Here is a 111,112-nt window from a genome sequence, read left to right as displayed (position 1 = left end):
CTCAAAAACAAAATTTCTACAGGACCAAATGTGAGGCGCTGTAATGGGAGAAGTGATGAAAAGGAAAGTCTGTTAGGAGGAAGAGCAAAGATAAGATACAGTAATGGGCATCAGGTACAATTCTGTTATTGATATTACAGTGGGATAGTACTAGAAAAACACAAAAAGGCTTCAGTTACATGTAATATAATGTCTTACAAAATATTCGGAATTCTTAACCCCTCAACCAAAATTATGTAGTACACCCTCACCCTACCCAGGTAAATCTGGAGGAATGATCGATCTCCCCCGCCGACAATTAAGGTCAGCTCATTAGTCATCATGTAATAAATCAAGTCCAGCTGTTCGACTGACATCCGGATAACGGGACGCTCATTAGTGGTGCTTTACGAGCTTTGTTATCTCGATTTTCTATCGCATGATCACCAGAGCGGAAATGTGTGTATTCAGTAAGGCGCGCGGCAGTACTGTAATCGCGGCGATATAATAAGTCAGGGATAGAAGTCAAGGCCACACGAATGTCAGTCTGGTAGGAAGTGCCCTTGTAACATTTACACATTTAGCAGTCAATGACATTATAGTAAAGCCCTCGGGATTCCGGAGAGTGGACCAACCGCGTGTCACTGAACTTGCTTTTCCGGATCTCTGATCAATATTTCTGCAAAGAAGGTCGCCGTGCTTTCAGATATCGAGTTAATGTTCCGGAAATAATCCGGATATCGAGTCACTGTTTTGGTATGTCTAATGCTTCCAGATATCGCATTGCTGATTCTGTAAAGTAGGTCGGGAAGTCGGCATCGTGCGGATACCGATACCATGTCAATGGTATTGGTATTGGTTAAACTACTTCCAGATATCGAGTAATATTGTATCCGGATAGTAGGTCATAATACTTCCAGATATCGAGTAATATTGTTTCTGGAAAGTAGGTCAGGTTATATCGTACTTCCATATATCGAGTAATATAGTTTCCGAAAGTATGTCATCATGATTCTGGATATCGAGTCATTGTATCACATATCACCTTGCTCCGTGATGCCTGTGTCACGTTGAATGTCCTGTTGGACTGTCCACAATGAAAATGGGATCATGACATTGAAGTTGATTGATTAGACTAATGTTTTATTAGTTAAGGTCATGAAAGGGTGGCCTACCTGTCGTGAGTGAATGTCGTGAGGCTGCGGTATAATTCGTGTTGTGTGTTTGTATGTCATTATCTTTTGGGAGGCTGCGGTATATTCGTGTTGTGTGTTCGTATGTCTGTATGTTTTGGGAGGCTGCGGTTTATTCGTGTTGTGTGACTGTTTTGGGAGGCTGTGGTATATTCGAGTTGTGTGTTCGTATGTCTGTGGGTTTTGGGAGACTGCGGTATATCCATGCTGTATGACTGTTTTGGGAGGCTGTGGTACATTCGTGTTGTGTGTGCGTATATCTGTATGTTTTGGGAGGCTGCGGTATATCCATGCTGTATGACTGTTTTGGGAGGCTGTGATACATTCGTGTTGTGTGTGCGTATATCTGTATGTTTTGGGAGGCTGCGGTATATCCATGCTGTATGACTGTTTTGGGAGGCTGTGGTACATTCATGTTGTGTGTGCGTATATCTGTATGTTTTGGGAGGCTGTGGTACATTCGTGTTGTGTGTGCGTATATCTGTATGTTTTGGGAGGCGTTGGTATATTCGTGTTGTGTGTGCGTATGTCTTTATGTTTTGGGAGGCTGTGGTACATTCGTGTTGTGTGTGCGTATATCTGTATGTTTTGGGAGGCGTTGGTATATTCGTGTTGTGTGTGCGTATGTCTTTATGTTTTGGGAGGCTGCGGTATATTTGTGTTGTCCTTTTTATAGTGCTATTTCACTGAAGCATTCCACCGAAGACACAAAACAGTACACACCGGTAATGCTGACAAACCAATCGTCTCACTCCCCCCGATTTTTATAGACTACGGCGTGTCTCGGCCAGGGGACAGAACCTAGAGCCTTCCTCACAGGGGCGACTGCATAACTCATGATCAAGGCCAAGTCAGTGAAGAGGAAGAGAAAAGATAGTATCCTTAATTTAGTCGCCTTTTACAAAAGAGGAAACTGTATAGTTTTTGCTTGAGATAAAGGTCATGATTTAATAAACTGCATCCAAAGTAAAACTAAAACGAAGACATCCAAAACAAAAACGGAACAATCCATTGTTAGTTTGAAGTAGAATATCTCTCTGTCTGGTATGTTTAAGAACCCCCTCCGAAGTAGCAAACGGGTAATATTTGTTTACCTGGATGACATGTATAGATATAGGGGTCAGGGGTTACTCACACACACCGTCCTCGCTAATACAATGAAATCACTGTTTAAGAGGTAAAGTAAATAATCTGTTTAAGAAGGACAATTTGATCCATGTGTAAATATATGTAGATATTTTAGAAGTTTGACATGTGTAAATAAATGTAGATATTTTAGAAGTTTGATATCTGTGTAAATTAGTATAAGGTGAGCCTTTAGTTGCATATGGATACTACAATGATACCTAATCCGTGGTGGAGCTTCATTACACGTGACCACACAGCTCATCTTTTACTTAGGATTCCTTTGCTACTTCATCCAATCATTTATAGCTGTGAGACATTCTAACAGATCGACCAAACTTACTCACATGTTTAGTGAAATTAGCATTTCTCATTTGTATGATTATATGCTATTCTTATCTAAAATGGACGAGTAAGCGAAGAAAACTGCACAATTTTGTAAAAGTTAAAATATTTCCCTTCAATTTAAAAGTTGACGCTAATAAGCTATTTATGCACTGAAAACAATATATGGATTAGGATAGGACTAACGATAAACAGATAAAATATATACCAAAGTCCTTGTGTATCAGAAATAAACCCAAGTCCCTGTGTACCAGAAATATACAGAAGCCCCTGAGTACCAGACACAAAACCAATCCCTGTGTGCTAAACAGATAACCAATCCCTGTGTACCAGGCATATACCTAAGTTCCTGTGTACCAAAAATAAACCCAAGTCCCTGTGTACCAGCCACATACCCAAGTCCTGTGTACTAGACACATACCCAAGTCTCTGTGTACCAGACACATACCCAAGTCCCAGTGTACTAGACAAATACCCAAGTCCCTGTGTATCCAAGATATCCAAGTCGTCCCTGTGTACTAGACACATACCCAAGTCCCTGTGTACTAGACACATACCCAAGTCCGTGTGTGTACTAGACACATACCCAAGTCCCTGTGTACTAGACACATACCCAAGTCCCAGTGTACTAGACACATACCCAAGTCCCTGTGTACTAGACACATACCCAAGTCCCTGTGTACTAGACACATACCCAAGTCCCTGTGTACTAGACACATACCCAAGTCCCTGTGTATCAGACACATACCCAACACATACCCAAGTCCCTGTGTACTAGACACATACCCAAGTCCCTGTGTACTAGACACATACCCAAGTCCCTGTGTACTAGCCTCATACCCAAGTCCCAGTGTACTAGACACATACTCAAGTCCCTGTGTACTAGCCACATACAGACATACAAGCCTACCATTCAAGTCCCTGTGTACTAGACCATACCCAAGTCTAGACACATACCAGTCCTGTGTACTAGCCCATACCCAAGTCCCAGTGTACTAGACACATACCAAGTCCCTGTGTACTAGCCTCATACCCAAGTCCCAGTGTACTAGACACATACTCAAGTCCCTGTGTACTAGACACATACTCAAGTCCCTGTGTACTAGCCACATACTCAAGTCCGGATGTACCAGAAATATACCCAAGTCCCCGTGTACTAGATCAGACATGTACCAAGTTCCAGTGTACCAGACCAGATATGTACCAAGTCCCTGTGTATCAGACCAGACATGTACCAAGTCCCTGTGTACCAGACACCGTGGTAGATATGTGTTTCTGGTGATACGTATCGCTGTCATCACTACCACCGAATCTCTGTGATTGTACATATAAAATGTCTTCATTGTATTAAACGTTTTAATCTTATAATCAGAATTAGCATAATAGTTTAGTACGCTGTGTGTTTTACCATTCATATACAGTGAGTAGGGCTACTGATATTCACAAAGATTGGAATAAATATTCATTTATGTAAATCACATCCTAAATAAAGACTTGGCTTTATGTGTTCAAATAAAAATATAAGAATGAAATATGAGAGTTTTGTTTTCTACTTTTCATGTACAAATCTGATATAACAATGTTATAAATGTGTTAGTGGTGGCTGTACAGAGTTTGACGTTATAAAATCAACCAATATTATCAATAATCCAAACTAGTCAATTCTGAAAATAACGCTTATTTACCATACTAGTGTATCGCGGCCTGGTACCATAGTGTGGCGACGGACGGTGTGGTACCGTAGTGTGGTGACGGGCGATGTGGTACCATAGTGTGGTGACGGGCGATGTGGTACCGTAGTGTGGTGACGGACGGTGTGGTACCGTAGTATGGTGACGGGCAATGTGGTACCATAGTGTGGTGACGGGCGATGTGGTACCGTAGTGTGGTGACGGACGGTGTGGTACCGGATTGAAGTGACGGACGGTGTGGTACCGGAGTGTGGTGACGAACGATGTGGTACCATAGTGTGGTGACGAACGGTGTGGTACCGGATTGAAGTGACGGACGGTGTGATAACGGAGTGTGGTGACGGACTGAAATGACGGACGATGTGGTACCATAGTGTGGAGACGGACAGTGTGGTACCGGATTGAAGTGACGGACGATGTGGTACCATAGTGTGGTGACGAACGGTGTGGTACCGGATTGAAGTGACGGACGGTGTGGAACCGGAGTGTGGTAACGTACGGTGAGGTACCGGATTTAAGTGACGGACGGTGTGGTACCGGATTGAAGTGACGGACGGTGTGGTACCGGATTTAAGTGACGGACGGTGTGGTACCATAGTGTGGTGACGGACGGTGTGGTACCATAGTGTGGTGACCAACGATGTGGTGCCATAGTGTGGTGACGGACGGTGTGGTACCATAGTGTGGTGACCAACGGTGTGGTACCGGAGTGTGGTGACCAACGGTGTGGTACCATTTGAAGTGACGGACGGTGTGATAACGGAACGGTGTGGTGACGGACGGTGTGGTACCATAGTGTGGTGATGGACGGTGTGGTACCACCATAGTGTGGTGACGGACGGTGTGGTACCATAGTGTGGTGACCAACGGTGTGGTACCATAGTGTGGTGACCAACGGTGTGGTACCATAGTGTGGTGACCAACGGTGTGGTACCATAGTGTGGTGACCAATGGTGTGTGACGGACGGTGTGGTACCGTAGTGTGGTGACGGACGGTGTGGTACCATAGTGTGGTGACGGACGGTGTGGTACCATAGTGTGGTGACACGTGACCAACGGTGTGGTACCATAGTGTGGTGACCAACGGTGTGGTACCATAGTGTGGTGACCAACGGTGAGGTTCCGTAGTGTTGTGACGGATGGTGTGGTACCATAGTGTGGTGACGGACGGTGTGGTACCATAGTGTGGTGACGGACGGTGTGGTGCCATAGTGTGGTGACGGACGGTGTGGTACCATAGTGTGGTGACCACGGTGTGGTACCATAGTGTGGTGACGGACGGTGTGGTACCATAGTGTGGTGACCAACGGTGTGGTGCCATAGTGTGGTGACGGACGGTGTGGTACCATAGTGTGGTGACCAACGGTGTGGTACCGGAGTGTGGTGACCAACGGTGTGGTACCATTTGAAGTGACGGACGGTGTGATAACGGAGTGTGGTGACGGACGGTGTGGTACCCCCCCGTAGTGTGGTGACGGACGGTGTGGTACCATAGTGTGGTGACGGACGGTGTGGTACCATAGTGTGGTGACCAACGGTGTGGTACCATAGTGTGGTGACCAACGGTGTGGTACCATAGTGTGGTGACCAACGGTGTGGTACCATAGTGTGGTGACCAACGGTGTGGTACCATAGTGTGGTGACGGACGGTGTGGTACCATAGTGTGGTGACGGACGGTGTGGTACCATAGTGTGGTGACGGACGGTGTGGTACCATAGTGTGGTGACGGACGGTGTGGTACCATAGTGTGGTGACCAACGGTGTGGTACCATAGTGTGGTGACCAACGGTGTGGTACCATATGTGTGACCAGTGGGACGTGTGGTGACTAACGGTGTGTGTGTGTGACGGACGGTGTGGTACCATAGTGTGGTGACGGACGGTGTGGTACCATAGTGTGGTGACCGGTGTGGTACCATAGTGTGGTACGGGTGTGGTACCATAGTGTGGTGACCAACGGTGTGGTACCATAGTGTGGTGACCACGGTGTGGTACCATAGTGTGGTGACCAACGGTGTGGTACCATAGTGTGGTGACCAACGGTGTGGTACCATAGTGTGGTGACCAACGGTGTGGTACCATAGTGTGGTGACCAACGGTGTGGTACCATAGTGTGGTGACCAACGGTGTGGTACCATAGTGTGGTGACGGACGGTGTGGTACCATAGTGTGGTGACCAACGGTGTGGTACCATAGTGTGGTGACCAACGGTGTGGTACCGAATTGAAGTGACGGACGGTGTGGTACCATAGTGTGGTGACCAACGGTGTGGTACCATAGTGTGGTGACCAACGGTGTGGTACCATAGTGTGGTGACCAACGGTGAGGTTCCGTAGTGTTGTGACGGATGGTGTGGTACCATAGTGTGGTGACCAACGGTGTGGTACCATAGTGTGGTGACCAACGGTGTGGTACCATAGTGTGGTGACCAACGGTGTGGTACCATAGTGTGGTGACCAACGGTGAGGTTCCGTAGTGTTGTGACGGATGGTGTGGTGACGGGGAACGGTGTGTTCTGCATATCGCTCAGATAAACCTAACCCCCACAATGTTGCTGCCCATGTCCACATTTATGCAGTTTATTGTTCATGTAACTCGAAACAAACTAACACTTGATTTATTAAAGTTAGACATTTAAATCTCGTAAATACAAAGACACAAAATACAATATATTCATTGGCGATTTCTTGACTCTTGATGTAGGAGATCATCAAATTTTATAGGTCAGTGCGCGGTCTCTTATCATTCCAGTGCCTTCCTAAAACAAGTCACGCGCGTTAACCTTGAAACAATAGGCACGTGCTGCCTGTTATGTTGGCCCGTCCTGTTTGTCTTGGGTAGTGAGAACCAAAGGAATGTTTTACGTTGGAATCATTATATAAGACTACTAACCAACATCTTAATATCTTATCTTAATAGGTTTCCATATAAAATCGACATCAATGCAACTTAACAAGTTTTACAGCATGATGATGTCACAATTACAAACTTAACAATCCTCCAATGTCCTGGTAGACTATTTTACTACTTATATGATTTCTGAAACTGTACATGTAATGAATGTATCTTAATGTTAACGCGCTCGTAATATAGATCTAGGTCATTGTGTTGATATTGAAACAAAGACGTCACACAACATTTACGTTCACAGATTTGTACCTACAAAAATAAATAAAATTAATCCGTAAGCTATATAAAAAATCGCTACAACCAACACCAGATTATTCATTAATACTAATATTTAATGACATGACCGACTTTACATTACAGCTGTGTGTAGAAATGACATAACAACTGTGTACCAGGGTGAACCACTTCAGAGTTGTCTAGTTTTAGGGATTTCCTGAGGTATTATGGTGTGCTTATCAGTTGTGATTTATTCTGATGTAAGAAAAAAAAGTAAAACTTCGGAACTATCATCCAACATAGTGCCCCCCCCCTATATATAACTACTTGGTGTATCATGGTCACCTGTCATCACTACTATGGCGTAACAGGGCGCGTCTCAAGTGGATTACACGGAACACCTCGGGAGAACTGTCTCTTTACACAAGAAATTCTCGGGATTAAGTGTCGACGTCATGTTGTGGTTGATCACCATATGGTAAACAGAGATTTACAGGTACTAATATAACAGACACAAAATCCGGACAAATACTCAATCAAAGTCAGGATTAACAGGGATTTCACTTTCTGTAGACGTCTTAAGTAGAAAAAACAGATACTTTCAATGTTGTCAGTAATTGGATTAAATGAGTTGTTTCTACTTCGCATATATTGGTTGTTTTGGTTCTGTTTGTGACCATTACATTGTTCTGGTCACGTGATATTGCTACGTCAAGTGTGATTTGTTATGATTTAATTTCTGTAGGTTGTAAACCATGGAGATTTTAACCGAGTAACAAGTCATAATGTGTTCGTCCCTGCACCTCACCCTGTTACCTGTGTAACACAGATACCAGTTACTGATCATGGCTGTAGGTCGATAGATTTACCCCGGTCACTCCGGCTTCACCACCAACACATGAAGAGGACGTCAAACAATCACGCTGATTACATAATATTACCATATACCCAATGGAACACTGACCGTCTGTTGTCTCTACTGTTTTACTCACCCAACCAAATGCTAATACCAACACATAATCACGATAACCTATCAGGGTAGACGTCTGCTAGACTTCAGACATTGTTTTTTAAACCATCATTTAAATTGGTTGTACATTTAAAGGGACAATTCGCTCAGGCTAATTCTTTTACATAACCAAGAAGCAAAATATGGCATAATGGCATAAATGTATTGTTCTACATTTCTTATGAAACATATAACATAAAATATTGACAAATTCCACATCATTGTTTAGTATTTCAATTAATATCGTTGAAATATCAAATCATTGATCAATACGATTAAGTAGGTACAATATGGCCGCTGTACCCATGCATGAGCCAAAGTCACGCACGTTAAGCAAATAAACTACATAACCACTGAGAAGGTGATGAAATGGTTTTTAGGCAAGACAATTCACCTAATAAGGTAAACACACTACTGTCAGAGCGATTTGAGCAGTTCTAGACAAAAGTTGCATTACTCTACGAGCAAGGGACAGGGTTCGGCATACAAGAAGTTCGACCACAATGTGTAATGGCGGACAGCGAGCGAGTTTGAACATCTACACACATGTCACAACCATGGGCTTTTCAGGCATATCACAGTAAAACCGAATAATCTAATTTCCATTAGAACTGGGTTTTTTCCGAAATATGTACAAATTTTAATGTTCTCTTAGACTGAATTGTCCCTTTAATATAAACTGTGATATGTATAAAAAAAACCAAGCAAACTTGAACCTGGAAACTAACGATGAGAAAATGTTGGACATTTTCTAATATGTGTTGCAATTGGTTGATTTACAGATAGAGACAGAAATCTTCTTGTCTTACATGTAATCTTAGTGACGGACAACAAGTCGTCCTAGCTCTCCAACGCTGTTAAATCACACGACTGTTTATACATGATGTCAGTTTATTTCACACCTAATACAGGACACGTTGTATCCCGACAGCGCGTGAGGTAGACCCAATACACACTAGGTTTATATGTGGACACACGGTAGCTACCCAACAGTTGGAGCGACCAGCGCCGAGGGTGGACTACACTGTACGTCTCTGTGACGCTGTGTTCTGTAGCGCCATCGGAGACTGCTTGTTCGTGAAGGTGCCCTGTTGCATCTAACGCCATAAAAGTACGGACTTTTGAACGTTACCACCTGTTGTTTAAAGCTTTTTCACTTTAAAGGTTTTATTGGAACTGACTTCATACCAGCATGGGAGAGTTTCATATCACACACAAATACATCCTGAACAATGATGTTCGGTACATGTATAGCGGTTATCCTATCGCCATGAAGTACAGAGGCAGTGGGGACTATCCAAACTTCGACATGTTACGGATCAGCAGGGAAAACTCAGACTTAAAGAAAAATATCTTAAAATCCACAGAATTTGTAACAGACGGGAGACACCTGGTTCCAAAGGCGCCAGCTCTTCGGAATTTCTCTCGACACTCTGTGAATCACGTGGTAACGAGACTGATGAAGCCGACCATTGCTCGCGTCGGCGTGTCAGACGAGAACATTAACCTACTGAGGTGTAAGGAGGACGTGATCGAGGAGGATAAGTCGGACAAATATTCCAGCTATCGTAAACTACCGAAAACAGAGGTAGATAACATCGTGAAAAGACTATTCGAACAAAACACCCGGATGAGTGCTATGAAAAGACGCGAAAAGTTTGACCTAACACGTGACGGGAAGATGACGCTGTTCCGGGAAGCAAGCATCCCCCTTCCGATGGTCCAGGCGTGACGTTATCGATAGCAACAGGTAAGTGTTGTCTTTCAATCAATAGAGTCTGTGTAATTGTCAAGATATACACCACAGTAATAATATTGCTGGCTCGGACAGAATGTCGGATTTAGAATCGGGTTCATAGGGCGGGATGAGGGTCGAGTTAGAATGGGTCTCGTGTGGGATCGGTGTAAGAAAGATATGAGATTTTTATGTGATAGAATTTTCCACCAATATTCCAAGTAACGCGAACCAGTGACATGGTACCGGTGTTGCTGGCGGTGAACTGTTGAATAGTGAACTTTCATCAAATGACTTCCAGTTTTTGTTAGGTCCTTGAGGTGAATATTTTCTCTCTTGTTTTTTTGTATCCGACACGCAATTGGTGTAACAAACAAAGCCAGAAGAGCAGAAGTGACGACGTTTTGTACATAATATTGTATTTGCGGATGAACTTTAAAAGCCAAACTTTGCATGGACATATTAAACAGTCTATAGTGTAAGTGTAACACATCAATTAGCAGGATCAACAAAATGGCAGCACCTGTTCTAACAATTAAACAGGTTATTGGATTACCTCAATAGGGGCTACTCGTGGGCACGTTCTGATTCAATAAAGCCTCGTTTTAAATGAAATATTGACATTGTGAGGAGAGGATAATAGTTGAAATGTGTATAGGGATGTAAACAAATTATTGGATTAATACGCACAGTCCGTGATCCCTGTCTACTGGTGTAAGTAAACGTTATTGACACATCCTATTGTTCAAACTGTAACTATAGCGCATTTTATACCTAATACATTATAGAAATAATGAAGTTTGGTATGGTACCCATAATCTGAATTGAGGTCCACATCCGCTTTTGAAGAGTCTAGGGAAACGGCCAAAGCCTTCTCTGTACGACGTACATGTACATGTACCATGCGACACATATATAACATTTATCTTTCTGTCCGAGACACATCAACTTACAAACGTGTCTCAAGGCCGATTCAACGATTCCCTTGTGGCAAGTCTCGCTTTAAACAATTCCTCGCCTTCAAGTCACGTTATAAACGATTCCTCGGCATCAAATATCGATATTAACTATTCATCGGCGTCAAAAATTTAAGTGTCAAATTTAGAACATGTTCGCATCCATATATGGAACGCCATAAGCTGCCTTAAGACTAGATGTTTTATTGCATTACGTCACCGTATTCTAGCATCGTGTCACCATGTTAAAGCATAATGTCAACATGTTATAGCATCATGTCATCATGTTATAGCATCATTTCACCATGTTATAGCATCATTTCACCATGTTATAGCATCATGTCACCATGTTATAGCATCATGTCACCATGTTATAGCATCGTGTCACCATGTTATAGCATCATTTCACCATGTTATAGCATCATGTCACCATGTTATAGCATCATGTCACCATGTTATAGCATCATGTCACCATGTTATAGCATCGTGTCACCATGTTATAGCATCATTTCACCATGTTATAGCATCATGTCACCATGTTATAGCATCATGTCACCATGTTATAGCATCATGTCACCAGATCATAGCATCGTGTCACCATATTATAGCATCGTGTCACCATATTATAGCATCGTGTCACCATGTTATAGCATCATGTCACCGTGTTATAGCATCGTGTCGTCATGTTATAGCATCATGTCACCGTGTTATAGCATCGTGTCACCATATTTATTATCGTGTCACCATATTACAGCATCGTGTCACCATATTATAGCATCGTGTCACCGTGTTATAGCATCGTGTCACCATGTTATAGCATCGTGTCACCATGTTATAGCATCGTGTCACCATGTTATAGCATCATGTCACCATGTTATAGCATCGTGTCACCATATTATAGCATCATGTCACCATGTTATAGCATCGTGTCACCATATTATAGCATCATGTCACCATGTTATAGCATCATGTCACCATGTTATAGCATCATGTCACCATGTTATAGCATCGTGTCACCATATTATAGCATCGTGTCACCATGTTATAGCATCGTGTCACCATGTTATAGCATCGTGTCACCATGTTATAGCATCATGTCACCATGTTATAGCATCGTGTCACCATGTTATTGCATCGTGTCACCATGTTATAGCATCGTGTCACCATATTATAGCATCGTGTCACCATGTTATAGCATCGTGTCACCATGTTATAGCATCGTGTCACCATGTTATAGCATCATGTCACCGTGTTATAGCATCGTGTCACCATGTTATAGCATCATGTCACCGTGTTATAGCATCGTGTCACCATGTTATAGCATCGTGTCACCATATTAAAGCATCGTGTCACCATGTTATAGCATCGTGTCACCATGTTATAGCATCGTGTCACCATGTTATAGCATCGTGTCACCATGTTATAGCATCATGTCACCGTGTTATAGCACCGTGTTATAGCATCGTGTCACCATGTTATAGCATCATGTCACCATGTTATAGCATCGTGTCACCATGTTATAGCATCATGTCACCATGTTAAAGCATCGTGTCACCATGTTATAGTACCGTGTCACCATGTTATAGCATCATGTCACCATGTTATAGCATCGTGTCACCATGTTATAGCATCATGTCACCAGATTAAAGCATCGTGTCACCATGTTATAGCATCATGTCACCATGTTATAGCATCATATCACCATGTTATAGCATCGTGTCACCATGTTATAGCATCATGTCACCAGATTAAAACATCGTGTCACCATGTTAAAACATCATGTAATCATGTTATAGCATCGTGTCGTCATGTTATAGCATTATGTCACCAGGTTATAGCATCGTGTCGCCAGGTTATAGCATCATGTCACCAGATTAAAGCATCGTGTCACCAGTTAAGCATCGTGTCACCATGTTATAGCATCATGTCACCAGATTAAAGCATCGTGTCACCATGTTAAAGCATCATGTCACCATGTTATAGCATCGTGTCACCATGTTATAGCATCATGTCACCAGATTAAAGCATCGTGTCACCATGTTATAGCATCATGTCACCATGTTATAGCATCATATCACCATGTTATAGCATCATGTCACCAGATTAAAACATCGTGTCACCATGTTAAAACATCATGTAATCATGTTATAGCATCGTGTCGTCATGTTATAGCATCATGTCACCATGTTAAAGCATCGTGTCACCAGGTTATAGCATCGTGTCACCATGTTATAGCATCATGTCACCAGGTTACAGCATCGTGTCACCATATTTATTATCGTGTCACCATTATACAGCATCGTGTCACAAGGTTATAGCATCGTGTAACCAGGTTACAGCATCATGTCACCGGGTTATAGCATCATGTCACCATGTTATAGCATCACGTTACCATGTGGTAGCATCGTGTCGCCATGTTATAGCATTATGCCACATGTTATAGCATCACATGCTATCACATGGGGCGTGATGCAATAAAACCTATAGTCTTAAGGCAGCTATGGCGTTTTATATTCATACATCAAAAGAGTGTCGTGAAGGGCGATTTGAAGTCGATCAGTTCAGTTGATATATTGCACACAGGATAATGTTCGTTTAAATGTACTGATGATATCTTTAGAATAATCGTGGGAAACTGATCACAATCTTCTTCTTACCAGATGATAAACCCTACTCAGTAATAAAGTCGTGTAGTCGTAGTGTAGTAATCGGTTTTGTCGGACGGTGATGGATATAACCCCTCCAGTAAAACGGTACAAAAAGCGTCTAAAAGTGTTCCATGCACATAAAAATAAATCAAGTTATATTATTTAATTTGCATATCGCGATCCTAATCCTTTTTAACTTATCTTTATTTTACTGATGCTCATGATTACACCAGTAAACAGACAAACAAAGGTACTTGTAGTTACCTGAGCCAGCTAGTAATCTGCAGACCTCTTATCTGTATATCGCCTGATCTATCTCCTGGCGAGGGGGCTCAGATTATCAATCAGATTAAATACCTTATATTTCATTCCCAGTTTTATTTTATTAATTAAATGCAGTTGACAGATTAGTTGTTGTGTGAGACTCGCCGGAATAGCCGGTCAATTCGTCACACTTGAATGGCGACAATATATGTGTTAGTTCGTACACGGCTGGGGAACTGTTTCTTCCTGTTTTATACATAGAATAGACTCTTCAGAGTATTTTCAATATCCATCCCAGGATACTCTGGCCCCGACACCAGACTTAGACATTATGACGGATAGATACTTTGGCCCCGACACCAGACTTAGACATTATGACAGATTGATACTCAGGCCCCGACACCAGACTTAGACATTATGACAGATAGATACTCTGGCCCCGACACCAGACTTAGACATTATGACGGATAGATACTCTTGCCACGACACCAGACTTAGACATTATGACGGATAGATACTCTGGCCCCGACACCAGACTTAGACATTATGACGGATAGATACTCTGGAGTACCAGACATCATATATGAAATGTATAAATTGTGATACAATTTATGTGTTGTATAAATTGTGATACAATGTATGTGTTGTATAAATTGTGATACAATGTATGTGTTGTATAAATTGTGATACAATGTATGTGTTGTATAAATTGTGATAAAATGTATGTGTTGTATAAATTGTGATACAATGTATGTGTTGTATAAATTGATACAATGTATGTGTTGTTTAAATTGTGATACAATGTATGTGTTGTATAAATTGTGATACAATGTATGTGTTGTATAAATTGTGATACAATGTATGTGTTGTATGTATGTGTTGTGTAAATTGTGATACAATGTATGTTTTGTATGTATGTGTTGTGTAAATTGTGATACAATGTATGTGTTGTGTAAATTGTGATACAATGTATGTGTTGTATAAATTGATACAACGTATGTGTTGTTTAAATTGTGATACAATGTATGTGTTGTATAAATTGTGATACAATGTATGTGTTGTATAAATTGTGATACAATGTATGTGTTGTATGTATGTGTTGTGTAAATTGTGATACAATGTATGTTTTGTATGTATGTGTTGTGTAAATTGTGATACAATGTATGTGTTGTGTAAATTGTGATACAATGTATGTGTGGTATAAATTGTGATACAATGTATGTGTTTTATAAATTGTGGTATTTGTTGTATTTTTCCAGATGTCCAACTCGTCATCTTATAGCCAGCAGCCGCTGGTCCATACCCACCAGGGACGTTAGTACTTAGACAATACTAGCCACATTCGTCGGGATTGGTTGACATTTTTCTCTCATATCCAATCAAAGTCATGAGTATACGGAACAGTGCAAATATTAAACACATCACACATCAACTCGGACTTCCTTCGATGTGTACAGTTATTGTAGGTGTTTTAAATGAAAATCTGTTTTATAGCTACAGTTATCGTACGTGTTTTAAATGAAAATTTGTTTTATAGCTACAGTTATTGTAGGTGTTTTAAATGAACATTGTTTTACAGCTACAGTTATCGTACGTGTTTTAAATGAACATTTGTATTATAGCTACAGTTATCGTACGTGTTTTAAATGAACATTTGTATTATAGCTACAGTTATCGTACGTGTTTTAAATGAACATTTGTATTATAGCTACAGTTATCGTACGTGTTTTAAATGAACATTTGTATTATAGCTACAGTTATCGTACGTGTTTTAAATGAACATTTGTATTATAGCTACAGTTATCGTACGTGTTTTAAATGAACATTTGTATTATAGCTACAGTTATCGTACGTGTTTTAAATATCGTACGTGTTTTAAATGAACATTTGTATTATAGCTACAGTTATCGTACGTGTTTTAAATGAACATTTGTATTATAGCTACAGTTATCGTACGTGTTTTAAATGAACATTTGTATTATAGCTACAGTTATCGTACGTGTTTTAAATGAACATTTGTATTATAGCTACAGTTATCGTACGTGTTTTAAATGAACATTTGTATTATAGCTACAGTTATCGTACGTGTTTTAAATGAACATTTGTATTATAGCTACAGTTATAGTACGTGTTTTAAATGAACATTTGTATTATAGCTACAGGTTTTTTCGTCTGGTGGGTGTCCTTCAACATGTTATTTACTTTTTTCCTAATATATAATTGCTATCTTATTATAATAATGGATATTGTTCTATCTCGGTTGTTTAAGTTATTAAATAAATAAATAACGTACTTCGATAATGTTTTTTTAGTCATTAAGTAGACAACTAATGGTGAATTTGGTATGTTGTTAATCCAAAATTAGATTTAAAAAACAAAAACAGTGTTACCAAGCAGACTGAACATTTTACGCTTGTTGTTTGAAAACACTATAGAGCTCGTCTCCTGGTTAGCACAGTTTGACCTCTTTAACCTTGAAAGAAGGTCAAGGTCATTCATTAACTATCTTTGACAAATCGTCGTCTCCGCACGCTATTCTACTAAGAAATTCAAAAATGTCAGCAAATTTGACCCTTGGAACCTTGACATTAGATCAAGGTCATTTATTTATTAGTAGCTTAAACAAGTAGCATTCTACTGCCTTAACGCCGTTCGGTCCAATTCTGTTCTTCATGGCGATTTGGTTTAAATACGTGAAGATCTTTAAACGTCTAACCAGAAACATACATCCGCATGGCCATGACATTGAGGCAGTAGAATGCCACTTATTATAGCTTGCATCTTAACAAGGGAGTATATGTATTGCGTTGAATCACAATACATTTTTTTTTATATTTTTTTATATCTAATTTGGCACCAATAGACTTCGCAGAGTTACCCTACTTTGAAAGTGTGTGTATCTAGCATCTCATCCTCGATACTCCAGGGGTTTCGATCACTTACGATCTCTACACCCCTGGACTTAATCATAGTAAAATTGGAGGCAGCTCAGCGGAAAATATCTAAACTCAAATTCAAATTCTTTATTCGCATTAAGTTTTTCAATTTATTTGCTTTTTACAAAGAATAATATCAAAATACAATTAGCATACATACAGGATAAGTGGAGAATGGACAAAGCATTACATTAATGACTTTCTCAAAATAGTTGCATTATAAATATATTTACTAAGTAGATTTAATTCTTTTATATTTGTAGTACTCAAAAGTTTGGTTAATTTAAATACAGATGGTTTTTCCCAATAATGTCTTTTTATAAATTTCTTTCTAATATCTTGATAAATTGGACAAATAAGAATAAAATGATATTCGTCCTCAATATCACGATGAGGGTCACAAAACTTACAAACACGCTCACTTCTATCTAAATTGAAAAACGTCCAGATTCAATGCACAAGTTATGTACCGATAACCTTATTTTTGTCAATACAATACGATTTTTGTTTGGGATATACTTTGTCAAATAAGTTTGTAAAACAACTTGATTCACCAGGTGACGATATAAATAGCACTTAGAAGAGTTTTCTAATATAGATGACAACTCTTGAAAAGCTATATCATTAATTCTTTGTTTGATTATTGGTAAAATATTTGAAGGAACAACTTTATGCTGGTTTACCCAAACATCACCAAAACCATGACTGTACAATATATCTTTAACACATTCTACCCAATTAAATACATTGTTCGATTTTGGTAAATTCAATAAAACATTATAGGCAGTTTTTTAAATACAGTTATTAGAATTTATAATTTTCAACCAGTATTTTATCATTCGATACTTTCTGGTGTAAAAAAAGGAAAACGCCCAAGTTCAAAATAAACCATTACATTGCATGTCGATTTTTTAACATGTAATACCTTTTTACAGAATTCAAGCTGTATCTTTTCAATATCTGGAGCTTTACAGCCGCCCCAGACTTCCGATGCATAACTTAATACACTGTTAACATATGTATCAAATAAATTTAAAAGAGTAACAAAATTCATTTGCATAGATCTACATTTTGAAAACAAAGCAAACACAGCCTTTCGCCCTTGTTCTGACAACTTTTTTGTAATGCATTAAACTTATTATTAAATTTAAACACAACTCCCAAATACGTTAATTGGTCTCCAACTTCCAACTGTTTGTCATCATAAAACCAACAATCTTCTTTACGTAACTTGCCACTTTTTCTAAAAACCATTATTTTTGTTTTTTCAACATTCACAGTTAGATTCCACGTTTCACAATAATCATGTAGGTTGTCCAGCATGTTTTGTAAATCTCTGGCAAATTCCGCAAACAAAACTAAATCATCAGCATACATCATGAGAAAAAGGCTTAACTCACCAAATTGGTAATCATTTACTCCATGTTCTATAAAACAGTTTTCAAAGTCATTAACATACAACGAAAACATTATCGGTGACATAATTTCTCCATGAGCGAGGCCCATATTGATTACAAAAAAATCTGAACATCTCCCATTTACAGTTACACAAGATTTTGCTTGGCTATACATCGATTTAATAGTTTTGAGTAAGTTTCCTCTAATTCCAAGTTGAGATAATTTAAACCACAATTTGTATCTTTCTATAGAGTCGAAAGCTCTTTTAAAATCCACAAAACAGCAAAATAATCTTTTATTATCATTAAGAGATTTAGTAATAATAGAATGGAGCACAAAAATAGCATCAACTGTACTTAATCCAGGGCGAAACCCAAATTGGGCATCAGTAACAACACTGTTTGATTCCGACCATTGTATAAGACGATTATTTAAAATTGATGTAAAAAGTTTTGCCATACAGCTAAAAAGACTAATACCTCTATAATTGGCAGGGTCACTACGGTCTCCTTTCTTATAAACTGGTATAATTACAGCAGTTGACCAAGCTTCAGGGAAAAATCTGAACCAATCACAGGTCTGCAAAGATTTCCTTTGAAGACTACAGAGAGAGAGACGCCCAAACGCCAAAGCCACAGTGTACTGTTATGCGGCTCTTTTGATGCACATCAAACCCTGTTTTGCTCAGTTGCCTCAAATTTTACTACGAGATAGTCCAGGAGTGTAGAGATCGTAAGTGATCGGAAACCCTAGAGTTTAGAGGATGCTATCAACTATGCATGCATGCATGTGTCACAGTATTACATATATGGAGAGAAAAATGTCTATAGAGCCAAACGCCTGTGGTTATATAACCAAGCATAAACAACACAAAACTGGAATAATATTGCACAATTTTATGAAGCTGCTCTTTTGAGCAAAGCCCAATTAACAAAGTGTTATGTTAAGCACATCAATATAATAAATAGATATGAATGGTCGAGAGTGGACCCTTCAGTATACTCACCAAAACAGTTCAGCCGTTTGTACAAGGCCGTTTTCTATTATTATTATTATTATTATTATTTAAAGACGGACCTGGTGACTTTAAATTGTTTTCAGGCGAGCTTTAACAAAACCCCCTAGAGGCCTGTATCAAAAACTGCAGGTTCGTCTAGCTACTGTTGTAGCGGAAAAGATATCACATTCTGACTGACTTTTCAGTCAGAAGAAAAGTCAGTCAGAAGGTGATATCTTTTCCGCTACAACAGAAGCTACAGGTTCGTCAGGATTTATTCTTGAAATAATTACTTTAACAAACGGTCAAACGGCCGGTTGTTCAGAATAAACGAAAACGGTCCAGTATTCCAATGCTATACATGTACAGTCTAATTAAAATCAGACTTGTAATTCCGCTCCACTATGTATACGATGCTCTACATACCTTGTATATTGAGCGTAAGTAAGTGAAGCGGAATTACAAGTCTAGTTTTAATTAGATTGCATACATATATGTATATAGCGAACTAGGGGCAGTAACTCAAAATAGTTGTAAAAAACATAAAAACGTACATATGTACCAGTGGTGTTGTTTCTCTAACTGCTATTCTGGAATTTGGCAATTTTAAATACGATCTTATCAAATTAGTGTACCATCTTCTTATTTTTTTTTCTTCTAAAGTTGTATTTCTTGTAATTTTCACTGTAACGATATGTCGTTTTAACATTTGATATTTGAATATGGACATGTAACTTGATGATTTAGCTCACCAAAACCATACGTCAGTCTATAAAAGAGCCAACTCTCCAGGGATCATAGTGTATATTCCTGGTTTTGAATAAAACGCCTTCAATCTCTGCCATATTCAGTACCTTCGGGTTTTGTCGGAATTCCCGAATGTACACGTTAAATTTTTTTTCGCTTTTATAATTTAAATACTTCCAGTGCTGCAACTTAATAAAAAGTGGTAAAAGTAAAAAGTTTAATCCTCGGACAGACGGAGAAAAATGTGTATAGCACCTATACAGTTTTTACTATGACAAAAAGAGCGTAAGTGGTAGACCATACAACTTTAAATATTTAAGACCCTGTTTAAACTAGTGATTCTGTATGTCTTTTCATCACTTCTTAGGTGTAGTTGAATATAACTTTGTTACTAACAGTGTGTGGGTATCACCCAAACATTAGATATTACTGTTGACTCGTAGATTGTTATGTCGTTTGTAAATTTTGGCAAAATCTTTCAGTTTTGCACGTCCCTGGACCACCCAATCACACAATTTTCGCGCCTTCGGCGCTCACAAAACAATCAAAATACATCTTAAAACTCATCTCAGTCTTTCTAAATCGTATTTTTTTCCCGGGGGTTACTCGCGAACCATGGGGGCCTGTAACTACTGTTTATATTATATAACGTACCCAGTGACTGAAAATATATATTATAATATAAACAGTAGTTACGGGCCCCCGTGCCCGGACCCCAAGAAATCCTTAAACTAGAGAGACTACGGCGCTCCTAAGGTAATTCTCGTATTCATTAATGTTCTGTTATCGACGCCACTGTCTATAGATGTATATGAGGATTATACAGATATTGGAAAAAGAGTATATAAAGTATCTCCTGTGGGTGCAGGCCGCAGGGTAGCGGGGGGAGGGGTTTCAGCTTCCTACGCCACTGCTGTCATTATGTTTACTTGTGTTTATAGCATGTTATAGGAGCAATGGTGAACGGATTCGATTTTACAAAGGCATACACATCTAAGGTTGAGAAGGATGCATATACACTTTTTATATTTCGCACGTTCTATCCGACACACATAATACATCCACATGGAAACTTAGCAACAACACTCCTTTGTAGACTAGACGGAGCTGTTTATTGCTCTAAACTAAGGAAGCATTTGATAGACTTCGGCAGCTGAAGTTGGAATATACGAGTAAGGATTTCCCGGTCCTCCGAGGAAAGACGGAGTTGTTCACGAATTGTCAAGCGACAACATGACGTCAGTGAGAAAGGTTGTCGGGCCAAATGTCGTATTTTCTGGTTAAAAGATTCGTGTTCTAGCGATCTCCCTGGGAGATACATCCAGTTCTCATCCCGTACGTACCAGTCACAGCGGACTAGATACTCAGCAGCTTCAATGTAATTGTTCCAGGCTAGCCAACACAATGGCGAGTTCCTGAACAAACCTGACCTGAAACAAAACAAAAGGCATCACGTCACACCACCAACAACAGGAGGCAGTCAAATTCAAATTTGTCAAAAAATCAAGCGGAGAGAAATTAGTTGAGAAATAATTTCGACATAAAGTCTTTGACCCGATATAATCAAAATCACAAGGATATGAGAATTAGTTACAGTTTATGGGTCTAGACCCCTGAATCGTCTACAATGGTCTATGGACACTCTGGTAGGTCAAAACTAATATCCCTGTGATAACAAACTTGTTTCCAATAATAAGGTTTAAAAGCCACACTATACGTAACTATCAACAAATAAGTTAAATTCGACTCCGATATTGTTAGTATTTGTAGATGTATTTGAAATTAAGATATATTAAAGAATATTCATAATGGTTTTTTTAATAACTTTGGTACAGCAATTGTTAAAATACATGTAAACATGCCTTCAATTTAAACTGGTCGCCATAGAAGTTACGACTATTGCCGAACGGAAGTCGGAGAGTTCATGACCCGTTTTCGGAGGAGTTCGGACAGACGTTACGTAGTTACATGACGTTCTCGGCAAAGACTTTACAATGTCGGCTAACTTCGGCTTGTTTGACTTAGTGGGACCCAACTAGCGATACGTAATATCTATTGGATTTTTTTTTAAAATTATTCCGAATCATTATCGCTCATCTTGACTTCGATTTAGTCCTGTCTCTGCATGATTTACAACAGGATTTTTTTTTCAACATTCTTCTAAATCGTGAAAAAAATAAGAAAGATACGGACATTGGACCTTTAATTTCCGCCAAAACAAGGATTTCGTCTTTGGCCAAAATGATTGCAAAATATTAAGTTCTCGCAAAATATAACCATTGATGTTGGATGTTGGTGTTTATATTCATCACAAGTTTTGCTAACCTTCCGATTTTCTTGTTGCTTTGTCTTCCTAGATCGACCCTGGCTCCTGCCATAACTAGGAGTTTGAGTGTTGAGAGAGAGAAGTTTTCCAATGTAGTTTGAAACACACAGTTGTGAAGAGGGGTGTAGCCTTCCGCGTTGTACACGTTCAGCTGGGCTCCACCCCCAATAAGCGTGCGCACCACCTCGTCACGTGCTTCGCCATCTGCAAAAAAAAACCAAAAAAAAAAAAACAAACAAACAAACAAAAAAAAAAAAAAAAAAGAAGCAAAAAAAACACTTCATGATGGTAGTATTTCTTTACCTTAAACCTTAAAAAGAATAATTTTAGATTTTTCTAAAGTTCCATAAGGCAATGATGAGCAAAACATTTTGTGAATGTACTTTCAGAAGATGAACATGTGACCTCATCAGCAAATCTGAATCTACATGTATATTATCAAAGGTGACAAAAGAAGACGTCTTTTAAATACAAAAACTATAAGAAACGATGATTTTGATTTCATTTCTGACGATTTTGATAGTGTTTGAAACTTACATTTGATTCTCTGACACCTATGCAATACAGTAGCATCTTTCGGCGATCTCACGTCAATATCGGCTCCTGCATCCAACAGAAGCCTCACACAATGAGGGTTTCCGATTGAGGCTGCCTGCAATAGAGGATGCTCGCTTCGTGGTGTTGTCTCGTTTGGGTTGGCCCCTGCGGCTAGGATCACACTGAGGGCGTCGTCGGCTCCCGCGGTGACGGCTGCAGTGATAGGAGTAAATTTACTTCCAGAGCAGTTAATGTCTGCGCCATATTCTATCAAGGCTTCAGCGTTTTCCGCTCTGTTATTACAGGCTGCATTCATTAACGGCGTCCAGCCATGCGTCGTTTTGGCCTCGACGTCCGCTCCGGCTGCCAATAAACACAACGTAAATTCAGGCTCTTCCATGCTAGCAGCAAAAAACAGAGGGGTCTTCGAAAGTGTGTTTCCTGCATTGATATCGGCGCCATGATCACATAAGAATCGTGCCCCTTTTAAGAACTTGCACTTAACTGCCATGTGAAGTGGTGTATGGCCACCCTCTAGGCGAGAGGTTCGACAATTGAGGTTTGCTCGACCAGACTCTACCAGCGCTTCGACGCATTCCAACTGTTTAGCTTCTATAGCCAGATGCAGTGGCGTTGCTTGTACTTCGAATGTTTTACTAGAATTGATATGTGCACTTCTTGACAACAAATATCGGACCACGTCGACATGTCCGAGTTTGGCAGCAATATGTAACGGGTGTTGTCCCAGTTCGTCTGCTGCGTGGATAGCCGAGCCAGCCTGATACAGAAGCCTTACAACCTCCACATTACCCCCAGTGCACGCACAGTGAATGGGGCGCTGATTGTGGTCATCTGTAAATCTCACATTGGGTTTTGGTTTGTCATTTTGCAACAAAACATTGACAATAATTGGGTTTCCTTTGAGTGAAGCTTTACACAGAGCCTTGTCAATTTCGTTTTGTTGACAACCTTTGGACAAGCACATTCTCAGAGAATCCACATCATCTGCGAGAACAGCCGTGATAACGTCGGAATTCTCATCTGTTTCCATTTCACAATCTGCGTCGTAACGTCGTAGAGAAGATCGATGTTTACAACGAAGTGATGTGAGTCACAGTGTTGTGGAACTCTTCTGTGTGAATGTTTCGGAACTCCTCGTCTTTTAACATAGTAAATGGCTTTACAATTGAGCAATTCGTTTAAATAATCTATCCTTAAGGCATTTTATGTTAAGAATATGATGAAACCAATTAACTTTAAATCGATTATTTGTGAAAAAAGTATACACCTGCAATGAAAATTGCCCAGCGTCAAAAAAGACTGCTCCATTTCCTGTTGTGCAAGAAATGTGTAGATAAATTAGAGTTATCTCGCTTGCACTACATAACAGTTATACATATGTTATAACTACATGTATATGATCAGGCGGAAACAACCTCTTATTTTTTTAAGTTACATTTCAAATACCTATTTCAAATACCTAAAAATTCCCTGTTTTTTTATTAATGAGAACATATGTTAATGTATATTTCAAATCATCATCAGTCCTTTAACGAATTTATGATGTTTCATAATAATTTTCTCAAATCATCTTATGCTTAGGGATTAAAGGGCCACCAACTTTTCGAAACGGCATTTTAATTCTTAAAATGGGAATGTAAAACAAAATTGATTATTTTATAGAGTCACAAAAGTTATTAACTTTACCGTTAACACTATACAACTACCATCTCATTCTTGACAATTTAATTTAAGTTAATTAAATGCTAATTTTCATAACGCGGGTCGTTTTATGTTTCGCGCCGTCGTCCTAATTACGCGCGTCGGTTGATTATCACTGCGCCAAACAGCAAACAGCGAAGGGCAAAGGTCCTCAATATTTTGTAACTCCCGAAGTATCGAGATTTTGGATGTTTGGGGGGGGGGGGGGGGGTCCAGGGCACAGGGATCAGAGAATTAGTTACAGATTATATAATCATGGACCCACCAGAGTGCCCTAAGACCATTTTTAGACGTTTTATAAAAAGTCCACAGATGTATATATTTGAATAGTACAACGTCCCGAGAAGAGAGGCTTTTTATAGCCGGCCAATAAGAGCAGGCGAAGCCTCGCTCATGCATATTATATCGGCCATGAAGCCAGTATGAATTTTTAATTAGATGATCTTCAAGATGTTTGTCATAATGGGGCTTATATCGCCTTAATGACGGCACTTTGTATAGATGTATATGATGATTTTGAAAGGAAAATTATCGCTCTTTCCAACGGTAGTAACCGTTTTTTATGACGATGTACTAGAAATGTGTTTTTGTAGCCGCTAAAGGTAGAGGTAGAGTATGATTTTTATCGTTTTTTAATCTAGACCTCTAAAACGTCTAAAAATGGCCTAAGGGCACTCTGGTTGGTCCATGATTATATAATCTGTAACTAATTCTCAGATCCCTGTGGTCCAGGGGGTAACACCCCTTCCCCGGAAAATGTTACGATTTGAAATGGCTGAGATAAGATTTACGATGTATTATGATGAATTTGCGAGCGCCGAAGGCGCGAGAAATTGGTGTTTGGGGGGCCTTCGGCGCTCGCAAGTTCATCATAATACATCGTAAATCTTATCTCAGCCATTTCAAATCGTAACATTTTCCGGGGAAGGGGTGTAACCCTTGGACCACAGTAATCTGAGAATTAGTTACAGATTATATAATCATGGACCCACCAGAGTGCGAGATTTTGTTGTTTGGAAGGTCCGGTGGTCTGCTCCGGTGGTCTGCTCCGTAAAATATTACGATTTAGAATGGCTGAGATGAGTCTACAATGTATTTTGATGATTTTGAAGCTTTCTGTTTGGGGGGTCCGGGGTCTCCTCAGGGAAAAAATATTACGATTTAGAATGGCTTAGATGAGTTTTACTATGTATTTTGATGAATTTGTGAGTGCCGAGCGTTTTTTTGGGGGGGGGGGGCCTCTCGGGAATGGCTGAGACATGTATTTTGATGATTTTCCCTGAGGGAGACACCCGGAACCCCCCCCCCAAAAAAAAAAAAAAAAAAAAAAAAAAAAAAGAAAAACAAAACAAAAAAAACATTTCTCGCGCCTTCGGCACTCGCAAGTTCATCTTAATACATCGTAAATCTTATCTCAGCCATTTCAAATCGTAACATTTTCCGGGGAAGGGGTGTAACCCTTGGACCACAGTAATCTGAGAATTAGTTACAGATTATATAATCATGGACCCACCAGAGTGCGAGATTTTGTTGTTTGGAAGGTCCGGTGGTCTGCTCCGGGAAAAATATTATGATTTAGAATGGCTGAGATGAGTCTACAATGTATTTTGATGATTTTGAAGCTTTCTGAACACGTGAATTTTTCGATTTAAAGTTACCTGCATTTATAAATGATTATTATGAATGTCTGCATACCATTATGCAACTCCGCTCGATCTGAACATACCGGATTAACACCATCGCCACATTTATCGTGTAACTCAAAATAATAATGAAATGATTGTCCTGCTAAACAAATTAATCTTTTAAGAGACATTTTTTTAAATAATATAATCCCTTTATGGACATTTTTAGTCTAGATCGTGTATCAAATTTTCATTGATAAAGGTTTGAACATTACTTGCTTGGACGTTTAAGGAAACGCGCCGTGTAGCGGAAAATTTTCTGAAATGAAGTACGAAAAATGTGCATTATTTTGATATTTAGATATAAAGCGCCGATTGCGCTGTGTGACCCGGGGTATAAACGGAGTGTAGTGGACTTTAGTCCCTGGACTACCTCATAGTGTAACTCAATGTAGTACAGGAGAAAACAAACTGACCAATTACATGTCTGCAGAGATTTCCTGTGAAGATTACAGGGAGAGCTAGCGCTACGCCCAACTTAGCAACACAGTCAACCACAGTGTATGTACATCAAAGGACTTGTTGCCTCCAGTTTTACTATGAGATAGTACGACAGTTATAGTAATCCCTGGAGTATCGAAGATGATTTAAAATATTCATTAGTCCATAAAAAATGTTCACTATCGTTAGGCATTTTGAAATTACGACAGATCAAGAGTGGTAGCTATATAGGCCTACATCGTACATACGTACGTACAAACAACGATGACTTTTGATTTCGTCTTTTAAATAGAAATACGTTTATTTCATACTCAGCAAATATCCGAAATAAAATCTTAAAACAACCAAACGAAAGAAGGTCAAGGGAAGTAACTCGTGTAGGACAATTTCAATCGCGACATTTCCATCAATCTTTGGAAATAGTTATATTTCCGAAGGTTACCGGAAATTTCTCCGAGGGGATCCGATTGGGACAATTTAGCTGGAAGCAGCCGATCTTCGTAGGGCTAAATTAGACGGTTAGACCGATTGAATCATTCAATTTGCTATATATGATTTATGGATAAGAAGTGGAAATGACAGTTTTATGACTCATTCCAGTCCAGTAAAACAGTACATATGTGTAAGTCAAACTAATATGCTTCCAATGTTAATGACGTCTAGATATTTTTAAATAAATCAGTATGTCCAAAAAATGGGAAACAAACTATAAGTCGGATCTTGGCCGTGACATATTGTTCTATCCCTATTACATGTGTTGTGCTCAGATGTGTTATACAAAGATTTGGGATAGGGGGATTATCTGTACGTAGAACTTAACAGTTTACTTTTCTACCATATTGTTTTTACCGTTGTTTATTTAACGTGCTTAATTCCCATTAAAATAAGGATATGTCAAAATGTTTAAAGCCAATATTGTCTGGCCCCTGTGATGTTGCATCACCGCGTACATAAGTTGTGCATGTACGGTAAGATATTATGACATGTAGATTAGCATTATCGATATTTCTTTGGGGCGAACCGGTTTCCAAAAGTTTTTTTTTCGTATCATTAATAACACTGAAGACCAATTTTCTGGCCACGACATGAGTTAAAAGAAACCTTTTAAAGATGCTATTATCCGTTCAAGATAATATTGTTTGAAATATACCATTAATTAATTAACCTTTGTTTGTATATATATAAAGAACTGTTAAGGTAAACATGTAGAAAATTTCCGATGAAATCATGTTCGTCATTGTTTTGGATAGTAAACTTTCCTATTGTCTTTATCGATCTGCGGCTTTAGAACCCTGAGGATCTACATATCTGTCATGGACCTTGGAATAGCAGATCGATCTACACATGTGAACTTCATTAATTTATCCTCTCACTCATGCATGTTTTGTTGAACTTGTTGTTTCCCCGAATAAATTATTATTGTATGATTTTTCTTGGCTACTTTTTATCTATCAAATATAAGCTTGAACTGGACAATAGTTACAGATACATTAATTACATTAAAACTGTGCAAATATTGTAAAACTTACCCTTGTTGTGACAGGCCTCGCCTCGTTGATAGCAATATCCGGTGTACGATACCCACAGTGATAATGCCCATTGCCTGACAGACGCTGTCCATCATATCATACATAAGACATATTATATATTATATGTTGTAAATAGTTAATTACATTCAAGATCCAAAAACGTATCAGTAATTACTGTACATGGTTTTCAAAGTCTTTCGTGGTTCTGTATTTACGGCCGCTTCTGGCAAACTGTTCAAGACATTACCAACCACATTCTTCATCCCTGTTGTTGGTGGATATTGGTGTCTGTGGTGCAATTATTTAATTGTTTTATCATCTTTATAATCACTGATTTATGTTTCACTAAATTTTGACTTCTGTGACAGTGTGATGCAGGACTTTTTGGTGTGTACATTCATGTGTAATGTTTCGTACATGTATCTCGTCGATACATTTGTCCTCTTGAAACAGTTTATGATACATGTAAATCAAAGTTTTGAGTTAACTCCCCACACATCATATATAAGTACAAGAAAACATTATCATGTGGCATTATTGTAAAAATACCAAATTACCATAGACCTGTTTAATCCATTGTTGCCGCTATCAGCTATTGCAGGGGTTAGCAGTAGTAATCACTAGTATCACAATGGTATACAGGTCTGATATAAGAAAGTTTAGAAAACAGAGTTACCGAACTTGTCTTCACAGAGAAATAAAATAAAACGAAAAATATCCATACTCCACTTTGTAAGTGAAAATATAAATCCAAGTTAATTTATGAATGTAATTAACTAACTTCAATGTATTCTGTTAAAATAATTAAACGTTATTTTTGAGCAGAAATGCAAAGATATAAGTATTAAAAATATTAATATTTAGAAAGATCGATTTTAGTTGTTATATATAACGAAGTTCATTTCTGGTCGTGTCCTCATCCTCGATACTCCAGGGGTTCCGATCACTTACGATCTCTACACCCCTGGACTATCTCATAGTGAAATTGAAGGCAGCTCAGTGGAAAACATTTGACCAATCACAGGCTAGCAAAGATTTCCTTTGAAGACTACAGAGAGCGACGCCTAACATCAAAGCCACACAGTCAACCACAGTGTACCGTTATACGGCTCTTTTGATGTTCATCAAAGGACTAAATTACCTGTTCTATTCTGTTGCCTCCAGTTTTACTATGAGAGAGTCCAGGTGTGTAGAGATCGTAAGTGATCGGAACCCCTGGAATATCGAGGATGTCGTGTCCTAGGCTCGGTTATAACCGGAAAAGGGCGTTAAGTCCCATCAATCAATCAATGGTCGTATGTTTCTTTCTTCTAAGGTGTAATCAAGGCTCCCCGTAACTACATTTGTTTGTTTCTGTCGTTTTAGGTGGATCGTAGGTCCCTAATATGGCAATCCTATGGCTATATACGACTTCTCATAGGATACACCTACAGGGATTGTTTCCTTGGGGTCACGTTTTTGTTTTCGTATGAGTGACTAGTCGACGGTGAGCTTGAAATGTGATAGGTGATGTGAGTGAGTGAGCTGGAGAGAAATGGTGTGGAATGAGCCAGAGAGAGGGTGTCTGATGAGTATAAAAATGCCGTCGTATGATGTATATAGACTATTTTGAAAATAACACTGTATATTATACAATACTTGTGTTATCATTTATAACTTTACAAATGGTCATGCTAAAGCACGATTTAAATTATATGCTGAATACACCTACAATACTAAAGTGTCCAGATATGCAGGGACGGCAATCATGATTTTCAGTATTTATTTTGATTTTATATACTGTACTGCCTTATTGTAAACTATATCAAAGATAAAGCATGTAATGTTGATAAAAATCCCTGTCAGATGAAATGGTTATCACACTTGTCACTAAGTGACAGGAGACACCCGGATTCGATCCTTGTAGCCCGAGATACTCTGGCCCTGACACGAGACTTAGACATTATGACAGATAGATGTCTGGTGTAGGGCCAGAGCGCAGTGCTATATCAAAAGCTTGAGCTCGCCGACACCGTTTTGTATCCTAGGTGAGAATTTCAGCCCATTTGATTTATTACGGATTTTCGGTCATACGCTGTATTTCCAAATTTAAATCTCGAAACAAATCTTTGTTGTTTATTGCTAATAAAATGCACATGGATCTAAGGAGTAGAACGTGCCCTATATACACGTATGGTATTACGTAAGGTATTCTAGTATGATTTTTTACCGATTTTTGATGTAGACCTCTAAAACGTCTAAAATGGTCCAAGTGCACTCTGATGGGTACATAAATGTAATCATATAAACTGTAACTTATTATCAGATCCATGTGATGACATTCAAGCCTACCATAAATGAATTATTTTTCTTTCGTTAATCAAATTAAATTGTGTCTGCCTTTAATTTGATATACATGTACATGTATATGTATAACGAATCCTCAATACAATGACACTATACAATGTACATGTACAAGTGTAGCTTGCGATCATGCAGGTAAAAGCATTATTTATTATTATTTTTATACTCTTGTATAATCGTTATGTGGCCCATTTTTAACATGAAAATGATGTGGATATACGGGAGTCTGTAGTAGCTATATGTACATTGTACGCGCCTGTACATGTAGATTGCAATGCACGTGTATATTGTATACATGCGCAATATATATATATATATATTGCACATGTACTAGGATAGTACTAGTACTGCGTGTACATGTAGTACAACCACGGTTTTCCTATTACTGATACGTAGCAATAAAAACATGTTGTATTGGAATAACTCCTATGTTTAGACCTATTTTGAGATTTTTTTGTAGCACTATTCATTAATTTTACTGAAAAATTTCAATAAGCACATGATCATCTGTGTACGATGTAGAAACTTAATATTAGCTAGTGCGCAACCTTAAACAGTTATCAATGGGTGGTTATCTCCCTTGTTACAGCGTAGTGATATCTCTTGTTTTATTTATATATGTATACTGCTAATAACTTTCAAAAGATCCATTATTAACAAATGAAATAACGTAAACGACGGTATTATCAACGTTCGTTGAACATTTTATAATTATTTGGCATTTAAAAAAATCCATTGTGGGTTTACTTTAGCAAGCGGATGTAGTTGAAAAGTGAGAGTGAAAAAATGTAAACAACATGGTTGACAACGTTGCTGCAAAGGAAGGATAATACACCTAAGTGTGCACGGGTGCTTTTGTACCTTGTTCGTAATACACATGCACCCTTTTACTTTTAAAACTGATTGGCACACTTTCAATTTTAAATTACGTCCGTTGTCATAATCCAACAGGACCAAGTAGACAGATTAGACATGGCTGATTTGAAAGGGCAGGGTTCGTCCAGTCAGACGGATAAAATTTACCGTGACCAAAATAATGTTGGTGAACCCTGTAGTCATGATCCTGCGTTACCGTCCGACAATCATGACTACTACCTGTTGTATGAGCACGATCCTGATTTGATAGTTGAAGTTGACATCCCGCTAGATGATCATGATGAACACGTCCATAATGGTCAACTTATAAACGGTCACTTGAGGGAGCCAACTAGTACCAGGTCTAATTTATCAAGTGGTTTCGCAGGCAGAAAGACTTCATCCAAAGTCAAACAACACTCATCACTGAAAACGAGAGGACGTCCTATTAAATCTCACGAGGTATATATATCCCCAGTTGGCAGGTCATTTACAAAGTACAATGTACATACATTTGTAAGTGTACATACAACATCAATCCTATACTGTATAGTTTCTGCCAATCTAATGAAAAATGGATCTTCTTTGTCACTAGATCCCTGTGAACCGTCCGTTCATGAAAATCTACATGGAGCAACATACATCTACATCTACCTAGTAATCGACCTACATGTACATTCATCATAATGAAGATAATGTCAATCTAATATGTATTAAATGTACAAATAAATGTACATGTATGCATTTGTAGAAGATCTAATTTTAAACTAGTTAATTGGAGTTGCTTTATGTATTTTGCATTTTTTGTAAGCATTTTTTTCTTCTTTATCAGCATCACACATGCATATACAATGTACTCGTGTGTTTGAATGTGTTTGAATGTTTTTCAGCATTGTTGTTGTTGCTGATGTGTAATATTAACTCATCAATACAAAATGCAAAATGATCTGATGTCAGCTTCAGATACATTATGTAGTCGTTATACTGTACTGTACATACACTTAGCAGGATATGAGGTTCCAACTACATGTATACAATCTCTTTTAAGCTGCCTGGACCACAATGCAAAAAAGTCACTAATTGCTAGTGCTTTCAGGATTGCTTTCAAGGTTTGGGACAACCCTGAAAAATATTTAATCGATGCAAAATGTTTTAACTATTTTTCATATACCTGGTATATTATACAAACATTTCATGGGCTACTGTGCTCTAGTTCATAATATTTAACCAGAGGAGGTGTAATCAACAAATGTTATATTGCACAAGTATTTTTTTTTATTACACAATCTAAAAGTGCAACAATTTTGATATCATCAACACAAGTAGATCGATCATGTGCAGTTACCAATGTGCCACAAACAGCGGTGATGATGACCTCTGACTAGAAATTGAATGTGGCTCTTCTGTGACATCATGATTACGTTACCTACTATTATGCACGATTTCTCGGAAGTCTTCGTAGTTTTCTACAAAACTAGATAACAACGGAGAGGTGTTCCTAAAGCCGTGCAATATAACATTTGGAACTGTGCAATATAACAAGGTTTAATTGAACGGTTGGGTTAATAGTTAAAAATATTATCTTTCATTATATACAGATTGGTGTAAGCAAATTATGTAATAAATGATATTTTACTCCTTACATATTTTCATGACACATTAAATTCATTGAAATTCACAATTGCAAATTAGTTGTTCCACTGAGATACAACAGAAGAAAAAATTACAAAGAGAATACATGTACCATAAAGATAAAGTTTGAGGAGTAAACATTGTAGGCAAACCATATCTCTGCATAGGATATACTTGATATGTAGTAAGTCTGACCTAATTATAAATCACAAAGTTTTATCTTGATATAACTTTGTTACATTCACATTATCATTGTATCTTGACTCTTCCACCTGGAAACAGAAAAAAACCAGTACCGGTAATGAACATTGCTTTATATGTTAGAATTGATGGTATAGTAATAAAGTAAGTGTATCATGAAATGGAACCATTGGAGATATACCACAGTCAGGTCTACAATCCCTTTAGTTTCTGAGAGAGATACACCACAGTCAGGTCTACAATCCCTTCAGGTTCTGTGAGAGATACACCACAGTAAGGTCTACAATCCCTTTAGATTCTGTGAGAGGAGATACACCACAGTCAGGTCTACAATCCCTTCAGGTTCTGTGAGAGATACACCACAGTCAGGTCTACAATCCCTTTAGGTTCTGTGAGAGATACACCACAGTCAGGTCTACAATCCCTTTAGGTTCTGGTAGAGATACACCACAGTCAGGTCTACAATCCCTTTAGGTTCTGTGAGAGATATACCACAGCAGGTCTACAATCCCTTTAGGTTCTGGTAGAGATACACCACAGTCAGGTCTACAATCCCTTTAGGTTCTGGTAGAGATACACCACAGTCAGGTCTACAATCCCTTTAGGTTCTGTGAGAGATATACCACAGCAGGTCTACAATCCCTTTAGGTTCTGGTAGAGATACACCACAGTCAGGTCTACAATCCCTTTAGGTTCTGTGAGAGATATACCACAGCAGGTCTACATTCCCTTTAGGTTCTGTGAGAGATACACCACAGTAAGGTCTACATTCCCTTTAGGTTCTGTGAGAGATACACCACAGTAAGGTCTACAATCCCTTTAGGTTCTGTGAGAGATACACCACAGTCAGGTCTACAATCCCTTTAGGTTCTGTGAGAGATATACCACAGCAGGTCTACAATCCCTTTAGGTTCTGTGAGAGATACACCACAGTCAGGTCTACAATCCCTTTAGGTTCTGTGAGAGATACACCACAGTCAGGTCTACAATCCCTTTAGGTTCTGTGAGAGATACACCACAGTCAGGTCTACAATCCCTTTAGGTTCTGTGAGAGATACACCACAGTCAGGTCTACAATCCCTTTAGGTTCTGTGAGAGATATACCACAGCAGGTCTACAATCCCTTTAGGTTCTGGTAGAGATACACCACAGTCAGGTCTACAATCCCTTTAGGTTCTGTGAGAGATACACCACAGTAAGGTCTACAATCCCTTTAGTTTCTGAGAGAGATACACCACAGTCAGGTCTATAATCCCTTTAGGTTCTGTGAGAGATATACCACAGTCAGGTCTACAATCCCTTTAGGTTCTGTGAGAGATATACCACAGCAGGTCTACAATCCCTTTAGGTTCTGGTAGAGATACACCACAGTCAGGTCTGCAATCTCTTTAGGTTCTGTGAGAGATACACCACCGTAGGGTCTACAATCTCTCGAGGTTTTTCCTGACTTTAGTGTTCTCTGTAATGATTTCATTATTATCTGCTACATACATGTCTTTATGTCATCAATGCACATAACTCTAAGTTCATTGTTTCTTTAAATGTCTAGGTGTTTGATTTGTGAGAGATAGTGTGTAGTTGCTCAATCGACTGTGACCAAATAGTGTGTAGTTGCTCACTCAACTGTGACCAAATAGATCAATAACATTTGCATTGTTGTAATCAGTAGCTTTGTCTTTACAGATGGAACCATTCCTTAGCGTAGACAATCTACCTCCAGAAAAACAGGCGTCTCGGAACGGTATGTACGGGGCTCTCAAAGGGGGGAACAAAACCAGTTTTCATTTCTTTTTAAAAGCCTATAGCTATCATATTTAAATTAAATTGACATTGTAAAAAGTGTCATTAATTTTAAGTTATTTTAGTGATCATGTACAATGAAATATATAGATGGTAGTCAAGTGTTGTTGTGAGATTTCCCCTTAGGGCACCCCTCTGTTTCTACAATAGAAGTCTGTGGTTGTGTCAATCTGAGGTGATATTTGAGACAGGGCAGGTTTAATTAAGTTTTAATGCCAAGGTACACATTAATTAGGCCTGTGGGATTAACATGTCAGTGGTGGATGATGAAGAGCTCGAGAAAAGGAGCCAATTTCTCCTGGAAATCTTGAAATGGAGAAATGATCCATCTTTCAATCAACTTGCCAAAGTGTTCCTTAGGGAGCACGCTTCTGGAACACGGTCAAAGTCTGCTGCTCCTAGAAGTATTCGGGAACAGAGCTCTGTGACCCGGGCTAAATCTGCAGCCCGTATAAGTATTGGGCAACACACAAGTGAGACACAGTGTGTGGGCCCTAAAAGTATTGGACCAGGAGAATTTCGTAGTGGGACACGGTCGAAATCTGCGGCCCCAACAGGTTTGTGTTGGCAATAAAAAAAGGGGTTGCTGACAACAAGGGTATTAGTCTGAGAGGGCAATTATTACTTAGATTCTTATTCAAAGAGGGCAATCATTACTTAGAGACTTAGTCTGAGAGGGCAGTCATTACTTAGAGACTTAGTCTGAGAGGGCAATCATTACTTAGAGACTTAGTCTGAGAGGGCAGTCATTACTTAGAGACTTAGTCTGAGAGGGCAGTCATTACTTAGAGACTTAGTCTGAGAGGGCAGTCATTGCTTAGATTCTTAGTCAAAGAGGCAGTCATTACTTAGAGACTTAGTCAAAGAGGGCAATCATTACTTAGAGACTTAGTCTGAGAGGGCAATCATTACTTAGATTCTTAGTCAAAGAGGGTAATCATTGCTTAGAGACTTAGTCTGAGAGGGCAATCATTACTTAGAGACTTAGTCTGAGAGGGCAATCATTACTTAGAGACTTAGTCTGAGAGGGCAGTCATTGCTTAGATTCTTAGTCAAAGAGGGTAATCATTACTTAGAGACTTAGTCTGAGAGGGCAATGATTACTTAGAGACTTAGTCTGAGAGGGCAGTCTTTGCTTAGAGACTTGTCTGAGAGGGCAGTCATTACTTAGAGACTTAGTCTGAGAGGGCAGTCATTGCTTAGATTCTTAGTTAAAGAGGGCAATCATTACTTAGAGACTTAGTCTGAGAGGGCAGTCATTACTTAGAGACTTAGTCTGAGAGGGCAGTCATTACTTAGAGACTTAGTCTGAGAGGGCAGTCATTACTTAGAGACTTAGTCTGAGAGGGAAATCATTACTTAGAGACTTAGTCTGAGAGGGCAGTCATTACTTAGAGACTTAGTCTGAGAGGGCAGTCATTACTTAGAGACTTAGTCTGAGAGGGCAGTCATTGCTTAGAGACTTAGTCAAAGAGGGCAATCATTACTTAGAGACTTAGTCTGAGAGGGCAGTCATTACTTAGAGACTTAGTCTGAGAGGGCAGTCATTACTTAGAGACTTAGTCTGAGAGGGCAGTCATTACTTAGAGACTTAGTCTGAGAGGGCAGTCATTACTTAGATTCTTAGTCAAAGAGGGCAGTCATTACTTAGAGACTTAGTCAAAGAGGGCAATCATTACTTAGAGACTTAGTCTGAGAGGGCAGTCATTACTTAGATTCTTAGTCTGAGAGGGTAATCATTACTTAGAGACTTAGTCTGAGAGGGCAATCATTACTTAGAGACTTAGTCTGAGAGGGCAATCATTACTTAGAGACTTAGTCTGAGAGGGCAGTCATTGCTTAGATTCTTAGTCAAAGAGGGCAATCATTACTTAGAGACTTAGTCTGAGAGGGCAATCATTACTTAGATACTTAGTCTGAGAGGGCAGTCTTTGCTTAGAGACTTGTCTGAGAGGGCAGTCATTACTTAGAGACTTAGTCTGAGAGGGCAGTCATTACTTAGAGACTTAGTCTGAGAGGGCAGTCATTGCTTAGATTCTTAGTTAAAGAGGGCAATCATTACTTAGAGACTTAGTCTGAGAGGGCAGTCATTACTTAGAGACTTAGTCTGAGAGGGCAGTCATTACTTAGAGACTTAGTCTGAGAGGGCAGTCATTGCTTAGATTCTTAGTCAAAGAGGGCAATCATTACTTAGAGACTTAGTCTGAGAGGGCAGTCATTACTTAGAGACTTAGTCTGAGAGGGCAGTCATTACTTAGAGACTTAGTCTGAGAGGGCAGTCATTACTTAGAGACTTAGTCTGAGAGGGCAGTCATTACTTAGAGACTTAGTCTGAGAGGGCAGTCATTGCTTAGAGACTTAGTCAAAGAGGGCAATCATTACTTAGAGACTTAGTCTGAGAGGGCAGTCATTACTTAGAGACTTAGTGTGAGAGGGCAGTCATTACTTAGAGACTTAGTCAAAGAGGGCAGTCATTACTTAGAGACTTAGTCTGAGAGGGCAGTCATTACTTAGAGACTTAGTCTGAGAGGGCAGTCATTACTTAGAGACTTAGTCAAAGAGGGCAATCATTACTTAGAGACTTAGTCTGAGAGGGCAGTCATTACTTAGATTCTTAGTCTGAGAGGGCAATCATTACTTAGAGACTTAGTCTGAGAGGGCAGTCATTACTTAGAGACTTAGTCAAAGAGGGCAATCATTACTTAGAGACTTAGTCTGAGAGGGCAGTCATTACTTAGAGACTTAGTCTGAGAGGGCAGTCATTACTTAGATTCTTAGTCAAAGAGGGCAGTCATTACTTAGAGACTTAGTCTGAGAGGGCAGTCATTACTTAGAGACTTAGTCAAAGAGGGCAGTCATTACTTAGAGACTTAGTCTGAGAGGGCAGTCATTTGCTTAGATTCTTAGTCAAAGAGGGCAGTTATTACTTATAGACTTAGTCAAAGATGGCAGTCATTACTTAGAGACTTAGTCAAAGATGGCAGTCATTACTTAGAGACTTAGTCTGAGAGGGCAGTCATTACTTAGAGACTTAGTCTGAGAGGGCAGTCATTGCTTAGATTTTTAGTCAAAGAGGGCAGTCATTACTTAGAGACTTAGTCTGAGAGGGCAATAATTACTTAGAGACTTAGTCTGAGAGGGCAGTCATTACTAAGATTCTTAGTCTGAGAGGGTAATCATTACTTAGAGACTAAGTCTGAGAGGGCAATCATTACTTAGAGACTTAGTCAAAGAGGGCAATCATTACTTAGAGACTTAGTCTGAGAGGGCAGTCATTACTTAGAGACTTAGTCTGAGAGGGCAGTTATTACTTAGAGACTTAGTCTGAGAGGGCAGTCATTACGTAGAGACTTAGTCTGAGAGGGCAGTCATTACTTAGAGACTTAGTCTGAGAGGGCAATTATTACTTAGATTCTTAGTCAAAGAGGGCAATCATTACTTAGAGACTTAGTCTGAGAGGGCAGTCAATACTTAGAGACTTAGTCAAAGAGGGCAATCATTACTTAGAGACTTAGTCAAAGAGGGCAGTCATTGCTTAGATTCTTAGTCAAAGAGGGCAGTTATTACTTAGAGACTTAGTCAAAGATGGCAGTCATTACTTAGAGACTTAGTCAAAGATGGCAGTCATTACTTAGAGACTTAGTCTGAGAGGGCAGTCATTACTTAGAGACTTAGTCTGAGAGGGCAGTCATTGCTTAGATTCTTAGTCAAAGAGGGCAGTCATTACTTAGAGACTTAGTCTGAGAGGGCAATCATTACTTAGAGACTTAGTCTGAGAGGGCAGTCATTACTTAGAGACTTAGTCTGAGAGGGTAATCATTACTTAGAGACTAAGTCTGAGAGGGCAATCATTACTTAGAGACTTAGTCAAAGAGGGCAATCATTACTTAGAGACTTAGTCTGAGAGGGCAGTCATTACTTAGAGACTTAGTCTGAGAGGGCAGTTATTACTTAGAGACTTAGTCTGAGAGGGCAGTCATTACTTAAATTCTTAGTCAAAGAGGGCAGTCATTACTTAGAGACTTAGTCTGAGAGGGCAGTCATTACTTAGATTCTTAGTCAAAGAGGGCAATCATTACTTAGAGACTTAGTCTGAGAGGGCAGTCATTACTTAGAGACTTAGTCTGAGAGGGCAGTCATTACTTAGAGACTTAGTCTGAGAGGGCAGTCATTACTTAGAGACTTAGTCTGAGAGGGGCAGTCATTACTTAGAGACTTAGTCTGAGAGGGCAGTCTTACTTAGAGACTTAGTCTGAGAGTGCAGTCATTACTTAGAGACTTAGTCAAAGAGGGCAGTCATTACTTAGAGACTTAGTCTGAGAGGGCAGTCATTACTTAGAGACTTAGTCTTAGAGAGAGGGCAGTCATTACTTAGAGACTTAGAGACAATTAGTCTTAGTCTGAGAGGGCAGTCATTACTTAGAGACTTAGTCTGAGAGGCAATCATTAGTTACAGGTTCTGGGCCACTTATCTGACTTGATATGGATGAATTTACTATGAATAGCTGGGCACCCTAATCTGATATTTTACAGTAGTTATAATCACAGGATGCCGGGTCCCTTACTGATATTAGTAAAGTGAATTAAACACAGGATAGCACTGGGCCCATTTTGTTATGTCGTTGAGTGAATATCTCTGTATTCTGGGCCCCTTTCGGTTAATGTAAAGTGTTTTATCACAGGTTGCTGGGCCCAGCTTTCTGACATTGTTTTGTGTTTAACAAAGGTTGGATGCGGACCCTTCTGACATTCGTATGTGATCTATTTCATCATGATGCAGGGGCCCCTTTACTGACATTTGTAATAAGTGTATAAAAACAGGGATACTGGGTCCCTCCTTTATGACTTTGTCTTGTGTCAATAAACTCATGTTGCTGGGCCCCTTTATGTCATTTGTTTAGTGTATATCACATGGGTACTGGGTCCCTTTCCTGTCATTGTCTAGTGTATTAACACAGGATGCTGGGCCCCTTTCAGTCAACATAGTATGGTGCTATAAACCACATGTTGCTGGGCACCCTTTCTGACATCTGCTATGGTGTATAATCACGGATGCCTGGGCCCCTTTCTGACATTGTTTGGGGTATAAAATCACAGGACTGCTGGGCCCCTTCTATGACATTGTATAGTGTATAACACAGGTAGGATACTCATGGTTCCCCATTTCTCTTCTCGACATTTGTATAGGTTGATAATAAAACACAGGCCCCCATTTCTTTCGACATTGTTCTGATAGAGTGTATAAAGGGGGGGGCTGTTTTTGACAGGATTTACTGGATTTATGGGCCCTTTTTCTGACATTGTATAGTGTATAACACAGGATGCTGGGCCCCTTCTTTCTGACAAATGTTGTATGGTGTTGTATACCACAGGTTACTGGAACCCCTTTCTGACTGAATGTATAAAAGTATTTATGTTTGTTTAACCACAGGATAACTGGGCCCCTTTCTGATTATTGTTTTATAGTGTATAACATGGGATTCCTTTCTGAAATTGTATGGTGTATATAACAAAGGATACTGGAGCCCATTCTGTTATGTTTTAGGGTATTTACAGGTGCGATACTGGGCCTCTTTCTGTACCAGTGTCTAACTGAGTGTATACACAACAGGATACTGGGCCCCTTTCTGGACATTGCTATGGTGCTTTATCAAGGGATATCACCAATGGGTGTCGGTTATTTTAAAGAGTGTATTATACACTGCCCTATTCTGGGGCAGCTGTACAGAGTTTAACCGGGTTATTGTGTTTAGTGTTAGTTTGTATTAGTATAAACACTGGATAGATACGGGGCTTCCCCTGTATGACTGGATCCCCTTAATCTATACGTCCTCACATGTCTATAATGTTGGCAGGGCCCCAGTTTACTGACTCATTGTATAGTATAGTGTATAAACACAGGATACTGGGCCCCTTTCTGACATTGTAAGGTGTATAGTTGACTGGGGGCCCCCCCTTTCTGACATTGTATAAACACAGGATACTGGGCCCCTTTCTGACATTGTATAGTGTATAAACACAGGATACTGGGCCCCCATTTCTGACATTGTATTATAGTGTATAGTTTAAACACAGGATACTGGGGCCCCTTCTTCCTTTTTTATTTGGACATTGTATAGTGTATAACACAGGATACTGGGCCCCTTTCTGACATTGTAAAGTGTATAACACAGGATACTGGGCCCCTTTCTGACATTGTATAGTGTATAACACATTGATGCTGGGCCCCTTTTCTGACATTGTATGGTGTATAAAACACATGATACTGGGCCCCTTTCTGACATTGTATAGTGTATAAAACACAGGATACTGGGCCCCTTTCTGACATTGTAAAGTGTATAAACACAGGATACTGGGCCCTTTCTGACATTGTAAAGTGTATAACACAGGATGCTGGGCCCCTTTCTGACATTGTATAGTGTATAACACAGGATTACTGGGCCCCTTTCTGACATTGTAAAGTGTATAACACAGGATACTGGGCCCCTTTCTGACATTGTATAGTGTATAACACAGGATACTGGGCCCCTTTCTGACATTGTAAAGTGTATAACACAGGATGCTGGGCCCCTTTCTGACATTGTATAGTGTATAACACAGGATACTGGGCCCCTTTCTGACATTGTATAGTGTATAACACGAGGATACTGGGCCCCTTTCTGACATTGTATAGTGTATAACACAGGATACTGGGCCCCTTTCTGACATTGTAAAAGTGTATAAAACAGGATGCTGGGCCCCTTTCTGACATTGTATAGTGTATAACACAGGATGCTGGCCCCTTTCTGATCATTGTAAAGTGTATAACACAGGATACTGGGCCCCTTTCTGACATTGTATAGTGTATAACACAGGATGCTGGGCCCCTTTCTGACATTGTATAGTGTATAACACAGGATACTGGGCCCCTTTCTGACATTGTATAGTGTATAACACAGGATACTGGGCCCCTTTCTGACATTGTATAGTGTATAACACAGGATACTGGGCCCCTTTCTGACATTGTATAGTGTTATAACACAAGGATGTTCTGATATTGTACACAGGATACTGGGCCCCTTTATGACATTGTAAAGTGTATAACACCAGGATGCTGGGCCCCTTTCTGACATTGTAAAGTGTATAACACAGGATACTGGCCCTTTCTGACATTGTATAGTGTATAACACAGGATACTGGGCCCCTTTCTGACATTGTATAGTGTATAACACAGGATGCTGGGCCCCTTTCTGACATTGTATAGTGTATAACACAGGATGCTGGGCCCCTTTCTGACATTGTATAGTGTATTAACACAGGATAACTGGGCCCCTTTCTGACATTGTATAGTGGTATAACACAGGATGCTGGGCCCCTTTCTGACATTGTATAGTGTATAACACAGGATACTGGGCCCCTTTCTGACATTGTATAGTGTATAACACAGGATGCTGGGCCCCTTTCTGACATTGTATAGTGTATAACACAGATACTGGGCCCCTTTCTGACATTGTATAGTGTATAACACAGGATACTGGGCCCCTTTCTGACATTGTAAAGTGTATAACACAGGATGCTGGGCCCCTTTCTGACATTGTATGGTGTATAACACAGGATACTGGGCCCCTTTCTGACATTGTATAGTGTATAACACAGGATGCTGGGCCCCTTTCTGACATTGTAAAGTGTATAACACAGGATACTGGGCCCCTTTCTGATATTGTAAAGTGTATAACACAGGATACTGGGCCCCTTTCTGACATTGTATAGTGTATAACACAGGATACTGGGCCCTTTCTGACATTGATATAAGTGTATAACACAGGATGCTGGGCCCCTTTCTGATATTGTATAAGTGTATAACACAGGATACTGGGCCCCTTTCTGACATTGTATAGTGTATAACACAAGGATACTGGGCCCCTTTCTGACCATTGTATAAGTGTATAACACAGGATGCTGGGCCCCCTTTCTGACATTGTAAGTGTATAACACAGGATACTGGGGCCCCTTTCTGACATTGTATAGTGTATAACACAAGGATACTGGGCCCCTTTCTGGACATTTGTATGGTGTAATAACACAGGATGCTGGGCCCCTTTCTGATTTGTATAGTGTATAACACAGGATACTGGGCCCCTTTCTGACCATTGTACAGTGTATAACACAGGATGCTGGGCCCCTTTCTGACAATTGTAAAGTGTATAACACAGGATGCTACTGGGCCCCTTTCTGACATTGTATAGTGTATAACACAGGATACTGGGCCCCTTTCTGACATTGTATAGTGTATAACACAGGATACTGGGCCCCTTTCTGACATTGTATAGTGTATAAACCCTGGGCCCCTTTCTGACATTGTAAAGTGTATAACACAGGATACTGGGCCCCTTTCTGACATTGTATAGTGTATAACACAGGATTGCTGGGCCCCTTTCTGACATTGTATAGTGTATAACACAGGATACTGGGCCCCTTTCTGACATTGTATAGTGTATAACCAGATGCTGGTCCCCTTTCTGGATAGTGGGCCCCTTTCTGACATTGTATAGTGTATAACACAGGATGCTGGGCCCCTTTCTGACATTGTATAGTGTATAACACAGGATACTGGGCCCCTTTCTGACATTGTATAGTGTATAACACAGGATACTGGGCCCCTTTCTGACATTGTATAGTGTATAACACAGGATACTGGGCCCCTTTCTGACATTGTATAGTGTATAACACAGGATACTGGGCCCCTTTCTGACATTGTATAGTGTATAACACAGGATACTGGGCCCCTTTCTGACATTGTATAGTGTATAACACAGGATACTGGGCCCCTTTCTGACATTGTATAGTGTATAACACAGGATACTGGGCCCCTTTCTTTTGACTGTATAACATTGTATAGTGTATAACACAGGATACCGGGCCCCTTTCTGATATTGTATAGTGTATAACACAGGATACTGGGCCCCTTTCTGATATTGTATAGTGTATAACACAGGATACTGGGCCCCTTTCTGACATTGTATAGTGTATAACACAGGATACTGGGCCCCTTTCTGACATTGTATAGTGTATAACACAGGATGCTGGGCCCCTTTCTGACATTGTATAGTGTTTAACACAGGATGCGGGCCCCTTTCTGACATTGTATAGTGTATAACACAGGATGCCGGGCCCCTTTCTGACATTGTATAGTGTATAACACAGGATGCTGGGCCCCTTTCTGACATTGTATAGTGTATAACACAGGATACTGGGCCCCTTTCTGATATTGTATAGTGTATAACACAGGATGCTGGGCCCCTTTCTGACATTTTATAGTGTATAACACAGGATGCTGGGCCCCTTTCTGACATTGTATAGTGTATAACACAGGATACTGGGCCCCTTTCTGACATTGTATAGTGTATAACACAGGATGCTGGGCCCCTTTCTGACATTGTATAGTGTATAACACAGGATGCTGGGCCCCTTTCTGACATTGTAAGTGTATAACCAGGATGCTGGGCCCCTTTCTGACATTGTATAGTGTATAACACAGGATGCTGGGCCCCTTTCTGACATTGTATAGTGTATAACACAGGATGCTGGGCCCCTTTCTGACATTGTATAGTGTATAACACAGGATGCTGGGCCCCTTTCTGACATTGTATAGTGTATAACACAGGATGCTGGGCCCCTTTCTGACATTGTATAGTGTATAACACAGATGGGCCCCTTTCTGATATTGTATAGTGTATAACACAGGATGCTGGGCCCCTTTCTGACATTGTATAGTGTATAACACAGGATACTGGGCCCCTTTCTGACATTGTATAGTGTATAACACAGGATGCTGGGCCCCTTTCTGACATTGTATAGTGTATAACACAGGATACTGGGCCCCTTTCTGACATTGTATAGTGTATAACACAGGATACTGGGCCCCTTTCTGACATTGTATAGTGTATAACACAGGATACTGGGCCCCTTTCTGACATTGTATAGTGTATAACACAGGATGCTGGGCCCCTTTCTGACATTGTATAGTGTATAACACAGGATACTGGGCCCCTTTCTGACATTGTATAGTGTATAACACAGGATTGCTGGGCCCCTTTCTGACATTGTATAGTGTATAACACAGGATGCTGGGCCCCTTTCTGACATTGTATAGTGTATAACACAGGATGCTGGGCCCCTTCTTTCTGATATTGTAAAGTGTATAACACAGGATGCTGGGCCCCTTTCTGACATTGTATAGTGTATAACACAGGATACTGGGCCCCTTTCTGACATTGTATAGTGTATAACACAGGATACTGGGCCCCTTTCTGACATTGTATAGTGTATAACACAGGATACTGGGCCCCTTTCTGACATTGTATAGTGTATAACACAGGATACTGGGCCCCTTTCTGACATTGTATAGTGTTTAACACAGGATACAGGGCCCCTTTCTGACATTGTACAGAGTTTAACATGGGATACCGGACCCCTTTCTGACATTGTAAAGAGTTTAACGTGGGATACAGGGCCCTTTTCTGACATTGTACTGAGTTTAACACTGGATACTGGGCCCTTTTCTTACATTGTACAGAGTTTAACACGGGATAAAGGGCTGTTTTCTGACATTGTACAGAGTTTACCACAGGATACTGGGCCCCTTTCTGACATTGTACAGAGTTTAACACAGGATACTGTGAAATCATTTATTTTCGTTGGGCTCAATTTTCGTGGATTCTAGAATTTTAAAATTTTGTTGGCTTACAATTCGTGGAGAAGACCTTAAACATTTCTGTTAAAATACAATGTCGACACGTTCACCTGTACTGTCTGATCGCTCAAGCAGAACTAAGCTCTACCACACAACACAGTTACAATTACAAGAGTCGGTACTCAGCCATTGTTTTTACAGATGTGTCCAAGAAAAAATTATCGTGTCACATTGATACAGTCATGATATACTCTATCAATTATTTGTTGGTACATGTAGATGAAGTCTATGAAATTCTGCAAACTATCTTTGAACTTGTCATGCTTGTCCCCGAAATAGACCTTATGCAGTGTGGTAATATATGTATGAACACATAAACTTACATGACATTGGTATAGGTATGTATATTTTCGTGGGGATGTAAATTTGTTGATTTGGGTCAAAAAACGAAATCCACGAAAATTAAACCCCTATGAAAATTAATGATTTCACAGTACTGGGCCCTTTCTGATATTGATTAACCCACACCTGTATATTCTGATTATAATCAGATGACACACCTGTACACCTGTGTAATAATTGTACACCTCTGTAATACCTGTACACACCTACCTGTACACCTGTGTATATTTATTAGCTCACCTGGTCCAAAGGACCGAGGTGAGCTTATGGGATACCGCAGCGTCTGGCGTCCGGCGTCCGGCGTCCGGCGTCCGGCGTCCGGCAACAATCGACTTCTTCTCCATAACTGCTGGTCGGATTTCAATAAAATTTGACTGGTAGCATCCTTATGGGCTACTAACTGAAAATTGTACAAATGATGGGGCTGACCCCCCCAGGGGCCTGAGGGGCGGGGCCAAAAGGGGTCAATTTGGCTATTTCTATATAAAGGACTTCTTCTCAAAAACCAAGCATGGGATAGCACCCATAATGCAATGGTAGCATCCTTATAGGGTGGGGATTCAAAATTGTACAAATGATGGGGCTGAACCCCCGGGGGCGGGGTCAAATGGGGTCAATTTGGCTATTTCCATATAAATGACTTCTTCTCTGAAACTAAGCATGAGATAGCACTCATAATGCAATTGTAGTATCGTTATAGGGTGGGGATTCAAAATTGTACAAATGATGGGGCTGACTCCCGGGGGGGCTGAGGGGCGGGGTCAAAAGGGGTTAATTTGGCTATTTCCATATAAATGACTTCTTCTCTGAAACCAAGCATGGGATAGCACCCATAATGCAATGATATCATCCTTATAGGGTGGGGATTCAAAATTGTACAAATAATGGGGCTGACCCCCCGGGGGCCTGAGGGGCGGGGTCAAAAGGGGCCAATTTGGCTATTTCCATATAAACGACTTCTTCTCTGAAACTAAGTATGGTATAGCACCCATAATGCAATGGTAGCATCCTTATAGGGTGGGGATTCAAAATTGTGCAAATGATAGGGCTGACCCCCCGGGGGCCTGAGGGGCGGGGTCAAAAGGGGTCAATTTGGCTATTTCCATATAAATGACTTCTTCTCTGCAACTAAGCATGGTATAGCACACATTATGCAATGGTAGCATCCTTATAGTGTGGGGATTCAAAATTGTGCAAATGATAGGGCTGACCCCCGGGGGGCCTGAGGGGCGGGGTCAAAAGGGGTCAGTTTGGCTATTTCCATATAAATGACTTCTTCTCTGCAACTAAGCATGGTATAGCACCAATAATGCAATGGTAGCATCCTTGTAGGCTGGGGATTCCAAATTGAGCAAATGATTGGCCTGACCCCCGGGGGCCTGAGGGGCGGGGTCAAAAGTGGTCAATTTCCATATAAATGACTTTTTCTCTGCAACTTAACATGGGATTGCGCTCATAATGCAATGGTTACATCCTTATATGGTTTGGATTCAAAATTTTGCAAATGATGGGGCTGACCCCCCCCTGGAGCCTGAAGGGTGGGGTCAAAAGGGGTCAATTTAGCTATTTCCATATAAACGACGTCTTCTCTGCAACTAAGAATGGAAGAGCACTTATAATGCAATGGTAGCATCCTTATAGGGTTGGGATTTGAAATTGTACAAATGATAGGGCTGACCCCTGGGGCCTTAAACGGCAATAGATGCGAGGTCAAAAAGGTCAATTAGGCTACTATTTTCATATAAATTACTTTGTCTCTGAACCTATGTATTGGATAGCATATTTGTATGGTATCAATAGCATCATTGTATGGTTGTGATTCAAAATTAAACTTTGGGAGTCAATTTTGCTTATTTTTCTAATTGTCAGATTCTTGTGATAATTACTAACAAAAAACCAGGTGAGCGATACAGGCCCTCTGGGCCTCTTGTTTATTTGATATTTTGTAATTACTTGAATATTTTGCTGTGTGTTGTGTAACAGACCGAGTGGGGAGATAGGTAAACGTATACCAGACAAGAAGGGCTTTAAGTTAAGGTAATGATGTATTAGATGTAGCTCTCCTTCTCCAACACAGTCATATTATTATTTCTTTTAGTACTTCATGACTTTAGATATATCCTTTTGTTATATCAATCAGATAGTTCACTCAGTTTCACTCCTAGCTCACTGTAAACCTATCACACCTGTCTCACTGTAAACCTATCACACCTGTCTCACTGTAAACCTATCACACCTGTCTCACTGTAAACCTATCACACCTGTCTCACTGTAAACCTACCACATCTGTCTCACTGTAAACCTATCACACCTGTCTCACTGTAAACCTATCACACCTGTCTTACTGTAAATCTATCACACCTGTCTCACTGTAAACCTATCACACCTGTCTCACTGTAAACCTATCACACCTGTCTCACTGTAAACCTATCACACCTGTCTCACTGTAAACCTATCACACCTGTCTCACTGTAAACCTATCACACCTGTCTCACTGTAAACCTATCACACCTGTCTCACTGTAAACCTACCACACCTGTCTCACTGTAAGTATATCACACCTGTCTCACTGTAAACCTATCACACCTGTCTCACTGTAAACCTATCTCACCTGTCTCACTGTAAACCTATCACACCTGTCTTACTGTAAACCTATCACACCTGTCTCACTGTAAACCTATCACACCTGTCTCACTGTAAACCTACTATACCTGTCTCACTGTAAACCTATCACACCTGTCTCACTGTAAACCTATCACACCTGTCTCACTGTAAACCTATCACACCTGTCTCATTGTAAACCTATCACACCTGTCTAACTGTAAACCTATCACACCTGTCTCACTGTAAACCTGTCACACCTGTCTCACTGTAAACCTATCACACCTGTCTCACTGTAAACCTACCACACCTGTCTCACTGTAAACCTATCACACCTGTCTCACTGTAAACCTATCACATCTATCTCACTGTAAACCTATCACACCTGTCTCACTGTAAACCTATCACACCTGTCTCACTGTAAACCTATCACATCTATCTCACTGTAAACCTATCACACCTGTCTCACTATAAACCTATCACACCTGTCTCACTGTAAACCTATCACACTTGTCTCACTGTACAGGGCTTTTTTTCAGCATGATTTGGGGCTGAAAATCTGCCCCATTCCCCATGGCAAAGCCTCTAAAAAATTTCCCAATTCAACCCTAAAATTTCCCAAAATCAAAGTTTCTTAAAAATTACCCAAAAATATTGCATGAACTTAGTTGGTTAAGGCTTTAAATATTTGTGAATTGGGTTCAGAAAAGTACATAAACTACACTGGAAATAAAAAATCTTTATTGTTATGCTTTATTTCATATTTCATAAATTTCCCAAATCTTGGTTTTGTTGCACATTTTCCCAAAATTCAAAGCCACAGGCCCCATTCCCAAAGCAGTGAGAAAAAGCCCTGCTGTAAATCTACCATGTTTTTCCTCAGTCTCACACCAAAATGAATTGTATTATAAGATAAGTGCTAACCATGTAGTCTAGATATATATACAATCCATTTTCATTGGCTAATGCAATAAATAGCATATCGACTCAGTCTCATCAAGTCAGTATTGTGACGTCACTCCCAGGTCAATATTGCGATTGTTATGTCTCAAAAGTTAAATGTTGAGTTCTTCAGAAAGATATAGTGGAGCCATTCGTCATGCATTTCTTTAATATTCATCAAGAAGCTAGCTTTTTTAAAACAATTATCTTTGGACATATGGTATTATATTATCCTTGTAGAATCTTTATTTAAAAAATGACCTGAGGCTATCCATAATTATATATATTATATTTTGACAGGGATCAATCTAGCTCTGATTTATTACCGTTAATGGGTAAATTTCCCCTCAAGGAATGAATTCCCCTCAGGCCTAAAATTCCCCTGAAGATTTAAAAATTCCCCATTTGAAGCTAAAAAAATGACCGTTTTTGTTACACAATTTCCCCTGTGACTTATTTTTCATTAATTAGGGCTTTTCACCATGTGGTGAAAAGACCTATTGTTTTTTATTATTATTATTATTATTACAAGCTAACCGATATTTACATAATATATAATTCATTTTTCGCAATTTTTAGTCATGTGGACATGACGTACATAGCAATTATTTTACATGATGAATAATTTGCGTGCCCCTGTGCTTGGGCTGAGGTGACCAATATTACATTTCACGGTCCCAGAATAGCAGTTGAGATGGGTTGTTTTTATCTTGTATACGCTTTCCTTCCACATATTCATAATTCTAAATATAATTGTCGAAGACAGATATATCTGGATCAAATTATCGATGAAAAGTTACATAATACATTTGTATAAGACAACTATCGAGTGCATTGTGGGTAGCGCTAGCCTAGGACGTCTCCTTGCAGGCGTTATATGAAATTTTCAAATTAGTATTTGCCTAGATGTAATAAATGATTTGTTTTAATGTCCAGGAGACAGGAGTTATCTCGTCTTTCTGTGTCAACACCAAAATAAAACTAACAGACCAAGGATTTATAAGTGAGAGATATATGTCCTTGTAACAGACCTATTCAAGGATACGTCCTGGCCTACTGTAAGATACTGACGGTGTATCCGATGGAAATCCTCAGATATATAATTATTTATTTTTGTAGTAATAGCTACATGTACATGTAGCCCTCACCAGATTTTGTGAATAGTTTGAATAGGCATGTTTGCATGATATATTACAAAAAAAAAAAAATAAATAAAAAAAAAAAATTAAAAAAAAATGCCACCGGTGGTGAGAATCGAAAGATAAGAAGATCTGCACGGTAACACTAAGCCAGATTTCTGCTTTTTTATATACAGTGATTTTTTTATAAGAAGCAGATAACATTGTTATTTTTTTGATGATGTATGATTTAGTATTTCCTAATAGGAAATATAAAAATTTGTAAATGTAATGTGCATGTAGCTGTTGTTTCAGCATGAAGAAAAGTGAAAAAATGATAATAACACATTGATCACAAATCACAAAGTTTTTTGTTGTTCTTTAATACACCTGGTATACAATAATCTTTGTTATTTTATTGATTTTTTTTCTGAAATGCTCGAACGTCGGTGAAGACACCCCCTGAGAGGAATGAGTTAGATTTCGCCGAGACGAAGCACAGGCTCGTGTTACGTTGATACGGAGAAAACGACAGTTTATATTTTATACCGTGGAATATCAAAGTTATATGCAATGGGGAATTGTACAATGCAATTTTTTTAGATTATATCTTTCTACTGCGTATGCATCGTAAAATTCTACTAAGTTGCATGAAAATACAATGCACAGTCGATGTCGGGAACAGATCCGATTTGATGCATTCAACTCAAATATAAAAAATGAATTTATGCTATTGCCGAATTTGTTTGGAATAAAGATAGTCTTAAGTCTTCAAATATCGCTTCTTTTTTAATGAATAAGAAGAAAAAATCACGATAGTTGCTCGCAACCCAGTGGTACCGCGGTTTCATCGGTTTTCGACGGTGAAAGACCCAAAGAGATTTTTTACACACAATGTCAAACATATTCAATGCGAATCATTAATTATATGTTTCAGAAGCATGTTAATGATGTTTTTGTGCAATATTTCATGAATTTCATCTACTAAACGAAGCACTGTATCCACAAACGCTGTAAGATTGAAATTGTAGCCTACGTAGGCCTACTGTTTCTTTTTCATTTTGTCAAAGTGACGTTTAAATGATGAAATGTTTCACGATAAAGTAACACTATTATTTAAAACTATGTTAAGCTGTATATGAGTGCAAATTGCCACCATAATACCACAAATAAATGCTTATTCAATCCTTCAAAACGTCAGCTTGCAAGATCGAATCACCCGGGCTCATAGAGGACAAAAAAGTTACGTCATTGGAATGTTCGGGATCAAATCGTCAAATTTAGAAATGGTAATCAGAATAAAGAAATTAATCATTTATTTACTCATATCGCAATATTTTCATATCGCAACTGTTACAGGAAATTCTTATTACCTGGTATCGAGTTCTATGCCTGGTTAATCTCGATATTAGTGCTGAAAATATCTGGTTTATTGATATTGTTCCGCTACTTTTGTTGAGTTTGAATTCGCAAATTCGAAGGGCGTCAGAACGCTTGTTTTCAACCGGAATCAACACCGTAGGGATAAAGACCTTCCAAGGGAATTTTTGCATCGGGGGAACAGGTACATAAAAAGTTGATTTTCTCAAAAAGTAAGAAAAATAAAATACATTAATTTTGCTGGAACACTAAAAAAATAATTCTGAATTCGGAACAGTTGGAATTATGAAGATACCTCTAACAGTATTTTTATTATTATTAGTATATATTATGTAAGTAATTATTCTACACTTTTTTGTGTCCAAAAGATCTTCAAAATGGTAAGAGGTATGCCAATTGCCTTATTGTTATATTGTATGGCATGGGTTGAAGTGGTGACCGCAACGTTTTTAAGTAGGTCAAAAATCCAAGATGGCCGCCATAACGTCATACCTAAAAAGTTTAAAACAGCCACAACTCAAAAACCGTTCAAGATACAGCAAATATTTTTGATGTTTTATGTAAATCGTATAAAAGACTAACTTTTATTCAATTACAGCAATTAGGTCAAAGGTCAAACAAAAAAGTTCGCTATGGGGTCAAAGTTCACAAATTTTTATTTTTTTGATTTTGCAAAATTTCTTTTTACACATCGATGCAGAATGTCATTCTGATGAATTTGGTGTCTTTTATTTTTCGGTAGCACTTCTGGTTAATGCTGTATGCCATTTTGAACAATCCTTTGATCTTTGCTAAATTCCCGCCAAAATGTTTAACATTATATATTACCGAACTGAATGACTAATATAGTCTGCAATTGCAATAGAAAAGAACCCAATAATGTTCTCTAACGTTTGATATGATTTTCATCTTCATCAAAAAAACAAAATGGCCGCTATGACGTCATATCTTAAAATTTAAAAATGCTTATAACTCACTAAGAGTTCTTTTCACAGATTTCATCCAATGATATTTTTTGCAGATAATCTTAAGCGTAAACTTTTTCTTATGTTATCACAAAAAATGGCGACTTCCTGTTTTCGGTAAGAGTCAAATGTTAAAGGTCCTGTTTTTAACAATAAACATGAAAACTTTTCTCCTGAAGTTCTGTAAGGTCTAGGATCTTCATATTTCATATATAAGATGTCCAGGGGATGGGCTATAAAGTCAGATACTAGGAATGACCTTGACCCATATTCAAGGTCATATGAGTCAAATATGTTCAAATCTTTAAATGACTCAACAATAACCAAAATGACAAGAGTCTAAATACGTTCAAGGTCACAGGGGTCCAGAGTTTAAATAAACATACCGAGGTATATATACCTAACAACACCGCAAGTCAGATGACGTTAAGGCGCATTGGATCTCGTTATCATTTGCTCGAATGAATTTGGAAATATGAATTGGATTAAGATGAGAGTTCTCTTCGGCTGATCAAACTTCATGCAGATCTTCACTAAAACACTTTTATTCAGGGCTGAAAGTTAAGGTCATTTATTGGTTACAACTTCAAAACCCATGCATTACCTAGTTCTTAACTTACCTGGCAATGACGGTATTGTAAACTAAATATAGTGAAAAGCCCGCCAAATTGTCTATGACAGTTTCTAGTTTTTTATACTTTTGTTTGCAAATTTCTTCATATTTATTATATAGCTACTGTATATTTTATGGTAAACTCAAATTTTTCATTATTGAGCTTAAAATTTTGCTTTACTAAATCTGAAAATAAAATTAGTTGTTTTACAGTACTTTTTCGTCAAAATGTATATATATATTTGGACATAAATAAGAAGATTCAAATTCCCAAACTTTTCCCCTATTTTGAAAAAAGAGTAGTTTCCCCCAAAACCTAGATTGATCCCTGATTGATATCTGATGTTTTATATATTGATATCTGATGTTTATATATTGATATCTGATGTTTATATATTGATTTCTGATGTTTATATATTGATATCTGATGTTTATATATTGATATCTGATGTTTATATATTGATATCTGATGTTTATATATTGATATTGATGTTTATCTGATGTTTAGATATTGATATCTGATGTTTAGATATTGATATCTGATGTTTATAAATCAATATCTGATGTTTATAAATCAATATCTGATGTTTATATATTGATATCTGATGTTTATATATTGATATCTGATGTTTATATATTGATATCTGATGTTTATATATTGATATCTGATGTTTATATATTGATATCTGATGTTTATATATTGATATCTGATGTTTAGATATTGATATCTGATGTTTATAAATCAATATCTGATGTTTATATATTGATATCTGATGTTTATATATTGATATCTGATGTTTATAAATCAATATCTGATGTTTATAAATACTGATTTTAAATCAATATCTGATGTTTATATATTGATATCTGATGTTTATATATTGATATCTGATGTTTATAAATTGAATATCTGATGTTTATATATTGATATCTGATGTTTATATATTGATATCTGATGTTTAATATTGATATCTGATGTTTATATAAATCAATATCTGATGTTTATATATTGATATCTGATGTTTATATATTGATATCTGATGTTTATATATTGATATCTGATGTTTATAAATCAATATCTGATGTTTATATATTGATATCTGATGTTTATATATTGATATCTGATGTTTATATATTGATATCTGATGTTTATATATTGATATCTGATGTTTATATATTGATATCTGATGTTTATAAATCAATATCTGATGTTTATAAATCAATATCTGATGTTTATATATTGATATCTGATGTTTATATATTGATATCTGATGTTTATAAATCAATATCTGATGTTTATATATTGATATCTGATGTTTATATATTGATATCTGATGTTTATATATTGATATCTGATGTTTATAAATTGATATCTGATGTTTATATATTGATATCTGATGTTTATATATTGATATCTGATGTTTATATATTGATATCTGATGTTTATATTGATATCTGATGTTTATATAATTGATATCTGATGTTTATAAATTAATATCTGATGTTTATAAATCAATATCTGATGTTTATATATTGATATCTGATGTTTATAAATCAATATCTGATGTTTATAAATCAATATCTGATGTTTATATCAATATCTGATGTTTATATATTGATATCTGATGTTTATAAATCAATATCTGATGTTTATAAATCAATATCTGATGTTTATATATTGATATCTGATGTTTATATATTGATATCTGATGTTTATATATTGATATCTGATGTTTATAAATCAATATCTGATGTTTATAAATCAATATCTGATGTTTATATATTGATATCTGATGTTTATAAATCAATATCTGATGTTTATATATTGATATCTGATGTTTACATATTGATATCTAATAATGTTATAGTCAATGTTTACCAATGATAACTCACCATGACATACAGTACAATATAGATAATACTAGAAAATATTTAGAATTTTAAAATGTGTTTTTGTATCCCTTGTTTTTTTTAAATTTTTTATTATCTGATCATTTCAGTATTAATACTAGGTTTTGGTATGCTGTATATTCTAAGGCAATATGTTAAATTGTTATAGGAATGGTAGGCTGACCCCTGCTTCGTCTGTTTTTATTACACGTGAGGAATCTCCGAAGAAGGTCAATCATTGTATAAAGAATCCATTCAAGCATTCAGTGAATGACTCCACTGACGTCTTAAACATTGTAAGTATATATGTGTTTACTTAGGAAACTCTGGAGTGATGGACATACATATCAGTTATAGGGTCCATTGAGACATTTGTCTTGTAATTAAATAGGGTCCAGTTTCAGCAGACATTTGTCTTGTATCAGTTAGAAGGGTCCAGTTTCAGGAGAATTTGTCTTGTATCAGTTTCAGTTCAGCAGACATTTGTCTTGTATCAGTTAGATAGGGTCCAGTTTCAGCAGACATTTGTCTTGTATCAGTTAGATAGGGTCCAGTTTCAGCAGACATTTGTCTTGTATCAGTTAGATAGGGTCCAGTTTCAGCAGACATTTGTCTTGTATCAGTTAGATAGGGTCCAGTTTCAGCAGACATTTGTCTTGTATCAGTTAGATAGGGTCCAGTTTCAGCAAACAATGGATTTAAGCTGCACTTACCATATTTGCTTTTGTTGCTTCAGGTAAAAAAAACGAAAACTATGAAAATTAAACTCCTACGGAATACATATTTCACAACATGAAAAGTTCCATATATTTATTGTGAACATATGTTGATGTAGAAACCTTTATTACCCAGGACCTTCCAGAGTGATGAGAAAAAACCATAGTGACATGTGTACATTGTTTTTTTGTGACAGGAGAAGGGAAAGTCACCCGATCGCTGTAAAACACCGTCTGGAGATATGAAGCAGAGAACTACATTTGCTACCTTCCATATGGGGAAGGTGCTTGCCAAAAGTAACACAGAAAGTCCTCCCAAGAAACAGGGAAAACTACTGAAGGGAAAGTAAGTGTTTAGTCAGGGACTGGGGTATCTATTGTCAGGGACTGGGGTATCTATTGTCAGGGACTGGGGTATCTATCGTCAGGGACTGGGGTATCTATTGTCAGGGACTGGGGTATCTATTGTCAGGGACTGGGGTATCTATTGTCAGGGACTGGGGTATCTATTGTCAGGGACTGGGGTATCTATTGTCAGGGACTGGGGTATCTATTGTCAGGGAGTGTCCTTGAGGTGTCTACTGTGTGATGTCAGGGACTGGGGTATCTATTGTCAGGGAGTGTCCTTGAGGTGTATACTGTGTGATGTCAGGGACTGTCCTTGAGGTGTATACTGTGTGATGTCAGGGACTGTCCTTGAGGTGTATACTGTGTGATGTCGGGGACTGTCCTTGAGGTGTATACTGTTAGATGTCAGGGAATGTCCTTGAGGTGTATACTGTGTGATGTCAGGGACTGTCCTTGAGGTGTATACTGTTAAATGTCAGGAACTGTCCTTGAGGTGTGTATTGTGTGATGTCAGGGACAGTCCTTGAGGTGTATACTGTTAGATGTCAGGGACTGTCCTTGAGGTGTATACTGTGTGATGTCAGAGGCTGTCCTTGAGGTGTGTACTGTTAGATGTCAGGAACTGTCCTTGAGGTGTGTATTGTGTGATGTCAGGGACTGTCCTTGAGGTGTGCACTGTGTGATGTCAGGGACTGTCCTTGAGGTGTGTACTGTATGATGTCTGGGACTGTCCTTGAGGTGTGTACTGTGTGATGTCAGGGACTGTCCTTGAGGTGTGTACTGTGTGATGTCAGGGACTGTCCTTGAGGTGTGTACTGTGTGATGTCAGGGACTGTCCTTGAGATGTGTATGTACTGTGTGATGTCAGGGACTGTCCTTGAGGTGTGTACTATGTGATGTCAGGGACTGTCCTTGAGGTGTGTACTATGTGATGTCAGGGACTGTCCTTGAGGTGTGTACTGTGTGATGTCAGGGACTGTCCTTGAGAAGTGTAAGTACTGTGTGATGTCAGGGACTGTCCTTGAGGTGTGTACTGTGTGATGTCAGGGACTGTCCTTGAGGTGTGTACTGTGTGATGTCAGGGACTGTCCTTGAGGTGTGTACTGTGTGATGTCAGGGACTGTCCTTGAGATGTGTAAGTACTGTGTGATGTCAGGGACTGTCCTTGAGGTGTGTACTGTGTGATGTCAGGGAATGTCCTTGAGGTGTGTAAGTACTGTGTGATGTCAGGGACTGTCCTTGAGGTGTGTACTGTGTGATGTCAGGGACTGTCTACTTTGTGATGTCAGGGACTGTCCTTGAGGTGAGTACTGTGTGATGTCAGGGACTGTCCTTGAGGTGTGTTCTGTGTGATGTCAGGGACTGTCCTTGAGGTGTGTTCTGTGTGAGGTCAGGGACTGTCCTTGAGGTGTGTACTGTGTGATGCCAGGGACTGTCCTTGAGGTGTGTTCTGTGTGATGTCAGGGACTGTCCTTGAGGTGTGTACTGTGTGATGTCAGGGACTGTCCTTGAGGTGTGTACTGTGTGATGCCAGGGACTGTCCTTGATGTGTGTTCTGTGTGATGTCAGGGACTGTCCTTGAGATGTGTACTGTGTGATGTCAGGGACTGTCCTTGAGGTGTGTACTGTGTGATGTCAGAGACTGTCCTTGAGGTGTGTACTGTGTGATGTCAGGGACTGTCCTTGAGGTGTGTACTGTGTGATGTCAGGGACTGTCTTGACTGTGTGATGTCAGGGACTGTCCTTTGAGGTGTGTACTGTGTGATGTCAGGGACTGTCCTTGAGGTTTGTGTTCTGTGTGATGTCAGGGACTGTCCTTGAGGTGTGTAAGTACTGTGTGATGTCAGGGACTGTCCTTGAGGTGTGTATGTCTGTGTGATGTCAGGGACTGTCCTGGGTGTGACTGTGTGATGTCAGGGACTGTCCTGTGTGAGGGACTGTCCTTGAGGGGTACTGTGTGATGTCAGGACTGTCTTGAGGTGTGTACTGTGTGATGTCAGGGAGGTTGTCTGTGTGATGTCAGGGACTGTGAGGTGGTGTACTGTGTGATGTCAGGGACTAGGTGTGTCTGTGTGATGTCAGGGACTGTCCTTGAGGTGTGTACTGTGTGATGTCAGGGACTGTCCTTGAGGTGTGTACTGTGTGATGTCAGGGACTGTCCTTGAGGTGTGTACTGTGTGATGTCAGGGACTGTCCTGAGGTGTGTACTGTGTGATGTCAGGGACTGTCCTTGAGGTGTGTACTGTGTGATGTCAGGGACTGTCCTTGAGGTGTGTAAGTACTGTGTGATGTCAGGGACTGTCCTTGAGGTGTGTACTGTGTGATGTCAGGGACTGTCCTTGAGGTGAGTACTGTGTGATGTCAGGGACTGTCCTTGAGGTGTGTTCTGTGTGATGTCAGGGACTGTCCTTGAGGTGTGTTCTGTGTGAGGTCAGGGACTGTCCTTGAGGTATGTACTGTGTGATGCCAGGGACTGTCCTTGAGGTGTGTTCTGTGTGATGTCAGGGACTGTCCTTGAGGTGTGTACTGTGTGATGTCAGGGACTGTCCTTGAGGTGTGTACTGTGTGATGCCAGGGACTGTCCTTGATGTGTGTTCTGTGTGATGTCAGGGACTGTCCTTGAGATGTGTACTGTGTGATGTCAGGGACTGTCCTTGAGGTGTGTACTGTGTGATGTCAGAGACTGTCCTTGAGGTGTGTACTGTGTGATGTCAGGGACTGTCCTTGAGGTGTGTACTGTGTGATGTCAGGGACTGTCTACTGTGTGATGTCAGGGACTGTCCTTGAGGTGTGTACTGTGTGATGTCAGGGACTTTCCTTGAGGTTTGTTCTGTGTGATGTCAGGGACTGTCCTTGAGGTGTGTACTGTGTGATGTCAGGGACTGTCCTTGAGGTGTGTACTGTGTGATGTCAGGGACTGTCCCTCAGGTCTCTATCAATGTCTTTATATCAAGGTCCGGTTGTTCAAAGCATGATTAGTGAAATTTTCATTTCTTGTTTACTTCAAAATTTGTGATTGATATGGAATGACATATAGAAACAATGATTTGAGCATTTTAAGTTTTGTGTTGATTTTCATTGTAGTACTTCTCGACCTGTCTCTGAACAGCGTGGAAGGTAACATTTTATCTGGCATGTGTTCCGTCTCACCTGTGACATAACTGGTCAGACATTCGTATGACACAGAACTGACCACTGAAATGTCCTCATCACTTTCTGACACTTTATAAATCAAATCTAATTCTAAAATTTTATTTTTGTTTTAAACCCATCCTGTTTGTCTGTTCTTTAAAATGAATAGAGAGGGAGGGAAGTAGTGTAAGGGGAAATGGATCTCACTTGTGGGTGGAGGGGATTTTACTCAGGAGAAGGAGCAAGGGGTTTGACACAAGAGGGAGGGAAATAGATCTCACTTGTGGGGGGAGGGGATTTTACTCAAGGGAAGGAGCAAGGGGTTTGACTCAAGGGTGAGGGAAATAGATCTCACTTGTGGGGGGAGGGGATTTTACTCAAGGGAAGGAGCAAGGGGTTTGACTCAAGGGGGAGGGAAATGGAGTTCATTTGTGGGGGGAGGGGAGCAAGTGGTTTGACTCAAGGGGGAGAGAAATAGATTTCACTTGTTGGGGGAGAGGAGCAAGTGGTTTGACTCAAGGGGGAGGGAAATAGATCTCACTTGTGGGGGGAGGGGATTTTACTCAAGGGAAGGAGCAAGGGATTCGACTCAAGGGTGAGGGAAATAGATTTCACTTGTGAGGGGAGGGGATCTTACTCAAGGGAAGGAGCAAGGGGTTTGACTCAAGGGTGAAGGAAATAGATTTCATTTTTGAAGAGAGGGGATTTTACTCAAGGGAAGGAGCAAGGGGTTTCACTCAAGGGGAGGGAAATGGATTTCACTTGTAGGGAAGGGGATTTTACTTAAGGAAAAGAGCTAAAGGTTTAACTCAAGGGGGAGGGAAATAGATTTCATTTGTGAGGGGAGGGGATTTTACTCAAGGGAAGGAGCAAGGGGTTTGACTCAAGGGGGAGGGAAATGGAGTTCATTTGTGGGGGAGGGGAGCAAGTGGTTTGCCTCAAGGGGGAGAGAAATGGATTTCACTTGTGGGGGGAGAGGAGCAAGTGGTTTGACTCAAGGGGGAGGGAAATAGATTTCACTTGTGAAGGGAGGGGATTTTACTCAAGGGAAGGAGCAAGGGGTTTGACTCAAGGGGGAGGGAAATACATTTCACTTGTGAGGGGAGGGGATTTTACTTAAGGGAAGGAGCAAGGGGTTTGACTCAAGGGGGAGGGAAATGGATTTCACTTGTGAGGGGAGGGAATTTTACTCAAGGGAAGGAGTAAGGGGTTTGACTCAAAGGGGAGGGAAATGGATTTCACTTGTAGAGAAGGGGATTTTATTCAAGGGAAGGAGCAAGGGGTTTGACTCAAAGGGGAGGGAAATAGATTTCACTTGTGGAGAAGGGGATTTTACTCAAGGGAAGGAGCAAAGGGTTTGACTCAAGGGGGAGGGGAAATGGATTTCACTTGTAAGGGAAGGGGATTTTACTTAAGGGAAGGAGCAAACTGGGTTTGACTCATGGAAGGTAAAATTAATCTGGCCAATGTCTCTACTTGGGGTACATGGTAAAGGGAATTGTATTTGTATGTGCCTATAGATATCCCATGTTCCTGTAATAAATAAACAAACAGTAATTTTAAACAGTTCACAGCACTGTTGTATTAGCATGAGATTTCATTGATCAAATTGGATCTAAATTTAAATACATCAGCTTATATAATAATGAGTTAAATCCTAGTTTAATGTCACTGGTTTATGGCATTGAAGGTAATAATAAAGACATTAGGTGAATTGGCAAACAATGTGTAACTAATCTGACCTGACCAAAAAAAAACATTGGTCTGATCCATCTACTTGACACATGCCTATTCCCCCACCTAACATGTATGACCATGTACAGACTGGACAGGTAAAGTTGCTGTTTAATCTACAGTTCCTACACACACTTGTAAGATATAGGTAATTGTATCTGGAATTTCTTTTGGATTACACTGTAATATTATGGATATAAACTTATATTAAAAGCTTGTTTACACTGTGTAAAATTTACAGTTTTGTCTATCTACAGTTCCTTCACAATACTTTGTAATATTGTCAGGTATCTACAGTTAATTGTCACACACTGTGTATAATAAGGTAAAGTATCTGTCATATCTATGGAAGGTCACATGAACTGTGTACTGTTTACACTAACAGTTAACAAATGTTTGAACATGGTAAAGAATTGTAATATACCATTGTTATAGTAACAAATGTGTACAGAAGACTGGACAGGTAAAAGTATCTGTCACTATTTTTTTAGATTGCAGCATCTGTCAACAGTTAAAGTCACATGAACTGGACAGGTAAAAGTATCTTCACTATCTACAGTTCCCTGTCACACACTGTGGCAGGGAACTGGACAGGTAAAGTAATCTGTCACTATCTATGAGTAAAGTCCTGTCACTCACTGCTGTACAGACTGGACAGGTAAAAGTATCTGTCACTATCTACAGTTCCTGTCACACACCACTGTGTACAGACTGGACAGGTAAAGTATACTGTCCACTATCTACAGTTCACACATTGTCACAACATGTGGTCAGGATCTGACAAGTAACAAGTATCTGTCACTTTCTACAGTTCCTGTCACACTACTGTGTACAGACTGCGACAGGTAAAGTACATTGGGTCACTATATAAGTTCCTGTCACACACTGGCATGTTACAGACTGGACAGGTAAAGTATCTGTCTCTATCTCAGTTCCTGTCAACACACTGTGTACAGACTGGACAGTAAAAGTATCTGTCACTATTTCAGTTCCTGTCACACACTGTGTACAGACTGGACAGGTAAAGTATCTGTCACTATCTGTACAGTTCCTGTCACACACTGTGTACTGAAGACTGGACAGGTAAAGTATCTGTCACTATCTACAGTTCCTGTCACACACTGTGTACAGACTGGACAAGTAAAGTATCTGTCACTATCTACAGTTCCTGTCACACACTGTGTACAGACTGGACAGATAAAGTATCTGTCACTATCTACAGTTCCTGTCACACACTGTGTACAGACTGGACAGGTAAAGTAACTATCTACAGTTCCTGTCAGCACTCTGTACAGACTGGACAAGGTAAAGTATCTGTCACTATCTACAGTTCCTGTTGTGTACCAGGACAGGTGTCACATCTACAGTTCCTGTCACCACACTGTGTACAGACTGGACAGGTAAAGTATCTGTCACTATCTACAGTTCCTGTCACACACTGTGTACAGACTGGACAGGTAAAGTCTGTCTATCTACAGTTCCTGTCACACAACTGTGTACAGACTGGACAGGTAAAGTATCTGTCACTATCTACAGTTCCTGTCACACACTGTGTACAGACTGGACAGGTAAAGTAAAGTATCTGTCACTATCTACAGTTCCTGTCACACACTGTCACACAGTACAGACTGGACAGGTAAAGTATCTGTCACTATCTACAGTTCCTGTCACACACTGTGTACAGACTGGACAGGTAAAGTATCTGTCACTATCTACAGTTCCTGTCACACACTGTGTACAGACTGGACAGGTAAAGTATCTGTCACTATCTACAGTTCCTGTCACACACTGTGTACAGACTGGACAGGTAAAGTATCTGTCCACTATCTACAGTTCCTGTCACACACTGTACAGACTGGACAGGTAAAGTATCTGTCACTATCTACAGTTCCTGTCACACACTGTGTACAGACTGGACAGGTAAAGTATCTGTCACTATCTACAGTTCCTGTCACACACTGTGTACAGACTGGACAGGTAAAGTATCTGTCACTATCTACAGTTCCTGTCACACACTGTGTACAGACTGGACAGGTAAAGTATCTGTCACTATCTACAGTTCCTGTCACACACTGTGTACAGACTGGACAGGTAAAGTATCTGTCACTATCTACAGTTCCTGTCACACACTGTGTACAGACTGGACAGGTAAAGTATCTGTCACTATCTACAGTTCCTGTCACACACTGTGTACAGACTGGACAGGTAAAGTATCTGTCACTATCTACAGTTCCTGTCACACACTGTGTACAGACTGGACAGGTAAAGTATCTGTCACTATCTACAGTTCCTGTCACACACTGTGTACAGACTGGACAGGTAAAGTATCTGTCACTATCTACAGTTCCTGTCACACACTGTGTACAGACTGGACAGGTAAAGTATCTGTCACTATCTACAGTTCCTGTCACACACTGTGTACAGACTGGACAGGTAAAGTATCTGTCACTATCTACAGTTCCTGTCACACACTGTGTACAGACTGGACAGGTAAAGTATCTGTCACTATCTACAGTTCCTGTCACACACTGTGTACAGACTGGACAGGTAAAGTATCTGTCACTATCTACAGTTCCTGTCACACACTGTGTACAGACTGGACAGGTAAAGTATCTGTCACTATCTACAGTTCCTGTCACACACTGTGTACAGACTGGACAGGTAAAGTATCTGTCACTATCTACAGTTCCTGTCACACACTGTGTACAGACTGGACAGGTAAAGTATCTGTCACTATCTACAGTTCCTGTCACACACTGTGTACAGACTGGACAGGTAAAGTATCTGTCACTATCTACAGTTCCTGTCACACACTGTGTACAGACTGGACAGGTAAAGTATCTGTCACTATCTACAGTTCCTGTCACACACTGTGTACAGACTGGACAGGTAAAGTATCTGTCACTATCTACAGTTCCTGTCACACACTGTGTACAGACTGGACAGGTAAAGTATCTGTCACTATCTACGGTTCCTGTCACACACTGTGTACAGACTGGACAGGTAAAGTAGCTGTCACTATCTACAGTTCCTGTCACACACTGTGTACAGACTGGACAGGTTAAAGTATCTGTCACTATCTACAGTTCCTGTCACACACTGTGTACAGACTGGACAGGTAAAGTATCTGTCACTATCTACAGTTCCTGTCACACACTGTGTACAGACTGGACAGGTAAAGTATCTGTCACTATCTACAGTTCCTGTCACACACTGTGTACAGACTGGACAGGTAAAGTATCTGTCACTATCTACAGTTCCTGTCACACACTGTGTACAGACTGGACAGGTAAAGTATCTGTCACTATCTACAGTTCCTGTCACACACTGTGTACAGACTGGACAGGTAAAGTATCTGTCACTATCTACAGTTCCTGTCACACACTGTGTACAGACTGGACAGGTAAAGTATCTGTCACTATCTACAGTTCCTGTCACACACTGTGTACAGACTGGACAGGTAAAGTATCTGTCACTATCTACAGTTCCTGTCACACACTGTGTACAGACTGGACAGGTAAAGTATCTGTCACTATCTACAGTTCCTGTCACACACTGTGTACAGACTGGACAGGTAAAGTATCTGTCACTATCTACAGTTCCTGTCACACACTGTGTACAGACTGGACAGGTAAAGTATCTGTCACTATCTACAGTTCCTGTCACACACTGTGTACAGACTGGACAGGTAAAGTATCTGTCACTATCTACAGTTCCTGTCACACACTGTGTACAGACTGGACAGGTAAAGTAGCTGTCACTATCTACAGTTCCTGTCACACACTGTGTACAGACTGGGACAGGTAAAGTATCTGTCACTATCTACAGTTCCTGTCACACACTGTGTACAGACTGGACAGGTAAAGTATCTGTCACTATCTACAGTTCCTGTCACACACTGTGTACAGACTGGACAGGTAAAGTATCTGTCACTATCTACAGTTCCTGTCACACACTGTGTACAGACTGGACAGGTAAAGTATCTGTCACTATCTACAGTTCCTGTCACACACTGTACAGACTGGACAGGTAAAGTATCTGTCACTATCTACAGTTCCTGTCACACACTGTGTACAGACTGGACAGGTAAAGTATCTGTCACTATCTACAGTTCCTGTCACACACTGTGTACAGACTGGACAGGTAAAGTATCTGTCACTATCTACAGTTCCTGTCACACACTGTGTACAGACTGGACAGGTAAAGTATCTGTCACTATCTACAGTTCCTGTCACACACTGTACAGACTGGACAGGTAAAGTATCTGTCACTATCTACAGTTCCTGTCACACACTGTGTACAGACTGGACAGGTAAAGTATCTGTCACTATCTACAGTTCCTGTCACACACTGTGTACAGACTGGACAGGTAAAGTATCTGTCACTATCTACAGTTCCTGTCACACACTGTGTACAGACTGGACAGGTAAAGTATCTGTCACTATCTACAGTTCCTGTCACACACTGTGTACAGACTGGACAGGTAAAGTATCTGTCACTATCTACAGTTCCTGTCACACACTGTGTACAGACTGGACAGGTAAAGTATCTGTCACTATCTACAGTTCCTGTCACACACTGTGTACAGACTGGACAGGTAAAGTATCTGTCACTATCTACAGTTCCTGTCACACACTGTGTACAGACTGGACAGGTAAAGTATCTGTCACTATCTACAGTTCCTGTCACACACTGTGTACAGACTGGACAGGTAAAGTATCTGTCACTATCTACAGTTCCTGTCACACACTGTGTACAGACTGGACAGGTAAAGTATCTGTCACTATCTACAGTTCCTGTCACACACTGTGTACAGACTGGACAGGTAAAGTATCTGTCACTATCTACAGTTCCTGTCACACACTGTGTACAGACTGGACAGGTAAAGTATCTGTCACTATCTACAGTTCCTGTCACACACTGTGTACAGACTGGACAGGTAAAGTATCTGTCACTATCTACAGTTCCTGTCACACACTGTGTACAGACTGGACAGGTAAAGTATCTGTCACTATCTACAGTTCCTGTCACACACTGTGTACAGACTGGACAGGTAAAGTATCTGTCACTATCTACAGTTCCTGTCACACACTGTGTACAGACTGGACAGGTAAAGTATCTGTCACTATCTACAGTTCCTGTCACACACTGTGTACAGACTGGACAGGTAAAGTATCTGTCACTATCTACAGTTCCTGTCACACACTGTGTACAGACTGGACAGGTAAAGTATCTGTCACTATCTACAGTTCCTGTCACACACTGTGTACAGACTGGACAGGTAAAGTATCTGTCACTATCTACAGTTCCTGTCACACACTGTGTACAGACTGGACAGGTAAAGTATCTGTCACTATCTACAGTTCCTGTCACACACTGTTACGACTGACAAAGTCTGACACAGAGATGACAGTAAAGTATCTGTCACTATCTACAGTTCCTGTCACACACTGTGTACAGACTGGACAGGTAAAGTATCTGTCACTATCTACAGTTCCTGTCACACACTGTGTACAGACTGGACAGGTAAAGTATCTGTCACTATCTACAGTTCCTGTCACACACTGTGTACAGACTGGACAGGTAAAGTATCTGTCACTATCTACAGTTCCTGTCACACACTGTGTACAGACTGGACAGGTAAAGTATCTGTCACTATCTACAGTTCCTGTCACACACTGTGTACAGACTGGACAGGTAAAGTATCTGTCACTATCTACAGTTCCTGTCACACACTGTGTACAGACTGGACAGGTAAAGTATCTGTCACTATCTACAGTTCCTGTCACACACTGTACAGACTGGACAGGTAAAGTATCTGTCACTATCTACAGTTCCTGTCACACACTGTGTACAGACTGGACAGGTAAAGTATCTGTCACTATCTACAGTTCCTGTCACACACTGTGTACAGACTGGACAGGTAAAGTATCTGTCACTATCTACAGTTCCTGTCACACACTGTGTACAGACTGGACAGGTAAAGTATCTGTCACTATCTACAGTTCCTGTCACACACTGTGTACAGACTGGACAGGTAAAGTATCTGTCACTATCTACAGTTCCTGTCACACACTGTGTACAGACTGGACAGGTAAAGTATCTGTCACTATCTACAGTTCCTGTCACACACTGTGTACAGACTGGACAGGTAAAGTATCTGTCACTATCTACAGTTCCTGTCACACACTGTGTACAGACTGGACAGGTAAAGTATCTGTCACTATCTACAGTTCCTGTCACACACTGTGTACAGACTGGACAGGTAAAGTATCTGTCACTATCTACAGTTCCTGTCACACACTGTGTACAGACTGGACAGGTAAAGTGTCTGTCACTATCTACAGTTCCTGTCACACACTGTGTACAGACTGGACAGGTAAAGTATCTGTCACTATCTACAGTTCCTGTCACACACTGTGTACAGACTGGACAGGTAAAGTATCTGTCACTATCTACAGTTCCTGTCACACACTGTACAGACTGGACAGGTAAAGTATCTGTCACTATCTACAGTTCCTGTCACACACTGTGTACAGACTGGACAGGTAAAGTATCTGTCACTATCTACAGTTCCTGTCACACACTGTGTACAGACTGGACAGGTAAAGTATCTCTGTCACTATCTACAGTTCCTGTCACACACTGTACAGACTGGACAGGTAAAGTATCTGTCACTATCTACAGTTCCTGTCACACACTGTGTACAGACTGGACAGGTAAAGTATCTGTCACTATCTACAGTTCCTGTCACACACTGTGTACAGACTGGACAGGTAAAGTATCTGTCACTATCTACAGTTCCTGTCACACACTGTACAGACTGGACAGGTAAAGTATCTGCACTATCTACAGTTCCTGTCACACACTGTACAGACTGGACAGGTAAAGTTCTGTCACTATCTACAGTTCCTGTCACACACTGTACAGACTGGACAGGTAAAGTATCTGTCACTATCTACAGTTCCTGTCACACACTGTACAGACTGGACAGGTAAAGTTCGTCACTATCTAGTTCTGTCATTACACTGTCACACACTGTACAGACTGGACAGGTAAAGTTCCTCACTATCTACAGTTCCTGTCACACACTGTACAGACTGGACAGTTCTGTCACTATCACAGTTCTGTCACACACTGTACAGACTGGACAGGTAAAGTTATCCATCACTATCTACAGTTCCTGTCACACACTGTACAGACTGGACAGGTAAAGTGTCCGTCACTATCTACAGTTCCTGTCACACACTGTGTACAGACTGGACAGGTAAAGTATCTGTCACTATCTACAGTTCCTGTCACACACTGTGTACAGACTGGACAGGTAAAGTATCTGTCACTATCTACAGTTCCTGTCACACACTGTGTACAGACTGGACAGGTAAAGTATCTGTCACTATCTACAGTTCCTGTCACACACTGTGTACAGACTGGACAGGTAAAGTGTCCGTCACTATCTACAGTTCCTGTCACACACTGTGTACAGACTGGACAGGTAAAGTGTCCGTCACTATCTACAGTTCCTGTCACACACTGTGTACAGGAAACATCTCTAGTATCAAATCAAGATGCAGGTCACCTGAGACAAAGTGGCCCTGGCTGGGGTTTATGGTTTCCTCTGAGGAGGGGTCTAGGTTATAGATGAAAAAAAAAAAGTTGTTCATTTCTTATATGAATCAAACTAAAAAAAATAATGAAAATACTATTTGAACTTCTCAACTTTTATCATAGCAATTTAGCTAAAACTTGTTTGAAATGATTCTGACTTAATCCCAATTTCATGGTTTTTTTTTTTTTGGTTCAGAATCCAAGTTGGCTTCCACATCCACTATCTTGTAAACACATTTTAAATAGAAACCATTTTTAAAAACTGTTTTCCTGTTAAACTTCTTCTAAGGTTTTTAGATGACTGTTTAGGCTCTTGGACCTCGTGTTTTTTTTATTTTCTGCAGTTTTCTGTTATAAATAAATATCAAAATATGATTTTTAGATCAACTCCACCACCATCTGATCGAGATGTACCAATGGTGCCTCCTGCCAGTGCTGCTTCTTTTGACCGCCGTAGACAAGGTCAGTTACCTCCCTGTAATTACAATTTACCTCCCTATAAATATAAGTTACCTTCCTGTAATTACAAGTTACCTCCCTGTAACTATAAGTTACCTCTCTGTAATTATAAGTTACCTCTCTGTAATTGTAAGTTACCTCCCTGTAATTGTAAGTTACCTCCCTGTAATTATAATTTACCTCCCTGTGATTACAAGTACTCCCTATAAATATAAGGTACCTCCATGTAATTGTAAGTTACCTCCTTGTAATTACAAGTAACCTCTCTATAAATATAAGTTACCTCCCTGTAGTTATAAGTTACCTCCCTGTAATTGTAAGTTACCTCCCTGTTATTATAAGTTACCTCCCTGTAAATATAAGTTACCCCCCTGTAATTACAAGTTACCTCCCTGTAAATATAAGTTACCTCCCTGTAAGTATAAATTACCTCCCTGTAATTATAAGTTACCTCCTTGTAAATATAAGTTACCTCCCTGTAAGTATAAATTACCTCCTTGTAATTATAAGTTACCTCCTTGTAAATATAAGTTACCTCCCTGTAAGTATAAATTACCTCCCTGTAATTATAAGTTACCTCCCTGTAATTATAAGTTACCTCCCTGTAAGTATAAATTACCTCCTTGTAATTATAAGTTACCAAACTTTGTTACCAGGACAGAAAGCTTAAAAATATGGTAGAAACATAAGAATCATTGTTACATATTACACATTCTTTGTGCTGGTATCAAAAAGTGAAAACCTTTTTCCAGGGGATGTGTCACCTGACCCTCGGGTGTTTGCCACAGAGATAAGTACTGCTAGGACAATTCCAGATGCTATCGATGAAATTCAGGCAGAAGAACTACACAACAAACTTAACCTACAAAACAGTACCAGTAATGCCAAATCTGATGGTCCACAGACCAAAAATATTGGTTCAGATCTTGAAGTTATCCACGAACCTAATCCGATCTTGTCCAGACCACAGACAGCAGTTAGTGGTCAACATGCGACCACTGACCACAGTCCACGTCCACACACTGCTGGCCAGCTACAGTCGCGGCCACATACGGCCAGTAAGTCTGTACGTTTTGCTGAGGACACCACCGACAAAACCACCGACAAAACCACGAAGAGGAAGGAAAGAGAAACATGTAAACCATCAGATTCTGGTTTTGTGAACAAGAGGGATGACGACCCTGATTATAAAGATGGAGCTAGTGACAAAGGACAGATGTCAGGTCAAGGTGAAATCCGATTAATATCAGCTGGCACCGCTGCTTCTGCAGAAAGTGATAAAAATACATCAAAGAGTAACACTCAAGGGAAGCAACAGAGTTTGAAAAGTGTGTCAAGTGAAACCCATCAACATGTAGAAAAGGTGACAGCTAAACAAGCAGTGTGTTTAAGATATGATAATAAAGATGGCGAGAAACCGTCAACACTTCAGGTCACGTCTGTGGGCCATGGAGGGAAGGTCCACACTATCATTTGTCCAGAAAGTCCCACTAACAGAAGTAGGTCGCCAAGTCCTCAAAGGAGAGGTCAAAGGTCACCTAGTCCACAGTACAGAGGTCAAGGGTTAACCAATCAGAAACAGCAATCTAAACACAATAAGAGTAACAGACTTGTGAGGCCTTCATCTGCCAACATGTGTACACGGCCACACAGGTCACACAGGTCGGGAAATACGAGGGTTTGTTTTGAGGATGATAAACCTGAGCATGAGTCTATCTTCATTGAGAAGGAGGAAGGTGACCAAGTTTACATCGGAATCCGTGAGGACCGCCCTCTTACCTTTGAGGACATTGAGGCGGAGTTGAGGGCCCTACAGGAGGATATACAGGAAAGGCGTGTAACAGAGGAAGGCTGGGACGTTCTACAAGATGAGGGTAGTGAGGATGGTAGTGATGTGAGCACGGTAGTCGAGGATCATCTAGGGGATAGCATGCTCGGCCAATCAGAGCAGGATCAGCCTGCTGAGGATGAGGTCCAACAGGAATGTTGGGGAGACTACTCCAGTTTGTTAGATATTTACAGGAGGAAGTGTATGGATGTTAGTGAGAACTGTGGTGAAATCAGTAATAAACTTACCACACCTCGTAGGTCAAAGGTCAAACAACGCTGTCGAAGCAAGGAGTCAGTGGCCAGTTTAAAACGCAAAGATAGCTGTCAGTCTGTGTATACTTCAGATAGTGGGAAGGGCTCTGAAGGGGTCACTGTGGAGGAGAGTATGGTCACTTTATCTCACGCTGCGTCCAATCTCACGCTGGACAGTGGTCTGAGTCTTGGTGACAGTGATGACCCGTCAAACCTTCGCACAGCTACGCAGGTAAAAGATGTTTGTGCGGAGGGACAAGTGTTGTCAGGTGAACCGACATGTGTGACACGTACAGTGCCACCATTGGAACTTCACACGGCACCAAAGGCGGAGCCACAAGTTCAGCCACTGGAGACAGAGCTGGCGGTGCAGGATGTTGATGAAGACCAGACCATTGTGGACACCAAGAAACTACTGGAGATTGTCTGTGAAGAACTGGTTACACATCAGAACAAACTGGTTCGTATTTCATCATTTCAGCAGTTTGTCTTAAAAAGGCTTTACAATGTCTGAAAAAAGTTTATAGCAAAATAAACTTCTTTATATACAAAATATAAATGTCAAAGAAAATCAGATTCAATGGGTTATCATTGGTATTAGTATTTATTGACTGAAGGGGAAGCTTGATTTTTCCACTACATGGATGGAAATAAGTCGAAATATTAAAACAGCATTTTGTTCAATGACAGAAGGAAGATGCAGATATGCCGCTCATTCCTAAAGTGTAAGTATGGTGTGTTACTATGGTTTGGAGGAATGAATATTTCAATGGATTTTATTGTAATAATAATGGTTTTATTGTAATTATAATGATTTATTGTATCAATAATGGTTTTTATTGTAATAATAATGGTTTTATTGTAATTATAATGATTTATTGTAATTATAATGATTTTTATTGTAATTATAATGATTTATTGTAATTATAATGATTTATTGTAATTATAATGGTTTTATTGTAATTATGATAAAACAATAGCACCTTGTTGTTACAACTATTTGATTATACCGAATCGCTCTCAAATAATTTAATAATTAACCAAGAGTAGATAACTCTGGATTACACTTAAATGTGATTAAGGTACCACTGGGAGATATTGAGCAGTCTGTGAATATTTTAAGTAAGATTATTTCGAAATAGCTTAATTTTTAATAAATGGAAATTGGGTTGTAAAGATTAAAAACACATGAAGAGAAAACTAGTTCATTCTTACAATTCTTTAAACATTTAACAGTGAGCCAGCACAAAAGGAAGAACTGAAGATTGTAGCGGAGATAAAAACCTTAAACAAACAGAAGTGAGTGGCGTGTTGTTGTTGGTTTCATCAAAAATTATTGAGCACAACTGTCCTTATATAGTTATTATTATACAGTTTAGAGGGCAGTTCATGTGGTTAAGTGAAGTTATTAGCCCATCAACATCAGATGGTGTCTGTCTGTACTTTCCATCTGTCCGTTAACAATTTTTGTTACTGCAATTTCTCAGAAAGTATTGAAGGGATCAGCCTCAAATTTCATATGTAGGTTCCCCTAGGGCCCTAATTGTGCATATTGCATAAAGGGGAGCAAGTTAAAAAAAATTTAATGGTTCAAATGGTTAAAATTAGTTGAGCTTGATGTCACCTAATCCTGACTTCTTTCTCCTTCACGTTTGTCTGACATGAATCTAATGTAATAATTTCAGTATAAAAATGAATAAATGAATAACTTTGAATATCAGTGAGAAATTATAATTTGAAAAAAATGTGTGAATGTGTTTGTGATTGTTTGAAATTTTTTGGAGAAAAAAAAAGAATAAAAAAAAAGATCAGTTATCAAATTTTGTTTGTTTTTAATTTGATGTATGTTGTTGTTTCTATAGGAAGAAGAAGCCTCCCCGTACTGGTCCTATCGCCCCTTTTGCACCAGTCTGTTTTGAGATCAATGCGAGACCACCAAAAGGCTTACTGTATTACTTTGCCTATGGCACAGAGATGAGCCTGTCACGGTGAGATTCTATATATCTGTAATTATACAAAAACGACAAGTACCCTATCTGTAGGTCAAAACGATAAACATGTCATATATCTACTGCTCAAATATTAAGTATAGGTCATATCAACTACTCAGTAGAAAAAAAATTATTGGTCATGTTCTTAATTACTTTTCATTTAATTGTTTTACAAGTTTATTAATCAATTTCACAAATTGGATCATTATTTTCACACACAAAAATACAATATAAGGTTATACAGTATTATGTTGTCAGTATTCTGAAGTTTAATGTTGCATGATCTTTTTAATTATGTATAATTGTTTTCTTTTAATTATCCTGTTGCCCTTTGCCCTTGACCTTTTACTTTGGTCCTTTGAATCTTGACATTATCCTTTTGTCCTTTGAATCTTGACCTAATCTTTTCCTTTGACCTTGACTTTAATCATGTTGTCCTATGAACTTTGACCTCTGTGTTACAGACTGACTACATACATCAAGAGGGAACCACAACGTTACTGGGGTCTGCTGTTTGGATTTCAACTCGTGTTTAACAAGAAAGGTAAGTGAGCTCAAATGGAGGAACCTGGACAAACTATAGACACCAAACAAGTTGTCTGTCTGTGTGTATCAGCATTGTATTGATATTGATAGGTGTTTGGATGTAGAATAATTATTGCTTAAAAACTCTCCTTAAAATTTGTCTTAACCATTGGAGCCATACTTACATGTATGCAATAGAATCTCTTTAGACATTTCCAGCTTCAATGTTTTCCTAATGGTTTCATTGATTATAGAATCTTCTCATGTTAATTTATATAGATTTGGGAAACGTGATAAAACCAATGTCAATAGTGTTTATTTAATGAGTCCATGTTGTTTAAAGAAAACATTTTTTCTTAATTATTTTTCAACGTTTTCAATCCATTCTTTAACCAAATTTGAATTTTAACTGAATTCAAAGTCTGTCTGACTTATGTCAAAAATAACAAAAAGGTAAATCAGGAGCTAAATTTAAAACACAATTTAATTATATATAGAAATATAATAATATACAGAAATAGTTTACAATATCTAAAGTAATTGATGGCGGTACAAGAATAATACAGAAATTTAAATTGTTATTTGATTGATAGTATTCACAAATCTACACAGGAATATGAATGTCCATGGTTAGTTTCTAAAGTGCCAAGTAAAAACTGAAAATAGTATTAAAATAAACAAACACACAGAACTTACAGTATTAGATCATTCTGGATTTTCACTTATAGTCAACAACTTAATGTATGTTTATAAATGGTAATAGTCTAGAATGTCTATAGCTAAATCTACAGAATTGACTATATGACCATATGAGTTATCTCCCTTATTTATTAACTAAATGTACATAGTGTTATACATAACATTGACTTTGTTAATTTGACTTATAAAAAAGTATGACATTGACTTTGGAAATGATATGACCTTGACTTTGGTACTGATATGACCTTGACTTTGGTACTGATATGACGACCTTGACCCAGTATTTGTTCCCATTACAGGTGCTGATATAGAGGCTGGAGGGTTTGCCAACATTGAGTTTAACCCCTATTCCTCTGTGGAGGGATGTGTCTACCCAATCACACAACAGGAGCTGCTGCTATTGGACAAATATGTAGGATATCCTCAGGTAAATTGATGTTTATTGAATTTCAGCCTATAGAGTTATCTCCCCTACTTCATTATATGCATGCTAAGATAAATTGTCCAATACATCACTATATCTATATTGGTCACTCCTTTAGCCATGGAAGTAATAATCATTCAAATTTAGAATGATTTTGCAAATTATTGTGAAAACCAAGACAGTTTTTATGGAAATTATGATGAACAATTTAGGGGTAACCTCAACACATACTGCTTACTAAATATTAAAAAAAAAAGTTTAAGGCAAATGTCGTTCATAAAATGACTTTTAGTAAATTTTAATGAAATAAAATATTGTTTTTTGAATTTCAAAAAAAAAAAAACAACAACAATTCAGCACCACTAGGGTTAAGATATTCTGGCTTTAAGTTCAACAGGTTAACAATGATATATAGGTGTGGTAGTATTAAGCTTTGTCCTCTCATTTGTAGCATTACGAGCACCTGGTGACCCCTCTTTGGCTAATGAACTCAAACGATGACCCTAACAAGTTTGGCGTGGCTCAGTATTGTGTACCTGCGCTCACCTTTATAGCTCAGGACAGGTGGATAGAAACAGGTAAGAAATCTCACAAATCTGTTCACACATCCACACACTTACAATTGATATCACGCACATCTGTTCACACAATCCACACACTTACACTTGATATCACACACATCTACACACTTACAATTGATATCACTCACATCCACACACTTACAATTGATATCACTCACATCCACACACTTACACTTGATATCACACACATCCACACACTTACAATTGATATCACTCACATCCACACACTTACACTTGATATCACTCACATCCACACACTTACAATTGATATCACACACATCCACACACTTACAATTGATATCACACACATCCACACTCTAACACTTGATATCACTCACATCCACACACTTACAATTGATATCACTCACATCCACACACTTACAATTGATATCACACACATCCACACACTTACAATTGATATTACATACATCCACACACTTACAATCACATCCACACACTTACAATTGATATCACTCACATCTACACACTTACAATTGATATCACTCACGTCCACACACTTACAATTGATATCACACACATCCACACACTTAAAATTGATATCACTCACATCCACATTCTTACACTTGATATCACACACATCCACACACTTACAATTGATATCACTCACATCCACACACTTACAATTGATATCACTCACATCCACATACTTACACTTGATAGCACTCACATCCACACACTTACAATTGATATCACTCACATCCACACACTTACAATTGATATCACTCACATCCACACACTTACAATTGATATCACACACATCCATATACTTACACTTGATATCACTCACATCCACACACTTACAATTGATATCACTCACATCCACACACTTACACTTGATATCACTCACATCCACACACTTACAATTGATATCACACACATCCACACACTTACAATTGATATCACTCACATCCACACACTTACACTTGATATTACACACATCCACACTCTAACACTTGATATCACTCACATCCACACACTTACAATTGATATCACTCACATCCACACACTTACAATTGATATCACACACATCCACACACTTACAATTGATATTACATACATCCACACACTTACAATCACATCCACACACTAACAATTGATATCACTCACATCTACACACTTACAATTGATATCACTCACGTCCACACACTTACAATTGATATCACACACATCCACACACTTAAAATTGATATCACTCACATCCACATTCTTACACTTGATATCACACACATCCACACACTTACAATTGATATCACTCACATCCACACACTTACAATTGATATCACTCACATCCACATACTTACACTTGATATCACTCACATCCACACACTTACAATTGATATCACTCACATCCACACACTTACAATTGATATCACTCACATCCACACACTTACAATTGATATCACTCACATCCACACACTTACAATTGATATCACACACATCCACACACTTACACTTGATATCACTCACATCCACACACTTACAATTGATATCACTCACATCCACACACTTACAATTGATATCACACACATCCACATACTTACAATTGATATCACTCACATCCACACACTTACAATTGATATCACTCATCCACACACTTACAATTGATATCACTCACATCCACATACTTACAATTGATATCACACACATCCACACACTTACAATTGATATCACTCACATCCACACACTTACAATCACATCCACACACTTACAATTGATATCACTCACATCCACACACTTACAATCACATCCACACACTTACAATCACATCCACACACTTACAATTGAATATCACACACATCCACATACTTACAATTGATATCACTCACATCCACACACTTACAATTGATATCACTCACATCCACACACTTACAAATGATATCACACACATCCACACACTTACAATTGATATCACTCACATCCACACACTTACAATCACATCCACACACTTACCATCACATCCACACACTTACAATTGATATCACTCACATCCACATACTTACAAATGATATCACACACATCCACACACTTACAATTGATATCACTCACATCCACACACTTACAATCACATCCACACACTTACAATTGATATCACTCACATCCACACACTTACAATTGATATCACTCACATCCACACACTTACAATTGATATCACTCACATCCACACACTTACAATTGATATCACTCACATCCACACACTTACACTTGATATCACTCACATCCACACACTTACAATTGATATCACTCACATCCACACACTTACAATTGATATCACTCACATCCACACTCTTACGATTGATATCACACACATCCACACACTTACAATTGATATCACTCACATCCACATACTTTCACTTGATATCACACACATCTGTTTATGCACACATCACACACTTACATGTACACTTGATTACATGTACCATTGCACATCAACTGTACATGAATTTAGCCATAAGAGATTACCTGCATGAAATGCTGACTTCATTTCTGTGTTACCCATGTTTTTCGATGAATTTTGGTGTTTTGTCATATTCCACTTTTATATAAAAGCAGGGTCATTCATATATTGTAGACTTTTCCTAGTTTTCTCGAAAAAATTATCAATTTTTGATTTCGATTTCACACCAAGCATCAGATAGTATAAATTCTGTATTTCCAGAAGAGAGACTGGACTACAGTGGTTCCCTTTCCCAGTGTGTAAAGAGCTCCGACATGGTCACCCCCGGTTACCATGACCACCTGGTCAATTTGGGGGCGTCCAACAGTGGCAGGGAGCAGACTGCTGCAGCTTAGGTCAAAGTTCAGAGGCCAATCTTGGATGTTTCACAGGTCATTTGGTGCATTGCTAGTTATATAGTGGATTTACCATTATGGCAATCAATGAAGTAAAAGAAAAAGAAGAAGAAAAAACACTTTCCACTGAAAAACTATTTTCAACCTAAAAATATGTAATAAGAAATGAAGATAGTACTTTTTAGTGCTGGTAGTTGACATACACTTTTCAGTGTCGGTAGTTGACATACACTTTTCAGTGTCGGTAGTTGACATACACTTTTCAGTGTCGGTAGTTGACATACAGTGCCTTGTGCCTTGTAACTAGAGGAAGTGTTAGATTTCAGACAAGTCTGTTATAATATATCATCACTGTATCTCAGGTGCCTGTGCCTAAAAACTCGGTCAGGATGCCTTAGTTAAAATTTAATTGAATCAGATATCTATCTAATTTCTACTCAAGACTATTTGCTCAACATAATATTTAATATATTTCTAGACTTCAGTATTAGTTCTCTCTGATAATGAGGTACATTTCTGTACTTTTTGTAACCATTGTATGTACTAAATTGTAACTATATCACATATATACAGTATTAAGTGTATGTACTTTGTAACTATATCACATATATACATAATTAAGTGTGTGTACTTCGTAACTATACATTTGATTATATATTCAGTGTATGTAACTATACCATGTCAAAAGCATCAATGATTCAAACTTTACCATGTCAAAATCATCAAATGATTCACAGTAGAACAACGTGTACTGTGTGTAATATATATATATGTTTGCAAATAAACTTTTGTTAGGTGAGTTTGTGTAGTCTCGATTTAGGGTTATCTCCCTTTGAAACATGTTAGTGATGATATCCAGGTAGCTATGAAGGGTTATCTCCCTTAGTGTAGCTATCCTGGTAGCTATGAAGGGTTATCTCCCTTAGTGTAGCTATCCTGGTAGCTATGAAGGGTTATCTCCCTTAGTGTAGCTATCCTGGTAGCTAGGAAGGGTTATCTCTCTTAGTGTAGCTATCCTGGTAGCTAGGAAGGGTTATCTCCCTTAGTGTAGCTATCCTGGTAGCTATGAAGGATTATCTCCCCTGTAATGTCTATTGTATATGCTGTATTTATCATATAACCTGCTCGATATGAGTTATTTTACCTATGTTATATTTTTTCATATGTCACTATAGGGTGATACAGTTGTATGACCTAGAATGTATGCTTTTCAATATTGATCGACTGCTTGGCAGGAAACCCATTTTTTTTTTGATGACGTGATGTGATGTCGTGATATGATGTCGTGATGTGATGTCATGATGTGATGCAAGGATTCATCGGGCACTGGATTATTGTTAGCACATTTTAATTTGTGAATGTAGCTATTTAGTAAGTTTTGGTGTTTTTTGGCGAAAAGCATCAGATTTCTTTTAACTCGATCATATCAAAGTTTTAATTTTTGCAAACTTAAATAAACGCTTCGTAGACACGTTTCACGAAAACTCATTTCAGATCCCATCTGTATTTACTACTAAATAAAATTAAGATGCAACACTACTATCAATGTGCAATGAAGGGAAATAACTCTGACAGATTAGAATCAGTTTTCAATTCTAAGGCTTATATATATACATATGTACATAGAGCAAGAAATAAGTAGGTGTCCATGTAGAGTTGAATATATAAAAAATGGAACTCAACAACCTTCATCTAGAAATGAGGAAAGTACTAGAGGAAGGTCGTTGAGTTTTATTATTTATAAAGCATATATAGATGCTCAAATACATATATATGATATTAGTCTTAATGTTAAGTTTTAAGCTGAAGCTATTTTCATTTACTGTTTTCATTTTTCTAAGTGGTGTATTTATTAATTTTCATGTTAAAAGTTCAGTATGGACTTAAGGAATGTGTGTGGTTTCAGATTTCAGGCTTAAACAAATGGATTATATGGTTTTATAAATAACAAGGTATCCGTAATGTATGATATATTGTGGAGGGAATGTAGTATATGACAAACTGAACAAACTTTCGTTTTCCCTTCAGAACCAAAACAAATGTATGTTTGTTTTCTTATTTACCTATATATATTACGCATATGTTGATATTGTTTCTTGTAGAATCTATTTATATTATATTGACTCAGCTTCATTGTACATCATTTTTTATTTGTTTTCTAAAAAAATTACCAATTTGTTGTGAACCATATTCAAATACTTTTGTGAAACTTCTGAAAAGTTGTAAGCCTACATATACTGGGGAGTGAAATGTAACAGCTCTAGTATCGGTACAGGTAAACGCTTTGTGCCAAGTTGGTGAAGTTTACAGGTTTTTAGTGACGTTTTAGACCCTGTCTATGGTGGTCAGGGTTTAGTGATGTTTTAAACCCTGTCAGTAGCGTTACCTCGTTACAATACCACTTTGTTACCATATGGTGTCAATTTCATGTACGTTCCCGCCAGTAACCGTGCTGTCTTGACCGTCAACAATATTTGTATTAATGAATTATTTATGAACCAAATCAATTAATTAGGTTAATTGTTTCACAGAAAACAAATACGAAAAAAGAGCATGTCAAAAGATACAGGAGAAAATGAGTGTTGTGCGAGCCAACAAATTATACAGAGGCCTTGGCGGACTACATAAAACCTCACCTGGTACTGTTTTTACTCCTTATAATTCTGAGTTTGATGTGCCGTATAGTTATATACATAATGTAGATTTAGAGTTCCTGTGATAATTATCCGTCCAGCCAAATTCCACTGTCGTTATTAGTAGAAATATTTTTTTACATTTATTTATTTTAAGAAAGTTTCATATACAGATGTAATCAATTTATTTACTTACAATGTGTTTTTTTTTTTAATAAAATTTTTTTGTTTCCTCTGTCGAATGTTTTCTAGCTTTTTATACATTTATATTGATTATATCTAGTATGCTACTTTTGACCACAAACACATTAATTGCATTGCTCAATTGGAATATGTAGACACATGTATAGTACAAACATCAATGTTATACTGATATTATCCGATTCTAAATGCATATATGTATTTATTTGCCCCTGGGGACGATCCTAACCATTTGGCCTGGAGTGGTGATTTTTGTGTATACATTGTATCAAACACCTGTCAGTTATATTGGTGGTCGTAGGTGAAAGGGAGTTCTCTGTCCATTCTCCACTGTAACCGGTGACCGGTGAAAGGGAGTTCTCTGTTCACGCCCGACTGTAATCGGTAAAAGGTTACAGGGAGTTTCCTACCCATTCCCCACTGTAACAGTTACAGGGAGTTATCTGCCCACTCCTCATTCTAACCAGTTACAGCGAGTTATCTGCCCACTCTCCACTGTAACTGTCGACAGGTTACAGGGAGTTCTCTTCCCACTCCCCACTGTAACATGTTACAGGGAGTTCTCTGTCCAATCACCAATGTAACAGGTTACAGAAAGTTCTTTATTCACTCCCCACTGTAACAGGTTACAGGGAGTTCTCTCCCCACTCCCCACTGTAACAGGTTTCAGGGAGTTCTCTTCCCACTCCCCACTGTAACATGTTACAGGGAGTTCTCTTCCCACGCCCCACTGTAACATGTTACAGGGAGTTCTCTGCCCAATCCCCACTGTAACAGGTTACAGGGAGTTCTTTGTTCACTCCCAACTGTAACAGGTTACAGGGAGTTCTCTTCCCACTCCCCACTGTAACAGTTACAGGGAGTTCTTTGTTCACTCCCGACTGTAACCAGTGACAGGTTACAGGGAGTTTCCTACCCACTCTCAGCTGTAACAGGTTACAGGGAGTTCTCTGCCTACTCTACACTATAACCGGTTACAGGGAGTTCTCTGTCCATTTCCAACTGTAACTGGTGACAGGTTACATAGAGTTTCCTACCAACTCCCCACTGTAACAGTTACAGGGAGTTATCTGCCCAGGAAGTTCTCTGCCCACTCCCCACTGTAACCGGTTACAAGGAGTTCTCTGTCCACTTCACACTATAACCGGTTACAGGGAGTTCTCTTTCCACTCCCCACTGTAACAGGTTACAGGGAGTTCTCTGCCCAATTCCTACTGTAACAGGTTACAGGAAGTTCTGTGTTCACTCCCCACTGTAACAGGTTACAGGAAGTTCTGTGTCCACTCCCCACTGTAACAGGTTACAGTGAGTTCTCTGCCCACACCGCACTATAACCGGTTACATGGAGTTCTCTGTCCATTTCCAACTGTAACTGGTGACAGGTTACAGAGAGTTTCCTACCAACTCCCCACTATAACAGTTACAGGGAGTTATCTGCCCATTCCCCACTGTAACCGGTTACAAGGAGTTTTCTGTCCACTTCACACAATAACCGGTTACAGGGAGTTTTCTGTCCACTCTCCACTGTAACTGTCGACAGGTTAAAGGGAGTTCTTTGTCCACTCCCGACTGTAACCGGTGACCGGTGAAAGGGGGTTCTCTGTCCACTCACGTCTGAAATCGGTAACAGGTTACAGGGAGTTTCCTACCCACTCCACACTGTAACAGGTTACAGGAAGTTCTGTGTCCACTCCACACTGTAACAGGTTACAGGGAGTTCTGTGTCCACTCCCCACTGTAACAGGTTACAGGAAGTTCTGTGTCCACTCCACACTGTAACAGGTTACAGGGAGTTCTGTGTCCACTCCCCACTGTAACAGGTAACAGGGAGTTCTATGTCCACTCCACACTATAACCGGTTACAGAGAGTTCTCTGTCCACTCCCCACGTACTGTATGTGGAGAGTGGGACGTCTATATCTCTGGTTTTTTTCTATAAACTTTACAAAACTTCAAATCCTTACAGCTGGATTGTCCTTCATGGAATTGACAGTAATACTAGGGAATGCATGTCAAAATCCGTACATGTAGTACCAACTTGCAATTATTACATGAATCGCGATGTCGTTAATCTGTATCATACGACGCGGGTGCCTCGCCACTAACAAACTTTCTGAAAGAGAGAGAAAAAAACCTTTGAAGTGATAACAAATTTTATTAGAGTATAACTTAACAGTAAAGGCCACCAACACACCCGCATTCTATTGTGGATAACGCACCCGGCGCGAACATTCAAATTTGTAGCCTAGGACACTTAGGCCGTCTGTTTTTGTAGATATCCTGGATGTCACCACTGGAATTCCTGAAGTTACAACACTGGACAGTTTGTCTTTAACACGCGTATCCAATGTCTATTTCCGACTTGGCATACACTTAATATGACAGACCTACCATACCAACGACATCGATAAGTAAAAACTCTCTGACCCAACAGCATTTGTAGATTTAGATGTCGGTAACACGAATGTGACTATCACGGCATTTCATTCTGTATTTCCTGTGATGGAGGCATTTCCCAATAATAATTCATGAAGCTTTCCATTTCGGTTGGTTTCCGAGCGTGACAGCAGCCATCTTTTTTCCCGGAGCCGTCGTTGCAACACTTCCAGTCCTGGGGACATTCTATATCGCGGTAACAGCGATGACCACATTTCGCGCCAACCACTCTCGGCTCGGGACATACGCCGTATTTCACTCCTGGATCCTGAGTTGTTTGCTGTGGTGGTTGGTATGAGATTCCCCAATATGATGGTGTTCCATAGTATCCTACAGTGTTTCCAAAGTAACCCATTGTGTTTCCATTCCCATAGAAGAACGGGTCCTGTGTAGCCGCGTTCGGTACTGGAGAGGCATATACCGGGGCTGCTGTTTGGGCCTGTGTGTCTACCCAGGTCCAGTCGGATTGTCTCGTCTGTTGCGAGGGCGTGGTTTGGGGAGTTGGAGTCACAATCCAGTTCCAGTCAGTTGTTCTCCGCTGAGCTGGTCTTGGAGGCGTGGGCCGAGGGGTAGGAGTGACGATCCAATTCCAGTCTGTTGTTTGCTGTGCCGTTGGTGGCGGCGTTGTGTTCGGTGTAGGGGTGACAATCCAGTTCCAGTCGGTTGTTCCAGTTTGTACCGGTGGTTGGGGCGTGCGTTTAGGTTTTGGAGTGACAATCCAGTTCCAATCTGGTGAAGGAGTGACGTTCGGTCCGGTTTCCATGGTAACGACAATATTATCGCCCCCAGCATTTACTGCCGTGATGTCCTGCGGGGTGGTATTGTTAGTGTCCACGATCACCAGCTTACCTGGACAACATATAAAAACTATTAGTCACTGAGGTAGCACCAAACGACAACAATCCAATCATTATACATTCGAGTGATAATCGTATTGCGATTTTCGCGTTGTAATCTGATCAATTTTACTTGCTATTTGAATTGCTATCCAATTTACTTATTAACCAATGTGCTAATTTGCTAATAACCAATTTTTTTGCACCTTAAGTAGTCCTCAGCTTCGACAAACAATCCATACAACATATAGGAAGTTGAGTTATCGTAGTCTATTTTTGTGTGTTGTTCTACTGAAATTTCAGAACCCAATTGAATTTAATCATACAAATGTAACCAATAAATAAATCACCAGTAGTATAATCATGATTGGTGGGTTAGTGTCACCACAAAAGCATTATCAGATTTACAAGTAGATTATCAGCTGATACACTGCACTGTACAACGTAGTCAATTTGTGCTGTGATGATGATGAATCAATTATCATGGACCCAGTTCCATCACCTTTTTTTTATTTAATTGAATCCTTAACTTTAAAATATCCAAAGAAAAGCATTACAAATGTTCAGAAACAAATTTTATGTTAAGGAGAATTTTAAGTTACATTTTGTGAAGAATTTCTGAAAGTGAAGGAATGTTGATAATATGGGGCCCTGGCTACTTACTAGTATACTAGTACCGTTTCCTTATAACGTTCAATTTTTTGTTCACACATCCTCACCTGTGTTGCTGCCGGAGGTTGATTGTCCCTCCAAGCGTGACGAAATGGCATCAAGTGTTTGTGGTTCAGCTGCTGTAGTAGGAGCCGTGTAGCGGAACGAGTGCGGGGCAATGTTAGCGGACACGACCACTCCCAGGCACAGACAGATCTGTAACATCAAATAATACGTATACTAGTTATCTATCTGTAGACACTGCAGTGTATCTACAATATGGTCAAGACATAACACACATATATCTGTAGACACTGCAGTGCATCTACAATATGGTCAAGACATAACACACATATATCTGTAGACACTGCAGTGTATCTACAATATGGTCAAGACATAACACACATATATCTGTAGACACTGCAGTGTATCTACAATATGGTCAAGACATAACACACATATATCTGTAGACACTGCAGTGTATCTACAATATGGTCAAGACATAACACACATATATCTGTTGACACTGCAGTGTATCTACAATATGGTCAAGACATAACACACATATATCTGTAGACACTGCAGTGTATCTACAATATGGTCAAGACATAACACACATATATCTGTAAGAGACACTGCAGTGTATCTACAATATGGTCAAGACATAACACACATATATCTGTAGACACTGCAGTGTATCTACAATATGGTCAAGTCATAACACACATATATCTGTAGACACTGCAGTGTATCTACAATATGGTCAAGACATAACACACATATATCTGTAGACACTGCAGTGTATCTACAATATGGTCAAGACATAACACACATATATCTGTAGACACTGCAGTGTATCTACAATATGGTCAAGACATAACACACATATATCTGTAGACACTGCAGTGTATCTACAATATGGTCAAGACATAACACAATATATTGTAGACACTGCAGTGCATCTACAATATGGTCAAGACATAACACACAATATACTGAGACATTGCCACAAGTATCTACAATATGGTCAAGACATATCAGATATACATGTATGTACACAGTGTATACAATGTATCTGCAATATGGTAAAGACATATCATATATACATGTATGTACACAGATGATTTTTTAAAAAGCCTAATAATATAGGCAGTTTTAGCAGACTACATCACATGGTATCTATAATATGGACAAAGTATACATCACATATACACGATGCATTTGTTTGCAAATATATATACATGTATATCTGGGGGGGGGGGGGGGGGAAACCTTGTCTTTTTGGTAACCAGGCAATATAGGACCGGACATAGGCAAACAGATAATAAATGTTAAATAGAGATTGTTTGTATTTCTATCAAATGTAGAATACATATATGCGTTTTTGTCTTTAAAAAAAGAACATACAAATTGATATGTACATTTACATGTGGAATACACAATTTTTGTCAAGAAAAACAAAAGTTGTTTGCTAGTCTTTTACTCTGTATTCATTTATTATCTTGATGGATATTGATACTTTTGTTTGGATGAATTGAAAAAAAACTGACTTTATACAATGTTGGTAACTTACAAACTACTGCAATATACTAAAAGAGTACTGCATTTCATTTTTTATCGTTAACATATATATATTACCAAAACATCTTGATCTGGAGAAAAAACACATAAAGATATTTGTAAGCCGGCTTGCTACAATGACATAAAGGTTATGATGTTGGTTGTTGGAGTTCCAAAAAATTGAAATGACTTGAGTAAGAATATTAATATTTGATGTTGTAAACAGTAACATGTCAAACAAACTATTTTGCAACACATTACATTTTTTTCGATATTTTGGTCAACTGGAAGCCCATGAAAATGGTTCTATCAATGTAAAATTGCATTTTCCGTAGTTTATATTTTTGTTGCCATGGTAACATTTTTCACGCAAAAGATTAATGATTTGATACCAATTCTGGCCACGTATCGTTCTCTTTTGAGTGTATCTACAATATGGTCAAGACATAACACACATATATCTGTAGACACTGCAGTGTATCTACAATATGGTAAACAAGACATAACACACATATATCTGTAGACACTGCAGTGTATCTACAATATGGTCAAGACATAACACACATATATCTGTAGACACTGCAGTGTATCTACAATATGGTCAAGACATAACACACATATATCTGTAGACACTGCAGTGTATCTACAATATGGTCAAGACATAACACACATATATCTGTAGACACTGCAGTGTATCTACAATATGGTCAAGACATAACACACATATATCTGTATGACACTGCAGTGTATCTACAATATGGTCAAGACATAACACACATATATCTGTAGACACTGCAGTGCATCTACAATATGGTCAAGACATAACACATATATATCTGTAGACACTGCAGTGTATCTACAATATGGTCAAGACATAACACACATATATCTGTAGACACTGCAGTGTATCTACAATATGGTCAAGACATAACACACATATATCTGTAGACACTGCAGTGTATCTACAATATGGTCAAGACATAACACACATATATCTGTAGACACTGCAGTGCATCTACAATATGGTCAAGACATAACACACATATATCTGTAGACACTGCAGTGTATCTACAATATGGTCAAGACATAACACATATATATCTGTAGACACTGCAGTGTATCTACAATATGGTCAAGACATAACACACAATATATATCATGTAGACACTGCAGTATCATCTACAATATGGTCAAGACATATTCAGATATACATGTATGTACACAGTGTATACAATGTATCTGCAATATGGTAAAGACATATCATATATACATGTATGTACACAGATGATTTTTTAAAAAGCCTAATAATATAGGCAGTTTTAGCAGACTACATCACATGGTATCTATAATATGGACAAAGTATACATCACATATACACGATGCATTTGTTTGCAAATATATATACATGTATATCTGGGGGGGGGGGGGGGAACCTTGTCTTTTTGGTAACCAGGCAATATAGGACCGGACATAGGCAAACAGATAATAAATGTTAAATAGAGATTGTTTGTATTTCTATCAAATGTAGAATACATATATGCGTTTTTGTCTTTAAAAAAGAACATACAAATTGATATGTACATTTACATGTGGAATACACAATTTTTGTCAAGAAAAACAAAAGTTGTTTGCTAGTCTTTTACTCTGTATTCATTTATTATCTTGATGGATATTGATACTTTTGTTTGGATGAATTGAAAAAAACTGACTTTATACAATGTTGGTAACTTACAAACTACTGCAATATACTAAAAGAGTACTGCATTTCATTTTTTATCGTTAACATATATATATTACCAAAACATCTTGATCTGGAGAAAACACACATAAAGATATTTGTAAGCCGGCTTGCTACAATGACATAAAGGTTATGATGTTGGTTGTTGGAGTTCCAAAAAATTGAAATGACTTGAGTAAGAATATTAATATTTGATGTTGTAAACAGTAACATGTCAAACAAACTATTTTGCAACACATTACATTTTTTTCGATATTTTGGTCAACTGGAAGCCCATGAAAATGGTTCTATCAATGTAAAATTGCATTTTCCGTAGTTTATATTTTTGTTGCCATGGTAACATTTTTCACGCAAAAGATTAATGATTTGATACCAATTCTGGCCACGTTCTCTTTTGAAATTAATATGAAAGGTAAAAGATGACTAAGCCTGTTATATAGATAAAACTTTCTCTAGTTGAAGTAAGACAGGTTAAACACTAATTTAAGCATTTTAAAAAATCATCGGTTTTTAATTTTGTTGGTAACCATGGTAATATTCAAAATTAAATTGAAATTATGGCATTCAATGAAATTTTTAACCCTTCTGCAATAATATACCTGATTGTTAGGTTGATAAATTGACTTCTAAATACCTTTCATGATCTTAAGAGTTATAAATGTAAGAAACTTTAACTTTTTTGTAAAAGTCCAAAATTTCGGTTGCTATGGTAACGTAATTAATGGGAAAACTTTATTTTTGTTACAAAATTTGAAAAGGTTGTGATCTGAAGTATCTAAATATATATGGATTGATTACCAAAAATATTGATGCAAAAGGGTGAAAAATCACTTTGAAATAAAATGTCAGATTTTCGAGAACTCTGCTAAAAATTCTTGGGAGTTAAGGGGTTAATGGTACACATGGTATTATCATCCATATCATAACCTCACAGGGGTCCGCTTGCATTGATACCTCTTGGGTTTCTTTCCGTCATTGACCGTGCATTGTATGACCGGTGGGGCCGCTTACTGTGCAGAAACATCTGGTTGTATTGTTCATGTTTGCTCGTCTATTCATATTAGTGTTGTCTTTAACTTGCCTTCAGCATAGATAATGGTTTTGATATTATTTTGGTGTCATCGGTCCCTTGTTTCATTACTTTGACCTAGATTGATTTGTAGATTTATGTGTCTGGCGCCGTCGGCATCCCCTCCGAACCTCAAGGTTCCATCTTTCTGAATACATTGATAAACATTGCCCGTTCGTTAGACGCAGTAAGGAAGAAACAGATCCACGAACTGCTCTGGTTCAAATATAAAGCTTTGTCAAAAGCTTCTTTACAAATGGTGTATGGTGTTTCTACACTTGTTTTGTCCATATTGAGCCTATGGTTTTTGAGTATTGAATGTTTATATTTAATCATTTTTTTATATCTGCTAACTGTATTAATATTTTTAATCAATCATTTGATAAAATCTGACCGTTAAGCGACAACACAATGACATGTTTTTCGTAAACAAGATATCAACACCTGTTCGCAAATGATTACGACATTCCATACTGGAGGTAGACGACTCACCCGACCAGTGCTCGAACAGGACAATGCTAGAACACTATTTCATTTTTCGCTTCTCATTTCTAAATCCAGTCGATTCTTTTGTTCATGATGCATGATAATTGTGGTGTGTGTTGACACTTTTCTTCCGCCAATAAGAAAAGTTTGCTTACCAGTTCCGTAATTTGAATATGAGCAGACGACGTCTGACGGCAAATCAAAAAATTGACGATCGCCAAAATAAACAACATGGCATGAAAAGTTAGAAATATTCTAAAAGTATTTAATTATGTTAAAATGATAACGAAAATTCTCTTCTTAAAGAAAAATGGCACTTGCAACATGTTTTGGCATGAATAACGAAAAATTGTGATTTTGTAAATTTTGGTTCACTTCCCGTCCTATTAAAACGCGTGTTAATCCATGATTTCCGGTGTATTACCCACGAAAAAGTTTGTTTGCTTTTTGTCAAATATGGACAGGTTATGGATTTATATAAAAAAAATTGTCAGAAATACAATGTTTATTTTTCTATTGGGGTGTTCGAGGACTGGTCCCTTCTTACGCAACTTCCGACATTTTGACATTGGTCTTCGGATTCGTTGTCGTGAACAAACCAATACGTGAACTTAATTTAGATTTTGTTGAAAATAGCCAAAATCCGTGTTTTTTTGTTCGAGCACTGGTCAGGGGAGTTTAGGGACGATACTCCACTTTCGGTGATTGTGTCTGCTCTACGCTTTGGTTTATTACCGTAAGTCTAGAATGTGGCACCGCTACTTATTCATTCTCTACCATAGCTGATGTATTTATGACTTCAGTTGTCATTTATGCTTCTTTTTTTGTGACAATTTGAGGACTTTGGGGTGACATTTTGTCAGCTGTTGAACTGTACTTCTTTACATGAAGGAAAGGTGAATTATCAATGGGAAATATTTAGTATCTTATATGCAGAAATAACAACTGAATTGAGAAATTGCTGAGTCATCGAGGTGTTGATTTAAAATAAAATAATTTTTCATCAAGATTTTAAATCACATATGTACGTCATGTTTCTCACTCAAAATCGGAAAACAAAAAAAGAATATTATAATGAAAAGAAATCATTCAAAATATTAACAAAACAAATAGATGCATTAGATAAATCAAAACCAACATTGTCTTAGGTTATCCACAAGACAGAGAAATAATTCATATGAATGGTCCATTTACAAAACTAAATAGGTACGGAAGTAAAACATGAAAATTATGGAGAGGTAGGAATCCTATGGAAATTTTTGATGATCACTTATTTTGTAATTTTCATCTGCGTTTTGGGATTAGACAAAATCAGAAAATATCGGATGAAAACTTTCTTGTGTTGTCAAAAAGAAAAGTGTTCTCCTTTAAACCAAAGTAAATTTTATCAATAAATTAAACAATTAGAAGTAGACTTACGGAGACGGCGAGTTGGTGATGGCGCTCCATGCTGGAAGTCGGCTGGTGAGCAGGCGACACTAGCTAGTCTTTGGTTTATATCCGCAGGTATTATTCGGAGTGACCACAGAGTGGACGACAGGCGACAACCTGTTACATGGTTTATGTGAACAGAGATCTGGAATAAAACGCCCCGTAAATTAATAGTAGATGTCAGAAGAGCTTGTTGGAGTGTTCTTTTATCCTGGGACGGATGTCAGTAAGGACAGGCGGTACTGTTAGTAATAGAAGCAGCGTTACACAACTCGACACCAAATACCACACAAATCCTCACATCCCGGCCATACCGAGTACATAGGAAGCGATTAATAATACGAGTGCCGAGGAGTTGTAAAGCAGACTTCTTCACGTTATTTCTGATAATAAATCTGCCACCTTAACAAACACAAATATTCCTCACCAGATGAGTACTTTTTTTTAAGCTAAGTTGTTTCTGGATGTCATATGCTCGTGTGTTTGGTCTCGTAATATGTTCATCAGGGAAATACCTTATGTAAAATATCTTAAACAATGGAGTACTTTTATTATCCTCATTATGATTTATTGTATGTTTTTCTTTAGGCCTTGGAAAATGATTATTTATTTAGCATTCTCCTGAAAAAAAATCAAGTAATAAATTCAAAATGGTTATGGTTTATTTAGTTATTTTAGTATGTTATCAATTGAAATGAACTTCCGGAGACGACGTAATTTTCCCAGATGATTTTTCTTAATTATTTTTAAAGATATATACTTCACAGTTGACATTTGCTACGTATCATTTACACATCTCTGTTTCACAGGGGTCAGAGGAACAAACAGTTATAACGCTTTGATACTGTATATATATAAATATTATCTGCAGTTTCAATTTTACAAAAGTCATTTTCAAACTGCATATCGTGTGGCGTTTTTGGAACCTTCCAAGAAAATGTCTGTTTTATGAAAGACATATAATTTTCAAAAAAATAAAGATTTTTGAGAGACAATTTTCTTTCTTGATATAATACAAAAATAAGTGGTAGGCCTAATCGAATCATTGTTTTATCATTTTTTTCTCATATAGATGAATAAAAAGAGAAATAAAAATAAAAAAAAATAAATAGATAATTGAAAAATAAAAGTGCCTAAAAAGGAAAATACATAATTAAAAGACGTATTAAATGATGTAATATATATTTAATAATTTCCTATTGTTTTGACTGTTTTTAGTACAACAAAACTTCATGTTCCACAATATACATTGATACACGTATTTAATCTTTTCGAAATGGGTGATTTAATTAAGAGACCAGCTGCCATATGTTACCTATTTTTAATATTCTTCGGAAGGTCTCTTAAAAAGTTCCAACAAAACATTTATCACGTCGAATTCATATCTAGACCACTGACCTACATTGTAGTTACTTCACTTGTTAGTGTTACCGGTAATGTGATACGCGTACCTATTCACATTGGTTACGTTATATACTTTGATGTAATACGTGTGTTTTGCATTTAAACCTTTTTTATTTTAGAAATTCGAGTCGACGTTACCATTGTGCGCTAAACAATTAAACCCTTGAACACTTGGTGTTGAACAATAACAGTATTAAACCCTTGAAAACTTGGTGTTGAACAGTATCAGTATTAAACCCTTGAATTTGTGTTCTAGATGCACGGAAAAAGCTGTATGAAAGATGATATTAGAAATAGGCATAGTAAGAGTGAGTACAATAAGAGCAAAACATAAATATCTCGCCTGAAAGATTAGGGTCACAATGTACGAAACAAAACGTAACGGATTCCGGGAGATATCCAGAAAAATAAACTCATTTAGTAAGGTTGTCTGGGGGTTAAATAAAATAACATTTTTTATGGAAGTTTTGCATAGAAATGAATTTAATTAAAGGAAGTAGGAAATGTAGAGAGCAATGAGATGTTAATGCAACAAAAGTAACAGATCCATAAAGTACCACATACCGTTGAGATAGAGGGAAGTCTTGGATGAAATATATCATGCATTTTGAAAATTCTACCTGATCGGCGTAAGACGAGTTCCATGGTTGGTTGAAGCATGTGATACATATGAGGTATTTCTCGCGGCAAATAATGCCTATGTATTAATCCACGAAGATGGCACAGTTTTACAACGAAACTGGATATCCACCCGACTGGATATAGAGAGAACTACTGCTACATCTGTTAGTTGATTTATCAGTGTATCTGATTGTTGATTTATCAGTGTATCTTTTTGTTGATTTATCAGTTTTATCTTTTTGTTGATTTATCAGTTTACATGTATCTGTTTGTTGATTTATCAGTGTATCTGTTTGTTGATGTATCAGTGTATCTGTTTGTTGATTTACCAGTGTATCTTTTTGCTGATGTATCAGTGTATCTGTTTGTTGATTTATCAGTGTATCTTTTTGCTGATGTATCAGTGTATCTGTTTGTTGATTTATCAGTGTATCTTTTTGTTGATTTATCAGTGTATCTTTTTGTTGATTTATCAGTGTATCTTTTTGTTGATTTATCAGTTTACATGTATCTGTTTGTTGTTTTATCAGTGTATCTGTTTGCTGATGTATCAATGTATCTGTTGTTGATGTATCAGTGTATCTGTTTGCTGATTTATCAGTGTATCTGTTTGTTGATGTATCAGTGTATCTGTTTGTTGTTTTATCATGTATCTGTTGTGATGTATCAGTGTATCAATGTATCTGTTGTTGATGTATCAGTGTATCTGTTTGCTGATTTATCAGTGTATCCGTTTGTTGATCTATCAGTGTATCTGTTTGTTGATTTATCAGTGTATCTTTTTGTTGATTTATCAGTGTATCTGTTTGTTGATTTATCAGTGTATCTGTTTGTTGATGTATCAGTGTATCTGTTTGTTGATTTATCAGTGTATCTGTTTGTTGATTTATCAGTGTATCTGTTTGTTGATTTATCAGTGTATCTGTTTGTTGATTTATCAGTGTATCTGTTTGTTGATTTATCAGTGTATCTGTTTGTTGATTTATCAGTGTATCTGTTTGTTGATTTATCAGTGTATCTGTTTGTTGATTTATCAGTGTATCTGTTTGTTGATTATCAGTGTATCTGTTTGTTGATGTATCAGTGTATCTGTTTGTTGATTTATCAGTGTATCTTTTGTGATTATCAGTGTATCTTTTTGTTGATTTATCAGTGTATCTTTTTGTTGATTTATATGTATCTGTTTGTTGATTTATCAGTGTATTGTTTGTTTGATTTATCAGTGTATGTTGTTGTTTATCATGTTTGTTTGTGATTTATCAGTGTATCTGTTGTTGATGTATCAGTGTATCTGTTTGCTGATTTATCAGTGTATCTGTTTGTTGATTTATCAGTGTATCTGTTTGTGATTATCAGTGTATTTTTGTTGATCAGTGTATCTTTTGTTGATTTATCAGTGTATCTGTTTGTTGATTTATCAGTGTTTTTGTTGATTTATCAGTGTATCTGTTTGTTGATTTATCAGTGTATCTGTTTGTTGATTTATCAGTGTATCTGTTTGTTGATTTATCAGTGTATCTGTTTGTTGATTTATCAGTGTATCTGTTTGTTGATTTATCAGTGTATCTGTTTGTTGATTTATCAGTGTATCTGTTTGTTGATTTATCAGTGTATCTTTTTGTTGATGTATCAGTGTATCTGTTTGTTGATTTATCAGTGTATCTGTTTGTTGATTTATCAGTGTATCTGTTCTGTTGTTGATTTATCAGTGTATCAGTGTTTTTGTTGATTTATCAGTGTATCTGTTTGTGTTGATTTATCAGTGTATCTGTTGTTGATTTATCAGTGTATCTGTTTGTTGATTTATCAGTGTATCTGTTTGTTGATTTATCAGTGTATCTGTTTGTTGATTTATCAGTGTATCTGTTTGTTGATTTATCAGTGTATCTGTTTGTTGATTTATCAGTGTATCTTTTTATCAGTTTGTTCTGTTTGTTGATTTATCAGTGTATCTGTTTGTTGATTTATCAGTGTATCTGTTGTTGATTATCAGTGTATCTGTTTGTTGATTATCAGTGTATCTGTTTGTTGATTTATCAGTGTATCTGTTTGTTGATTTATCAGTGTATCTGTTGTTGATTTATCAGTGTATCTGTTTGTTGATTTATCAGTGTATCTGTTTGTTGATTTATCAGTGTATCTGTTTGTTGATTTATCAGTGTATCTGTTTGTTGATTTATCAGTGTATCTGTTTGTTGATTTATCAGTGTATCTGTTTGTTGATTTATCAGTGTATCTGTTGTTGATTTATCAGTGTATCTGTTTGTTGATTTATCAGTGTATCTGTTTTTGTTGATGTATCAGTGTATCTGTTTGTTGATTTCATTATCAGTGTATCTGTTTGTTGATTTATCAGTGTATCTGTTTGTGATTGTATTATCAGTGTATCTGTTTGTTGATTTATCAGTGTATCTGTTTGTTGATTTATCAGTGTATCTGTTTGTTGATTTATCAGTGTATCTGTTTGTTGATTTATCAGTGTATCTGTTGTTGATTTATCAGTGTATCTGTTTGTTGATTATCAGTGTATCTGTTTGTTGATTTATCAGTGTATCTGTTTGTTGATTTATCAGTGTATCTGTTTGTTGATGTATCAGTGTATCTGTTGTTGATTTATCAGTGTATCTGTTTGTTGATTTATCAGTGTATCTGTTGATTTATCGTTGATTTATCAGTGTATCTGTTTGTTGATTTATCAGTGTATCTGTTTGTTGATTGATATCAGTGTATCTGTTTGTTGATTTATCAGTGTATCTGTTTGTTGATATGATGTATCAGTGTATTGTGATTATCAGTGTATTGTTTGTTGATTTATGTATCAGTGTATCATGTTTGTTGCTGATTATCAGTGTATCTGTTTGTGATTTATCAGTGTATCTGTTTGCTGATTTATCAGTGTATCTGTTTGTTGATGTATCAGTGTATCTGTTTGTTGATTTATCAGTGTATCTGTTTGCTGATTTATCAGTGTATCTGTTTGTTGATGTATCAGTGTATCTGTTTTATTGATTTATCAGTGTATCTGTTTGTTGATTGTATCAGTGTATCTGTTGTTGATTTATCAGTGTATCTGTTTGTTGATTTATCAGTGTATCTGTTATGTATCAGTGTATCTGTTGATTTATCAGTGTATCTGTTTGTTGATTATCAGTGTATCTGTTGTTGATTTATCAGTGTATCTGTTTATTGATTATCAGTGTATCTGTTGTTGATTGATCTGTTGTTGATTTTTCAGTGTATCTGTTTGTTGATGTATCAGTGTATCTGTTTGTTGATGTATCAGTGTATCTGTTTATTGATTTATCAGTGTATCTGTTGTTGATTTATCAGTGTATCAGTGTATTTATGTTATGTTTGATTTATCAGTGTATTTGTTTTTGATTTATCAGTGTATCTGTTTATTGATTTATCAGTGTATCTGTTGTTGATGTATCAGTGTATCTGTTGTTGATGTAACAGTGTATCTGTTTGTTGATTTATCAGTGTATCTGTTTGATTGTGTATCGTTGTTGATTTATCAGTGTATCTGTTTGTTGATTTATCAGTGTATCTGTTTGTTGATTTATCAGTGTATCTGTTTGTTGATTTTATCAGTGTATCTGTTGTTGATTTATCAGTGTATCTGTTGTTGATTTATCAGTGTAATATGTTGTTGATTTATCAGTGTATCTGTTTGTTGATTTATCACATTTTTAGTTTGATTATTTTATTGACATGTGGTTATACAGGACAATACTTGATAACACCTAACACTAGATATCTATCTCACAAATATGCTTATGTTCTAATGAGTATAGTTAACTTGCAGCACATATCACACCTTATCACGCTCTTTCTGCAAGATACTTGATTCAACAACAGCGACTTCATAAGTATTTTTATTTCAAATATTGCATTGTATATTAAATTTTAAAACCGGATTATGACAATAAATAATAATTAAAAATATAGACTTTCACGTGCCAGTCAAGTGGACAAGGATATCTCGACCCGAATGTAAGAATTTGACTAGTCAGCCCACGAAGCTTGTCGAATGTTGGCCAGCTAAAATCATCCACGGGGATATTTCTGTCCGATTCACAGATCCATATTGTACATGTATTATTTTACTCCCATACTTAAATAAAGGTAATAATTTCCGTTATTTGTAAGCATTGGTATCACGGCATCATCACATGAACCTCAAAATATGACGTCATCGACAATGTACGCCGCGGTGACGCCACATGCATTGGTGACGTTACGTAAGTATAAAACGCGAGCAGTCTTACAACCTCTGTGGAATATTCCCTGTTTACCACAGTGCGTACCTTGCCTGTGCAGGTCAGCGCTAGGGGTCAAGGCTGTCGTTACGTGCCTGTACTGTCGTCGTTGTGACGTCATTAAATAATAGTGTCTAGTTGCAATGACATTGTTGTCTCGACGTCAAGAGTATGTTTCCTTATTGTCATATTGTCATATTGTAACATTGGTAGGGTACGTGCAAGAGATCTGTAGTTTGTCTATATCCTAATGTAAGATTAAAAGACTCATTCATGGCTTTGGACAACGAAATTCCGCTACATTTTGTAATTCATGAATTTCCAACCCGAGGATTGGATATTCATACATTCCCTCGAGGGTTGAGATTTCGTTGTCACATCGCCATGTGATGAATAATTATTTTTCTCCCACATACATATGGAAATCTCAAAGAAGCATGCATATCATAACATGATCATTGGTCGTGCGACTACACGTTAATGACGTCACAAACAATTAGTATCACAGTATCTCCACATAAATTAATGATGTCACAAAGTGTTTTGCCTATACCTTTGGTTTAAAATATTAGCACGCACAATCTGTCCTACCATTAGATTGGACAGAGATATCCTTGACAGGGTATTCTCATCCTTGACAGGGTATTCTCATCCTTGACAGGGTATTCTCATCCTTGACAGGGTATTCTCATCCTTGACAGGGTATTCTCATCCTTGACAGGGTATTCTCATCCTTGACAGGGTATTCTCATCCTTGACAGGGTATTCTCATCCTTGACAGGGTATTCTCATCCTTGACAGGGTATTCTCATTCTTGACAGGGTATTCTCATCCTTGACAGGGTATTCTCATCCTTGACAGGGTATTCGCATCCTTGACAGGGTATTCGCATCCTTGACAGGGTATTCGCATCCTTGACAGGGTATTCTCATCCTTGACAGGGTATTCTCATCCTTGACAGGGTATTCGCATTCAGGTATGACAGGGTATTTCATCCTTGACAGGGTATTCGCATCCTTGACAGGGTATTCGCATCCTTGACAGGGTATTCGCATCCTTGACAGGGTATTCTCATCCTTGACAGGGTATTCGCATCCTTGACAGGGTATTCGCATCCTTGACAGGGTATTCGCATCCTTGACAGGGTATTCTCATCCTTGACAGGGTATTCTTGACATTCCATCCTGACAGGGTATTTCGCATCCTTGACAGGGTATTCGCATCCTTGACAGGGTATATTCTCATCCTTGACAGGGTATTCTCATCCTTGACAGGGTATTCGCATCCTTGACAGGGTATTTCATCCTTGACAGGGTATTCTCATCCTTGACAGGGTATTCGCATCCTTGACAGGGTATTGCATCCTTGACAGGGTATTCCATCCTTGACAGGGTATTCGCATCCTTGACAGGGTATTCTCATCCTTGACAGGGTATTCTCATCCTTGACAGGGTATTCGCATCCTTGACAGGGTATTATTCATCCTTGACAGGGTATTCTCATCCTTGACAGGGTATTTCTCATCCTTGACAGGGTATTCTCATCCTTGACAGGGTATTCTCATCCTTGACAGGGTATTCGCATCCTTGACAGGGTATTCTCATCCTTGACAGGGTATTCTCATCCTTGACAGGGTATTCTCATCCTTGACAGGGTATTCTCATCCTTGACAGGGTATATTCTCATCCTTGACAGGGTATTCGCATCCTTGACAGGGTATTCGCATCCTTGACAGGTATTCTCCTTGACAGGGTATTCTCATCCTCTGACAGGGTATTCGCATCCTTGACAGGGTATTCGCATCCTTGACAGGGTATTCGCATCCTTGACAGGGTATTCTCATCCTTGACAGGGTATTCTCATCCTTGACAGGGTATTCGCATCCTTGACAGGGTATTTCATCCTTGACAGGGTATTCTCATCCTTGACAGGGTATTCGCATCCTTGACAGGGTATTCTCATCCTTGACAGGGTATTCTCATCCTTGACAGGGTATTCTCATCCTTGACAGGGTATTCTCATCCTTGACAGGGTATTCTCATCCTTGACAGGTATTCGCATCCTTGACAGGGTATTCCATCCTTGACAGGGTAATTCTCATCCTTGACAGGGTATTATTTGACAGGGTATTCATCCTTGACAGGGTATTTTCATCCTTGACAGGGTCTCCTTGACAGGGTATTCCATCCTTGACAGGGTATTTCGCATCTTCCTTGACAGGGTATTCCATCCTTGACAGGGTATTCATTCGCATCCTTGACAGGGTATTCGCATCATCCTTGACAGGGTATTCGCATCCTTGACAGGGTATTCTCATCCTTGACAGGGTATTCTCATCCTTGACAGGGTATTCGCATCCTTGACAGGGTATTCTCCTTGACAGGGTATTTCATCCTTGACAGGGTATTCTCATCCTTGACAGGGTATTCTCATCCTTGACAGGGTATTCTCATCCTTGACAGGGTATTCCATTGACAGGGTATTCTCATCCTTGACAGGGTATATTCATCCTTGACAGGGTATTCTCGCGGTTGCTAGGTAAGTGTAACTGTTTTAATCGGGATAAGGAAAAGACAGCTCACACGCGTTAAACTATGACGTGATGTTATCAATACATGTGGTGACCATTGTTGACGACGTCATTAATTTTGACGACTTTCATGTGTTGACGGCATATGAAAATGTTTCTAAATAACATTAAATCTTACATGGGCCTATCAAGTGGACAGGGATATCTCAACCTGAGTTAAGATTTTGGTTGGTCAACCCAAGGTTTGCCGAGAAAAGAAAACATCTCGATAAAATGTTCCTGACCAGAAATATGGTAGTTAATAAACACATTGCAAATACATAAGTACATTCCCACACAACACGTCCAAAAGTACTTTTTTTTTCAATACAACATCCATTAGTTACATGTCACTAGGAAACATTTCGCTAGAACACTTACATAAGTAATATTTACATACACAAATATGGTGACTACACAACCCACTTTCATAAACCACACTATGTCAACAAGACAACACATTATACAACACGTCCATACACTTATATATTATTATACAACTCGTCCATACACTTATATATCACTATACAACACGTCCATACACTTATATATCATTATACAACACGTCCATACACTTATATATCATTATACAACACGTCCATACACTAACATATCTATCATTATACAACACGTCCATACACTTATATATCATTATACAACACGTCCATACACTAACATATCACTATACAACACGTCCATACACTTACATATCATTATACAACACGTCCATACACTTATATATCATTATACAACACGTCCATACACTAACATATCATTATACAACACGTCCATACACTTACATATCACAATACAACACGTCCATACACTTACATATCACAATACAACACGTCCATACACTTACATATCATTATACAACACGTCCATACACTTACATATCACCATACAACACGTCCATACACTAACATATCACTATACAACACGTCCATACACTAACATATCATTATACAACACGTCCATACACTAACATATCATTATACAACACGTCCATACACTTACATATCACTATACAACACGTCCATACACTTACATATCACTATACAACACGTCCATACACTTACATATCACAATACAACACGTCCATACACTTACATATCATTATACAACACGTCCATACACTTACATATCATTATACAACACGTCCATACACTTACATATCACTATACAACACGTCCATACACTTACATATCACTATACAACACGTCCATACACTTACATATCACAATACAACACGTCCATACACTTATATATCATTATACAACACGTCCATACACTAACATATCACCATACAACACGTCCATACACTTACATATCACTATACAACACGTCCATACACTAACATATCATTATACAACACGTCCATACACTTACATATCATTATACAACACGTCCATACACTTACATATCATTATACAACACGTCCATACACTTACATATCATTATACAACACGTCCATACACTAACATATCACTATACAACACGTCCATACACTTACATATCACTATACAACACGTCCATACACTTACATATCATTATACAACATGTCCATACACTTACATATCATTATACAACATGTCCATACACTAACATACATGTATCATTATGCAACACGTCCATACACTTACATATCACTATACAACGCGTCTAACACTTACATATCACTATACAGCACGGCCATACACTAACATATCACTATACAACACATCCATACACTAACATATCACTATACAACATGTCCATACACTAACATATCACTTTACAACACTTCTGTATACACTTACATACCAATAAATTCACATTGATTTCTACATAAACTGCGTCCTAACGTACGTGTATACACTTCATCAAATTTCTGGTGTTTCTGGTTTCCTGACCTGATCTACGAACTTCTTACTGGATCGCAGAGCTGCCACGGCCGGAACTACCGACTGATTTCGAGCCAGTTTAGCTGAAGACTTAAGTTTTGAAGCGAATCGCACAAGTTTCTGGAAATCGTCCTTATTCCTATCTAAACAGAAGTTATCAAACGCATTAATCAGTTTCTCGTTGTTAACAGACAAGCTGGAGTACCTCTTGGCGACTATTGGGGTGTTTGTCCCTGGTCTAGTCGTCTTGTTCTGGTCGGCACTTCCTATCACCGGACGAGTATTGAATTCGACTTGAGCCTTTACGAATTGTTCAACTAAACCATCGACACTTGGTTGGTGTACGGAATCTGTTTGTTGAGTTTCAAGAATACGATTATCGTCAAATCTCACAGACTTGATCCTTCTGGAGGAACGTTTTTGTCCGAAAGGCGAGATGACACGGCGCGATGATGCAGAGAGTTGAGATGCCGAGCCTGCGACTTGCATACTGGTATTACCATGCGACGGCGATGGACTTACACCCCAATATTTGTCTTTTTCAGTTATGGCTACAGAGTGAGAACGAGACTCTCCTGATACTTCCGTCGTGGTTACAGATTGAGAGCGAGGCTCTCCAGACACTTCGGTCAAAAACACACCCGCCTTGTTGGGGTTTTTGGAAGCCCATCCGAGCTTGGCTGGGGCTGAACCGCCTCGTTTTGTAGAAGATGTTTTAGACACAGATGTGTTATTTTGTTTACTATACGTTGCTCCTGAGGAAACACGATTCAACATGATATCCGATTTCTTCCTCAATAATGCTTGCTTCTTTCTTTCCATTATTCGCTTCTCAATCAGTATATCCTTCAGCATGGACTGGCGCTCTTTCTCGTACAGACGGTGTGCCATTAGACACTTGCTCTCAAGCGTCTTATGTTTATTCATAAGGAGCTGGTTTCGCGCAGGCGCAAGCATTACTTCCACATTCACAGTCCGATCCTGCCACGAAGGGTCGGTAGTTTTAAGCAGAAGTAGCGCCATGGTCACTTCCGGTTTGGTTTCCGCGTTAAAAAAGCATCTGTAATGATAAATATAGTCTGTAAGAAATTACAAACAAACTCGAATTGTTTCGTTAATTGTGACGAACCGACAAATAATATATATATTTATATGCTATATGTATGATATCTAATAGTATTTCTCACAAACCTCTATTTTTATTTCCTTTGTTTAAAATTAACCTCTCGTTAAAAAGTGGTTCTGAAAAAAATTCGCACCAAATGTGTATAGCTACATATATGAGAAGCTCAAGAACTACTTCTTAAAACGAAAATAACATTTCTACAACACTCTTTCCAATACAACTGGATACAAAAATAATTCAATAATAAAGTATTATATATAAGTGTACCTACTGTTGATTAAACTCCGCCTCGACAGAGGTGTCCGTTGGGACGTCTGGTCACGGAATAATTGACCAGTGCTAGGTAATGGTGGTCAACACGAAGGCAGGAAAGCTGACCTTTACGTAATTCTTACTTCACATTTCAAACCAATGTCCTCCATAGGAATTAGGCCTTGTGTGTTGCCAGTTAACAGTACAGATTACACTGCACTGCCTGTGTCTAAGTAGACTTTACGTGTATTTCGACACTCGCCTTACCAACCAGCTAACCCGATCACTGTAATCCTCAGCCGGATTATAGTAGAGTTGAATAATTCAAACGTTTAGAAGATTGGGGGTGTACTTTTTTTAATGTGCTTAGAGAATTGTTGACGTGTATTAGTTAAATAATTATGTTACTAAAAGAATAATGAAAAAGAAATTATACACTATAGGCACATAGGATCAATCGTTACGGCAATTTAAATGTTTTACGAATTATCAATTAAGCTATCAAATCACCAGTTTTGCATTCAATTAGCATATTCTCCATTTAATGTCAATAATTTCTATTCTTCAGAGATTGTCTCTTGTGACATTGTGGTCCGATATGCCGCTTAGGTAATTACCAACATATCCGGTGGCACGAGGTATGTATTATACAAGTTAATAAATCACAACAGAGTGAAACAAATACTTTAAGGTCTGACCTATATAACGCATAAAAGTAACTCTGAAACATATATAGCTCGCTGCTTTCAATTAGTAGTATTGACATAAAAATACTCCCCCGACAGAATCGACATAATTACCGCAATTACCGGGTTGCATACTTCTGCATTGAGGGTAGACTGGAGATTTGGAGGATATTAACTCCATTCGAGCATCATTTAAAATTGAATATCAAATCAATCTTTGATCCCAATTTTATTTTTGGTCTTGTATTTAGATTTTTCGCGTGTGCTTTAATTTTCGCAAAATTATGTTCCTGAACATCCTGGAATAAGTCAGTTTATACGACTGTTTTATAGCTTTCATGCTTTGCTTCGAGTTAATAAGTCGAAATTTCGAGTTCGTAGATATTTCGAGTTAGTAAGCCGAAATTTCGAGTCAGTAAGCCAAAATTTCGAGTTAGTATTTCGAGTAAGTATCTCGAAATTTCGAGTTAGTAAGCCGAAATTTAGAGTTAGTAAGTTATCTGAGATCAAAAAATATTGTGAAAAGCAGAACATTTGCATGAATTTTAATTTTACCTTTAATTTGCGAGCTCGTACATTGTGAATACCAAAATATTGGGCAAAACAATTAAAATTCAAATTAATTCACAGATGGCTCAAGTATACACAACTTCCCCTATCGTAGCAATAAAACTTAATTTAATAAAGTATTGTAGCATTTAAAGCCCACTTAACTGTACAATGTTATATTACACCACGAACTTATTTATTAATTGACCAGAATCGCTACTAAACAGGCTATTATACAGTGGCGTTGGGCCTTGGTATTACTATGGCCAGGGATTAACGAAAATAGCCACTTACATTTATTGTTTAATCCCAGTGGTCGAAATATCAGAACGAGATTTAAAACTGTGACAATACACTTGTTTATGTTGACCGATATAGTTGAAATGTTATGTAGAGTTAATCCAATCACGTGACGTTACAACAGACGGGCCAAATAGGTGTTTAGTCTTCATAGGGGATATGATAAAGGGATAAGCACAAAGTGGATGTCCTGTGTTCAATCCAATTGAATATTTTTGTATATCTAAGATACAATTAAAGTATGATGTTATATGGTGGCAAACGTCTTGTTGTTTTAAGTCGCATCACGGTAGCTCGTAATGACTATACAATAACTGTATGTTATCAAATGGTCGATACTGATCAGACAATTATATTTAGATACAAGCGGATTTGTAAGGAATAATATAGCAGTGGGCTGCGAGAAGACATGGGGTAAAATACTTAGGGGCGAAACAATTAATCCTTCGGTAATATAATTATGTCCGAGTGAAGAGAATTTTATTGAGTAGTATAGTATTGTATTTGAGGATTTATTCTTCCGTTTTTGGTTTCTAGATGATAAATGTTTGGGTGTCTTAATGTGGTGACCAAATGTACCCGATGCCCAGCATGTCCCATCTAGTATTCTACACAATACTTCACGTCATAAACTTCAACCTTTGTCTTTAAAATCCACTAGATTTCAGATAGACATTGTTGAATGCATGGCAACAGCTTCATTAATTTAATCATCATCAATAGCAATGGTCATTATTAGCACACGCATATTAACCCAAACTTGTCCAAAAGTGATAAATCATTCAAAATCATATAGTAATATACTTCTGCCCTTCCTACATAATGTAATGTATGTTGATAGGTAAAATAAACTTAAGGGAAAATTAAGTTTTCCTCTCATTCACGACTTGAATGTTAGAGGATGAATTAATTTCATAATTTGGGCGTAATGATAAACATTACATGACAAGTAAATGAAAATTTTATTCAGTAGTACTAGAGTGATGTAATTCCGGGGGATATCTGAAGCCCCCAGGTCAAATAAAATAGAAATCCGGATCAGCTGGTTCTCCGTGACTAAAATTAGTCAAATTGACTATATAGCTACCTCACCAGTACTTCATTCAAGCGCCTAAATGTCTGCGAGTTCTTAAAGGATGCGACTGACGGAGCGAGCGATGTGCCTGAAGTATTGTTGCTTCTCTTCACCTTCATCTTAGCAGCCATTTTAACAAGCTTGTGCATTTGCTGTTTGTTACCCCCAGCTTGACATAGAGCATCAAACATTTCGATAAGGTTTCCTTTATTGCCGTGCTGTCCGTCATCTGTCGAACTGGCCGCTCGTCTGTGAGCGTCGTAATGGGATATCCGGTTCGACTGGTTAAACCGAAGCTGATCGAGCATAAATTCTTCAATCTTTTTGTCTAAATATTTTAGTTTATGTTTCTCTTTGGTTTGTGTCTCTTGCCACTTTTTGTACCCATTTTGCTCCTTTGTTTGCACGAATTTGACCCTCTTCTGTTCTGGCCGCAATGGTAACACCTTGTTATGCTCCCTAATAACTGGCTGTGGTGACGGAGTCGCGTTGACTGGAGTTATAACATCCCTTGTGATGTTGTGGGTGGGCGAAACGGGAGGAAAGTATTCAGGAACGGGTGAAATACAATTCTGCACGTTCGGCCTTTTGTTTTGAAATCGACTTCCCTGGACAGTTAAATTAGTCCCCTTGACCACAACATTCGAACGACCAAATGTGTCTGTCTGTTTCACAGTCATATCTTTATCCTGAGCCCTTTCGTGAAAACCTACAGATGACTTGGACTGACGCCTATCGGTCGGAATCAAAGGGAAGCTTGAATTGATAGACCCTCGTGGTGTACATGGTTCTGATTTAACTCTTGGTTGAGCTCTCGTTTTTTTCACTTCCTCTGTCTCTGTAGCCTGCTTATTCTCGAACTGTATCTTATTTAGACTGGGAGAGAATGACTTTCTATCCAGGACTGTGGCGCGCTTGTCCGCAGGTAACTGATTGAGAAACATGTTGACACGTTTGATGTAGAATTCCTGGTTACGTCTGTCTACTAGCCGTTTTTCCGAGATGTACGAGTGAGTGGAAGAGTCTCGCTGTCTTTCGACGTCGTCTTTCTGTTTGTTGCTCTTAGCATTCAACGTCTTGTGTTTGTTCATCAATAGATAGGTCCGATTGGGTGCTAGCATCACCTCAATATTCATACTGTGATCCTGTACGCTCAGGTCACGTGTTTTCAACAAGAACAAGGACCTCGAGGACATCGACATTTTTGAAATTTGCACTGCCACAGGCGGAAATACCTGTAAAAAGAAAATAATATCACTAGCATTTTTTTTACATAATTGACATTGATTTAAAGAAATAAACAGATTTTGTTTTTTTTTTGTATCTTTACTATTGTAAAACTATGCCGGAAGGCTATAGCCTATGTTTGTAATATGCAATATTAAACTTAATATTCAAAGATTCTGAATTTCTTCGCTAACGAACGTGAACAATAACAAAAATCTATTCAATGTTTGTTTTCAACTTTTAACATCTGAAGAATGAATTTATATTTTTTTCTGAATAAAGTGTATTGAACAGACACCAACAATGTGATTATTTATGCAGTACGAATTCTGTATGTCAAATATGAGATTTATTTCACTTGGATGAACGTCCTATAAACAGCTAGGGTCATTTAAATATGGCCTCCCATGTATCCGATGCGTTGCAGCTGGCGTGAATGCGTGTATGTTTTGGAAGGCTGTGGTATATTTATGTTGTGTCTCCTTGTGATAGTGAAACTCAAAGCCACGTCAAAGGATATTTTAAAGAAAGCAAAGTAAACCAAAGTAAGCACGGAAGAAGATTAAATTAAGTCGCCTTTTGCAATAAATGGACATCACCTACAGTTTAGGATTGATCAACTTAGATAGATAAGTAAGAATGTTTTGTTGTTAACAGTAATTCAGTACCCCTATTCCGTTTTTGTGCCAAATAATCGCCCGTGTACGTCAGTTACCGTCTCTCGTAATATTTTACATATAAAGTGGCGTTGTTTCATCAATCTGCTCCATAAAAGCACGCAAAAATGTTTGCATTGTCAGAAATGGGTAAAATATACAGAAATCCCTTATGGTCCTACCCCAAGATGGATTCGGTGACTATGTTAAAACGGAAGTGACTGATAAATAGATGTTTTATTACCCTGATATATCAGCGGACTGTTGGGATAGCCCAACACAAGGTAATTTTAATGAAATCTTTGATTCACAGTCTGATTAAAGTCGTGATCTTCACGATACTACGAACAGACATGAAGAGTCTTTGTATAGAACGGAAGCCGTTAGGTGACTTTGTTACTGTTTTGATCAGTATACTATTTAAAATATTTAAAATCATAGTCTAAATGAAGTCAGTACATCGCAAAGTCAACGCCATGCACTCATCTGTTTGAAATGAAATATTATGAGCTAGGCAATTGCAAAAGAAACTGACCGAGAGTTAATGTTGCTATATTCAATATCCTATATTTACCTTGTTAAAAAGGTAACAAACCTAGACATTTATGGAATGTGTAATTAAGGTTTTGATATTAAAGTATTTTATCAGCTGAAAATTTCAAATGTCTAAAAGCGTGAATCGTTGAAAAGTATTGTTTTTTAGTGTAACTTAGAGGAAATTTTCTACTGAAGTGGCGTTAATAAGAAGTCATTATGTAAATTTGTGTGATGTAAGCGTACTATATGCGATAGTGTAATATATATGATAGTATTATATATATTATAGTGTAAAATATCTGCATTTTCTACTTACTTGTTACAATAGATAACACTTATCAGAATGTGAAAGTATCCATTGCGCAATGTAATCAAGATCTGATCGGATACATCGTCACACGTTCACCTGTAGGTAACTGGCCAGTATACAACTGTTAAAACACTAATTAAGAAAACTTTTCATACTCTTTATAAAGTAGATTGTTCTTTGAGCTTAATCTGTTGATCGGATGGTCGTTTTGAACGTGGTTTATAATCCGAGATTTGTGTTAAACCTGGGCTAGTGTTGTGACCTCCTTAATTGCCATCGGGGTAAAGTTTGGGCTTTGTACGTACCATACAGGTTCTCTGTCTACTCATTCAGTTGCTAAAATTTAATAACATTACCTTTTTTTTTATACAATTCCTATTTTTCACAATCATGCAATTTAAATAGAAAAGTGTTGCCGAGTTTGTCCACGTGATAGAAAAAAAAAACAGCATAAAAATTAAATCATTTGGAAAAGCGACAAATTATTGGGATATTTTTTTTTTCTTTTTCAACCCCCTTCTTAGCGTAGACGAATTTAAGTCTATTTCGTGATTTGGGGGGACTGAAGTGCCTTCGGGATGCTTATCATTTTAAAAGTTATGTTGACTTTGTTGCTAGTTTTAATCTACATAAAACTATATCCAAAAGAGAGAATTAGTAGAGGAGAGATGCGAGAACAGCTGATGTCGGCTTGTTTCGGGTTGAGTGAAGGAGCGACCATGGTAACTAGCTTATAAGGACAGAACTGAATACTGTTTACTTAACACTGATAATACTCGTGTAGGATGTAAGGGTAAGTTTCAAATCAAACAAAAAACTAATCGGAATGAAGTTGGACACATAGGAAATAAATACATACTTTCAAAGAAGTCTGACGTCTCTTTGCCGACATCATTCCCTGTGACTTATTACTAAATTAATTACGTATTTTTATGATTCAGGAGTATGCAATAATTGGAGACAGTCCTACTTCAATTGCTTTAATTACATCAAAATAACAAAATATATGTGTACAGGAAATTGAATAGATGGACGAATCGGTCATGTCTTACAAAGTAAGATAAGAAAAAAATAGAGGAATTATGTTTTATCTGTTGTAAACAAAGTTCAAGGTTATTGATCAAAAGTTTATAAAAAGGACACGGTTAACGCGATTTTAGTGAGATGTTGATTGGGATGAAGTGGCCATTTTTGTACCTTTCAGCGTCGGTTTGTGTCAGTTGAGTCAGATATCCCGTGATCATACGTCTGCACGTGACGGGATACAACACGTGAGTACTGTATGACCTCAAAAGGACATGGGTCTCCTGTTCGATAGAGACACAAACCAATCCAAGCCCATTATCCCTTATCAAGGTATGATAAATAAGGACTGTATTGATAAGGGTAGGGACGACCCGGCCACTTCCTCAAGGAGATCTTACACAACACACAGTTGTTCGTGGAAGGAAACAAATTAAAGAAGCACAATCGGTGGTGATTTCTGCTCAAATCCAGAACAAAGTTGCAAGACTGCATTTTCTTACTTGATTGATCTTCATCATTTGATAACTTCTTTGTTTACTGTTAGTTTTGCTTTTCACTGTTCCCATTTGTCACACTTTTGTAGTTGAGTATCACTGACCAATCCTGTACTATTAGATTAACAATTGTGTGATCGACTGTACTTCTGTAAAAATATTCGATTCCGATTTTATTTCAA

At 38.3% G+C, this 111,112-nt stretch overlaps 6 protein-coding genes across 6 annotated transcripts; 2 read left to right on the top strand and 4 right to left on the bottom strand.

Moving 5' to 3' along the window:
* Positions 1–9,396: 9,396 nt before the first annotated feature.
* LOC138321955 (uncharacterized) lies at positions 9,397–16,372 on the top strand. The gene is made up of 2 exons (XM_069266004.1): positions 9,397–10,218; positions 15,331–16,372. The coding sequence occupies exon 1, from the start codon at positions 9,661–9,663 to the stop codon at positions 10,198–10,200; it is 540 nt and encodes a 179-aa protein (XP_069122105.1). The 5' UTR covers positions 9,397–9,660; the 3' UTR covers positions 10,201–10,218; positions 15,331–16,372.
* A 2,914-nt stretch (positions 16,373–19,286) lies between these two features.
* On the bottom strand, positions 19,287–24,354 carry LOC138321954 (ankyrin-3-like). Its single transcript, XM_069266003.1, has 3 exons — positions 23,013–24,354; positions 22,475–22,679; positions 19,287–21,579 (listed from the first exon to the last, which is right to left on the bottom strand). The coding sequence occupies exons 1-3, from the start codon at positions 24,061–24,063 to the stop codon at positions 21,261–21,263; spliced, it is 1,575 nt and encodes a 524-aa protein (XP_069122104.1). The 5' UTR covers positions 24,064–24,354; the 3' UTR covers positions 19,287–21,260.
* Positions 24,355–31,493: 7,139 nt separating this feature from the next.
* On the top strand, positions 31,494–81,775 carry LOC138322342 (uncharacterized). The gene is made up of 17 exons (XM_069266380.1): positions 31,494–32,049; positions 35,104–35,161; positions 35,478–35,703; positions 48,278–48,331; positions 55,973–56,099; positions 56,717–56,865; positions 59,952–59,984; positions 63,081–63,190; positions 69,588–69,803; positions 70,553–72,342; positions 72,573–72,607; positions 73,119–73,181; positions 73,745–73,870; positions 74,338–74,417; positions 75,397–75,524; positions 75,973–76,099; positions 78,780–81,775. The coding sequence occupies exons 1-17, from the start codon at positions 31,705–31,707 to the stop codon at positions 78,911–78,913; spliced, it is 3,801 nt and encodes a 1,266-aa protein (XP_069122481.1). The 5' UTR covers positions 31,494–31,704; the 3' UTR covers positions 78,914–81,775.
* A 2,106-nt stretch (positions 81,776–83,881) lies between these two features.
* LOC138322546 (integumentary mucin A.1-like) lies at positions 83,882–92,177 on the bottom strand. Its single transcript, XM_069266560.1, has 3 exons — positions 91,942–92,177; positions 85,738–85,885; positions 83,882–85,031 (listed from the first exon to the last, which is right to left on the bottom strand). The coding sequence occupies exons 1-3, from the start codon at positions 91,969–91,971 to the stop codon at positions 84,220–84,222; spliced, it is 990 nt and encodes a 329-aa protein (XP_069122661.1). The 5' UTR covers positions 91,972–92,177; the 3' UTR covers positions 83,882–84,219.
* Positions 92,178–100,723: 8,546 nt separating this feature from the next.
* Positions 100,724–105,184, bottom strand: LOC138321953 (uncharacterized). The gene is made up of 2 exons (XM_069266002.1): positions 104,090–105,184; positions 100,724–103,752 (listed from the first exon to the last, which is right to left on the bottom strand). The coding sequence occupies exon 2, from the start codon at positions 103,713–103,715 to the stop codon at positions 102,672–102,674; it is 1,044 nt and encodes a 347-aa protein (XP_069122103.1). The 5' UTR covers positions 103,716–103,752; positions 104,090–105,184; the 3' UTR covers positions 100,724–102,671.
* A 1,366-nt stretch (positions 105,185–106,550) lies between these two features.
* On the bottom strand, positions 106,551–109,516 carry LOC138321952 (uncharacterized). Its single transcript, XM_069266000.1, has 2 exons — positions 109,417–109,516; positions 106,551–107,915 (listed from the first exon to the last, which is right to left on the bottom strand). Exon 2 carries the CDS (start codon positions 107,880–107,882, stop codon positions 106,689–106,691), a length of 1,194 nt encoding a protein of 397 aa, XP_069122101.1. The 5' UTR covers positions 107,883–107,915; positions 109,417–109,516; the 3' UTR covers positions 106,551–106,688.
* Between the last annotated feature and the right edge of the window lie 1,596 nt (positions 109,517–111,112).

Source organism: Argopecten irradians, chromosome 4, assembly GCF_041381155.1.
Source record: "Argopecten irradians isolate NY chromosome 4, Ai_NY, whole genome shotgun sequence".
NCBI lineage: Eukaryota > Metazoa > Mollusca > Bivalvia > Pectinida > Pectinidae > Argopecten > Argopecten irradians.
Note: the sequence above shows the minus strand (reverse complement) of the source record. Positions and strands in the feature narration are given on the sequence as shown.

What these genes read in the sequence shown, in the direction of transcription:
- LOC138321955 (XM_069266004.1), top strand. Translation starts at nt 9,661, where the DNA reads ATGGGAGAGTTTCATATCACACACAAATACATCCTGAACAATGATGTT.
- LOC138321954 (XM_069266003.1), bottom strand. Translation starts at nt 24,063, where the DNA reads ATGGAAACAGATGAGAATTCCGACGTTATCACGGCTGTTCTCGCAGAT. An exon ending in TAGGTGTCAGAGAATCAAAT is followed by an intron (nt 22,680 to 23,012) that starts GTAAGTTTCAAA and finishes TTTTTTTTGCAG; the next exon opens with ATGGCGAAGCACGTGACGAG. An exon ending in AGCAACAAGAAAATCGGAAG is followed by an intron (nt 21,580 to 22,474) that starts GTTAGCAAAACT and finishes GTTTTGTTTCAG; the next exon opens with GTCAGGTTTGTTCAGGAACT.
- LOC138322342 (XM_069266380.1), top strand. Translation starts at nt 31,705, where the DNA reads ATGGCTGATTTGAAAGGGCAGGGTTCGTCCAGTCAGACGGATAAAATT. An exon ending in TTTTGACCGCCGTAGACAAG is followed by an intron (nt 69,804 to 70,552) that starts GTCAGTTACCTC and finishes ACCTTTTTCCAG; the next exon opens with GGGATGTGTCACCTGACCCT. An exon ending in AAAACCTTAAACAAACAGAA is followed by an intron (nt 73,182 to 73,744) that starts GTGAGTGGCGTG and finishes TTGTTTCTATAG; the next exon opens with GAAGAAGAAGCCTCCCCGTA.
- LOC138322546 (XM_069266560.1), bottom strand. Translation starts at nt 91,971, where the DNA reads ATGGAGCGCCATCACCAACTCGCCGTCTCC. An exon ending in ATCACCAACTCGCCGTCTCC is followed by an intron (nt 85,886 to 91,941) that starts GTAAGTCTACTT and finishes TTGATGTTACAG; the next exon opens with ATCTGTCTGTGCCTGGGAGT. An exon ending in AACCTCCGGCAGCAACACAG is followed by an intron (nt 85,032 to 85,737) that starts GTGAGGATGTGT and finishes TATGTTGTCCAG; the next exon opens with GTAAGCTGGTGATCGTGGAC.
- LOC138321953 (XM_069266002.1), bottom strand. Translation starts at nt 103,715, where the DNA reads ATGGCGCTACTTCTGCTTAAAACTACCGACCCTTCGTGGCAGGATCGG.
- LOC138321952 (XM_069266000.1), bottom strand. Translation starts at nt 107,882, where the DNA reads ATGTCGATGTCCTCGAGGTCCTTGTTCTTGTTGAAAACACGTGACCTG.